The following is a 144,179-nucleotide window of genomic DNA, read 5'->3' as shown; positions in this document are numbered from 1 at the left end:
TAGCCAATCAGAACTGAGATGTTTCCCGCTCGTTATCTGATAGTTATATTCGGAGTGAGGCCACAAGAAGGAAGTCGTTCGCTAGCTTTGAACGCGGACGGTCATGTTACTAGTGCCCGTCAAAATAACGTGTAAAATAAACGAATATTGAGCTCCTCACGTTTGATACGTGGCGTAACTAACGCTGATGTAGTTACAGATAGTTTTGTGAAGTTTGGAAGTTCGAGAACTGTTTGGTTGGACAGATATTCGCGTGTGAAATTTGGTATTCATAGTATCCACACGGCAATAATGCAGTATTCATTCACGGAGCTTTTTTGGCAAGCAGTTTCTTTTTTGAGAAATCCACAAGAAGGACCAAATGTAATAACTGATGTTAGTGGTGAAATTAATAACTGTGAGAACGTTGCTTGATTCGGGTCGGGTTTGGACCGATTTCTGGTTGCTGTGCATGTGAAATGAGTGTACGAATTGTGAATGTGAAGAAAATAGCCGATAGTTTAAATGTGGACTGAATAGTACCGTTTCTTTTGCTAGATGGACAAAATAAACCTTATTGTGTAGAAATTTCGGACATTATTTTTCAGAAGGCAATCCATTTTTTTACTGCAAGATAAATTTTTTAATGAAACTTTTTCTACAGAATTTTATTTCACTGCTAGAGTTGTGCGGCCTCAGTAATTGTACATATTAGATGGTGTTTTTTTATCAACGATGCTTTTACATCCTCTTGTAAGTACACTCCTGGAAATTGAAATAAGAACACCGTGAATTCATTGTCCCAGGAAGGGGAAACTTTATTGACACATTCCTGGGGTCAGATACATCACATGATCACACTGACAGAACCACAGGCACATAGACACAGGCAACAGAGCATGCACAATGTCGGCACTAGTACAGTGTATATCCACCTTTCGCAGCAATGCAGGCTGCTATTCTCCCATGGAAACGATCGTAGAGATGCTGGATGTAGTCCTGTGGAACGGCTTGCCATGCCATTTCCACCTGGCGCCTCAGTTGGACCAGCGTTCGTGCTGGACGTGCAGACCGCGTGAGACGACCCTTCATCCAGTCCCAAACATGCTCAATGGGGGACAGATCCGGAGATCTTGCTGGCCAGGGTAGTTGACTTACACCTGCTAGAGCACGTTGGGTGGCACGGGATACATGCGGACGTGCATTGTCCTGTTGGAACAGCAAGTTCCCTTGCCGGTCTAGGAATGGTAGAACGATGGGTTCGTTGACGGTTTGGATGTACCGTGCACTATTCAGTGTCCCCTCGACGATCACCAGTGGTGTACGGCCAGTGTAGGAGATCGCTCCCCACACCATGATGCCGGGTGTTGGCCCTATGTGCCTCGGTCGTATGCAGTCCTGATTGTGGCGCTCACCTGCATGGCGCCAAACAAGCATACGACCATCATTGGCACCAAGGCAGAAGCGACTCTCATCGCTGAAGACGACACGTCTCCATTCGTCACTCCATTCACGCCTGTCGCGACACCACTGGAGGCGGGCTGCACGATGTTGGGGCGTGAGCGGAAGACGGCCTAACGGTGTGCGGGACCGTAGCCCAGCTTCATGGAGACGGTTGCGAATGGTCCTCGCCGATACCCCAGGAGCATCAGTGTCCCTAATTTGCTGGGAAGTGGCGGTGTGGTTCCCTACGGCACTGCGTAGGATCCTACGGTCTTGGCGTGCATCCGTGCGTCGCTGCGGTCCGGTCCCAGGTCGACGGGCACGTGCACCTTCCGCCGACCACTGGCGACAACATCGATGTACTGTGGAGACCTCACGCCCCACGTGTTGAGCAATTCGGCGGTACGTCCACCCGGCCTCCCGCATGCCCACTATACGCCCTCGCTCAAAGTCGTCAACTGCACATGCGGTTCACGTCCACGCTGTCGCGGCATGCTACCAGTGTTAAAGACTGCGATGGAGCTCCGTATGCCACGTCAAACTGGCTGACACTGACGGCGGCGGTGCACAAATGCTGCGCAGCTAGCGCCATTCGACGGCCAACACCGCGGTTCCTGGTGTGTCCGCTGTGCCGTGCGTGTGATCATTGCTTGTACAGCCCTCTCGCAGTGTCCGGAGCAAGTATGGTGGGTCTGACACACCGGTGTCAATGTGTCCTTTTTTCCATTTCCAGGAGTGTATCTACACTGATGAGAGGAGGGACATCTAGCAGTCGCCGTTCTGAGGTAGGTGAATACTAATCTGCAGCCTGCACACAGAATCCTCAAACCCCACCTCGCTGAACAGTGGTCTGAAGTCATGTCTCCACGACGCCAGAAGCAAAGCCGTTGTGTCTCACAAAGACTTGAAAGATGCTGACCCCTCCCAGGTCGCCGCCATACTCAACGAAGATGGCATAACCGCGATTTATCGCTGCACACACTGTGACACCACTCACCACGAGTCCATCCATCCTCGTTACGGCTCCAGTCGAAACACAGCTGGTTTTGGCGTGGAGTTAACGACGGCAGCATTTAAATCAGGTGGTAATTCTCTAGTCCGATTGTAGACAGTATACGACCAATGATGAGGGATAACACTCAGTGTTGCAGGGAGTCTATCACTTGTTCACGGACTAGAGGCGCGGATGTGAAGGCATTACAGTCGGCGTGGTGCATAATACCGTGACCCTCCGGTATGGTGGTCAGAGATCTTCGAACAGAATCTTGGTGAATGCCATGTCTGCCCTCACATTCTTATGCAGTCCATTTCTGGGCCACTGTCACATACGAATGGCTCTAAAACTTGGATACAGCACTATTCGGTCAACGGGCGAAATCGAGACGCACTATGTCCCTCAGACGCTATTAACACTGATAGCGCTTCATCGAGATACCTTCCAATAGGAACGTGGGTGCACTCAACGACTGTGATTGGGCCGTGTGTGGCTCGTCTTCGTGCCGTTTATTACATGACATCTTCTCTTTGCAGTACTACCGTCCAATTTCTTATTCGATTTACTGGCGTCTCTAAGTTGCTGGCTTGCCTACCCATGAGTGACAGCAGTAGCGTTTATCGATAAGAGCACTGTCGTACTATCTTTGGAGCAACTTTGTCAAGTTGATTTGATTAATAGTTTCTGTTGGTTATTATTTTGCGGTTGTTTCAGTATGAGTACACATGTTTTACGGGACCCTCAACTGCTAAGTCAGGAGGACCTGCGATTTGAAGTTCAGGTTCGAGAGGGGCCATAATCACGGTACGGTGCAAGAGTTATTGGTTACCCTCACAAAATTGAGTGAGGCATTTGTTCCTGTTCCGTCCTATAGCATTAAAATGGCGAGCGATTATCTATTGCAAATTGAAGAAGCGGTTTTGGAAATGCCCGCAGTTCTTGTCGGTTTTGATTTCATTAACCCATCCTTGGCTGAGCAACGAAGGTTAAATGAAAGGATAGGGCACTATCAAAAGAGAATGAAGGAATTAGCGGAGCAAGAGCAATGGAGGGGCAACTGCAGCAACTGAAAAATAATTTGAGTTAAATTAATGCAATGGTGGGAGTTCGAGAGTGCGGATGCTAGAGAAGAAGTTTGAGAAGAATACCATAAAATTGACTCTGCTTTGGTAGCTCGAGGAGATAACTGGATCAGTGTATTTGGGAAACTGCGACACCCGTGGCAGGAATTAGAGTAGCTTCGGAGTGATGTTTGGCATCTCAACTGACAAGGCGGTTAACTTTTTGTATGTGCTAGTAGTAGTGGAAGACAAGGGTGAATTGTTTCCAACTGCCAACAGAAAATTGTCAATTTCAATTGCTACCAAAGTATAGCGGGGTTTCATGCAGTATTTACAAAATGCTATAGCTGCTTTTACGGACTGAGGCATGTCAAATCGTGCTGCAAATGATACCAGAATCCTCCCTCCATGGGTTTATCTGCACACATTTTGTAGGGAACAGGCACCCCAGAAATAGATACGAGGTTATATAAACAGAACGAAAAACCTTGAAGACTCTCAGGTTGTTTCATTGTCATACTGTGAACGTATTAAGACCAGAGGGCAAACAGAGAGCGGTACTGTGTCAAGCACGTAAGAACTACCAGCAAGTGGAAGATATGTCACGTCATGTCCAGAGAATAATGTACACCGACCAAACACGATAAGCTTATCCCCCATTGGTCCGTACTAACGAAGTTGGGGAGTGGCTAGGTAATCCTGGTAGAAATCAGTTGCGATATTTTAAATATGGGAAGGAAGGCCACATTCATTGATTCTGTTTGTGAGATAGATGTACAAAGGGAAGCTGCCAATCAACGAAATGCCGGAGAGGTGAAGTTAACGGTGGGCAGCCTATCAGCGGAATACTGCAACCAACGGCGGGGACCCTCCCGCTTGTTTGTTCCACATTCATGAGATTTTCGTGTGTGAGTTAATGGATTCTAGGAGTGCAACCTCTACCGTCGATCGCAGCTGAATGGAGAAGTAGTAACAGCATTTGAAACCTGGTAGCGGGACGTATACTAAGACCAACAAGTCACGGGTTGGTGCCGTAGCTACTGTTGAGGTTTAAATTCGTACTTGCAGTCTCATAGAGAATATCATTTAAGGGCGTGGACAACCTTACGATATAATTGATGCTGGAACGCAGTTTTATGACTAAAGGTGTTGTAACTGAGCTGATGAGTACTTTCGGTTTAAGTTTGGTCTGGAAAAGAAATTAGCGTTTTGTGAACATCAGCGTACAGGAAACGAAAGATTGTTGAGTCGGTGGTAGTACCTCTTTGATAATTGCAAAGACAGTTTTTGTATATGGGCTTATTTGTGACACCTACGGATGGTTTGAAAATGGAAACAGGCTTCCGAAACCAGTCACCATCAAGAAATAAAGAAAGATACAGCTCAATGCGAAGCTACAACCATTTATTTCACCCAAAGGAGCATTTTGGGTAAGAAAAGAGGGGTCCGACCACAGGTGCATTTATATGAAGTGATTGATCAGTTCCAGCATTTGTCATCTCAAGAGCGGTACGTTCCATCATGTATTAACAGACAGATTAGGGCTTACTCATTTTATGAGATATAAGACTGACGTAAGTGATGAGATTCCATACGCCGATGATCGTAGGGGACGATGAAGACAACATAACAACATCGAGTCACCTCGAGGCAGGGAAAATCCCTGACACCGCCGGGAATCGAAACCAGGACATCGTGCGCGGAAAGCGAGAACGCCACCGCAAGACCAGAAGCTGAGGACAAGTGATGAGGTATCTTAAAGATATAACCCTCCACCTCCCCCTCCCCTCCTCCTGCATTAGACAGTCAACATAGGTGATAGTGAAATGATTACAAGAAGCTATTTGACAGTCATCCTCACCTTACTTGTGCTCTATATTTACTGTTAAGAAACCGCAGGAAGGTGTTCGACGTGTTGTTAACTACCGGGAATCAAATAAGAAGGTAATTTTGCATTCAATACCCCTGCTCGATCTCCTGTCTTGCTTAGTACGGTTCCAGCGAGCCAAAGTTTTCACCACCTTGCATTTAATCGTACTTATTACGAAATACACCTTGTAGAATCATCTAAGGCGTAGCCTGCACTTAGTATAGTTAAACTGGGTTTCTTTCGGCCTTCCTAGCGGTATTGCCACATTATCCCAACTCATATGATCTTCGAAGGGATTATGTTCGAATTTGTGTATAATTATCTGTGTGATGTAATCTACAGTGAATCAATGGCGGAACATCTTCAACAATTTTAGACAGCCCTGTGGGGACTATGTAAATGGGCCCCCTAACTCTTTCGACACATATTAGATGGGGTTGCCTTCCCTCATGCGTTAGAGACGCTGGCTGGCACCACTTAGTTGAAAGGGTGTCGAAATCTCTGACACATTTTTAACGTACTTAACATAGGTGCTTTGGAGTCACCCATGTTGTTGCGGAACTGAGGGTAATATAGTGACCCTTTGCAGTTTTATTCGAGCACATCAATGTAGCAGACTTCCCTGATCAGGGATCGAAACAGGAGGAATGAAAAGGCATAAACACCTTTTCGTCACTTCGGATAATTTATTACGTCAAAGGCTTTGAACGGTCCCTAGTTCTTTCACGCTATATACCTGAACAAAACTTGCTGTCGTGCTACTCTCCAAAGGGATCACATGACTTTCCGTTGGATTACAGCACCACTATGTTTTAGAGAAGTGTTCAATCGATCTTGGCTGATAGAAATTACGAACGTTGTCACGAACGTCGCCCTAGTGCTCATAGAACTGCGAACTGTCTTTTGCTACAGAGATCTGTGAGGAAAACAACGCCCCAATGTAATGGGTGGTTTCACTAACGCTCTTTATACCACCTCAGGGCTTTTCCTGTCGATTCTGAAAGATTGTGTGTCTCAAATGTTTTCCCCACCCACCAATAAGAACATCACGCGATTTGAGAAGCTGGGTGTCGTGGTTCTAGCCTTCATCGCAAAGGCGTCAAGAAAAAGGTGAAATATGTGTAATAGGTGGCGTGACAACTTTCCCATCGCGTGAAACGTCCACGGTGGCAATAGGAAGAATTATGGCGAAATTTGGTGCCAATTAGAGCATCAATCCGCCTCACACTCTAGATGAACTCCTTTGCTGTGGCCTTTTATACACATGCGCCGCCCAGCCCGAAGGTGAGATCGCAGAGCGCCAAACTATTATAACATTACAGAGGAAGGTTCCAGGCACCTTTGAGTCAGCTTTCAAACTCAAGCGTCGTAATGGAATTCACTTAGATGGTTTCGAAAAGGTGGTAGTTCTTTTAGGCAGTGTATAAAGTAAAGTTAGATTATCTCTCCACATTTTTATGTTTAACATTAACAATAATTAGCTATAATTATTACAATAATTATAAATATTATTCATTGTGTGATGATATGGACAAGTTACCTTACAAGCGTGATGCAAAACACATAACGTGAAGGACATAACACGGGAACAAATTACTGTCTTCATTACATTCAAAAATAACACTGACACCATTCCGCTCACAACACATCAGACCATACCATTCGCACAGTTTTTCTTCAGACTATAATGCACTTGTCAGCTGTACAGTTGGGATATTTATTGCACTTAACCACTTTCACAGAAACCAATATTAAAAAAAAAAACGTGCACAGCAATAGCTTAGCAGACGTCAATACTTTTTGAAATGGAGCATAACGCCATCACATGTCGCAAAATGTACGTAGTGTATGAGATATGTGTCATGCCCTGATATATAATTCACGACGGTATTTGCAACTGCTAAGCCAGAATGTGTAGGTTTCTGTAATACACTTCTTGTACTTTACATACGCGTATGGCAGTAGACATCCAACGAATACATTAATCTATCGAAACTGGTAAAATGAAATAATTATTGGAGTTCTGCAACTCACAACTGAATTTTATTCTGGCGAATATACGTACACCACAGTGTCTGAAATAACAACGACTGTAAGTAAAATAATTAAACACTGTTACTGTAGATCGTGTCCGACCTAATTTCAGCTCCTTTCTGGGTGCCCGACCGCGTGAAAGAGTCCGAACAGAGACATAAGAGCAGAAATATTGTTTGTATGTAAGACACAGTAAAACGTGTCACTTCCGTTCTCGAATAATCTGGCAGTCTTGTGCGAACGTGCATAATTACGCACTCTACAATGTTGTAGAAGGAACTAGATAAAACAAACTTCTTCAGCTCTCCCTTAAACATACCTAACGTTCTCAAATATCTTATTTTTACTGATAAAGCTCTGAAGATTACTAAAACTAAACTTTGATTCTGGATGGAAAAGGGCACATGTAATCAGCGGATGATAATGACGTGAGAATTAATTAATCAGAGTGAAACGTAAGTACACCATTTTGCCAACAGTAAAATTGCCTTATCACTTAATAGCTTCCACTGACATCAGCCATATAGGCACTAACACTATGAGCATGCTTATAATATATCAGCAGAAGCGTCTGTTGTTGCCAATTACCTGTGGTACAATTTACGAGTAATAACATGCTCCTATATAAATGTAACTACTGCAAGGTATCCAATGGTGAAACTCATCTTAGCAAAATTACCGAGTTTTTACTTTCAGTAACGGAACAGTTACAAAATCAAATACGTTAGTCAGCAGCGTACTTGCGTTATTATTTCCGCCTCAACCCAATCGTGTCGAGGTGGCATTTGCTTTGTCACCAGGTGCGAAAAGCTATGTTTACACCATCCGGCTGTACCACGGGAATGACAGATAGCAATTGTGCTGTCATCGTTGTGGCTTCATAAAAAAAAGGTCAACTTCAGTTTACATAGAATGACTGATTGTTCCCCTCTGGAGTTACGTCACTGGATTGCATAAAAAATAGCTATAAAAAATAGCTGCAACATTGAAACCTTAACAGTTTGGGAACTACGGAAAAATCTGTCGGACCTATCGCACCAAAGTTTATTGCACCTTCTCAGATTTCAGTCGTAACATGAGAGCCTTCCAGATTTGTGCTCTTATATTCACTGTCTTAACCCAGTGCATGGGTGACTTGGACGAAGTAAGTGAATCCCTGTATGCTACATGAAATGTATGTATTGTACATGACTATTCTTATATATTTCAGTAATAACGCTTTCTCAGTAGGACGAGACTTCTGAAGTAAATCCGCCATGTCCCATTCAAAGGCACCATCGGCACATCGATAGCAACCGCTGACAATCTAAATCAGTGGTATCTCGAGCGTATGCCTCACAAGATCTTTTCTTTCGCCCATTATTTCAGATTTCCTTCCATTTCATTCTTTATTTATTCGCTTGATTATTAAATTCTCTTTTTTTAGCAGAACTGGAAAATGTTCACTAATGTACATGTCCAGACAGGTAATCAACTTTCTTCACCACTCTTTTTAGCTATTTGCATAACTTAATTGAGTAAATTTACCGGTAAGGACGTCACTAAGCCCCACATAACTGCTTGTAATTTTTGGCGGGTCTCATTTTATGCTATAATGAAACAAATTCTTAAGGAGAAATAACGTACAAATACATTCTCGTGTGGGAAGCATGCTAGTCTCGATATTACTGCTGTTTGTTCAACTCTTGGAGTGCATCATTTATTCTTAACCTTAATGAAGTGCTACTTTCATTTGTTACAGGTCCAAAATTGTTCTTAATATTTTCCTTTCTCACAAAAATGGTTTTTCTCCGTCTTTGTTTCTACACTTTAGCTCTTAACAACCGTACAACATTACTGGTAACATAGCAGCTAATCTTTCGAACAGCCTTCGAGCAAAAACTATGTAGCACAACGAATTCTGAATCATGGATGAATGTTTGTGGAGAGCTTTGTTTTAAGAGTTTTGACGCATCCAATTTGCGAACCGTCAGCCACAAGTCATCATCATCATCATCATCACAGTTCCGCCGAAAGGCATGTTTTCACATGGTAGTTTTCCAGGCTGTCCGGTCTTCTGCCATCCTCTTCTGGTCTGCTTAATTTCCTCTTTGCTTTATGTCGTCTATCATGTTGTATTTCCTACTTCCTCTCAGTCTTCTCCCACAAACCAATCCTTCCATAGCATCTGCTAGCAAATACTCCCTTCTCAGTGAATATCCCAACCAGTTCTTTTCCCTTTCTCTTACAACCTTCAGCAGGCATCTTGACTCACCAATCCTTTCCAATACTCTTTCCTTACTCACTGATCCCATCCAGCTTATTCTCTCTATTATCCTCCACATTCACATCACAAATGCTTTTTATCTTTTTCATCCTCTCATCTCAGCGATCATGTTTCTGCCCCATTTAGTGCCACACTCCAGATAAAACATTTGCTAAGCCTTTCCTTAGACCTTTATCTAATTTGCCACTTAAGAGTCACCTCTTTCTGTTGCATGATTTATTATCTATGGCAATTATAGTTTTCCCCTCCTGGTGACATCTCAAGTCTTCAGTTATTGTGCTTCCATAATATTAAAATGCACTTACTTGGCTAATGGTAGATTATGCTATTTTAATAACGGACAGTCTGCGTCTTGTACTGATGACCATACTCTTTGTTTTTGCTGTGTTTATTTTCATCCCATATTCCACACAAGTTTCATTCAGATCTTCCAGCATATTATTTACTGGCCGCTCACTTTCTGCCACTAGTACCATGTCATCAGCAAATCTTATTCATTCAGTTCTCTTTCCACCAATAGATTTTCCTCTTTTCCCATTTAAACCTTTCCCAATAATCTCTTCAAGGTATGTGTTAAACGATAGTGGTGAAAGGCAGCTACCTTGTCCAACACTTCTTCCAACGCTGCTTCCTTCTGACATTTCATTTACAATCCTCACCCTTACCTTCTGGTGTAAATATACATTTTGTACCAGTCGTCTCTCTTTCCAATCCACTCCTTTCCTCTTCAAAATATCCATCAGCTTGTTCCACTGAACTCTGTCAAAAGCCTTTTCTAAATCTATAAAAACAGCAAAGATTTCTCTACCTTTTTTCCATATATCTTCCTCCTTAACCTTCCAATAGCATCTCTTGTTCCTTTTCCTCTTCTAAATCTGAAATGCTACTTTGCAATGCCTCTCTCCAGCCTGCCACACAGCCTTCTAATCAACACTCTCAACAAGACTTTAGCTGCATGAGAAATTAGACTGATGGTTTTATGCTCTTCACACTTTTTGTGTTTCTCTTTTTCTCTGTTGGTATCATAACTGTGGCAAGGTGGTCCTGAGGCCATTCCCCTCTGTCAAATATCTCGTTACAGAGGTAGACTATTTCTCTTGTTGCCTTGTTTCCCAGATTGTGCTACAGTTTTGTTGGCAAATTATCAGTTCCACATGCCTTCCTATTCTTCATCTCCTTCAGCACATTTTCTACTTCCGCTTCCAAGATGGTGAATCCCTTTCCATCTACTGGCAGATATTGTTCCACTTCAACCTTAATTTCACATTATATCCCCCCCCCCCCCCCCTTATACAGACATTCAATATATTCTTGTCAAGTGTTCAAAACCTCCTCTGATTCTTCTGCTAAAGTACCATCCGCTCTTTCTATTTCCATATAATTCTTCTTTCTTTTACATTCCTAAACTATCTCATTGTCTAGTCTATGTGTCATTCCATACTTTCCCTCTTTCTCTATTTTCTCAATTTCGTCGCATTTCTGTTTCACCCATTTATCCCTTGCTTCTTCAGTTTCTCTTCTTAATTCATTATTCAGTTCCTTGTACCTCTTTCGTCTTCTTCAGTTTCTACGTTTTCCACAGTCTCCGCTCTTCCATCTTTTTTAACATGTTTTCTGTTATCCATTTTTTTCTGGTACTTTAGGATACTCTAATTCCTAGTACTCCTTTGGCAGAGTCCATGCGTCCTTTCCTTATTTTTATCCATTTGTCATTAACACTTTCATCAACATTACCTCTGTCCCATTTTTCCATAAATCCTTTTTCCCAAATCTGCTGCCTTTCCTATCTCTTTGAGTCTTTCTGTGTTTAGTCTTTCTTTTGCTTTACCTTCCCAGACGTTTTTCAACTTCACTTGTATTTCTTCCGCTACTAGGTTGGGGTCTGAGTTAACATTCACTCGGCCGCTGTGACGGAGCCGTTCTAGGCGCTTCAGTCCGGAAATGCGCTGCTGCTACGGACGCAGGTTCGAATCCTGCCTCGGGCATGGATGTGCGTGATTCCTTAGGTTACTTAGGTTTAAGTAGATCTAAGTCTAGGGGACTGATGACTTCAGATGTTAAGTCCCATAGTGCTTAGAGCCATTTGAACAAATATTTGCTCCTGGATTCTTCAAGCAGTTCTTAAATTTTTTGGTATCAGGATGTAGTCCAACTAATATCTCTCCCTATTCAAATTTTATATCCATGTGTAACATCTCCTTTTGTGGTGTTCAAATAATGTGTTACCCACTGCTAATGAATTTTCTTTACAGAAACTAATTAGTTGCTCACCTCTCTCATTTCGTATTCCTTATCCAAATTTTCATACTCTTCCTTCACCCACCACTGCATTCCAGTCCCCCACAATGATTATGCAGGCATTTCTATTTTCTTTCTCGTTGAGTTGTTTTATTTTCTCATAACATTCTTCTACTTCCCCAACTCTATGCTGGCTGGTTGGCATATATACTCGTATTAAAACGAATTCTTTTGAACTACTCTTAAGTCGTATCATCATTAGTTTTCCATCAATATATTGGACCTTCATGACCTTATTTTTAGCGTTTGCCCTTTCATTATTCCTACTCCGTTTTCACCACTCTCGATTTCCCCCAGGTAAAAGAGCTTATAATCTCCACTTTCTATCTCGCCATTCTCTCCCCATCTCAATTCACACAAACCAAAGGCATCTAATGTGTTCCTTCCCATCTCCTGTTTTGAATTCTCTAGCTTTGCTGCTTGCAGTAGTGTCCGCACATTCCATGTTCCAATATTTATCTTTCCTTCCTTCACTGTCCCTTTGTTTCTTTCAAATGTGTCTACTCTCAATGTCAAGAAGCCGTAAGTCAAGGAGTGTTAATCGGTCGTTATGCTTGGCATATGTAATGTACTTTGTACCTGAGCAGTGTTTAGTGACGTGTAATAGTATGAAGGAAGTTTTACCATACAGCCTGCGTCTATATTTGTTAGAGATTAAGCTCAAGCTCTGAATGCCCAGTGGCTAGAATGGAAATCTGTCAACCCATACCTTAAGGAAACAAAATGATTTTGATAGGAAGTAGTCAAGGGAAAGAAACCAGAAATAAGGAATGTTATATTTGGCCTATGATTCGCTTAGAATACTTTCATCAAATGACGTTGACAGAGTGCTTGCTATTTTAATGTAACTGTTCACCTTTTGTGATAGTAAATTTGTAATACAGAATTCTGTTATTTACAGACTGGCCAGGCTTTACGAGCATCCGTGTACAAATGCGCTACCGGCTACGGTTTGTCAAGAGGTCAGTATGTAAATAATATTCTTCATGTGGTCATAGTCTTTCAGTAAGATAACAGCAGTAATGAGAATCAGAGTTTCAGATTCAGTTTACGATTTCGATTCTGGTCAGTAACACTATTAATTGATGACTTTTTAAGCTAGTATGAGTAATACGTAGAAAAGTAATACCGGTTGCACAGAGCCGTTAATCCGCACGAAATACCATCTGATGTCGGACGTTTGTTTGCTGGAGGAAGGTCTCCTTATGACCTTTCGGAGCATTACAGTTTTCAGCAATATTCATGAAATTTGGTTCGTTATGCTTTCTAATGACATTTACACTCATCCCAGTAGCCCGTGCACCTCCAGTTCAGTTACGTTGCAGTTTTTGGTTTTGTATCCACCTCATGTTTTTGGTTGTTTCTTTTCTAGTAGAAATCTCCCTCAGCAAAGTCTGTATCCGCCTGTCATTGAGTAAACTAATAACGCACCCTGTCTCAAATATAACATAAACTTCACATTGAGAACTATTCTTAGTGTACTTTACAAATATTTCAAGCCATTTTTAACCTTCTCTGTGTTTTCGTGTTCCAACAAGTAGTATTCAACACCGTATACAGGGTGTTCGGAAATTCCAGTTACAAATTTCTAGGACTTGTAGAGGGGAGTGAGTGACTAAAATTTTGAATGGGAACCAGTGTCTGCAAACGCACCGTTTCCGTTCTATGGCGGTCTCAACTGAAGTGTTTAACTCATCTACTTCGGCCCGAGGAATTGAATTAGGGGCGTAACGCAGCTGTTAGGTAACAATTCGAAAGGAAACATAACGAAACATCCATTTATCAATTAGATATATTTCTCTGTATTAACACTTAAACATTACGCTTGATACGTACCGCATGCTCTGTAATACAAACGCGTAATGTTTCGAAGTTGGAAAAACAAATGTGCAGAAGTCATAAATGTTTCGTTATACTCCCTTTCGAGTTGTTACCTAATAAATGTTCGGCACCACGCTAACTAACTTGAAGGACTTAAAGGGCAAATACTGTTCAAGATGGGACATTATCTATTAAAAAGCTGTGAAAACTATATACACTCCTGGAAATGGAAAAAAGACCACATTGACACCGGTGTGTCAGACCCACCATACTTGCTCCGGACACTACGAGAGGGCTGTACAAGCAATGATCACACGCACGGCACAGCGGACACACCAGGAACCGCGGTGTTGGCCGTCGAATGGCGCTAGCTGCGCAGCATTTGTGCACCGCCGCCGTCAGTGTCAGCCAGTTTGCCGTGGCATACGGAGCTCCATCGCAGTCTTTAACACTGGTAGCATGCCGCGACAGCGTGGACGTGAACCGTATGTGCAGTTGACGGACTTTGAGCGAGGGCGTATAGTGGGCATGCGGGAGGCCGGGTGGACGTACCGCCGAATTGCTCAACACGTGGGGCGTGAGGTCTCCACAGCACATCGATGTTGTCGCCAGTGGTCGGCGGAAGGTGCACGTGCCCGTCGACCTGGGACCGGACCGCAGCGACGCACGGATGCACGCCAATACCGTAGGATCCTACGCAGTGCCGTAGGGGACCGCACCGCCACTTCCCAGCAAATTAGGGACACTGTTGCTCCTGGGGTATCGGCGAGGACCATTCGCAACCGTCTCCATGAAGCTGGGCTTCGGTCCCGCACACCGTTATGCCGTCTTTCGCTCACGCCCCAACATCGTGCAGCCCGCCTCCAGTGGTGTCGCGACAGGCGTGAATGGAGGGACGAATGGAGACGTGTCGTCTTCAGCGATGAGAGTCGCTTCTGCCTTGGTGCCAATGATGGCCGTATGCGTGTTTGGCGCCGTGCAGGTGAGCGCCACAATCAGGACTGCATACGACCGAGGCACACAGGGCCAACACCCGGCATCATGGTGTGGGGAACGATCTCCTACACTGGCCGTACACCACTGTTGATCGTCGAGGGGACACTGAATAGTGCACGGTACATCCAAACCGTCATCGAACCCATCGTTCTACCATTCCTAGACCGGCAAGGGAACTTGCTGTTCCAACAGGACAATGCACGTCCGCATGTATCCCGTGCCACCCAACGTGCTCTAGAAGGTGTAAGTCAACTACCCTGACCAGCAAGATCTCCGGATCTGTCCCCCATTGAGCATGTTTGGGACTGGATGATGCGTCGCCTTCGTGGTCTGCACGTCCAGCACGAACGCTGGTCCAACTGAGGCGCCAGGTGGAAATGGCATGGCAAGCCGTTCCACAGGACTACATCCAGCATCTCTACGATCGTCTCCATGGGAGAATAGCAGCCTGCATTGCTGCGAAAGGTGGATATACACTGTACTAGTGCCGACATTGTGCATGCTCTGTTGCCTGTGTCTATGCGCCTGTGGTTCTGTCAGTGTGATCATGTGATGTATCTGACCCCAGGAATGTGTCAATAAAGTTTCCCCTTCCTGGGACAATGAATTCACGGTGTTCTTATTTCAATTTCCTGGAGTGTATAATAACAATTCTTACTCAGTCCTACATCGTGTAATTTCATCCACGACTTGCAAACAGACGATAGTGATTTAATCACTTCTGAAATTGGGTTGTGCCTATGCTATACTGTACAGCGAGTTCTCATTTATGGTTAGTAATGAATGTCGTCAATAATATTAACATTACGAAGAGAAGGCTGATAGGTGGGTATTAAAGGTCTTGACTGTGAAATTTCTTGTACAGTTATATAAGTACAGCATTGTTCCAGTTTGCGGAACTGTCTACCTCGACCAATATTATGTAAACACTTATGCAACTTACTGTCGTTAACATTTCCTTCAAGTTTAATCATTTATGTTGTAAACCCAATGACTGCCGACGTTATTTCCTATCTCACATATCCCAATATATGACTTCCTGAGTTTTTTCAGGAATGTATCTCTTTCTTATTCACATTGGGTTACTACATTTCATCTCGTGAGCTGTGCATCATTTCAGAAAAAGTTGAAAACAGACGTTTTTTCTCTTAGTTGTATCACCCATCATCTTATGGAAAATTGTGTTTAGCGTGTAGTAATTTCTGATTGCTTTCCTTCGTATTCTTAATCCATCTAATTGCTATTCTTCGTAAATTTTCGTTTTAGCTTGCTACATTCTCTCGAAGATTATTGTTTAATATAGCAAATCATGTCAAGTTTCTATTATCGTTCTCACCACACTCTCTCCTCCTATTGAACGGTTCGTTCATTCGAGATTTTATCTATCTCTCTGTATCTTCAACGTACTCTTTTTGCCTACCCGGTCTCTCCTTGTAACAGAGTAATTCCCACTGCTTTTAATTTCATCGAAGATTGTTTTGACCTTTCTATGTGATGAGTTAGTCCTTCAGACGATGATTTCTATTTCGATTGCTTCACATTTTGCCTGCAACCATTTTACTTTGACTGCCCAGAACTTCCTCTTTATTTCATTCCTAAGTGATTTAGATTCCTGCATTCCTGTCTTTCCCTGGATATTTTTGTACTTCTTGCTTTCATCGATCAATTGAAGCATTTCCCCATCTATACAAGAATTCTTCACAGCTACCTTCTTTGTAGCTGTGGCTAATTGTCCAACAACTGTGACTGCCCTTGTCATTGATGCAGACTTCTTTTCAACTGAACTGGTATTCTTATCGTAGTATCCACATCCCCATCGAAATTGAAACCTGTCTCACCATTTATGAGTACCTGAGTATCCAACCTCTTTCACACTGATTCTTCCGGACGATTCTCTTAAACTTTTGACTCTTCTTTATTATTACCAAATTATGATCTAAGTCTATAGCTCGACTCGGGTACGCCTTGCGATCCAATGTCCGATTTCGGAATCTGTATCTGACAACAATTAATCTGTCTCATATCTACCGGCCATTTCCAAGTATAGATCCTCCTCTTGTGATTCTTGAACTTAGTATTTGCTATTACTGGTTGAAAGTTATTGTAGAACTCAATTATTCTTTGTTCTCTCTCATTTCTACTTCTAGTCCATAACCTCTCATAATTCTTTCCTCCACTCTCTTTCCTAACACCGCATTCCAGTTCAGTGACTGTTAGATATTCATGTCGTATTATATACTAAATTATGCATTCACTATCCTCATACATTTCCTCCACTTCATTATCTGCTTTTGACGCCGACATGTAATTCAGGTGAATTACTGTATTTGTGATTGACGTGCAGTCACTTCTCATTGCCATTGAACTGTTCACAGAAACCCATCCCATGCCCTACCTTTATGCGCATAACGATTCCTAGCCCTGTTGATAACATTTTGCTTCTGTTGACATTACCGTATATTAGTCTGAAGAGAATTCCATTTCTTTTTTTCATTTAACTTCACTGGTCGCACTATAACTAGATTGAGCCTTTTGCATTTTCCTTTTCGGTTCCTATAGCTTTCTTTACCACTTTAAAGCTTGTGACATTCCACTGTGTCCCTTGCTGTACGTTAACCTTTCGTTGATTATTCCATTATTTTATTATTGTTACCTCTCTCTTGGCAGTCCCCTCTCAGAAATCTGTTGCAAAGAAAGTAATCGTCAAGACAGTTTTCAATAGCATTCCACATAACCCGTACAAAGTTTTTAATGCACTAGTTATATTGCCTTCTGAACGCTCAGACAGTTTATCACTGTAGATTCACCTACCTAAAAGTAGTATCCTGCCCCGAGGGCAAGAAAGTTTACCATAAGAGCTCAATAAAACATGAATCTTTGGTATCAACACTCAAATTTTTCCTGACTCTTCGTGTACAACATGATGAGCTATTGGTCATATATCAGGTGCAGTCTTCTCAACAAAACTAACTTAATAACACGGACTTTACCTATCCATTTCACTTTATTACCCATGCAAAATTTGCCGTTGCAGTTGAACGTTCTAAATGCCATACCACTCTTTATAAAGCGAAGAGAATTATGTCTTAGCATCCTCAGGCTCAGCACTTGGTTCCTACATTGTGAACTGTGTAACACATTCAGTTGTTACCGTTATTCAACTGAGAAGGCGCTCGAAGCAGATTCGGTGTACTTACATCACGAGTGGACATTCATTTCGATTTCTCATTGTACAGTACGCGTGGTCATGACAGGGACTTCCTTCAGAGTGCGCGGTTCCCTCACCAGTTCCATCGTCGCTGGATTAATGTAGGGCCATCCAGTAAACGCAGTTGAGGCGTACATTTGTTAATAAGCCACAACTACTTACTACTTCATGAAGCAGAAATATTACTCCATTTTTGTTTCATATGAAGTGACGAAAACCGTTGTAAGATTACATATTTTATTGATATTGCGATTTTGCTCACCTGCAAAACATAGATAGATCAATTTTCCTGACTTCAGTAAATCCTACTCATAAATGCAACTGTAACCTACTTATTTTAGCAGTCACTAGGTTTCTGAATCAAATTACACGATAAGTTGTAATATTTTCTACATTTTAAGGAATTGTCGTGTAATTCTGGTACACAGCGGATGTTTTTACAGGAACTAAAGTAGACCGTCTTTATAGATTTCCGAACGCCGAATACGAATACCACGATGAAAATTGTGTCTTAGCTCAGGGTTACAAGTAAGTTGGAACTTTACGAACCACGTATATTGCTTTCACAATCAACAGCACAAACACATTAATTGAACTTATATAGTTTGTTCTCGCCGTTTCTTCGCCCTTCCTCTCGTAGCGGTGTCTAGACTATTCCTTTGCTGATCCTGTAGTAATCGGACAACAAAATACCAGTAGCATCGTTCTTTCAGAGAAATGTGGTGGAACCGCTCGCCACGCTCATTACTGAATGCACCATAGTTCTGTGGGAAAATATCGATGTGAGAGAATAGGAAGTGCATCTTTAGGGTCATGTTGCATCAATGATCTTACTAGCATGAACGGGTTTTTCCTCGAGGTCGCTGTAATTTTCGACTCTCCTGTGCCCCAAGAACAATGTATCACGTTACAGAAACAATGCCACGCCTGCAGGTGGTCAAGGATTAGAGTCCCCCAACAGCTGACGTGTATGTGAATCAATGAATATACCCTTTGTGATATTATCTGTCATGTGTAGTGGAAACTTTTTACACAAATAGTGAAATGCTAATCGAACAATCCAAGGGTGTACTGCCAGTTCATAGTGTCCAACGGACACAATGTTTCAGTGATCAGACATGTCGCCATAGTCAGGTGCGCTGACGACGGACTTTCTTAGGAGGTGCGGCCGACGGACATCCCCTGCCCCCTAGAGCCGCTCCCTCCGCGGTCCGCGTCCGCATCTGAGAGTCAGCGGCCGGGAAGAAACAAGAGTCGGAGTCTGTGATAGCGTCGATGTAAGTTCTGTGTCCGCCCTGGTCCCCAGACCGTTTAGTTTGCTGAAAGTTCCTCTCAGGTCGTCACAGCACCCGACGAAAGATTGTGCCCGTTGGACACTTTGAATTGGCCGGACCCCCTTGGATTATTCGATCAAAGAATACGCCAGTAGCAACTGAGGAATCACTCTGAAATACTGCTTCATTCCTGTGCACAGCCTTAACAAATGCTTTCCAAAGTTCCATCTTAATGTGCAATGGTAAGAGAATGTTTTTGTTTGGATTCACCAAAGGTTTTTTGGAAATATCTTTTGACCCAGGCACCACAGCAGTTCGAGAAGATTGTTCCCTCTGTGTTTGTGTTATTATCATTCTTGACTGCCCTACTCAAAAGGTAGCATCAGTACCTAGTGTAATCCCATTGCAAATTCAGCAGCACTGCAATGACCTTTAAATCTTCACACACCAGCCGTTCATGCTTATTGGAATTAACACAGCTTACAACGTATTTCAGCATGGTATAAATTTCTTTTGCTAAGGCATCATACGCCATAAGGGTGGATGGCCATTCGTAGTACTGTGTAAAAATGTTTCCTTGAGGCTTGTTTTTGAGCCACGTACAAGGACTCTTCACTCTTCTGGTTTGTATGTATTGTTCCGGACTTTCAACAAACTGCCAGTGTCATTGCAGAACGTAATGTCGCCTTAAGTACTGAAATGACACTCAAGTTTTTTTCTGACGGTCCCGAGACAGAGACACCCATACTGTATCAACGAGAAGATTCCGCTGCTGCACCCATGAGGTAAAACGTTTCTCATTAGGCTTTGTACGATCTAAATCCCTATTCAGACTGTGTGATTTTGTGCAGATGACAAAGTTGGTGTGAATGTAGGATCAATGTAAGTGGCAGATGATTGCACATTTTCAGTAACACGTGTCATTCCAGCATTATAGCTATCACTGCAGGATGGTGGTGTATGTGGGACAATAGGAACGGGCAAATTGCAGATGGGAAGCCATGGTATTGAATATTCCACTTCTGCTGGATATTTCCTTCTTTCCTCAAGCGATTTGACGCACTATTTTTGTGTCTACGCCAAATAACAGGTACTCGAAACTTCATGAAGACATTTTTGTTGTGCATCCAAGCGTTCAGTGTAGAGGAACACGAGACATCTGAAATGCATGGAACTGGTTGTTTCACTGCTTTAGTCACTGACTGACTTCTTGAACCACAAATAACTCTACACAAGTGTAACAAAAGTTACTTGTTTGTTGCTGCAGCCCCGAGGCGCTTTTCTGAAAGTCTGCACGTATACAATAACACAACTCTTCAATTTACACACTTCACCTCAGATACATTCACTGCCAAACGCCATGACATTCGTTCCAGTAACAAATGTACTAATGCAGCGCAAGAGCGCACAGCAACGGCAAACAATTAAAATCTATAATAATCTGGTTTTTACATTCGAGAATGATCACGTGACTGAATGTTGCGCACGTAAGTCATGGTGCAAAACAGATTTGCCAAATAGTACGGGAAGGGTCTACCTCAGTTACAGTAGAGGAATCCTTGACAAAATGCCTTTGCACAAGGCGTGCCAAGCTTAAAGCGTGCAACTTGTGTGGGGCACGGGCGGACTAAGCCCGGCCTGTCACTCGTCTTAGAAGTACCAGGAACCTCGCAACATTTCTTTTAGCATTGCAGTGCGGAATTTTTCGGTTGGGACAAGTCTCTTCGATTTGGCAGAATTGTGGTGTTAGCACTGTTTAATCTTGTAAGTTTCTAATGGGATGAATAATGGTCAGTGGTCCAGTGGCTGTTTGCTCAAAGGAGGCAGTCTAGCGAGCAATCGTCGCAAGCCTTTAAAATGAATGGGAATTATAGAAGAAACTGACAAGACTTCTCAGTTTGCGTAAGTGGCAGATAGTGCTACTTCCTTTGAAATGACAATACAACACCGTGCAGAAGATGAGCGATTTAGTTGATAATGAAACAGCAACAAGCTACAAAGATCTACTGATGGGATTCATTGTCTTGTACATCAAAAGCACTTGGTGCTAAATATGCAGGCTTGGAGCACGTGAAGAAGTTGGTGGTGCGAATAGTAAAATTTTTAGAGACACACACACGCTTTATTCAACTGTCAACTGCAACAGTTTCAGTGGAACTGAACAAAGAGTACACATCGTATGTTAATGCATGGTATGTTAAGTGAAGGGGCATGCTATGATTTTTCGATTTACAAATCGCTTCTACTGCATTTATGAAGGAAAAAAGAGTGCAAGAACGAAAACTAGAAGATCCAGAACGAAGTGCAGACTTCATGCATTAAGTGAACTTGATTGCACACTTCCCAAAGTAAGACATTACAAGGCAACTTCCTTCTCATTTGATGGGGATGCATTTAAAAAGGAAATATCGTTGTACAAAAGGCATGTTCTGACAAAGACAGACAATTCCCTAAGATCACTGGTGTTGAACAAAATGCAGGGGTTGCGGAATTCATAAAGAATTTGAGGACACGGAATGTTTCCGATCTGTTTTCGAGACCGGTTACCGTTTCAGTTGAAAGGACCCTTGCGTATGCAGATATAACTGACTGATCTGCAACGTAATGTCAGTTACGAAAAACTTTTTAGATTAAGTATCCACGATATTTACATTGCTTTCCTCAGGTAGGGTTTCCACATCTCCATAATGAGATTAAAAGGGGCTACAATATTTCGATAAACAAATTTAGGTTAAAGACCGCTTTTGGGTTGTGAAACTAAATAAGTCACGATTAGGTGGAAACTTGAGTTAAAAACTGTGTGAAATTGTCTGCATCTGTCCATATGCCGTCAGTTTCTTCAGAGCGTCAAAAATGAGTAAATAATACTGAAAATTTGTGATATGCAGTGCGAATGGGCTGCCATTTACATGCAACCCGTTGACTGTTTTTCCCTTTGCCCCCTCCTCATGCTCAGACAGTGTGACGTGGCGATAAGGGAAATGCGAAGCGAGACCGAACGCTTTGATACTCATGCCCGAGAAATATGACTTGATAATGTTAGAAATTATTGACACTTAAATAAATATCATTATCGGCACACGATATATAGAATGAAAGTATCGATATACCGGAGGAAAATTTCGGCGTACCCTCCTACAAGAATATTGGATGCACATCGTAAATATACTGCTGGTTTTAGAGCTGTATGTTGATTTTTTATTAGATATTCTGTTAATAAACAAACTAGTAGCCTGCCTATACCCTTTAAAACAAGAACGGAAAGGAAAACGATGCACGTTCGCGCTAGGCAATAATCACTATGTTAACAATGGTATCTGCATGTAAGTGGCACAATAGAATGTATATGAAGGGTCCAACCTTCGGTTTCGTCAAAACGGATTTGCTCGGAACCTTCATGTCGACTTCTATTTTCTTTTTTTTTTTTTTCTTTTCTGCAAACGCCAGCGACCTGGCACTTGTGTCAGAACTGTGTGGTGAAGTTAACGTTGCAGTTTCTATTGATAGCTCCGAGCGGCGATTACATCAGCATTTCCCCTCTCACGTCTTCACCCACTGAAACTCTCAGTCTTGTCATTTAGATTGTTCATCATTCCAGCAACTGTTTTTGAATACGTCGATGTAAAGAAATATTACACTAGCTGCGTTAAAAATATTTTTAATGTAACTGGTGTGCTGTTTCTTCACGTCGGATATCATGTTATTTCATTCACACAGCCACGCCGATCCGCGCAATCGGAGTATTTCTTTTATGCCACATATACTTGCCTCACTCAGTCAAAGAGATAGACTGGACTTGATGAAAGCTCAAAAAGTAGTTGACTCCTTCGCACGGTAAAAGTGAAATCACGTAGTAACACGATTTCAGAAGAATAACTTCAAATATTTCTATAAAATTGTGAAAAAATATATATAAAATAAAAATATCGGCACTCGACACTTCCGTTCTGATATCGATATATCGTGGGAAATCGTAAATATGATATATATGAATATTATTTTGGAAAGTATGAATGTTTTGATATATTTATATTTTATCAAGAGCCCTTCCGGGCAGGGTCCGCAAGCCAAAGTTTTGGCCGCCGCTGTCTTTCCTTGTAATTCTTCTGATGTCCCATAAGTGTGACTATAGGATGCTAACACTTTATTTACTTGTAAATCTGAGCTAGGAGATTATTTTAACCTTGATATTCGTGTTCCGGGCTTCTAAATCTATAAAGTATGGCTGCTTTCGTTTCTGCAAAAAAATCAAAAGTGAATATTTCTGTGGCAATTGTAGCCTGTGTAACATAATGGTCGTGCTATATTTCCTCCAAGAAAAACGTAATCAACCGTAACTACTTGTTTATGTTTTTCCAGAGACCGCTCGATACATTGTAAGTCACAACTTCACACTGCCGAATGAGAAAGATGAGAACCAAAGGGTAAGATTAATTGTCGTCTCTGTATTCAGTTTCCAAAATACAAATATAAATGATCTCTGGCTATGAAAGTTTATTTTGTTTTCTTTTCCAGTGCTTCATACAGTGCTTTTTTCAAGAAATGGGAGTCGTGAGTATCACTTTAACTAATGATACAGCTAACACTGAATTTGCATAGCAATCCACCATACAAAAACTTTGGTAGAAAACTAACAGGAGCTAAAACGATATGCATGTCATGAACATATATGTTCTTCTGTTTTACCTAAACTGCAACTCAATCAATTTTTATTACTAAAGGTACGCAGATACTATTACCTCAGAACAACAAAATTTCCTCAATAGGTCTATCAGAGTGACTGGGAGTCTATAATGGAGACTGAGGGAAGATGTTACATTTCTCTAGTCTTCAGCCGACAAGAAATAAGACATAGGAAGAAGTTAGATAGATATCCCCCTCCATAAAACTGCCTTTCCGCACTTGACGCAGAAGCTACGAGAAGAAAGGCATATTTAGATCATCACACATTTCTGCAAGAAGAGAATCAGTCTTGAAATGACGAACCGTTAGTAACTGCCTGTTACGCCCACAAAATGGAGAACAGCAAATGAAGAGATAATATGAGGAGGAATGGGTTTTCGAGAACGGTTGATAGGATAACGAACGATTTAAAGAAAATAGTTTACTTTCCCTTTTAGAAGGTTAGCGGATAATTTAGAAGTAATAGGTCCTGGAACGTTGAAAGCTCATCAACTATTTGTAGTCACTCATTAGTGTAACTAGCTTCACATCAGACTAAATAAAGTCATTGCTTTCTTCTGGTGGGTTCGACCAGTTACTCACACGTTTACACCTCCGAGAGAATAAACGCGAAAAAGTAACCTACACATCATAGTACAGTGAAGGTGTGCCTCATTTATGAGCACTATGATATATGCTTTCGTTACAGCTCAGCTCCGATAGCATATTTGATGTGGACCATGCTACGGAATCAGCGGAAAAGTGGTTACAGTTGCAGGGACGCACGAAGAACAACTTGAAAGAGGCAATGGCGGAATGTGCCAAGTTAGGTGAGTTTATCAGGTTGTATTTAAATGTTCGTACAGAAATGAAGTCGAGTACTGGGTAAGATGATGCTTCTAGGAAGGGGAGTTATATTAATTATTCCAACTGCCTTGTGGCATATTTGCTTAACAATTCATCATAACGCTCTAGTAATTTATAATTTACTAACATACTTCTTGTACCATATTGTTCACTGTGATTCCAGTGGTTACCTTATATATCTTGTTTTCTCCTATAATACGCCAGTGCTGCTAACAACTGTCGTTCTTAAATGTTGGCTTTATAGTCTCATTGTCCACACATAAAACAATCATCGAAGATGGTAATAATACGAGTAAATTCTGATATATTTCCCCAATACGCTAGTGAAACTGTAGCACCAGTACTGGAAACAGAGAACAAGAATAAACCGTTGGATGTTTGATGAAGGATATGGTTCAACCAAGATACACAGAAATGTTCGATGATTTTTGTGAGAACACGTGTGATAAAATCATTTCTCAGAGCCGTGGAGCAATCCACCAGTGCCCATCTGTGAAAAATTAACAAGAAAATATGAGGCGATGGGCTGCATGTAGAAACAACGAATCGTGTATAAAAATACGAAATTTTTTTACATATTTTTTGTAATCAAGAGTGATAATCAAAAATGTTTTCGCTTTCACTTCTTAGCAGTTGTTCTGCATGATCAATGGAATATCAGATACCACAGCTGCAATATTGCTTGCCGAAATGATCAACAATAATAATATTCTTTAAACGTAGAACAACAATATTATTTAAATTTATATGCGACTCATACGTCAGCGAGGGCCGGTTAGCATTGTAGATTATCTCAAAAACTGGCTTGGAGTAGACAAGACAAGATGATTTAATCGATTACCACATCATTCAAAACCATAACAAATGAAGTAAGGAAAAGTTTTAAAACGTACCTTCCCTGCGTTGATTACAAAGGCAGTACTGCACTATATCTGACGAAAGTAGTGCAATAGTTACATACATGAGTAAAAGGTGAATGAATCTCAGAACTATCATGTATATGAAACTGCGATTAGAGACTGTGATTGGTCTGGGTGACAGCGCCAATACAATGCAAACGCACGATGCGAAGCGCAGGTAGACAACGCTACGCGCAGTGAAAATCGTTCAAGACAAACTGTCCCCAAACACTTAGGTCCTTCAATAATGAAATTGACAATTCAGCATGAGATATTTACATGTCATAACTTTCGAAACAATCATTCATTATGTGTTACACTGCCAAAGAAAATCTATACCTAAGACTGAAATGACAAAGAAAGAACATGTGTGTCACATATTGTGTTGTGCCCAGAACAAAAATGAAACAAAAGGAACAACAAGTTCTGTTTCAAGGAAAGCAATGTGACAATAGCTGACTGTAGATAGAAAGTATTTAATGGCGTCCAAGTTCTTAGGATATATTTTAGTATAAAAATGCATAAATTCTTTGTGATAGTAGCAGCCACTTCAATGCTGATTTAGTTTTATTCTTCAACCACTCAGAAGGGCATTTCTCGATAACATGAGAGATGGTCTGTCAGTTAACAGAAGCTCTCGAGAAATGCAGGAACTATAAGTAAGAGAGGTGCAGCTGAGACCTCAAATACCAAAGACTTGTACGTTGCTCAGCCAAGTAAAAGTTAATCAGAATGTCAATAAAGTGGACTCCGGCAACGATTTCACTGCTTTTAACTTGTAATTGTTATTCTGTGTATAACTGCAACTTAAGAACTACTTATAAGTTTGTCTAATGTTTGTTTCAGCTGGCACGGGAACGTGTATGACAAACTACCTCATCCTTAAATGTGCAATTAAAGCTGCTGAATGACAGTGATAATTTTCAAATAAATACAAAGCAAGTTTTCCACTTTGAAAGGAGGTCCTTTGGTGCACACCAGTACAGAACGAACTGTTGCTGCCTGTTCGTAAAATTCGATTTCTGTGTAGAAAGAAGTCAATAAAGAACTGAAAATTTCAACACTTTTTATATTTCATTCCCTATATCTTTAGGGAACTGGGAGAGTAGTTTTAAGAATCTACTCTCTACATCTTAGTTATAAGTAGACTGTGTGTAAAGAAAGCTGTTGACTAACATTTAGAACTGGATACTGACATATATCAGTCTGTTTAGTTTGTTGCCAGTGCTGTTTTATTTACATATTGCCGTAAAACTGGCAAACCTTTTTCTTTTTATGTAATATAACTTACTTTCTACCCTCATCACTGGCACATATTATCCCGCAACAAAATGGTTTGTTTTCCATGATACTGTAAGAGTGCCAATGATTATGGGCTCTAAATCATCGTTTCGTGCTAAATTTTAATGATATTGGACGGAGGGTATCGGCAGTTGTTACCAACATTTTGAAAACAAAATCGCAGCAATTCATTTCTTACCATATCTGCTTTCAGTAATGGGTTACTCTCTAGTTTACATCACGTGTTTCAGTTGAATATAAAGGTATACACCATCTGTATTACAAGAAATCATTACTCCACACCTGAGACCGTAGGAGGTGGTGCAGTGATTTCCCTACATTGCCTCAGACAAATGCCAGCTTTGATCAGGTCACAGCTGACTTCCTTCGCGATGCTTCCTTAGTCCGAGCGTGTGCACCGTCCTTAATGTCTTGGTCATCGATGGGACATCAGTGTCCTCCTCCCTCCTCCACCTATAAACTTGATAATTGCGTACATTCGGTTAGGCAGTGAGTACAATAGTTTCCGCAGGTACGTCGCGTCCAGATCTAGACACTCTTTGAGGATCCGATCTCGCAGTTCTTGCAAATAGCGGGGATGTTCAAGTCGCTGTTTTATCCGCTGATCCAAGGTGTCCTACGGATTTTCTGTGTGGTTGACGTCAGGTGACTTTTGAGGGCCGTGGAGATGTAGCAGGGTGGCGGAATGTTCAGAAAGCCTGTCACTTCTTCTTCCAGCACGATGGACTTCGTTGTGGCCGTGTTTAGGCACCTGTGTGAGTAATGGCTTTTTGTGAGGAGACCAACGCCAAAACGCTATTGCAAACAATTCTCGTTGCTTGGTAAAAGGTTGTAATTGGCCTTCATTCAGTGCCTGCAGCAATTTCCATCGGGATAGGAAGTGTCTTTGATTCACAGCCGTTAAACGCATCTCCGGTCCCTCTCAATCAGGATATTTTTCCAATCACAATTCTGATGTAGTGTATGGTGGCCACGTGTCTTACGTCAACGCTTGTAGATACCTTGAACAGTCCATCAAAAAGTACCTACAAATCCAGCGACTTCACACACTGTATGGTCATGGTCATGGCCAAACATGGTTGCCCCTTTTTGTCACTCTATCACTTCTTTACATTTACCCATGTTTAATACAATTTCCACTTGAAACATAAATATCTTACTGACTGCTACTTCTTGTAACTAACGCCAAAGCAGTACGTGCGCGGTTGAGCACATAACTCGATCACTGCGCCTCCTGCTAAGGCTTAACGATTCATCTGTGCGTGTGCACTGTAGTAATTAATTATTAGTAAGGTGAGGTTATTAACCACATAGCGTAACAACAAAGACATATTTACAAGCGTATAAAATGGACACTACTGGAACTGATAAAAGAGTAAGCATTGGAAGGTATTATTATTTTCGACTTAAGCACAAACAGTAGCTCGATGTATTTTTACTGTTTAGGAAATACAACGTTGAGTTAAACAATTTAGTTCCTTTGTTATAAAAGGAAACGTTTAACATGGGCCACTTGCCACTTCGAGGACGATGGTCGAGCTTCTTCGAGACATTCTAGAAGCTTAGTCCTCAATTCTACAAGTCAGTGACTTCAAACGTTGTCGTAATGTCGCACAGTGACTAGTAAATCGTGAAGTGATGGAGATGTTCAAGTAACTGTTCCACGTAAGTGTTCCAAATCCAGACTTTGAGCAACGCGTATTTCAGTGCATTCTGCAAACATCAAAAGCATTTGCGTGCTTGCTAGCTCGTGCAATTGAAATTCGTCAACGGTCCCCGCTCCTGAGAGTCTCTTCCGGTTTGCTGCCGGATCATAAAATTAACAAGAATCGGTATTTCAGAGAGCCGTCTGTCCACCATCTTCAGAAGTACGATATTGATATTGAGTCCTGCGGAGAAGTGAAGCCAAGGATTCTGATCGTTATCCTACTGAGTACTGTGTACAGCACAGGTCGCATGCACCGCCCACCACGTTGTTGCCCCCAATGCTGAACTGGTGGAGCCAGTTTTAGTAGAAGACAGGCGGCAACTATTTGTATCGCATTCAAAGAATATTTTGGTCCGCACAGAAGACTGTTGTGTTTTAACGCCGGACAGCACAGGCTTCCACGTCTGCTAAGAGGAAAACTGTTGTCCTTATTAACCAAATCATCTGCCGACCTAGTTTCATTTACCTCTCTATACGCACTGATCCAAAAACCTGAAGTACTAGCAACTACCAAAGCATCGCCAAATTTCATCCCGTAACCTTCGTTTAAGCTATGTTCTGTTATAGCCGAATTTTCTTGCTTTTGTAGCGGCGCATGACCGTAATATTCCTCACACCTCTCCTGGAATGTGCGAATCGAACGGCGGACGTAAGATTTCTTACACTGTCGCGGAATTTTACGTATGCCAGGCTTCCTAAGTCCCGAATCATCTTTCACAGAGGCGAACAGTGCCCTAATCTTGGAAGGTGCAGGGAAAAGATCTTAATGATGAAGCATTTTAAAATTCTTCCAGTCTTACCCGATATGTTGAGAGCAGCCGGAAAAGTCGGCTACAATAGAACATTGCTGAATGAGGGACATAGGATGAAATTTGACGTGACTGTGGTAGTTGCTAGTACTTCTGCTTTTTGGAACAGTGTTTATGGAGAGGTAACTGAAATTAGGTAGGCAGACAATTTGATTAATGAAGACAATGCTTTTACTTACAGTAGTACATGGACATCTGTATTGTCCCGCATTAAAACACAAGTGTTCAGTGCTGTCCTAATGTTTGATAGATACTTCATTACACGAAAAGGGGTGGTCTGATAAGCACCTTCGCCACGCTGAGTTCGGCCATCCCCAGCGGTGCATGAAGAGGAGCATATACCTGTGGCATTTATTCCTTATGGCCTCAGAATATTTTCATTATACGCAGCTATCAAACTTGCAAGCTCTAGAAGTAAACTGTCCACATCTTAAATGGCACATGCTCTGCCAGACTCCAAAATAACTATTACGACGGGAAAGCATCCGAAATACAGTTCCCATTTCTGACCACAATTGGGACTGTTAAAGGAAAATAATAACATTACATCTGTTGTGTCCTAAGAATTAAAATTCCTGTCTTCCAAATAACATGATGTAACACTTGCATGACAATGAGAAGGTGTCGGTTGCTATGAACTTCTTCTCTGGTAGGTAACATTATATGCTGAAACTTATTGCTTACAAATCACTCCCTTGATGGACGTAATGGTAGACAAACGATCGTGGACGCTGCATGACCTGTCTCTACGAATCGTTTTTCTACACACAGGTACACACATTCTTAATAAGTTGGAGGGATCTGTGGAGGTTCTTGATGAGAGTCCCACAGCGCACGTAATACACTTAACTCGTTACATTTTTATCCATTTTCTTCTGTTTCTTTGTCTGCAGTTCACGTGATAACAAAGACGGTTTTCAGACTTAATTACATCTCGTCCAAATTAGCGGAAATTTGGGTATAACAAACAAAGGAAGATGTATTTTGGCATACCGTCCCGTTGACGGCTGTGACTTCGTCAAAGATGGAGCAAAAACGTGGAGAACAGAAAGTGACTGAGACCAGGCGTGTCCTCCTTCAGAAATATCATGACAAACCGTCTGATGAATGAGCATAAGTTTGAATGCTCATTCCACACCAGTTCGATAATATGGAGTTACCCATATCATCACCTTTTTTGATACAGTGAAGAGCAAAATAAACTGGCACACATGACTAATATCGTGTAGGGTCCCGCGAATTCCCAGAAGTGCCACAGCAGGACTTGACATGAACAAGACTAATGTCTGAAGTAGTACTGAAGGTAATTGACACCATGAATCCTGCAGGGCTGTGTATAGATCTGTAAGAGTAAGAGGGTATGCACATCTCTTCTGAGAAGCACGTTGCCAGGCATTCCAGATAAACTCAATGATGTTCACGTCTGGGAAGTTTAGTGGCCAGCTGAAGTATTTAAACTCAGAAGAGTGTTCCTGCAGTAAATCTGGACGTGTTGGGTGTTTCATTGTCCTGCTGGAATTGCCCTTGTCCGTCGAAATGCACAATGAACATAAATGGATGCAGGTGATCCGAAACGATGCTTACGTACATGTCACCTATCAGAGTCGTATCTAAACGTTCCAGGGACGCCGTATCACTCCAACTGCACATGCCCCACACCATTACAGAGTCCATACCGGCCTGAACAGCCCGACATGCAGACTCCATGGATTCATGAGGTTGTCTCCATTCCCGTAAACGAGACTCGTCCGACCAGGCAACATGTTTCCAGTCATCAACATTCAAATGTCAGTGTTGACGGGCCCAGGCGAGGAGTACAGCTTTCTGTGTGCGGTCATAAAGGGTACACGAGTGGGCCTTCAGCTTCGAAAGCCCGTATCGACGATGTTTCATTGAATGACTCACACGCTGACACTTGCTGACAGCCCAGCATTGAAATGTGCAGCAATTTGCCGAAGGATTGCACTTCCGTCACGCTGAATGATTCTCTTCAGTTGTCGTTGGTCCCGATCATGTTGGATCTTATTCTGGCCGCAGCGTTGTAGGAGATTTGATGTTTTACCGGATCCCTGATATTCATGCTACACTCGTGAAATGGTCATACGGGAAAAGCCACACTTCATCGCTACCTCCGAACTACTGTGTCTCATCGCTCTTGCACCGACTATAACACCACGTTCTAACTCACTTACACCTTCATAAGCTACCATTGTATCAGCAATAACCGATATAACAACTGTGCCAGACACTTGCTGTCTTTACAGGAGTTGTGGACCGCAGCACCGTATTTTTCCTGTTTACAAGTCTCTGTATTTGAATACGCATGCCTATACCAGGTTCTTTGGCGCTTCAGGGTATAATACATTGCACCTGGTACGGCGAATGATATTTATCACGTCATCTCCTATAAAAACCTAAGAGCAGTGATCTTGAACTTTAGGTACCAATCCTTGTATAAATACACAAAAATACCCAAGAATGGATAGCACTACTATTTTCCACTATCATGTTGAAAAAAAAACTAAATTTTTCTCACTCATTTAAATCAGACCACTCAACAAGAGGCATAATCAACTGTTCAAGGTCGTACATGGATAGAAAGCATTATTTTTCTCTACCTTCGCGGTTACAGGGGAAACTAAACTTTGCAGTTACTATCTTAAATCAGACCATTCAACGAAAGTCTAGAAACCCGCTCCAAAGATTTATGTTTATGTTTACGGGCTACTTGTCTGCTACTAACTTATTTGAAAGTTATCACGGCCGTTTTAAAAGACAAACAATCAATTACGTGATTATATACCGAGTGTAAAAAATTTTCTGTTTCCTTACAATGATAAATATCTTAGAACAAATGAGAATGGTTAAGATGGGAACCATATCTGTGTATGAGTTTGAGATGTGTTTGTGGTTGCTTACAATGGTGATAATATCTACAGCGATAGCTACAGAGCATTAGAGAAGTAGGCGTGCGACGTGGCGTTTAAGGAAGGGCACTTTGTGGATCTGTATCACAGGTAGCAGGTTCTGCATTCTAGTGTCATGTCCATTATAATTATCCGGGCTGTTATGCCGTGGTCGGTTGATGAATTCTGTGTCGACACAGAATTCATCAACCGACCACGGCATAACAGCCCGGATAATTATAATGGACATGATATTTCCGACCGTGAAAGTCTACATTTTAGTATTCTAGTGTCGCATTGCCATAATGTTCATCTCAATGCGTTGTTTGGGAAACTCGAAGAACAATGGCAACACTTCAGTATGAGGTACAGCATTAATCCACTGACATATAATCAGAGATAAACGAGTTACACTTGGACAACCCCCCATGAACCATGGACCTTGCCGTTGGTGGGGAGGCTTGCGTGCCTCAGAAATACAGATGGCCGTACCGTAGGTACAACCACAACGGAGGGGTATCTGTTGAGAGGCCAGACAAACGTGTGGTTCCTGAAGAGGGGCAGCAGCCTTTTCAGTAGTTGCAAGGGCAACAGTCTGGATGATTGACTGATCTGGCCTTGTAACAATAACCAAAACGGCATTGCTGTGCTGGTACTGCGAACGGCTGAAAGCAAGGGGAAACTACGGCCGTAATTTTTCCCGAGGGCATGCAGCTTTACTGTATGATTAAATGATGATGGCGTCCTCTTGGGTAAAATATTTCGGAGGTAAAATAGTCCCCCATTCGGATCTCCGGGCGGGGACTACTCAAGAGGATGTCGTTATCAGGAGAAAGAAAACTGGCGTCCTACGGATCGGAGCGTGGAATGTCAGATCCCTTAATCGAGCAGGTAGGTAAGAAAATTTAAAAAGGGAAATGGATAGGTTAAAGTTAGATATAGTGGGAATTAGTGAAGTTCGGTGGCAGGAGGAACAAGACTTCTGGTCAGGTGACTACAGGGTTATAAACACAAAGTCAAATAGTGGCAATGCAGGAGTAGTTTTAATAATGAATAGGAAAATAGGAAAGCGGGTAAGCTACTACAAACAGCATAGTGAACGCATTATTGTGGCCAAGATAGACACGAAGCCCACGCCTACTACAGTAGTACAAGTTTATATGCCAACTAGCTCTGCAGATGACGAAGAAATTGAAGAAATGTATGATGATATAAAAGAAATTATTCAGATAGTGAAGGCAGACGAAAATTTAATAGTCATGGGTGACTGGAATTCGAGGAAAAGGGAGAGAAGGAAACGTAGTAGGTGAATATGGATTGGGGCTAAGAAATGAAAGAGGAAGCCGCCTGGTAGAATTTTGCACAGAGCACAACTTAATTATAGCTAACACTTGGTTTAAGAAACATGATAGAAGGTTGTATACATGGAAGAACCCTGGAGATACTAAAAGGTATCAGATAGATTATATAATGGTAAGACAGAGATTTAGGAACCAGGTTTTAAATTGTAAGACATTTCCAGGGGCAGATGTGGACTCTGACCACAATCTATTGGTTATGACCTGTAGATTAAAACTGAAGAAACTGCAAAAAGATGGGAATTTAAGGAGATGGGACCTGGATAAACTGAAAGAACCAGAGGTTGTACAGAGTTTTAGGGAGAGCATAAGGGAACAATTGACAGGAATGGGGGAAAGAAATACAGTAGAAGAAGAATGGGTAGCTTTGAGGGATGAAGTAGTGAAGGCAGCAGAGGGTCAAGTAGGTAAACAGACCAGGGCTCTTAGAAATCCTTGGGTAACAGAAGAAATATTGAATTTAATTGATGAAAGGAGAAAATATAAAACTGCAGTAAATGAAGCAGGCAAAAAGGAATACAAACGTCTCAAAAATGATATCGACAGGAAGTGCAAAATGGCTAAGCAGGAATGGCTAGAGGACAAATGTAAGGATGTAGAGGCTTATTTCACTAGGGGTAAGATAGATACTGCCTACAGGAAAATTAAAGAGACCTTTGGAGATAAGTGAACCATTTGTATGAACATCAAGAGCTCTGATGGAAACCCAGTTCTAAGCAAAGAAGGGAAAGCAGAAAGGTGGAAGGAGTATATAGTGGGTCTATACAAGGGCGATGTACTTGAGGACAATATTATGGAATTGGAAGAGGATGTAGATGAAGATGAAATGGGAGATACGATACTGCGTGAAGAGTTTGACCGAGCACTGAAAGACCTGAGTCGAAACAAGGCCCCCGGAGTAGACAACATTCCATTGGAACTACTGACGGCCTTGGGAGAGCCAGTCCTGACAAAACTCTACCATCTGGTGAGCAAGATGTATGAAAGAGGCGAAATACCCTCAGACTTCAAGAAGAATATAATAATTCCAATCCCAAAGAAAGCAGGTGTTGACAGATGTGAAAAACACCGAACAATCAGTTTAATAAGTCACAGCTGCAAAATACTAACACGAATTCTTTACAGACGAATGGAAAAACTAGTAGAAGCCGACCTCGAGGAAGATCAGTTTGGATTTCGTAGAAATACTGGAACACGTGAGGCAATACTGACCTTACGACTTATCTCAGAAGAAAGATTAAGGAAAGGCAAACCTACATTTCTAGCATTTGTAGACTTAGAGAAAGCTTTTGACAATGTTGACTGGAATACTCTCTTTCAAATTCTAAAGGTGGAAGGGGTAAAATACAGGTAGCGAAAGGCTATTTACAATTTGTACAGAAACTAGATGGCAGTTATAAGAGTCGAGGGACATGAAAGGGAAGCAGTGGTTTTGAAGGGAGTAAGACAGGGTTGTAGCCTCTCCCCGATGTTATTCAATCAGTATATCGAGCAAGCAGTAAAGGAAACAAAAGAAAAATTCGGAGTAGGTATTAAAATCCATGGAGAAGAAATAAAAACCTTGAGGTTCGCCGATGACATTGTAATTCTGTCAGAGACAGCAAAGGACCTGGAAGTGCAGGTGAACGGAATGGACAGTGTCTTGAAAGGAGGATATAAGATGAACATCAACAAAAGCAAAACGAGGATAATGGAATGTAGTCAAATTAAGTCGGGTGATGCTGAGGGAATTAGATTAGGAAATGAGACACTTAAAGTAGTAAAGGAGTTTTGCTATTTAGGGAGTAAAAGAACCGATGATGGTCGAAGTAGAGAGGATATAAAATGCAGACTGGCAATGGCAAGGAAAGCGTTTCTCAAGAAGAGTAATTTGTTAACATCGAGTATAGATTTAAGTGTCAGGAAGTCGTTTCTGAAAGTATTTGTATGGAGTGTAGCCATGTATGGTAGTGAAACATGGACGATAACTAGTTTGGACAAGAAGAGAATAGAAGCTTTCGAAATGTGGTGCTACAGAAGAATGCTGAAGATTAGATGGGTAGATCACATAGCTAATGAGGAGGTATTTTATAGGATTGGGGAGAAGAGAAGTTTGTGGCACCACTTGACCAGAAGAAGGGATCGGTTGGTAGGACATGTTCTGAGGCATCAAGGGATCACCAATTTAGTATTGGAGGGCAGCGTGGAGGGTAAAAATCGTAGGGGGAGACCAAGAGATGAATACACTAAGCAGATTCAGAAGGATGTAGGTTGCAGTAGGTACTGGGAGATGAAGAAGCTTGCAGAGGATAGAGTAGCATGGAGAGCTGCATCAAACCAGTCTCAGGACTGAAGACCACAACAACAACAACAACAACAACCCTTGATTAAACATACAACTAACAGCTGTACCTAGTCAGCGAGTTCAGTTTGAGATAGGATGTTAAAATCAATACTCTCAGGGATAACCTACAGATTTTCAAATCTAAGTGCTTGTTAGTGTTTAATAACTTTCGTTACTCTGTGTTACCAAACGTATATATGACTCACCCTCCCACGTCTTAACTGAGATCTGTGAACTACACGTGTAGTGAGCAGCTGCATGTAGGTAAACTTCTCGGGTGTTCCGTTGTCAGTTGTTTAAATCTTCTTCTGACGCCTCTCCAGCACTAGTGGCAGGAAATTTTCGAATCACAGCCACCATTTTTAGTGTTGGTTAGCATCAAGTGTGCACCCGCATATTTTTTTTCACCTTCTTTCTATACTGGGTATGAATATTGCCGCTACTTCCAGCTTTATACGTAGATTGAAAGTTCGGTAAAATGAGGGACAGGGCGCTCTGCTCCATTTCGAAGACTTCGGAATTTTTGTCAAAGATTAATTTATGTATCTCACCGACGGTATACCCCTTGTCAAATTAAAACAGCTGAAGAACAGAAAACCAGCAGGACTGGGTAACAGTAATGCTGATCATATCACATGTGGAGATTAATTATAAATCTGAGGCTGTTCTTTTAGTAAATGGACGTTGGAAATGGAAGATTGTAGCCGACTCTTCAACAATGGCTGAAGTAACATCACTCGATAACAAAAGAATTAGAAAAGTATTTGAAAAGAGTAGTATGTATGTTAAAAATTCCCAGCAAATTATAGACACGAATAATTAATAACAGACTGAAATGAATAGCTGACACCCTCTTACTGGAAGAGCAAAATGGTTTTGGGAAGGGAAGGTCAATCTGTGAAAATATTACAGTAGTACATCAGATAACCAAAAGGAGACGAGAACATAATCGAGAGACTAATGTTAAATTTTCAGATTAGGAAGAAGCCTTCGATGGAGTGAATGGGCGTGTTATTATTATATTGTTATGGTCTTCAGTCCAGAGGCTGGTCTCATGTAGCTCACCATGCTACTCTATCCTGTGCAAGCTTCTTCATCTTCCAGTAACTACTGCTGCCACATCCTTCTGAATCTTCTTAGTGTGTTCATCTCTTGGTCTCCGTCTACGATTTTTACCCTGCACACTTAACTCCAGTACTAAATAGGTGATTTCTTGATGTCTCAGAATGTGTACTACCAATCGATCACTTCTTTCAGTCAGGTTGTGCTACAAATTCCTCTATTCCCCAACTCTGTTCAGTACCTCCTCATTAATTACGTGATATACCCATCTAATCTTCAGCAGTCTTCTACAACACCACATTTCGAAAACATCTTTTCTCTTCTTGTCTAAGCTATTTATCGTTCATGTTTCACCTTCATACATGGCTACACTCCACACAAATATTTTCACAAAAGACTTTTTGACACTTAAATCTATACACGATGTTAACAAATTTCTCTTCTTCAGAAACGCTGTCCTTGCCATAGCCAGTCTATAATTTATATCATCTCTACTTCAACGTCTTCCACTATTTTTCTCCCCAAATAGCTAAACTCATTTACTACTGTAAGTGTCTCATTTCTTAATCTAATTCCCTCAGCATCACTTGATTTAATTCGACTACATTCCATTATTCTCGTTTTTATTTTGTTGATTTTTCATCTTATATCCTCCTTTCAAGATACTGTCCATTCCGTTCAACTGATTTTCTAGGACCTTTGCTGTCTCTGACAGAATTACAATGTCATTGGCAAACCTAAAGGTTTCTATTTCTTCTCCATGGATTTAATTCCCTATCCAAATTTTTATTTTGTTTTCTTTACTGATTGTTTAATATACAGATTGAACGACATTGGGGATAGGCTACAACCCTGTCGTACTTCCTTATAACTGCTGTCTGGTTTCTGTACAAATTGTAAATAGCCTTTTTCTCCCTGTATTTTACCCTGCCACCTTCAGGATTTGAAACAGAGTATTCCAGTCAGCACTGTCAAAAGCTTTCTCTAAGTCTACAAATACTTGAAACGTAACCTAGCTTCTAAGGTAAGTCGTAGGGTCAGTACTGCCTCATCTGTTCCAACATTTCTACGATATACAAAGTGATCGTCCCCGAGGGAGGCTTCTGCCAGTTTTTCCATTCGTCGCTAAGGAATTCGTGTTAGTATTTTGCAACTGTGACTTATTAAACTGATAGTTCGGTAATTTTCACAAATGTCAACACCTGTTTTCTTTGGTAATGTAATTATTATATTCTTCTTGAAGTCCGAGGGTATTTCGCCTGTCTCATATATCTTGCTCATAAGATGGAGGAGTTTTGTCATGGCTGGCTCTCCCAAGGGTATTAATAGTTCTAATGGAAAGTTTTCTACTCCGGAGGACTTGTTTCGACTTACGACTTCATCTCGAAGTATCATATCTCCCATTTCATCTTCCTTTCTTCCTCTTCTAGTTCCATAATATTTCACCCAGGTACATTGCCCTTGTATAGAACCTCTATATACTCCTTCCACCTTTCTGCTTTCCCTTCTTTGAAGTCTTTGTTTAGGACTGGTTTTAAATCTGAGCTCTTGATATTCATACATGTGGTTCTACACTCCTGGAAATGGAAAAAAGAACACATTGACACCGGTGTGTCAGACCCACCATACTTGCTCCGGACACTGCGAGAGGGCTGTACATGCAATGATCACACGCACGGCACAGCGGACACACCAGGAACCGCGGTGTTGGCCGTCGAATGGCGCTAGCTGCGCAGCATTTGTGCACCGCCGCCGTCAGTGTCAGTCAGTTTGCCGTGGCATACGGAGCTCCATCGCAGTCTTTAACACTGGTAGCATGCCGCGACAGCGTGGACGTGAACCGTATGTGCAGTTGACGGACTTTGAGCGAGGGCGTATAGTGGGCATGCGGGAGGCCGGGTGGACGTACCACCGAATTGCTCAACACGTGGGGCGTGAGGTCTCCACAGTACATCGATGTAGTCGCCAGTGGTCGGCGGAAGGTGCACGTGCCCGTCGACCTGGGACCGGACCGCAACGACGCACGGATGCACGCCAAGACCGTAGGATCCTACGCAGTGCCGTACGGGACCGCACCGCCACTTCCCAGCAAATTAGGGACACTGTTGCTCCTGGGGTATCGGCGAGGACCATTCGCAACCGTCTCCATGAAGCTGGGCTACGGTCCCGCACACCGTTAGGCCGTCTTCCGCTCACGCCCCAACATCGTGCAGCCCGCCTCCAGTGGTGTCGCGACAGGCGTGAATGGAGGGACGAATGGAGACGTGTCGTCTTCAGCGATGAGAGTCGCTTCTGCCTTGGTGCCAATGATGGTCGTATGCGTGTTTGGCGCCGTGCAGGTGAGCGCCACAATCAGGACTGCATACGACCGAGGCACACAGGGCCAACACCCGGCATCATGGTGTGGGGAGCGATCTCCTACACTGGCCGTACACCACTGGTGATCGTCGAGGGGACACTGAATAGTGCACGGTACATCCAAACCGTCATCGAACCCATCGTTCTACCGTTCCTAGACCGGCAAGGGAACTTGCTGTTCCAACAGGACAATGCACGTCCGCATGTATCCCGTGCCACCCAACGTGCTCTAGAAGGTGTAAGTCAACTACCCTGACCAGCAAGATCTCCGGATCTGTCCCCCATTGAGCATGTTTGGGACTGGATGAAGCGTCGTCTCACGCGGTCTGCACGTCCAGCACGAACGCTGGTCCAACTGAGGTGCCAGGTGGAAATGGCATGGCACGCCGTTCCACAGGACTACATCCAGCATCTCTACGATCGTCTCCATGGGAGAATAGCAGCCTGCATTGCTGCGAAAGGTGGATATACACTGTACTAGTGCCGACATTGTGCATGCTCTGTTGGCTGTGTCTATGTGCCTGTGGTTCTGTCAGTGTGATCAAGTGATGTATCTGACCCCAGGAATGTGTCAATAAAGTTTCCCCTTCCTGGGACAATGAATTCACGGTGTTCTTATTTCAATTTCCAGGAGTGTATTTTCTCCAAAGGTCTCTAATTTTTCTATAGGCAGTATCTATCTTACCCACTAGTGATATATGCCTCAACAGCCTTACTTTTGTCCTCTAGCTATCCTTACTTAGCCATGTTGCACTTCCAGTAGATCTCATTAATGAGAGGTTTGTATTCTTTTTCGACTGCTTCATTAACTGCAATCTTATATTTTCTCCTTTAATCAATTAAATTCATTATCTCTTCTGTTACCCTAGTATTTCTACCAGCCTCATCTATTTACCTACTTGATCCTCAGCCTTGAGTATTCCATGTCTCAAAGCTACACATTCTTCTTCTACTGTATTTCTTTCCCCTGTATTTGACAGTCGGTCACTAACACTCTCTCTGAAACTCTGTAGAATCTCTTCTTCTTTCAGCCGGTCCAGGTCCCATATCCTTAAATCCCTTGCTTTTTGCAGTTTTTTCAGTTATAATCTACATTTGATAACCAATAAATTGTAGTCAGAGACTACATCTACCGCTGGAAATGTGTGACAATTTAAAACTTGGTTCCTTAATCTTACTGTTACAAGTGTGTAATCTATCTGAAAACTTCCCGTGTCTCCAGGCCCCTTCCACGTATACAACCTTTTTTCATGATTATTAAGCCAAGTCTCAGCTATGATTAAGTTATACTCTGCGCAAAATTCTACCAGACGGATTCCTCTTTTATCCCTTACGCCCAGTCCATATTCCTTTCCCTACTATCAAAATCCAGTCCCCCATGACTATTAAATTTTCGTCACCTTTAACTATCTGAATAATTTCTTCTATCGCATTCTGCCCGATTAAGGGATCTGACATTCCACACTCCGATCCGTAGAACGCCAGTTTTCTTTCTCCTGATAACGACGTCCTCCTGAGTAGTCCCCGCCCGGAGATGCGAATGGGGAACTACACTCCTGGAAATGGAAAAAAGAACACATTGACACCGGTGTGTCAGACCCACCATACTTGCTCCGGACACTGCGAGAGGGCTAGACTTTACAGATATTGTCCTGTGCATATTTTCGGCAGAAAAGTACATCAAAGAGCGATTCATTTGCTACATTCTATGAACAGCGTATTAAATGAAAATACTTCTAAAACCTTCAGAGAACTTCTGTTTGATGTGTTTCTTGTACTGAAAATATAAACAAAGCATAAATTCGTTAAAACCATTTCCTTATTGCTCATATGTAAGAAATCGCGTTGAAAGGTCCAAGCATGAAACTTTTCCACCACTAAATTTAAACTCCTGATAAAAGTATCAATTTCGGTCTATAATTCATGTTATCGGAAAATAGTCATCGGTCTAAGAACTTACCTAATCCCTTATCCATTTTTTCGCTTTTTTAACGCAAGGTGTGACTCTCGTAAACATAACAAGTGCTTGAATGAACATCCACTCAAAAGTAAACAGGTACCTTCATTTACACTCGGCTGTGTAATAGCTATTTGTGATTTGTTTGTTGAACTGATGGAACTGAATTCAATAACTAATAGAAACATATTATGCAAACGATGACTGTTTCACAAACACACTAACTATTACTTGCAGTCCACACGCTACCACATGTGTTAACGGGGCACCAACTGAACAACTTCTCTATCATGCAGCGTTATTGACAGACTAACATTTCAAATGTGATCTCAGTTTCCACCCTCAGTCTGTGTGAAGAGGTTCTGTTTGAAAACGTTAGTAAATCCTTGATAATGTACAAGCCATGTATTTATAAAGTAATCACTTCGTTTGGTAAAGGCCGGTTTCCGATGGTAATATATTTTTTGTAATTATAAGATGTTGCCTTTTCAGAACAGATTCACTGTTTCCAATGATGTGCTTGAATCTGGTTTCACGGAAGCGTAAAATATCTATATTATCAAAATATAAAATAGTAAGTTTAAATAAAAAGAATATTAACGAGCACTATTTTCTACTGATGCGCATTATTTTCTAATACGAGAGCAAAGGATATACTGGCTTTAAAATTTTCTGAGATTATGACCGTGGAGTAATTTTGTGTTGTGGTATAGTTTCTATACTAATTAATTAAATAATAACGAAAGTGTAACGTTCTAATTACATACGATTATCTGTGCCGAGGTTATTTGGCTCCTTCCACCTGTGCAATGGCATTAAGTATTTGGTGTGTTATGTAGGTAATTATATGTAACACAAACTCTGCAAATCACGAAATAATTGCTCTGATTGAGAAACTTAATGAAGTAAACCTTGTTAGAACCTCAAGAATTCATGCATATGTGAAGGTCTCCACATATTCGTTTTGCTCAGAAAGTTCTATGGAAACGGAGGAAAAATTAAATAAATAAAATTCCGATCACATCTCATCACATCTCATGGAGTTCAGTGATAAAGAGCGTCAATTTGGCTTTCCCGTACTTTCTGCTCAGACTTGCAGTAAGCACCCGCATTAGACTGGGCGATGGCAGTAACCAGATTACAAGAGCATCGCGTAAATACAGCTGTGAAAAACAGCAATATTCTAAAATCTGCTGATGGAATTCTGGCCTTAACAGGAATCGAGTGCAGCGAAGTGATACGTCGTCAGTTTCATTCTTTTTTAAGTTCCTCTATGCCTAGAGAAAAGAATCTATCTTGGAAGTATCAGAGAGCTTTACATTTACCTGATATATATTTTCGGCAAATAATCCCATCCCTATGAATTTCCGTCACTGGGTATCCAAATTCATCATGTCTGTAGATACGCTAGTCTAAGTTGGTGTCGTAATGTCATTAAGAGCACGTTCGCGGCTTCATTTGCTGTCTGAGGAGATATATCTTGAATAACAAGAGAAATAAAACTGTTTCTTTATTCTGTGCATTGACAGCACAAATAGAAAATCAAGACTCAAACTCCGATTTGATTCCCAGTATATCTGCAAATATTCAATTATTTACGACGAAAGTACAGATATTCTCCTAGAGTGAAACACAAAACGTGTGAAGCTTCCATTGTCAGATCAACCAGGCTCAGTCCTTAGCTGAGACATCGTCTTTCGAAAAATGTGTTGTACTGAGTCGTTGTTCTAACTAAGCTGCTCGCCAGGTTAATGCAAAATTTTGTGCATCAAAATAAATATGGTCCATCATTACTCGTTTCCCGCTCCGTTCATATTTATATTATGTACATTGAACCGTGTTGTCGTGAGGACAGAAGCGTTAAGAACAAGCAGAAACAGAAATTGCAACAAAATTAGGAAAATAAAAACTGCAATTTATTTTTAATACTATTCTTATAAGCACTTACTAAATCATTACATGTGTAGTACATAAAACTGCCTACAGCGTTGCCACTGGACACCATGAGTTTCTGATCTCAATCCATTCAACAAATATGAACGGTAAACGTCCAAAAAACAGTGTTAGGGGCTATATCCATTCAATGTTCAGTGTAAAGCCCATCCGACGCAGTACCTTGCTATTTATAACAGTGCTACAAGCGAAGCGACAGAATGTGATTTATATCTCGTTCTCGGTAGGCGGGTTGGCGCTACAGCTTTTTCGTTCCGACATGAACCGAGCCATGTTCACACCAAGCGGCGCTGTCAACGTGGTTCTCATTTGTCTTTCGCCTATCATTATGGCACATTGTGCAGAGAGACAATGTCCTTTTTTCACGAAAGGACAAATGAGATGCGAAGTACCGTCTCATTACACTATTCGGACAAGCATAAAATGCATATAGCGAACTTGAAAAGGTTTGCAGGTGGAAATCAGACAAAATGTTTCATTCTGTAAATTTGATAGAAAAAACTATTTTATTATAAATAGATTGAAAATGTGACGTCTGTTATCGCAAAGAGCAACAGCGAAACTAACACGGTATACATGTTCCACTGTACTGCAAATAATGGTGTAGATTGTAGAGTTATTACATAGGGATCTTTTCTATTCAGACTTCTGGGACTGTATTCCAGAATCTGTGACGGATATTTTCTCCATTGCTGTTGTCCATTATTTAAGTTACTAGTGCGAGTTCAAATTTAACTATCTAATATACATTCTGTAGAAAGAGCTTTGGTGCAGCGGAGTTAAGTCTTATCTTTTTAATTTTATTGAGAACGCAGAGACAGTAGGCGATGGTGGGCTAAAATGGAAGATGGACAGAGATGATATGGCAGCTTGTTAGAGGAGAAATGAATATTTTTTGTGAACGCAAGTTGTTTCTCGTGTGATAACGGTTTGATGGTGACATTTGGGGAGGAGAGCCAAAATTCTGAGGAAGTTGGAGGCAGTTTCGGATTTTCAGAGATGAGCACATCGAACGTGTGGCCCGAAAGGTGCGATAGTGGCTGAAGCATTGAAGTATTGCAGTTTCAACAGAAAAGGGTAGCTATAAAACTATAGCTGTAGCGTCTCTTTAAAGGGCAAGTTCAGAGCTCATCTATTCTCTCGCCAAAAGTATTTAACCTAGCCAGATCAGAATTTTATTACAGATTCTTACCGGTGTGCTGATAGCACAATTAAATTCAGAGCTTCATTGGCCTTCAGAGAATAAGGCAGTTAATTATTTAGTGACTCTAAGTGGTGTCCTGTTAGCCCCAGCAGCTAGTCAGGAAGGCCTTCGGCGGTTCGCATCGCGGCTTTATGAATAAGAGTGCTGCGAACTAGAGTCAGGCTACAGTTCTCTTCTAGATTCGTGTCAGCGTGCACTCCATTTCGGAAGCCGCGTCGCGTCTGTGCAGTTGCAAGGAACAGCCTTGGATGCCATATTATGTAACTGGGTATGCACGTAACAATGAGTTCGCATTGTGGTAAAGTGTTAATTGTGGAACGAATTCAGTGATTTATTCTCAGTTTGCGTATGTCGTATTTTCACGTGTCGCCGCTGGACAGACTTTCTACCATTACTAGTGTGGCATTTGATGAGTATTAACGTCAAATTTAGGCGAGCATTCACTTTGAACATTTATTCCGATAACGATTATTGAACAGTTTCGTTATCTAGGGATAATAGGATCCACGCAATAGATTCTGAACAGCTCTGGTAGTACAATAGCTGATAGTAGCATTGCCTAGGTAAACATTTGTCTGAAACTCTACGCTTTATCGTTTTCAGATTATAGTGAAAATTGTTATAGTAAATTGTATTTTCTATGCATCCCAGACATCATCCTAAATCCTCAGCGTAATGTACTTCAGTGATGTATAACTTTATTTCTCCGTCAGAATGGGCACAGTAAACTTTAATTGCAGGCATAATGTTTTTCCTAATCAATTTCTGGTTGCCAACATTGTAGTTACAGAGACAGTGTTGAGAGTGGCAACAAAAGAACAAAATTTTTCCACAGTGTAAATATTATCAGGACATTTATCATGATGAACAATCACAAACAAACATTGAAAGGGAGAGCATAAGTAAACTGACGCCATGCTATTCAAATAAGTTAATATGTGATCACCCATTGTTCTGATTGTAAGACTTTTTGTTCTCGTAGCAAACAGTCTTTTAGGAATAATAGTCACAGAACAGGATACAAAGACGTAGGTGAGTCATTAAACGCTTTAAGATAGTTTCATTCGTTACGAACCCGATAATAACCACCTTAGCGCTTTCCATCTAAACCAAAACATCTGCCAGCGAGGAGTCTATGATTTTCTTTAATCAGTGGCATTGGTAAAGTCACATACACATAAAAATCAGCAATAACAGTACTGGCAGTCACTATCTCAGCTGCTTGTCATTAGCCCAATAGTATCCTCCATACAGTCGGGGTATTGATAGTCATCATGATTGGGGTAGTGTGGGTCAACGTTTCAGATGAGCCATCATAGCACCACTGGACTATACCATGAGTGTGGGGTAATGGCAGTCACCATGCTACACTCCCATAATGCTCCGCTATTTCTCTCTACCTCCAACTTTCCAATTGTATGTATTCTAGCATTTTTAGGAAGTGTACTCTGAAGGTTACAGTTGACAGCAGATAATGGAGGATAACAGATCGTATGATTTGTTACTGTAACTGTCACTCCCTCTAAACCAGTTAAAATTACACTTCAAATTAGTAACATCACAGATATCATCGCAATACTTACACTGGGTTACCGTAGCATTCACGTACAATAATCGTTTCCAACGGCAATGGAATGAAGACAAACGGTGGAAATTGTTCAGATAAATGCCATGCGCTGTGCTTTGGTGATGTAAGAACTCTGGGAAGTGTTACAGGAGGTGGACCTACACATACTATGTATACAGGATCCGTATTACAGAAACGGAGCTCTACCTCACATGCCAGTTACAACACAGGACATAAAAACAGGTCATCATCCGATGGCTGATATTATGGAGCCAGATAAATATTTAACAGTGGCAAAGAAGCTAAATATATGTGTGACGAACGTAAGGTGACAAAGGAATTAATGGTTGCCCTAGGAACATTTTATGTAATTAAACAATATTTCCATTGTGGTCAGTAGATGCAACGACATATATAAAAGTTATACAGATGCGAAATCAGTATTGTGGCACGGCGGAGTAACTGACATTTGACGACTCTGCCTTCAGGACGCAATGCAAGAACGTCACCTTCATGTCGGGAATAGGACTCTCAACCCGTCTGGTTTCAAAAATCGTGCAGCTGCCACAACAAACATTCATGTCACACTCACAATCTCTGAAGTCAATGACCACATTGCAAACTCGAAGGTCAGTGATGAACTTACAACAAGCGATAGTAATCTTATTTATTTTACTATTTCACATTTATTTAACAATAATGACTTAGACGCTGATATAACCATTGCAATGAAGTGGATTTGATGGCGATGCCAAACCCAAGTGTTACAGACGGCACAAGACAGGGTGATCCAAACACCTTTGAAGACCTCAAAATGTCTCAAAATTCCCTGCAGTCCCATCTTACAGCCTTTAAGACGCGGAACAATAAAGGTTGGATCGGGACGACGAAGAAGACTGAGCTTCTATCGAGCAGCCATACGACTAAATAAAGAACATTTAACATTCAACAAGTTGAGAAAAATTGGAGACATACGTCAAGAAAAAGTGGTATAGATATTTTGGGTTTTAAGTACAATCTTGTAACGAAAAATTTCGATAAACCACTGTCTTATCAACTTTGAAATGATCCGATGGCATGGTGATGACAGGCTGGTAGACATAACTGAAGTATCTACTCAAAACTCTGTTGCCACACGATACGACAATGAGAAATACAGATACAATCGGCATCTTCGAACTAAATTACGAGAGCAGCAACTTAATAATAACGTTCTGATTTCATTGGCCCAGAAATATGTGGGGCTGGCGATACTGAAGTTAAGGAAAATGAAAACACTAGGACCTAATAGAATTGTGACAGAACTGTTGCATCAGCTAGTGGACCAAATTGTGCAATACATAGCATTGCTATTAAACGAATGTCTTTTGCGTGGACAGGAGGCCAGAAACTGGAAAATCTCGAATATCACTGCACTGAGGAAAAGAGGAAGACAAAGATCCAAGCGAACAGAAATCTTAAAGCCCGTTGTGCTTGGGAAATACTCTAGCCAACGTACAGAAAAAGCTTCTGCGCTGCCGCCCAGGGGACCACAGACAGGTAATACGCATCAGCTCTCTGCGGTACGGGTTCAGAATAGGGAAATCCACTGATGATGCTATTAATCAAGTACTGAATATTTTCAGCATCTCAGACTAGTACGTGACAGGCAGGACGATTGATTTAGCTGGGGCTTCGGTAATTTGTGGTGTCTTGCCCTACTCGAAAGACTGAAACACCTGGAACGTCTCAGGCGATTCTGTAAGAGCAAACTAGATTACTGCAGAAACAGGAGGGTCCAATTAGAACGTCCCTGAAAGAAATCTTTGAAAAGCAACACTGAAGTCTCCCACAGTGCTGTGTTTGTGCTCCTGGATTCTGGGAGGTTGGCATGGAGCCATTACTGAACCAGATTCAGAGCATAACAAACACTAGATGCTGCATTGCCCTTGCAAACCATCTGCTAATTGTAGTATCTGCCAACACAAGGGCTAAATTAGAGGAAAATAGCATGGTCGTCCTTGGAAAGTTGTGGTAAGATCTTATGGGACCAAACTGCTGAGGTCATCAAAATGGTTCAAATGGCTCTGAGCACTATAGGACCTAACATCTGAGGGCATCGGTCCCTTAGAACTTAGAACTATGTAAACGTAACTAACCTAAGGACATCACACACACATCCATGCCCGAGGCAGGATTCGAACTTGCGGCAGTAGCGGCCGCATGGTTGCAGACTGAAGCGCCTAGAACCGCTCGGCCACACCGGCCGGCTGAGGTCATCGGTCTCTAAGCTTACACACTACTTAATTTAACTTAAACTAGCTTACGCTAAGGGCACATGCCCATGCCCGAGGGAGGACTCGAACCTCTGACGGAGAGAGCCACGCGGACCGTGACAAGGCGGTCGTTCTTGATAGACAAAGTAACTGGTGCGTAGAAAAATAGCTAACGCCAGCAGCAAAGAAAAAGCAATTTATATGTTTCTAATGAAACATTATCGAGAACGAGAAGCCCAAAAATCAGGAGAAATGACCAAGCTGTGGAAAGAAAAGCAGCATATAGGCACCTTGGAACTAACTTTACGTCGTTTGTTAGAGAGGCACTGGCATTATAAAAAGGTAGCAGTAATTGATCAAAGAAGTTTTCAGGTGATTTTAATATGATTCTATAAAAGCTGACAGGTCCCAAAAAAGTAATCACCAGATGTCAGTGGAACTCCTTTACTTTCAGAAGGTGTTTCGAGCTTAGCCTATCATCAGGCGACATGATAAATTAATAACAAACTCTTACATCACAAATTTGAAAGCATAATGCCACGTATTAACACAGGCACAAAGGTTTCGAAGCCAAAATTCATAATGAAATTATTTTACAGAAATACGTACAGCAATACAATGTAATTACGAAGCCGAGACAAAATAGTCTTTCGACTTACAAGATTATGATGTTACTATCAGTAGAAAGACTTCTTTGTCATAGTTTTATAATTATATTGTGTTATACGACAGACTTCCGGAAAAAGATAATACATTTCTTTCACAGGTGTGTGCCTATATTAATACGCTTCTGTACGCTTCTACAATAGTAATTTAGCAGTTCACGTGATGACAAGCTACGCCTGAAACGCATTATGAGAACAAACGTGTTGCATTAACATCCAGTGCATACTTTTTGCGAACTATCTGCTTTTTTTTAAAATCATTTCAAAATGGTCGCTCGCCTTGCTCATGACTTTCAGTCGTACTTACAAAGTTCTCAGCTGCCAATAAGTGCACTAAAAAGATACGACAAGGCAGTCTTAATCGTTATTGTGGGGAGTGGGTCGAGTGTTTGGGCGCAGACAGTCAGAACGTTAAAGACAGCGAGCATAGAGAGGTGTACTGCTGCACCTGACAGGCGCGTATAGAACACCACCTACTGAGGTGCTGGTGCTGATACACTGGTACCTCTGGACCAACCTATAAGGTGTACAACATTGCGTAAAAACGGCACATATTAAGAAGTAAAATAGATGTTTAGCGTAAGGGCCTGATAGTTTAAAGAAACAAAAGATATGCATTTACAGACAATGGCAAGAAATATGGAATAGGGCAGAAATAGGAGAACGTACCACTTGCTTCCTAACATAAGAGAATGAGCGAGATTGTCAGATATCCTTTCAACAAGAGAAGCTATACAAACCTGTCGGAACATGATTCATATCCCAGCAAGTTACTAAAAATATGACAAAGCACAGCGGATGCTTGTGAATGTGAAGCAATCGTCATCCCAAGCCTCATATTCTGAGACTTTGCCATTACACGAATGAGATGTATCAAATAATACAATGGTCTGTAACTTAATAAGGAATGACTAGCTAAAGTACCAGCTTATGAACTGAAAGCGTACCTGGCTGAGAGACAAGCAGAAAGAGGCCACACATCATAAGATGAGACTCACCATGACAGAAAATTCACCTACAATAACCAACCGGACGCAATGAGGAGATGAGCCTCAGGGAAGACTAGGAAGTATTTTCTGAGATTCTGACAGCCATATAACAATCTCTACAACTTGGGTTGCCGAGCACCGCAGCCCCTACGATTTCTGAATTATACTTCAGTTCACTGGGGGCTAACTATTCAGAAAAATGGGTAATCTAGCTTGGTTCTGATACCAGTTACAGTTTGCTAGTGTTGTGTACCGCAGTGTCATCCAGAATTATAAACTATAAAATTTGCAACTCAGAAATGCAGCAATAGAACCCTAGCATGTGCCTACTGGATTCCGGATGAAAATATATCTCTCGGTCAGATGGCCAAAAGAATGTAGGGTAATTTTTATTTCTTTCTTTTAAAAATTATTATGACTTTTTTCGTGATGTACATGGCCTTGGCCCCTTCCCTTAAACATCATAATTCTTAGTTATACTAACACATCTGAAATAATGTTATAATAATACGTGCTATGTTGATGAACATTCAGAGACTTTATGTGTTCTTCTATCTATTATTATGACTTTTTTCGTGATGTACATGGCCTTGGCCCCTTCCCTTAAACAGCATAATTCTTAGTTACACTAACACCTCTTAAATAACGTTAAAATATTATGTGCTATGTTGATGAACATTCAGAGACTTTATGGGTTCTTCTATCTACAAAACAGTCTAAAGGAGAACAGTAAATAAAATAATTAATAAATTATTCATACGTACAAAATTAACTACTTCACAATGAAATTTAACATAGAAAGGAAATGTGACATAAACAGTCAAAGTGAACATATTACTGACGGTTTCCACACACACACACGGGTTTAAATGCCTCTGCCTCTAATGTGGACAGCCGACCAACTCCGATGATGTATTACACCAAACAGGTGCGTAATAAGACAACAAATATTAATTCGAGAAACGTTGTCCTGGGCTAAGATTGATTCGTAACTCCTGGAAAACGGTTTAACACATAACTCAAGGAGTGAGGTCTGTCAGTCCATCTCCAAGGTCAATTCTGACTAAATGCTTCTAGATCCCTCCCTCAATGTTTGTGCTCTAGGCCATTCCTCATCAACTACACAGTTGTTTTCTTCTGTTAAATAGAAAATTTATGACCTTTGATGAAACTGTTAGACAGTGAATGGAGAAAGACGTCATTGATAAGAGCCAAGAAGTAGGAGAACAATATGATGACTTTGCAGAAGCTAGTGATCATATTTCTGCTAGTGAAAGAGAGGATCATTCAGAGTGAGAACTTCTAGACAGTTGTGACCTTCCTGCTACTCAAAATTTTTTAAGGGATTCGATAAACATAAATGTGTTATGAGTGGTGGTATGGAAGAAAGTAGACTCCAGCACTGAACTTTCTTTTTTTAATACTCGAGAACAGTTTTATGAGCTGGAATTAATTTCATGTGAAATATATTGCTACAGTGATACTGCAGATTTTCGGAAGGTAATATTCAGTTCTGTATCATTTTATTTGCACGTGATCTTGAAGAAACTACAGAAAAGTACGATGTTTTATATATTGAAACGTAATTTATTCCAGGTTATATTTAGCGCAATGAAATGAACAAGGAATATTTAAGCAACAGCTAAGTTATTGTGAAACCAATGTTACATAACATTACAAACTGTGTGTCCCTCTGGAAGTCAGATCTGGAAGCTTGAGAGGTCTCGAGATATAGAATAAGAGTCTCTGACCGTTCTTTCCACCAACCTGTCATCTTCTGAAGTTATGTCCCCAGAGCAGAAGACAGATTGTCGGTCGTGGGATCTCCTTCGGCGGAGGCTCCTAATCAGTAAATTCGAACTTGTGATTGTGCTGTTTGCGGTTTGACACTTGCTCAGGTTAATCTCTGTATCTACAGAGGGCAAGATATGTAGTACTGACAATTATGGTAGGCGACACTTGTCATTAATGTCTCCTGTTTGGTTATTATTCAAATATTCACACATTTACACTGTCTTTTACAACACTCGACATAGCTTTCTTAATTGTATGATAACTTTTCCATCCGACTTCCGAAGTGTAATACATGTGTCCGGCTGTCCGGTACCCACTAGGCAGATTGAGTACTGCATTGTCACAACTAAATTACGACCGATATTAAGCACAACACGTACGGCTCTGAATAACACCCGTAACAGAGTGACTATTACATATTCACATCTAAGTAACGCACGATACGGAGATACGTGTCCGATCCTCCCGGACGCCTGAAACAGAGATGCATGTCCTGCCCTCCAGAAAGTCTGAAACAGTGACTAGCGCAGACGAAGTACTTCGTCTCTCAGGGGCGCCGAAGGGACACGAAGGTGTCCGAAGCACTTCGGTTGCAATATCGTTACTCCTATGTTCCTCAAAACTAGTGAAACTTAATGAACAAAAACGATAGACTCGTAGGGTAACCATGAGAGGCTGTCATACGAGAAACTGAGTTAAATACCGGGTGATCAAAAAGTCAGTATGAATTTGAAAACTGAATAAATCATGGAATAATGTAGATAGAGAGGTACAAATTGACACACATGCTTGGAATGACATAGGGTTTTATTAGAACCTAAAAAAAAAATACAAAAGTTAAAAAAATGTCCGACAGATGGCGCTTCATCTGATCAGAATAGCAATAATTAGCATAACAAAGTAAGACAAAGCAAAGATGATGTTCTTTACAGGGAATGCTCAATATGTCCACCATCATTCCTCAGCAACAGTTGTAGTCGAGGAATAATGTTGTGAACAGCACTGTAAAGCATGTCCGTAGTTATGGTGAGGCATTGGCGTCGGATGTTGTCTTTCAGCATCCCTAGAGATGTCGGTCGATCACGATACACTTGTGACTTCAGGTAACCCAAAGCCAATAATCGAACGGACTGAGGTCTGGGGACCTGGGAAGCATGACAAAAGTGGCGGCTGAGCACAAGATCATCACCAAACGACACGGGCAAGAGATCTTTCACGCGTCTAGCAATATGGGGTGGAGCACCATCCTGCATAAACATCGTACGTTCCAGCAGGTGTTTATCAGCCAGGTTGGGGATGATGCGATTCTGTAACATATCGGCGTACTTCTCACCCTTCACTGTCGCAGTTACAAAACCAGAATCACGCATTTCCTCGAAGAAAAAAGGCCCGATAACTGTAGATGTGGTAAATTCAATCCATACCATGACTTTCACGTCATGCAATAGAGTTTCCACGACAGTTCTAGGGTTTTCGGTAGCCCAAATTCTGCAGTTGTGGGCGTTGACAGACCCTCGGAGCGTGAAATGAGCTTCGTCGGTCCACAACACGTTACTCAACCAATCGTTATCTTCCGCCATCTTTTGAAACTCCCATACCGCAAATGCCCTCCGCTTCACTAAATCGCCAGGTAACAATACATGATGCCGATGGATTTTGTACGGATAGCATCGGAGGGTACGCCTAAGTGCCAACCAAACAGTAGTGTATGGATTGCCGGTGCGACGTGCGACTGCGCGAGCGCTGACTTCCCCGTGCATAGACGAACCCGCTACAGTTTCCATTTCTTCCTGAACTGCCTCAGCATCATTACGCCTTGTGCTCGGTCGGCCACTACGGGGTCTATCGTCTAAACAACCCGTGGCTTCTAACTTCGAAATCATTCTCGCCACAGCTGCATTTGTCAACGGACCTTTACCCGTTCGAATCCCCTTCCTATGGCGATTGGATCGTAACGCTGAACTGGCACAATCCCCATTCTGATAATACAGCTTCACTAAAAGCGCCTTTCCAGGTAACGTCAACACGCTGCGACTGCGTCTGATTCTCTCTCATTACAGCGCCTTTTATACACGATTGGCATGCACAGTCACTGACGTTTTGCTGTCCAGTGCCATCTGTCGGACATTTTGTGAACTTTGTTTCTTTTTGTTCTAATAAAACCCTATGTCATTCCAAGTATGTGTGTCAATTTTTACCTTTCTACCTATATTTTTCCGTGGTTTATTAAGTTTTCAAATTTATAATGAATTTTTGATCACCCAGTACAATTAAAAGTATATCAATAATTAATAAGAGAAGTAAGACGTTTTGGCGCCTAGCACCCGAACGTGCCGACCAATCAGATGCTAGTTCAGTACAACTGGCGGACTCTCCCACGGGACTGGTACATACTGTACCATCTGTTGCTTGTGCCTCACTCCATATTTGTACCATATGCTACTTCACATGCATCAAGCGGCATCAAGGCCAGCTTCTAGCAAAATAAAATACTGGCGGCCACAGCCAGGAATACCGCAACTTACATTAAAATTGTAAATGAATTAAGTTCCAGAGATGGCACTTCATAGGATATGTTACAGAAAAGTCACCTCATGAATTAAGGGTTAACCAGCTGTAGGTCGTTATAAGACACTCACTGTGAGGTATTGCTAAACAGTAATCTCATTACAAATTGCAAATTTAATCATGTCAGGATACAGAATCCTCACAATCACGTCAGCTGACCATCACTGTCCCAGTAGTATCCTTCATGCATTCTTAATGTGTGGGGTGATCTGTTAAAACTTTAACGAGTTTGTTTCCATTTATATGCAAAAGAAGTATTATAAAACTTTGTGTAACAATGTAGATGTATGAGTCAATTTGTTACAATTCTATTTTAAGCTTATAACATGTTGAACATTTTGATAAAATTTCACTGTAAGAAATCGATGTATATTGAAACTTGACACAGTTTTGCTGTAACACACCGATATACTTACCAATCTATTACAATTTTCTGTAATATGAACATGTATAGGGTAATCTGTTATAATTTTGCTGTAAACTGACAATACATGGAGACCTTGTGCCTTACAGTCTCCACTGTGTTATAGAATAGGTTAGCCTTATCAAATGAAGATGCGCATTTGTAATGCCATTTAGTAGTGTAGCATGGATTCACTATGAAATTTGCATTACTCTTATAAGTAGTTGAAAGCGGGTAGTTCAAGCAACAGTGTTAGGCTGTAGGGAAAAGGGGGGGGGGGTAATACACAATGTATACCAGAACCTAGAGGGAACAATAAGATCGGAAGACCAAGAACGGAGAGCTCTCATTAAAAATGGTGTGAGACTGCTATCTAGTCTTTCACTCCTACTCTTCAGTCTGTACACTTGAGAAGCAACGATGGATATAAATCAAAGGTCAAGAGTGTGATTAAGATTTATGGTGAAATGTTGTCATTAATATGATTTGCTGTTGACACTGTTATCCTCAGTGACAGTGAAGAACATTTACAGAATCTACTGCATGGAATGAATTCTCTAATTAGTACTTAATATGTAATGAGAGTAAACTGAACAAAGACGAAAGTAATGAGAGCAGCAGAAACGAGAAGAGCGAGAAACTTATCAGAACTGGTGGTCATGAGGTAAACAAAGTTAAACAATTCTGATACCTACTAAGCAAAACAACCAATGATGGATAGAGGAAGAAGGATATTATTAGGACCAGAACTGGCAAAAAGAGCATTCCTGGCCAAGAGAAGTTTGCTAGTATCAAACATAGGCCTTACTTTGAGGAACAAATATCTGAGAATGTACGTTTCGAGCACATAATTATACAGTGGTGAAACAGAAGAGGATCGAGGCATTTAAGACGTGGTGCTACAGACGAATGTTGAAAATTAGGTTGACTTATATTGTAAGGACTAAAGAGGTTGTGGGGAAGAAAGGAACATATGGAAAATATTGACAAGAATATGGGACAGTATTGTAGGACATATTTTAAGACATCAGGGAGTACCTCGCATGTTACTACACAGAGCTGTAGACGGTAAGATCTACAGAGGAAGGCAGAGCAAGGCATACATCGAGCAAATAAGTGAGAACTTATGTTGCTAATGCTACTCTGAGATCAACAGGTTTGCTAGAAGAAGAATTAGTTTTAGGCCAAGGCAAACCAGATAGAAAACAGATAATTAAAAAAGTAGAAAAAAGTTGAAAACGGGTAATCCTCGTATCTTTCCAGTATGAATGTGCATTGCTACTATCTGGTATGCTATTTCATTGAAGTGTGTTATAGAATAACTTCGCCTTATCACCAGAAGATGCGTATTTGTAGTTTCTACTGTGTGTCAGTATAAGTCAGTCCTCAACAAGTGGAATGTGTGTTCTTCCACGTTATGTAACAAATCTGTACATGATAATCTGATAAATAATACAATGAATGTAATCCCGCTGACGAGCTCGAAATTTGATAAATAACACTATCTGTAGTTTTTTTTGCATATTGTGATAAGCAGTTTGCTTATGTTGCAATAATCGTAATTTTTACATATTTTGATTAACACAATTTTATTTTGGCTCAAAAATCTAATGTTCGAGGGATCAAACTTCCACTGTGTGGAACCTTGTCCTTTCCTGCCTTCGCCCATGTCGTGTTTACACATCTTATCTGGTGTAATTCGAAGCTATGCTTGCGTATTACGAAAATGTGTACTTTAAGTGATTGAACGAATTAAAGATCTCATCAAAATGCACTGCCTGTAGTGTATTTCGTAGTGCTAAAGTTTTTAGAAATGTGACATCAGTTGATAAATATACTGAGGGTGTAGGATCCAGTTCAAAAGATACCTCAGCCAGTTGAGTAGGTTAATTATAGTTTTCTTTTTGTTTTCCTCTTCACCACCTCGATGCGACGCTAGTTCGTTTTGGTACTACCAGTAACATAGCCTCATTCTAGCCTGAAATTGGCAAATTACGCACCAAGGAATTGCTAGGAAAACACTCACATGGAAGGATTTGACCGCACACTTGTTCAGCAGGATTAAACATTTAATTTCGAAGTATATATTTATCATAAGCGTTCAGAACACGACAGTTTCATTCAACAATCAATCAATTATGAAAATGTTACTTTAAACCATTAATTAATACAGAATTAGCTTTACCAATCCGAAGACTATGCAATATGACCCTAATTCAAACAAATCAAGGTTCACAGGTTCACTAAAGCTAAGGATAGAAATGAGCAGCATAAATTTTTCCCTTACAAACAAGAACAAATTCACTTGCCATGGGGAACCAACGTCTTAAGCACAACCAGGTCAACAAAAAATTGCACACTTTAAGAAAGTTAACTGGATCAAAATTACAAGAGTTGTTATCATTTTTTTTTTCAATTATACAGCGTTAGACAAATAAGAGTCAGAACAAAATGTAATTAAAGGAAGATCAAGTACGGAAAACTATTAATCAGACGCAAAAACATCGAACAGTACAGTAAGGAACGTCTTGGGAGACGAGAAACAAATAAGTTTCAGATATTACATGAAATACTGGAGACCCAAGACCAGTTTCCAACCACAATGAACACCAGCTTAACTTCGCCAGTTAGTTGCGTGGACTAGCTATAACGGGCACAATACGTACACGGCCACCCACAGCAAGGTGTGTCGCCACATGTCTAGGTGTCCCTTCCGGATCGCAGATGTGCGGGATGGCCAGCGCGACCTTCTTAGCAACCAAAACGTGGACAATTAATGCAAGCAAGGTAGACCAACGCTATGATGGAAGTCACACCTATAATACGAAAAACTTATTAGTTGAGATACAGGTGGGAAAACTGGCGCTGATTCTACAGATCAGTAGACTGCATTAGAACTACGGTATGAATACGAAATTTTCTTTGGCAGTCGGTCGCAACAGGCCACTACGGATGAGACCGACACAAATTTAAGAAATCGCACAAAACACTTCGATCTTACTATCTTAAAACCTCAGTAACTTGAAAAGCTTACAGACACGAGACAGCAAAAGAAATTTAGAGAATTATAATCTTCGGCAAAATATTATCTGGGTCACAATTTACGTGACTAACACCTGCAGTGCAGGGCAGTATGCTACGTGTAAAACTGCACAACTTAATACGAGGTAAATAAAGCTTCAATACAGTTTAACACAATTATAGCAGTGAGCCTACGAGTAAATAACAGGTCATGTGAACCCAACGGAATAACCGTTCGGTTACGTAGCCGTAGTTAGCACTCCATATGGGCAGTACTAGAACAGACAGTTTTCATTACAAATAAATACATAATTTAAAACAAGTTGCTCACATGAAAATTAAACCACATCACATTACACACAGCCGGAATCAATTGAGGGGAAGACAGCCATTTAAAATACAATCTGAAGCCAGCTCTCGGGCACCCAGGCAATACAAATTCAGAAGCAAGCAATTATAACGCTTTGGTCCAGAGCTCGCAACAGTAATACCTTCGCTGTCGGAAGATCGGCTTCGTTCTTTTCAAATATGGCCTTGGTTGGGCAAACGGAAGGGGGCAAACATCTGTTCTGCCCATCTTGCAACCAAAATACGACACGACCACCAAGATAGTGACCAATACAAAACGCTGCCAGCACGCACAGCTATCGGAGTTACCACGTGCGTGCAGCACGGCCAACAGCGCACACATTCTCGCAGGTGGTCTCGCCAGGTTGGGGGCAATCGCGTCGCCGAAGCTATGCCTCCTCTCCTACGCTTGCGATTAGCTTACCACCCGGCCCCGGAGCGTCACCTAGCTAAACAGCGAGGCAGCGAACACAAGATACGCAAGCAGACATGGATGAACTCGAAACGAGACCCCACGGCCCAAACCCTGAGATGGAGCGACACCTATAGCTACATTATTTTTCAGCTTAATACAACACAATAATTACACACTTATAGTAACTGAAAAATTATTATACCTAACATATGTTGTGTACAGTTACAGAAGGACCATATTTACATCTTGGAAATAGCTCGGTGGAACTTAATAGTCCACATTCATATTTTCAGTGACAACCGCTGGTTACACTATAAGTCTATGCTTCCTGGGGCTGAAACACCCTGTCAGGTAAGAGCCGGACGTGCGCGCGCGCGCGCACACACACACACACACAAACACACACACACACACACACAGAAACACATTCTCTCTCTCTCTCTCTCTCTCACACACACACACACACACACACACACACACACAGAAAGATACTGTCAGCCTCTAGTGTTAAAATATTATTTAAGTTCAGAATGAATATTTGTTCGTTCCAACTATAAGTGCCTAGGCTGCTTAATGTTCGTATTAGCTTTAGCCATACGTGTCTTGTACTGTTGTAAAACAAGTTAGACACTGAAATGTAGTTGTGTCCCTTCATTTAACAATCTGTAGACCCACACTCACTCTTCCGATGGCTACGACGTTATTTTACCAACATACATTTTGCAGAATAATTATACGGACATTATTATTGTGGAAATAGTATGCTTGCATTTAACAAGCATGAGATCTATTGTACAGTTATAAATCCATATTGCAGACCATTACGATGCGGGAATCTTTATTTGGGGCTCCATAGTGCCAGACATCATGTATAGTACAAAAATCAAACTGTGCTGATTGACAAGTTGCGATCAAACATCCATTAGATGTTCAGGCTCACGAGCGCTTCCTCTTCGTCGAACTGTCTTGGCTCAAACTCGTCTAGGGGTTGAACTGCACGTGTCGCATTACACGTCCTAAATTAGACACTTGTGACCCTTTTGTTTGCCTGATGGCAAGTTTGCGAAATTGTATGAAGTTAATATGACATGTAATAACAGTAATAGTAATATCTGGAATTAAATTAACGACCCATAAATGATATAGGTCACACAATTGCGATTTGGTTGAATAATGTTTATTGAGAAAGCAAACTAATAGCGAAAGTGGTCGCACTTAGAATGACAATTACACTCGAGCGCATATCCATTTGACACAGTTCGATCATTCACAATCTCATCGCGAATCAAAAGTCCAATACTCCACCTCGATATTTACACGAAAAGTTAACAGTTCACACCAGGCGCGAGGCTGCTCACCGCTCAGAGACTGTCCCGCAGTACCACATAACGCGCAATTTTCTAAGTCGTTTCACCTTCTAGCTGCCTAAAGACCGACTGTCCCATTTCGCGTCTCAATCTGAATTGTCCCTCTCTGCCCGTCCCACGCCGTGTTTTCCGCGCGCAAAATATCCTCGCTCAACTGACTACGGCAGATCCCTTTCCTGAAGCCGTCCATCTCATTAGCTACAGATTGTTCTACAATATTCTACATTTTAACATATTTAAACAATCAAAGCTTGACCATTTTCGTATTCTAAATAAAGTAACAATAATATCCATTACGTAATAAACGTAAATTCCTTTACACAAAATCTAATGCAATATCATCCTCAACTTTGAATGTCATGGCCAGTAACCTTGCACCAATATGCTTTCTGATAAATAAATAAAGAACGAAAGTAACTATAATGTCCTAAACTTTACAACAAATATTCTATTACCTAATGATTCAATAAGGTACCATGCTGCTATCGTTCAAAGTGTTTTGTTGGGAGGAAATGATGATCCGATGCTTAACTGAAAATACTAATGATTTAAATTTACTATATCTTTTAGACAAATAAAGTTACAGAGTTGATATTTACAACATTTGTCATTTTAATGATTCGCTTTTATACGGAATGTCGATAGTTAAGATCTACTTAGGCGTTCAGGTCTTTCTTACAAAACTTGTGAATTTAACTTTAACAGTAAATCCTCAACTATTATAGGTATGATCAGTATTCAAGCTTTATTGGGATCACCATGAACTTTTATGAAGTACTGTGGAATAAAATTACTGTGGCTTCATTCCCTGAACTACTAAAGAATTAAATAGTTTCCAAGGAATATTTCCCTTTATGGCCGATCTTATGTCCGCCATATTTAACACTGCTACGTCTCCCTGGACAAAAACGCCTTCTACTGGGTTTCCCCAGGCATAGGTTCTCGTCTGTCTCACTCGCTCACTATAGCGCTTAGGCCTCAATACGCAGTGGACGCCTGTGAGTTTCCCCATCTCGTGATGACTCTGCGCTCTTTGTGGCACACGGTACTGAACGACTGGGTTCGTTTCACTATTCCTGTATGATGATTCTTTCGGCCATATATTTAAACAAGAGCGCAGTGCTCGTTAACTCACAAAGTGCAACTTACCGTGTAAATTAGATCACCGATGTGTCAAGTGAATTTTAATAAATGCTGTAAATATTTTAGATGTGAAAATATTTTCTTTTGGAAGCCATTCTGCCTGGCACCAAGTGTTGCACAACGACTGAACTATGGTCATGAACTATATATATCTCTCACGTACTTTTGGACGTGGCGCTAATTTATGCAAAATTTAGGTCCTACGAGTACTTTCACAGATAGTCACTCTGGAGCTACATACTGATTGGCAGTTCGTTTTAATTAGTGGTCAAATACTGGGTTCTGAATGGCTCTTTCGTTTTAATAATTTGCATTTACTAATTAGCTTTGATTGGCTGTCTCAAATTAGTAACCAACATAATGGTACCATCAATTCATGCATTCCTCCATGCCGCGCGCGCGCGCGCGCGTGTGTGTGTGTGTGTGTGTGTGTGTGTGTGCGTGCCTCTGTGGGTGAGGCGTCATGCGCGTGGTGAAGAGCCACGTGTGTACCAGCACGAGCGAAGACGAAGTATACCAAATAGTAGATAGCTAACTAAAAAAAATGGTTCAAATGGCTCTAAGCACTATGGGACTAAACATCTGCGGTCATCAATCCCCTATATTTACAACTACTTAAACCTAACTAACCTAAGGATATCACACAGATCCATGCCCGAGGCAGGATTCGAACCAGCGACCGTAGCAGCAACGCAGTATCCGGACTGAAGCGCCTAGATAGCTATCGGACACGGCTGTTTAAATCAGAAATATAGAAGTTGCGGCCCAAGTCATCGTCTATGGAAACCAGTGGTGATGCCGTTGTCTGCTCAGTGGCACCCCCTATCATTATACTAGTTGCTGCACACTTATGAAGGTGACGAATGCAATCTGGCTACGTTTGTTCTTCTCAGAGTATCCACACCAGACAGCACCATTCGTGATGCATTACATAAAACAGAGATTTGTCTTAATAGACGACATGAACCCACTCGGGAATCGAGTAAGGATAACAGCCGCACCACTGCTACAAAGCAGATCTGTGTTTTCGTGGAGGTAGAGTGGCTGTAGTTATGATACACCTTTGCTGACTCACCAGTACCATTATTTCTACAAGGACTGCAGTGGGTCTGCACCTCTGGTGGCCCACCAATACCGTAATCTCTACCAGGACTATAGTGGGTCTACTCTGTGATGACCTACCTACCAATATTCTTCAAAACTTCGACTGACTCTGCTGTGGGTTTGCTCTGTTGTGGCCCATTACCTGTCTGCATGTCAAGAGTCAGCACTGTCTTTCCGTTGGAAGGACAATACTACTTCTTCAAGACTGCATGGAAATCCACTACTTCCGTGTGCATTGTCTTTTACTGCTCAGACTTTGATAAAAGAGACGGCAGTTTTGCTGTGATGAACGATCAGGACTGTCTTTATGGACTGTGAGAAAATTTTAGCTTTTGACCAATATTGTTTTAATAAGTGTGTGCATTCGATATCTTTGTTATTGCAATTATGAAAAATTTTATCTAATCATTATTGGCCACTGCCCAAAACAATTCGTAAAATCTTTTGTCGGGAGCATGGGGGCTATGTAAGTAGGCTGTTTAGGTTCTTATATTGGTAACGCCACCGCCACGTAGCGCTCTCTGTATGAAAATCAATGGCTGTGCTGTGTGCAGTCTGTGGCTAGTTAGAATTGTTGTCTGCCATTGTAGTGTTGGGCAGCTGGATGTTAACAGCAGCGCGTAGCGTTGGGCAGTTGGAGGTGAGCCGCCCGCAGTGGTGGATGTGGGGAGAGAGATGGCGGAGTTTTGAAATTTGTAAGACTGGATGTCAATTATGAATATTAGGGTAAATTCATTGTTTGTTCTCTATTAAAATCTTTCATTTGATAACTATGCCTATCAGTAGTTAGTGCCTTCCGTAGTTTGAATCTTTTATTTAGCTGGCAGTAGTGGCGCTCGCTGTATTGCGGTAGTTCGAGTAATGAAGATTTTTGTGAGGTAAGTGATTTGTGAAAGGATTAGGTTAATGTTAGTCAGGGCCATTCTTTTGTAGGGATTTTTGAAAGTCAGATTGCGTTGCGCTGAAAATATTGTGTGTTAGTTTAAGCACATTCATGCATAATTGTTCAAAGGGGACGTTCCGTAAAGTACAGCGGAAGTTCAAAACAGGCTGACACCAAGAGCTGTTTACTTCCAAATTATGTCACTTTATGTTAAATCAGAGATATTTTTATGCTTTCCGGTTGACTGTCTAAGTAAAGGACTGTAGTGGCCGTGGACTTCTGCCGGAACTTCAGTGTGAATTCGGTGACAGTATTAGCGCCGAAACAGTAATGTTGAGATATTCTAAAGTTTTACTTTCTCTCTGGCCGGCGTTTATACTCGTATATTGTCCTGTTATCACAGTGTACAGTTTGCCAGCAGTTTAAGATTCCCTGAAATTCACTGCCTGTCAAAATAGGTGAACAGCAATACTGGCGAATATGTAAATAACGACAGCTATAATCAATCCTCTGTGTCAAACAGAATGGCCACTAGATTGTATTTGTGTCATTTGTGTTTAGTGTCGTTACCAGACCTGAAAGCGTATATACAGAGCTTGAACAGCGTCAGACGTGCAATAATCTCTTTCAAGTATACAAACATACCTTGTACTGTAGTAAGAAAGTGATATCAGCTTCTGGCAGAGTTTTAAAATGGGCCACTTTGTGCCTCTCCATTTGGACAGATGCTCGAGTCGTCCAGTATCTAGATCTCTAGCACATACAAACGACCCAGTTAGTTAATTACACATCTCATAGGCACTAGTCCCTAGTACCAGTCAGAAAACTACACTTAAAAGCAAAGTTTATTTCTTTTACAGTCTTGTCCTGGATAAATTACTTTCTATTGTGTTTAAAAGTTGCTTCGTGGCGCGCTCCAACGTTAATGCTGGAATGCAATATGGTGTTGGCCCACCCTTAGCCTTGATGACAGCTTCCACTCTCGCAGACATGCGTTCAATCACGTGCTGGAAGGTTTCTTGGGGAATGGCATCCCATTCTTCACGGAGTGCTGCACTGAGGAGAGATATCGCTGTCGGTCGGTGAGGACTGGCATGAAGCAGGCGTTACAAAACATTCCAAAGGTGTTCTGTAGGATTCAGGTCAGGAGTCTGTGCAGGCCAGTCTATTACAGGGATGTTATTTTCATGCAACGACTCCGCCGCAGGCACTGCATTATGAGCAGGTGCTCGATCGTGTTGAAAGGTGCAAATCGCGATCCCCGAATTGCTCTTCAACAGTGGCAAGCAAAAAGGTGTTTAAAACAACAGTGTATGCCTGTGCTGTGATAGTGTCATACAAAACAAAAAGGGGAGCAAGTTGCTTTCACTTCCATAAAATACACGACCACACCATAACATCACCGCCTCCGAATTTTACTGGTGGCACTACACACGCTGGTAGATGACGTTCTCCGGGCATTCGCCATACCCAACTGCCGCACGTCCTCATTGTCTACCGTGATTCGTCACTCCACACAGCGCTTTTTCACCGTTCAATCGTCCAATTTTTACGCTCCTTTCACCAAGCGGGGCGTCATTGAGCATTTGCCGGGGTGATGAGTGGCTTATGAGCAGCCGCTCGACCATGAAAGTAAAGTTTTCTCACATCGCGCCTAGCTGTCATAGTACTTCCAGTGGATCCTGATAAAGTTTGGAATTCCTATGTGATGGTCTGGATAGATGTCTGCCTATTAGACATTAAGAACCTCTTTAACTGTCGGCGGTCTCTGTCAGTCAACAGATGGGGTTGGCCTGTGCGCTTTTGTGCTATACGTGCCCCTTCACGTTTCCACTTCACTATCACATTGGAAACAATATACCTAGGAGTGTTTAGGAGTGTGCAAATGTCGCGTACAAATGTATGATACAAGTGACACCCAATCACCTGACCACGTTCGAAGTAAGTGAGTTCCATGGAGCTCCCCATTATGCTCTCTCGCGATGTGTAATGACTATTGAGGTCGCTGATATGGAGTTCCTGGCAGTAGGTGGCAGCACAGTTCACCTAATATGAAAAACGTATGTTTCTGGGGGTGTCCGGATACTCTTGATCACGAAGTGTATTTCATTGGGAAAAGGATTATAACTTTTTGTTGTTGAATACCGAACAGCTTTCTGCGCCAGTGACGACTTTAATAATGGGCAATAGGGGTAAAAAAACATGACATCTGGCCTGCTACTTTATATTTTAAAGTTTTGAAGGAAATATGTATCAAATGGTTCTGAGCACTATGGGACTTAACATCTGAGGTCATCAGTCCCCTAGAACTTAGAACTACTTAAACCTAACTAGCGTAAGGACATCACACACATCCATGCCCGAGGCAGGATTCGAACCTGCGACCGTAGCGGTCCCGTGGTTCCAGACTGTAGCGCCTAGAACCGCTCGGCCACGCGTTAACATGATTTGTATCCAAACTGTCAGGAAACAGTGAATTTATTCAAAATGTCAATGAGTTGAGTTTTTCCTCAGAAACTCGAAATGTTTCTTCGGCATTTGGTAAAATTGCGTTCATTCATTTTAGTTGTTGCCGCTTTAATTTATGTTTGCCGTGTCTGTATGAAAAATACCTTTCTGCAACTTGTAACGTCCGAAGTGCAGGCTGCCGCTAACACCGTAACACAAACTGTTGCGTCTACAGTGATTCCGTGACCAGAACAGATGGATTGCTGGACAAACGGAAATACCTTCAACGTAATTTGACGACACTGGGTCTACTGTCGACTGTGTCAAACGGTTACAGTGAAAGAACGACTCATAGTATGATTAATGAGCATCAGTATGATTTAGCAGTTGTGCCTGACGCCAACTGCTTGCTTTTAGCATGTATTTGAGTGCCCTTGTTGCTTATTTCCACGATTAAAAATTTCTAGCACATTCCTATCCAGGTTTGCTCCACTGACGTTCTTGTCACTAAACTGTGCGGTTCTCTGTTCAGTGTGACAACTGCAGTGTAGGTAATAATTGCTTGCTAGGTTTCTTGGCGCCTTGTGAGCAAATTGGAAGCTACCATCACAAGCATGATATTAGGTTAAGAGCAAGGTAATTTAATTATCAAATATTGGCATAATTAATGACTGCTGACAATACACTTTAAAAGACACGACTTTTACATATTACTGACTGTGTATCCAGTGTTTCTGATGTGTTTTAATCGCTAATTTGGTAGATTTTATGAATGTGTAAGTGTTGTTGAACGGAATGGACAGTGTCTTGAAAGGAGGATATAAGATGAACATCAACAAAACCAAATCGAGTATAATGGAATGTAGTCAAATTAAGTCGGGTGATGCTGAGGGAATTAGATTAGGAAATGAGACACTCAAAGTAGTGAAGGAGTTTTGCTATTTGGGGAGAAAATAACCGATGATGGTCGAAGTAGAGAAGATATTAAATGTAGACTGGCAATGGCACGGAAAGCGTTTCTCAAGAAGAGAAATTTGTTAACATTGAGTATAGATTTAAGTGTCAGGAAGTAGTTTCTGAAAGTGTTTGTATGGAGTGTAGCCATGTATGGAATTGAAACATGGACGATAAATAGTTTGGACAAGAAGAGAATAGAAGCCTTCGAAATGTGATGCTACAGAAGAATGCTGAAGATTACATGGATAGATCACATAACTAATGGGGAGGTATTGAATAGAATTGGGGTGAAGAGGAGCTTGTGGCACAAGAAGAAGGGACCGGTTGGTAGGGCATGTTCTGAGGCATGAAGGGATTACAAATTTAGCATTGGAGGGCAGCGTAGAGGGTAAAATTCGTAGAGGGAGAGCAAGAATTGAATACACTAAGCGGATTCAGAAGGATGTAGGTTGCAGTAAGTACTGGGAGATGAAGAAGCTTGCACAGGATAGGGTAACATAGAGAGCTCCATCAAATCAGTCTCAGGACTGAAGACCACAACAACAACAACAAGTGTTGATTTGTTCAATGTATCCAGTCTTAAGATTATGTCACTATTCTCATTGTGGTAAGACCACATATCATATCATACAGTTCTGACACTAAGCAGTTACGAAGATCTGAATTAATTTGTGCTGAAATCTATTGCCTGAAAGAAAGCTAAATTAAAGTTGCACTAGGTAAGTGGATTTGTTTTTGTCTGTGAGATTTTAACTACAAAAGGAATGTTGGTCACTCATTTTCTTGGACAATTAATTTCTTCTATCTAGGGAGGATTGCTTTCTTACTTTTCATTACTGGATTGTGCCTTTCGTTGAAGTGCGCAGGCTATTGACTACCATAATTTTCTTTATGATGTACGATTACTTGGCCTGGGCGACTTCGTTGAAGGAATTTTCTTAGGGTATAAATACCATTGTTTTACATGTAGTCTTCTTTGTTTTCACAATGTATATAAATGACCTAGTAGATATTGTCGGAAGTTCCATGCGGCTTTTCGCGGATGACGCTGTAGTATACAGAGAAGTTGCAGCATTAGAAAATTGCAGCGAAGTGCTGGAAGATCAGCAGCGGATAGGTACATGGTGCAGGGAGTGGCAACTGACCCTTAACATAGACAAATATTATGTGTTGCGAATACATAGAAAGAAGGATCCTTTATTGTATGATTATATGTTAGCGGAACAAACACTGGTAGCAGTTACTTCTGTAAAATATCTGGGAGTGTGCGTACGGAACGATTTGAAGTGGAATTATCATATGAAATTAATTGTTGGTAAGGCGGGTGCCTGGTTGAGATTCATTGGTAGCGTCCTTAGAAAATGCAGTCCATCAACAAAGGAGGTGGCTTACAAAACACTTGAGTATTGCTCATTAGTGTGGGATCCGTACCAGGTCGGGTTGACAGAGGAGATAGTGAAGATCCAAAGAAGAGCGGCGCGCTTCGTCACAGGGTTATTTGGTAAGCGTGATTGCGTTACGGAGATGTTTAGCAAACTCAAGTGGCAGACTCTGCAAGAGAGGCGCACTGCATCGCGGTGAAGTTTGCTGTCCAGGTTTCGAGAGGGTGCGTTTCTGGATGAGGTATCGAATATATTGCTTCCCCCTACTTATACCTCCCGAGGATAGCACGAATGTAAAATTAGAGAGATTCGAGCGCTCACAGAGGCTTTCCGGCAGTCGTTCTTCCCGCAAACCATACGCGACTGGAGCAGGAAAGGGAGGTAATGACAGTGGCGCGTGAAGTGCCCTCCGCCAAACACCGTTGTGTGGCTTGCGGAGTATAAATGTAGATGTAGATGTAGCTGTACATTTAGATGTAAAGATATAGTACCGATTGTGGCACTGGTGGTTGTTTTTCTCCCACGTACCTTCAACCTGCTCACAAACGCATTATTTTCATTGCCAGATCATGAACAACATTGTACTGTTACTTTCCTACTTTGCTTACTTGTTGTTATATTGTTATGTGAAATAAGTGAAGCAGCTGTCCGAGATACTCTCACGAGTAATGCGACCCGTGGTGCACTGCCAAAGAATTAATACGTGTAAATCAAAAAGAGATGAATATTTATGTATGAAACGAAATATTTGACGAACCTTACTAAACTATGTAACTTGTAACATTAATGATCGAAGCAAGGAAAAGTGGCATGCAGACTGACTTCTTCAGAAGAAAAGTTTTCACATTAATGTATTACTATAAACTGGTTAAAGCGAATGTTGTGATACAGAACCGTTTCTACCATTAACAACACTAGATGGCCGCGTAGGGCTGCAAAATTTTAGGGGTGGAAAAGGGTGCAAAAATTAGTCTCACATTAAACAGCGAGAAAATTGAGCTAGCGAGGAAAAAAATTGAAAAAGAGGAAACCTTAAAACACCGAATTGTTTTCAAAAGCATACGGAACAGTAACTTTACAAGTGTTTAATTGCTTTGAGGAAACAACAAACATTACCCCTACCTACCTCAAAACGAAAGCAGCCACTACTGAAACTGTGACCATTTCAGTGGACTACAAACAGTCACCCGTCCATAATTTAGGGCCACTGACTCCAGGAAAAGAAAAATCCAGTGCCTCACAGGTATTCAAGTCCGAGCCAGTTCCGGACGAGTGATTAGAAGCCAATCCCTTAGACTACGGCGCCACTGGGCTGGCTAATAAAATTTGTAATTGTCAGTAGAAAATACAGGCATGGCGTCCTTTATTTATTTGATCGTAAGGAAGTGGATACTGAAAACAACGACATTTATTCTTCGTACTAAACACATTTCAATCACAACAGAAGCTAAACAACACCACGATTATTCAGATGAAGTAGTCTGATGTTGCGGCATATCTCCCATCTGTGCAGCTTAATTTCTACGTTCAAGGAAAAGTTCATGTTCTTGTAACGAAATAAAATAACTATTTGATGCCTAATTTGATTTCACTGCTGTATTCGCCTGAGTTCCAGTTTAAAATGTTCATCACATTCTTCCTATTTCAATTACTTTTAGGAATTTCCAAAACTGGGGAAAAAATAATAAATGAAGGAATTTGTTGTCTTCAATCAGTTTTAAAGGAACTGAGGACACAGCAGGATATAGTAGATACCACAACAGAAGGGCATCATTTTTTAGTTCTCTCTTAGGGCGGCAAAGCAGCTAGCAACGGCACTGCCGAAAATTTTTTTTTTTTGTACAATATTTTGCTATTCGCCCGTTTTCAATGTGCCGGTTTGCTCCAGTTTTAATGGCCATATTGTTGATGCGACAGTAAATCCTAATATTATGTATTTCTTGTTTTGGAAGCACTTCAAAAACATTAGTTAATCGCTGCTGCAAGTTTGTTATCTGTGCCATTAAGACGTTCGCAACAGTAGCTTATGAAGGAAAGAGAAAGGCTCATGGTGTGCGTTAAATCGTGGCGTCATTTATTACCTGTTCGCTGGAGGCGGGGCGAGGCTAATTTTCTTTTGTTGCGTCAAATATTATGTTTACATAATACGGCACTGTCATCCGAATTACCTTCGTTCTGATAGCACTCAACAGTAACCGGAAACAGAGGATGTCCTTTTCACGGTGCAGCTGTGACAGATGTGGCACACATAGTTACATCACAGTGTCTGTACTTACATAAAAGGTATACGAGAAGTAGAAAACCCGCCAGTCGACGCCTAGATAAATAGTGCACAGGCACCATCTGCGCGTAGCTGAATTTCGTATACACATTACTGGCAATGAGGGTGCTAAAGATTTGCAGTTTTATCTGTGCTATCATAGTTATGACTTCCTGTGACTCTGCTGAGGTAGGTACTTCACTTTATTACGTCATGAATAAATATTATATATGAACAGTAAGTCTACAGGTGACTAACGAGAGTTATTTTCTAATAATTCACTTAGAACTTCTCTCGAGGGTTATGAGATCTAGTTTCCATGTTTTTCCTGATAATTTCTGTACATGTATTTCTTATTTTTTGTACGTGTGAAGGAAATTTTGCGTATAAAGAATTACCACATTCAGATCAAAACAGATGACAGCCCTAGATTATTAATTTTTGTATTCTGGCGTTTCTCTTTTGTTAAAGTGCTGGTGCTTGCAAACGTTGTCTTGCTGATGATCATCCCAACCTCCTGTTTCTGAGCTCTGTTCAGACATTTCGGAAATTTGATTTCCTTAAGCTTTGTTATTGATTTCAAAGACTATTTGTACATATACCCTTCAAAGTACTGCTCTTCCCTATACACAAACTTTTCGCAGTGGTGTTCCATCTCGCGATGCATAGTTTCATTTCAGATGGCCTTTAAACTGTGTGTGCCGAATTTGCTCTGTGATAAATTTACACCGAGGTGATAAAAGTCGTAGGACAGTGATATGCACATATACAGATGGCGGGATTCGCACGCGCACAAGGTATAAAAGGGCAGAGTACAGGCGGAGCTGTCATCTGCAGTCAAGTAATTTCATGTGGATAGTTTTTCCACGTTGTTATGGCCGTACGAAGGGAATTAACAGAATTTCAAAGCGGAGTAGTAGTTGGAGCTATACGCATGTGCCATTCCATATCGGATATCGTTAGGGTTGAAATGGTTCAAATGGCTATGAGCACTATGGGACTTAACTTCCGAGGCCGGCCGCGGTGGTCGTGCGGTTCTAGGTGCTCCAGTCCGGAGCAGCGCTGCTGCTACGGTCGCAGGTTCGAATCCTGCCTCGGGCATGGATGTGTGTGATGTCCTTAGGTTAGTTAGGTTTAATTAGTTCTAAGTTCTAGGGGACTGATGACCACAGCAGTTGAGTCCCATAGTGCTCAGAGCCATTTGAACCATTTGAACTTAACTTCCGAGGTCATCAGTTACCTAGACTTAGAACCACTTAAACCTAACTAACCTAAGGAAATCACACACATCCATGCCCGAGGCAGGATTCGAACCTGCGACCGTAGCGGTCGCACGGTACCAGATTGTAGCGCCTAGAACCGCTCGGCCACCGCGGCCGGCTGAAATGGTTAGGAAATTCAATATTCCGAGTGTGCCAGGAATACAATACTGCAAGCATTATATCTCACCATGGAAAACGCAGTGGTCGACGGACTTCACTTTACGGCCGAGAGCAGCAGCCTTTGCGCAGAGTTGTCAGTGCTAATAGACAAGCAGCACTGAGTAAAATAAAGCAGAAATCAGTGTGGAACGTACGATGAACGTATCCGTTAGGATAGTGCGGCGAATGTGGCGTTAATCGCTATAGCAGCACACGACCGTCGCAAGTGCCATTGCTGATAGTACGCCATCGCGTGCAACGCCTCTTCTGCGCTCGTGAACATATCGGTTGGACCCAAGACGACTGAAAGACCTTGTCCTGTTCGGGTGAGTCTTGATTTTAGTTGGTAAGCGTTGATGGTAGGGGCCGAGTGTGGTGTAGACCCCGAAGCCATGGAGCCAGGTTGTCAACGAAGCACAGTGCAAGCTGATAGTGGCTCCATTAAGCCGTGAGCTTTGTTTACGCGGCAGGGACTGGGACCTTTGGATGCTCTGTTACTTCATTTGGAGCCATTCGTGGACTTCATGTTCAGAAACAACGATGGTATTTTATGGATAATTATGCGCCTTTCACGTTGCCACAAGTGTTCGCAGTTGGTACGAAGAATATTCTGGACAGTTCCAGAGTGTGTTCTCAGTGTGAAATTTTCTTTTGCCGTAAGCTAGTAATCACAATCGCTTACTGCTGTGGAAAAAGAAGCAAGCTTTTCGCCGTTTTTTACAGCTTTTTACTATAATTTGTTCGTACTGTACTGTTTCATTTTCAACTACTGACGACTACTACTAGACGCAGCAGTCTTCTGAATTTTTCTATATGCCCCCAGAGCCTCTCTTATGACGACCTTTCACATCTACATCTACATACTTACACCATAAGCCACAGTATGGTGCACGGAGGAGGGTATCGTGTCTCAGTGCTAGTCATTTCCTTTTCTTTTTAATTCGCAAATGGAGTGAGGGAAAAATGAGTCTCTATATACCTTCGTATGATCCCTAATATATCTTATCTTGTCGTACAGTCCTTACAAGAAATGTAAATCGGCAACAGTAGAAGGTGTCAGCAGTCGGTCAAAATATCGGTTCTCAAAATTTTCGTCTTCTCTCTGGAGATTTCCATCGGAGTTCACGCACCCTCTAGGTAACAGTCGTTTGCTTATAGAACAAACCGATAACAAATCTAACAGCACATCTCTGAGCTGCTTCGATGTCTACCTTTGGTCCGACCTGGTGAGGATGACATACATTCGAGCATTACTCAATGCTGGGTAACAACTGTTGTTCTATATGTGGTCCCCGTTAGAGGTAAGCTACACTTACGTAAATTTCTCCTAATGAAGAGCATTTACCTCTCCTATTACCGATTACATGCTCGTGCCATATCATGTTATTTAGCAACGTAAAGACACACTAACTAATCGATGTAACTGTGTCAAGAATCGGACCACTAACACTGTATTCGAAATTTAGAGGATTGATTTTCCACCTTATCTCCATTAACTTAAATTTTTATAAATTGATCATACCAAACAGAAAATCTGGCAAAGTCATCCTCTATCCTCCCACAATCATTTAAGGCTGTGAGATCTCTGACAACCTATTCCGTATACAAGGATTTTCGTTAAGAGTCTGCAGTGGTGTACTGTATCAAACTCTTTCCGAATATCTTGGAATATGAGTTTAGTTCGAGTGGTTCTTTGTAGCTCCATACTAATTTGTGGACAGAAGTCTCAAGGAAATTCATTACATTCGGACTTAGAATACGCTGAAGAAGTCTGCAGCAAACCGATGCTGAGGGTACGGGTTCGTAATTTTGGGCTCTATTCGTTTAGCCTTCTTGCACAAGTACACAGGAAGTGCCTCCTCTTTTGCCGAATTCCTTGGGAATTTTCGCTAGAAGAATTACTCGCGATAAATGCAGGCTACGTAACGGGGCGACGCCGAAAAGTACTCTATGTAAAACCGAACTTAAATTTCATCTGAATCTGGCAACATTTGCTTTCAACCCTGTCAGATGCATCTCGGTGACACGTACGTCTATTTTTATGTTGCCCATATGGCATTGGTCAAATTATTGTACGAGGGCAAATTTTTTCCATGGTTTGATAAATAGCGAAATTAAAACCACAGTGAAAATCCGATGAAACTTTATGCAGATGGGTTTCACAGTGTATCTAGAAGTCCCACCAATCGTCTCAAGTCGTCGTTTTCAGTTATGAACCCACAATGAGTACATAAAGATGTACGGAACACTAAAGCCTCCTGCAGTTTGTGAAGTGCAAGCCATTATTCGATTTCTTCATGACGAGAGTTTCAGCCTTATTTCAAGCAGCTCACATAATTTAACTGTCATGCATGACACCAAAGTGCGGCAGTGGTGCAGGAACCTTTGGGCTGGTTGTATAGAAGTTCATGACACAGGCAGTTAGGTAAGGCAGCGAACGTCAGCCGATGGTCTTGTTCAGAAAGTGGATGGAAGTGGGTCGGACAGCTCGAGGAAATTGTCCATAGAGGGCAATACTGAACAAGCGAAGAGAAACACCATCATCAGACACTGTCGTTCTTCACGAAAATGCTCAGCCATACTTTGCAACCTGCTTGGAGTTATTTGATCACCCACATTAGAGCCCTGACTTGGCTACCTCTGATTTCCACATCTTTAGTCACAAGAACGGCTGCTTAAGAGGACAGAATTTTGACGCAGACAACGTGATTTAGACCAGTGTAGAGAATTTCTGGAACGCAGAGGCAGTTGCCTTCTATGATGAAGGTATTAGAAGATCTGTACAACACTATGATAAATATGTACGTCGGAGCGGTTACTATGAGAGAAGAAGACGGAAGGTGAAGGTAATGTTGCAAATAAATCATATTTGGTTTCCACTTTGGTATCGATGTCGTAAGCGATTGGAACTTGAAAAAAAATAATAAAGAACTACCCCTGTATTTTCGTACGACTTTTCCTCGTGAATAAAAGTTCAGCTTTTGTTAAACTGTCTTTTATTGCCACAACATATTATTCAACGAATGTCAGATAAGAAGCTTTCGAGTAGCTTAGTGTCTTTACGTACGACCAAAATTGTCACTGATGCTTGGCAAGGTTTTCGATTGAAGTGAGCCGGTGGGAGTAATTTTATGATTTGCGTATCGATCTTTTTCTAGACTATAACCATTGCCTGTCGACATTACATCGTCCTTTTTGAGTCAACGGTGCAAGAATCTCTGCTTACTCAGAATTTTCCCAGTTCAGTTATTAAAACCAGGTTGGTCTTACAACTGCTGTTCTGCTCTTTTCGGCCTGAATAATCTCCTTGACTTCATGATGGTCTTAATAACAGCAGTAACAATTGTCACTATGGCAGCATAATGATCACCAGTCTCTATTCTGGCATTGTCGATAGTGTCATGCCTGGTTGTAGTTGCAAGGTCTAAAATATTTCCATTGGTTGTGGTAGCTCTAAATAGCTGCTGCAGACGTTTTTCGGCTAACGTCTTCAGAATTAAAAGGCTGTTTGGCCGTAGAGTCCACAAAGTATCCATATAGGTCTCAATCTATAGTCGGCAGCTTACCGTGACGTAAAACTAGCATCATATGATAGGGGTACTTCCTCGCTACTGAGCTATACTTTCTTTGACTTATTTTACAACTACAACAGCGAAATCGGGTGCCCGGTGAAAACATCCGGTGATCAGGCTAACTTCACTTAGGCCGGTTACTCACCTCCAGTTAACTCCGCAGTTAGGCTCAATTTCGACCTCCATAAACACAACGTATTCCTCGACTGCAATTGTCACTTCCCAACTATGGCGGCTAATCTATTTTCTCGACGCACCTTTTGTGCCTCGTTAAGTATATCAAAACTTTCTGCTTAGGGTTTCATTCAGTCCTCGTTTCCAAATATAGTTTCCATCTCGGACCACGCTTTCAGCTGGTCATTAAACTCAAATCGCTGTTTGCTTCTCCGAGTACATTTTCAGCGCTATATCTTCCATTTTTTATAAACTATTCGGGAATTTACTGTTATAATTTTGACTTTGTGCGTCATCAGAATGCGCGCAATGTGTTTAGACTGGCGAGCGTTCATCAGCGGACATCTAACTATCACCTGGCCTATGAAACCTCCTTGTATACACACTTGCTACATGAGCAGCTCCTTCCTCTGCATAGTGCACCACCCATCTACCAAGGGATGTACCACGACCCTCCACCTCATAACTCAGGTCCAGAAAATTGCACCAAAGACTGTCTCAGAATCGAATGGGCCTCTAGCTGACACCGTCCACTCAGCTCTTGGCAAAATGAGCCAGGGTATTTTGAATACTTGATTCAAATGGCTCTGAGTACTATGGGACTTAATATCTGAGGTCATCAGTCCCCTAGAACTTAGAACTACTTAAACCTAACTAACCTAAGGACATCACACACATCCATTCCCGAGGCAGCATTCGAACCTGCGACCGTTGCGGTCGCGCGGTTCGAGACTGAAGCGCCTAGAACCGCTCAGCCATACCGACCGGCTTTTTGAGTACTATTCCGGAAATTAGAAACTTTGCTGTCACCTTTGCGCGAGCCAGCAGTCTTCACCGCTTCCACCAGCCGCCGTAATGAACTGAGGCTGACCTTAGAACCCAAGCGAAACACGTCATTTCTGCCGACATGAGTCAAAGCTTCAAAATGACTGCACCCTGCAGTCCCGACAGCCGAAGCCAGAGCCTCCGAAATAATTCGGTTGATGTTCCCTGTTAGAAATACCGAGCGCACATTGGACTTCTTTCCAGCTCTATACGCTCTTCCTCTAAGGAGTTCCATTACACGCCTAACATTGAACAGCTCACCATCTATCTGCTCGGAGCCTCCTGAAGCAGCGGCATCTTGTCCTGTCTTAGGGCGAATGGGGGAGGCCAGATCGCCAGTCCCCACACTGTCCCTCCACTTCGAGCGATGCGATCGCATTGCAACATGTTAACAAATGAAATAAGTGTACCGTATGAATCAGTGGTAAACATTTTGTAATTGAATCCACCTAGATGGTTCAATAAATTTTCATAAATAATGCGCCATTTTAGGAAACGCAACCAACAGGTATCAAAAATCGTGTGTCCAGAGTTAGCAACTTATCAAAACACTAAGCTAACTGGGCATCACCTCACACTTCGGTGGATGCTGCTGCCCACGCGGGGCGAAATAAACGACACCCACTGCTTGCCATGTGATGCGACTGTTTCTCCGCATACACTGTAGCCCTAGGCAGCAACCTCCAGACAGCCGACCGTGGGCAAATACTTCTTCAGTTGTCCGCAAAACTAAGGACAGCTTCTCGTGCGTCCGCACACAGCATGCACACACCTTATGCATCCTAACACTAAAAATCGAATGAATGGCGGTCATGTCTGCGATCCTTGCGAAACTAGGACTCGTAGAAGAAAGGATATCCCGGAGACATGGCTTAACCTCAGCCAGGGGCTGCAAGGTTCGCAGGAGAGCTTCTGTAAAGTTTGGAAGGTAGGAGACGAGGTACTGGCAGAATTGAAGGTGTGAGGACGGCTCGTGAGTCGTGCTTGGGTACCTCAGATGGTTTAGCACTTGCACGCGAAAGGCAAAGGTCCCGAGATCGAGTCTCGGTTCGGCACACAGTTTTAATCTGCCAGGGGCTTTAATAATAGCGCACACTCCGCTACGGAGTGAAAATCTCATTCTGGAGCAGTTTATACTTTTCCTTCTGTTGTCAATATTCCAACCTGGAGTTTACATTGTTTGTTACACAACGTACGTTATATGTGCATCACGTATTTTGTATATTTCCTATCTCAAACTATCTCCTTTTTAATTAAAAGGGATTGTTGAATTTAGGTTTTACTTCATAATGATATTGTTTTCAGGTCCCAGAAGAAACTGGTGATTCACGAATCGTGATGAAATGTGCAAATGAAGTGGGCGTGTCTAGAGGTTTGTACTCAATGCTTCCTTGATGTACCATTAAGCAATCTGTAACTTCACGTCACCTGACGAAGTACGAAAGTAAATCAATAAGCCATGCTAACAATTTCTTTTCTTCTTACACATTCATTTGAAATTTCAAATGGGTATGCCGTACAGTTATCATCCGCCAGATATATAAATTATTTTGTGCAACTTCTGGCGAAGAAGATGGAGAAAATTACACACATTCAACTCACATGTTCGTCAGATGTGAAGATTAAATTCTTCTTTGACTAAACGCTGGTTGACTCTACATTTCACACTACTTACTTCGGTTTAGAGATTGAAAGTATTGTCTGAAACACAACACTTAGACTTCGAAGGCCCTTTGTTGCAGCAGTTCAGGCGGACACTTGCAAAATTTTGTCACAGTTCATTTTTATATTCTCGGGAGATGCGTTGCCGTCTGGTGGAAGCTATGCAGGCGGTGGACTAGTCGTATTTTCATTGTTTCTTGCTCATTCTCGAGGGGTATTTCAATGTTGCAATTATCACTACGAAAAATAAATTTCAGTCTCGATAGCTATTTTATTCATCGTTTACCGGCACTTGTCTGCCATCCTGATATATAATGAAATTTACACATCTCTGTAGCGCTGCACTTTGCTGGAGAAACCATTACAAAATGGCGCAGTCCACTGATAATGAAGAGGTGGAGAGCACTATTTTATTTTGTCCAGTTGAGCTGTGTGCTACGTTATAGTGACGCAGGAATTACAATGTATAGGGTATTACGACCACAGTCGCGTATCTGAAGACGAAAACAAAACATTAATTACGCAACTTTGTTTTCCGTGGTGATAAATTCTGGATAAATTCTCGTAGATGACTATGATGAATTTATTTCTAATGGACTCGTATCAGTGTAGTTTTCTGTTACGTTGAAGGATTGAGAGTGCAATTGATATCGTCCCACAGTAGGAATATAAAATGACTGTACACTGTCGTATGAGTCAACAACCGAATTCGGAATATTTTGGAAACCACGACATGACACTGTCTGAATACTCTGATTGGTAATTTTACTCAAATCATTTAGAGTCAGTAGCTAACGAAAAGACACACTTCAAACCAAACTAGCTAATGTCTAGGCGCCTCCACGGTGGTTTGTGCAGATTCGCAGTCGAGGACGAAACTAGAATCCACTATACACTTTTGATTCCGAGCAACAGCTCTGATAAACGCTTGTAAGTTCCCGTTAAAGTCGGTTAAAGCCATCTGTCAGGTGTAGAGCTTACGGAAACTGCTTTCTATGCTTCCCAGTGCGTACTCATGACACAGTTCCAGGGTCAAGGTACGCATGTACTAGCGTAGCTACATTAATGTGACCACCTACCAAAAGATTGAATAACTTTCTCTTGCAGCTCGGACCACTACAAAATGTGCAGGTCAAGTGTCAGCGGGGTCCTGGTACGGCCGTGATATGGAGCCATGCTGACTTCAAAGAAGTGGCCAGCTGCGAATGGTTTCTCGGTTGAGAATCCACGGCACGAACGGCTCGATCGAGCTGGTATATAAGATTCTCCATCGAAGTAAAACTCAAAGAGTTTTGGTGACCACGGAAATACAGTAAACTCATCCTGGTGCTCATCGAACCACGTACACAGAGAGCTGTGCGATACGCTGCGTTGTCCTCCTGGTAGATGCCATCGTGCCGAGGAAACTGCGCGTAGAGTTGAACGTGGTTCCCGAAGTTAGATGGATACATGCGTTGGTCCGCTGCGTCTTGCAAAATGGCGACAGAGATTTACATGGTCCCTAATGTTAAATGCACACTTCTGTTGATCCATTGCGTCTTCCAGAGTGAGGGGATCACCCAGGGACTGCCCTCCGGCATGGACCTTACTGGCGATTGTTGCAGGGTGTTACTTTCAGACATTCCACGACTTAAGCATCAGTCACCATGTGTCCGATGGAACATAGATTGTGATTCATCTAAAAAGACCATCTGTCACGACTCATTGGACGTCCACTTGCGATACTGGCGCATAAATTCCACCCTTCGTCGCCGATGGACTGCAGTCGGAATAGGTGCTGTGGAGGCCCATACGCAGCAACGACTGCTGATCGGCCTTTGATGAAATACTGCTGGTATCTACTTGGTTCAGCGAGTGGGTCAGTTGCTCAAGAGTTGCACATCTGTCAGCCCGGACATATCTTCTCAGCCGTCTTTCAACCCAGTTTTCTGTAGCCCGTAGTGTACCACAGTTGCATCGCCGCCTGTTTCCGATAGCACCATTTTGCCCTACACGGTATACCTTAATCACAGCGGCACGCGAACATTTTACAGACTTTGCCGTTTCGGAAATGCTTACATCCCTGGCCCTAATGCCAATGATCACGCCCTTTTGAGAGGCAGATAAATCGCTTCGTTACCACACAACGAGAGCGACTGCACTATTTTCCTCGTCTCAACGACGTGTTTCATATAGCGTGTGCTGCTAGTTCGGCCACTAGCCATGTGTAAGTGGTTATTACACACTGACGTCTAAGATAGATTGTGGTCACATTAATGTGACTGGACCGTATCTAACTGGTCCTTTTAAACTGTATCCTCCGATCCTTCGAGGTAGGAGCTTAAAGAATAAATTCCAGAGGGATACACAAGCGAGAGCGGTTACACGACGACAACTTTACAGCTGACGTTTTAACAGTCAAATTGACGAATATTTATTACGCTATCCACTAATTAACTCAGTATGGGATTTCTAGCCGTAAATCATTTGGCAAGAATTTTAATTTAATTTGAAGCCATTTTGACTACCTTTACATAAGAATTTTAATGCTACTGATGGAATCGAAAAAGAGATATGTCGTTAGGTGAACATGGGAACACGTAGGTGTCGTCTTCTGCAGAGTCCCATGTTGAAAAATGAGCGCTGAACGGTGTGCTACGAGACGCTCATGACCTCACCGCCATTGTGTTCCGTCTGCCATGGACTGCGGCCTATCTTGCTTAACTGAGAGGACAAGCATCCGATCTCCACTCTCAGCGATGAGATGTGGGCATCCAACACCTCATCTGTTATACGTGGGTTCGCCGCATTTCATCTACTATTCGCAGATACGCAAGACAGTGGCAGGGGAAAAGCCGAACAGATCCGTCGTTTTCGAGATTCTCGTTCCCAGTGACTAAGCCATAACAATGTGTACCGTATCAAAATCAGCTTCGTCATGGGTTTCTCCTTTACCGACCCGTATCGTCGATAGAATGCTTCCCCATTCGCCTCTGCTCTACTTGTAGACGTGTCTTATAGTGTCATGTGCGTACAAAGCCACTAGGTGTCATTTAGTTTGACGTTGGGTGGCGGTTATAGTATTTTGGATCATCAGTGTATGTTTGTAACGTTGAGCTGTTTCTTAAACACCAGCATTAACCTTTTTATGTTTGTATTTATCTCCAGAAATAGCTGAGACGATATTGAGGAACAACTTTACCGTCCCCGATGAAACTAATGAAAACCAAAGAGTAAGTGTAATAAAATGAGTATCAACATAATAATAAAATGTAATTTCCACAATAAGACTCCATAATAAAGAACACTGATGGTGCGTTTCTTTCCAGTGTTACGTTCACTGCATCGGACTGACGTTGGGATACGTAAGTATTTCCCTTAATTACTTAGAAGTATGATATTTGTGATGTACTGACACGCTCAGACACAAACATCCATTATGTTGTTTTCATCTCACAAACTGTACTCATACACACACAATATAATTTAGCTGAAATTAGTTGCCGGCCGCAGCGTATAAGTACGATATAGCAGTATCGGTCTTGTTGAGGAGAACAATGCAAAGTTCCTTCGGATACGCTTATGTGCAAACCGGGATATCTGGGTTCGATTCCCATTTCAGCACAAATTTTCATTCTCGTCAGTTCCTTGGTGTTCACAGCTGCCAATACATTTCATATATTTCAGAACGTCGGTAGTCGTCCTAGTACCTGTTCTTGCTCAGACATTTATGCAATTTACACTACTGGAGATTAAAATTGCTACACCAAGAAGAAATGCAGATGATAAACGGGTATTCATTGGACGAATATATTATACTAGAACTGACATGTGACTACATTGTCACGTAATTTGGGTGCACGGATCCTGAGAAATCAGTACCAAGAACAACCAACGGCCTTCATACTCCTGGGCATTGAGTCAAACAGCGTTTGGATGGCGTGTGCAGGTACAGCTGCCCATGCAGTTTCAACACGATCCCACAGGTCACCAACAGTTGTGACTAGCGTATTCTGACGAGCCACTTGCTCGGCCACCATTGACCAGACGTCTCCAATTGGTGAAATATCTGGAGGATGTGCTGGCCAGGGTAGCAGTCGAACATTTTCTGTATCCAGAAAGGCCCCTATAGGACCTGCAACATGCGGTCGTGCATTATTCTGCTGAAATGTAGGGTTTCGTGAGGATCGAATGAAGGGTAGAGAACACATCTGAAATGTAACGTCCACTGTTCAAAGTGCCGTCAATGTGAGTAAGAGGTGACCGAGACGTGTAACCAATGACACCCCATACCATTATGCCGGGTGATAGGCCAGTATGGCGATGACGAATACATGCTTCCAATGGGCGTTCACCGCGATGTCGACAAACACGGATGCGACCATCGTGATGCCGTAAACAGAACCTGGATTCATCCGAAAAAATGACGTTTTTCCATTCGTGCACACAGGTTCGTCGTTGAGTACGCCATTGCAGGCGCTCCTGTCGTGAAGATGGTTGTTGTCTTGCAAACGTCCCCATCTGTTGACTCAGGCGTGGCTGCACGATCCGTTACAGCCATGCAGATAAGATGCCTGTCATCTCGACTGCTAGTGATACGAAGCCGTTGGGATCCAGCACAACGTTCCGTATTACCTTCCTTAACCCACCGATTCCACATTCTGCTAACAGTCAGTTGATCTAGACCAATGCGAGCAGCAATGTCACGATACGATAAACCGTAATCGCGATAGGCTACAATCCGACCTTTATCAAAGTCGGAAACGTGATGGTACGCATTTCTCCTCCTTTCACGAGCCATCACATCAATGTTTCACCAGGCAACGCCGGTCAACTGCTGTTTGTGTATGGGGAATCGGTTGGAAACTTTCCTCATAACAGCACGTTGTAGGTGTCGCCACCGGCTCCAGCCTTATGTGAATGCTCTGAAAAGCTAATCATTTGCATATTACATCATCTTCTTCCTGTCGGCTAAATGTCGCGTCTGTAGCACGTCATCTTCGTGGTGTAGCAATTTTAATGGCCAGCAGTGTACCTACCAAACGATTACAAGCAGCGACTTTCAATCAAAATTTCCCCTGTACGGGCGTTGTTTATTGGATGTTGTGGTGGTGGTAAAGTCCTTTACGACTGAAGCTAGATTCGTTATTCGTTTTCACGTTATTTATAAAATGTTCGTGACCTTCTACTTGGTGCCAAAGCCATTCACAGAACTGCATATCTCGAATGCGATCTTCTGGCTGTTGGTGTAATGATATGGATGCAACACTTCAATTAAAAGAGTTTGAGATAGCTAGAACTTCCTGGCAATATCACGGGTACTTTCTTGAAGTATCTGATACGGTATCAAGAATCGTGTCGTCTGTGGAGCACAACTAATCCCTGCACGAGCTCTGTACGCCCAGCGGGTTAGCGCTGTGGTTAGCACAATGGACTCGCATGGGGGAGGACGACGGTTGAAGCCCACGCTCGGCCATTCTGATTTAGGTTTCTCGTATTTTCCCTAAATCGCTTTAAGGCAAATGCCGGGATGCTTCCTTCGAAAGGGCACGGCCGCTTTCCTTCTCTATCCTACCCTACTTCGCACTTGTGCTCCGTCCCTAAGGATCTCAATGCCGTCGGGATGTTATAAACCAATCCCCTCCTCCTTCCACCGCCCTCTGCCCGTTACTTCGGACCGAAGATTGCCATCTGTCTGAAGGTGCTGCTCCAGGCAATGAAAAACATTCTTATCGACAAGGCGACTTTGAGTGTACCTTGTAGGATACGCATGAACAGCTGCAGCAGCTTAGTTATCGGGTCCATAAAGCACCAAAAACATATCAGGCAGCAGCCGTACATGAACTTGACACGACGAGGTATGGTAGCACAGTACGCAGCTGGTAGACACATGCAAGTCGTTTAATGGATCTCACTGTGACAGGCTATTTCCATATGACAAAATGGTGTCCTGATTATAAACACGAAAACTATGGAACAGACGTCTAAAAAATTAAAACTCGAACTTCACGAGGATTCGAGCCATAGCTCCAAGGTCGGTGTGGATTTGACCTCTACTGAGCAGTCTACTCAATGAGCTACGACGGATGGTACGAGGATGCATGGTGATACACGTTACTCTGTACATTTCAGTGTGCTGCAAGATGTAACAGCGTTGCCAGCTCCTTGCTTTCATACATGCGTTTTCGAAACTCATCCGATATGATTCTGATAGATAAACATTCGTCTTGAATCTGGGTGAAGAATCGTATGTCGATCTTCAAGTACAGCATTTTTTCTTCACCCTGTAGCCTTATTTTGAATTTTATAGTTTCGTAGGCTTCCGCGGCCAGATTCAGTCGACATAAAAGTTTTCTGCGCTTGGTACCGCATCATAATGTAAAAACTACTGCTGCTGGAGAAAAACCAACGTTTCGGCCACGATTGCAGCGGCCTTCTTCTAGATGGTGCGTTCTAGATATGCAGTGTCCTTTATAATTTGTTGTTAGTGTTCACTGCGCATGCCATTACGTCATAATTTTAAAAAGATAGTTAGTTTCATTGGTGACTTAAGGAAGAAGGAGAGGAAAATTTATTTTAATAGGTTATTGCGGTGGAGTGAGAACGTGACCTCTATTGTCTATTGGCTCTTGCGTTGTGTACCATGATTGGTGGCCACCGTCGAATGAGAAGTTTGCTGTGTGTTTACCAGCTGCTGGACGTCGGCCGCGCGGCGGCAGTTACTCGCCGGTAGTGCTCGTGCCTCGTGTTGACAGTGCGGTCTGTTGGGCTCTGATTGCTGGCAGCCAAGATGGGGTAAGCCTGAGTCCATCCTCCCTGTTCATGTTATTAGGGTGTTTAAGTATTTCGATGGCCACTCTGATTTTGCGTTTCGTCCTAATTTACTGCTTGGCCAACACACAGGCTTCGCTGAATTTTATTTCTTTTCCTCAGTCTTGGTGATGTTCTTCCACTGCGGATTTGTTGTGTTGCCCTAGTTCAATTTGTTCTCGATGCCTTTTGGGGTCGCCACTGGGGTCAGTCGAGCTAAGGAAGGAAATTCGTGTGCACCATTTGCATGTGAACCATATTAACGTTTATCTGCTTGTTGCTCCTTATTTTCTGAGGTGTAGATTGGAGGCCGACAAAGTATTAGCTAAACGAATGTGGAAAAACTGGTATAACCACACTCAGATAGTCTGATTTACCAGGCAATGTTGATTTTTCTACTGTGTGCTTTCTATCCGGCCACTGTTTGCTGCTCCGTCTCGTTAGCTAGCTCCTAGCGCATCTTTATGAACGAGTAGGTCATAGCGCCTGCTAAATATCTAGAAATAAACATCTGGATGTTCCTGAAAGAAGCCCAATTGAGATTAATTGAATCCATGAGCTGGAACCAGGATCATGTTCACTTGCCAGCCGCTACCGTGGCGCCTCGGACTCCGACGACAGTTTTACCTATCACTTATACGTAGGCGCTCTCTTCTCCTCCCAGCAAGCATCGTCTGTCTGACCATGTACCACCGTCCATTCTATCTGCCATGTATAACGCGTAGGTTGACGCATCACGCTCGCAACCTGACGCGACTCCGACGCCAGTGTCAACAGCAACGACTACTGATAACCTCCCGGCCGATGCTATTAATCTCACGTTGTTTACCGTCCCCGCGAGGCCTTCCTCTCGGACAGCCACGACATCCTCTCGACTTCTGAAAAAACGTTCACCTAAACGGTGCAAGAGGAGGCCTCGTACGTTTCGGAAAGAGACAACTCACCTCCCCCTGAGGACTCAGAGAACCTGCACAACTACAAGAATGACAACAAGACTCCGGATCTGGCTGCGCCTGTACGTACTCCGCCGTCTCGCTCGGATGCACCTGAACCCTTGGAATCCATCGTAACGACTGCCGCCGAGACGTCCTCCACTCCCACAGACGTGATGGAACATTTGAACACCACGAAAGCACCCTCAGTGACGTGCAGTGACGACGTCGATGATGATCTGCACCACACTCGGGGGACCAACTTACCCTAGACGGAGACCTCGTTAAGCCGACGCCAACGCCGTCAGGTGGCGTACTGCACGGCTCGCTGCTGCCTCGGTCCTCTTCATCCGCCGCTGATGGTGCTCCCCGCCACGGCGGGGCTCGACTGCAAACGTACTGAGACACAACGACCGACAGTAACTACTATAGCCCTCGAGTGAAAACGGATCTGCTCCAAGAGATGTTATGGATATCGGACGTAGGCATCGCACTACTACAGGAAATGCATTTGGCCACACGTCCGGACGTCGCGGGCTATAACACTTACCCTCTCTTGGTGACTACGTGACATGTGGCGTAGCCATATGGCCTACGAGAGCATCGCGGAAACTGATGTCACATACCTTCCGTCCGCCAGAGGCATGGAGATCATCATCACCATCCTCAGGCTCCACCTACAGACATAACAATGCACGCATCTACACACAGGAAATCCCTCCTTTACTTCTTCGGTTCTCACCAGTATTGTTATTTTAACTGTGTCCTGTGAGTCTGGCGATATACCATCTGACATCCGGTAAAGCATCATCCACACAATTCCGAAGATGGCAAGAGCTGACAAGTGCGAGTATTATCGCGCAATCAGCTTAACAGCTCATGCATCGAAACTGCTTACAAGAATAATATACAGAAGAATGGAAAAGAAAATTGAGAATACGCTAGGTGACGATCAGTTTGGCTTTAGGAAAAGTAAAGGGACGAGAGAGGCAATTCTGACGTTACGGCTAATAATGGAGGCAAGGCTAAAGAAAAATCAAGACACTTTCATAGGATTTGTCGACCTGGAAAAAGCGTTCGACAATATAAAATGGTGCAAGCTGTTCGAGATTCTGAAAAAAGTAGGGGTAAGCTATAGGGAGAGACGGGTCATGTACAATATGTACAACAACCAAGAGGGAATAATAGGAGTGGACGATCAAGAACGAAGTGCTCGTATTAAGAAGTGTGTAAGACAAGGCTGTAGCCTTTCGCCCCTACTCTTCAATTTGTACATCGAGGAAGCAATGATGGAAATAAAAGAAAGGTACAGGAGTGGAATTAAAATACAAGGTGAAAGGATATCAATGATACGATTCACTGATGACATTGCTATCCTGAGTGAAAGTGAAGAAGAATTAAATGATCTGCTGAACGGAATGAACAGTCTAATGAGTACACAGTATGGTTTGAGAGTAAATCGCAGAAAGATGAAGGTAATGAGAAGTAGTAGAAATGAGAACAGCTAGAAGCGTAAGATCAGGATTGATGGTCACGAAGTCAATGAAGGTAAGGAACTCTGCTACCTAGGCAGTAAAATAACCAATGACGGACGGAGCAAGGAGGACATCAAAAGCAGACTCGCTATGGCAAAAAAGGCATTTCTGGCCAAGAGAAGTCTACTAATATCAAATATCGGGCTTAATTTGAGGAAGAAATTTCTGAGGATGTACGTCTGGAGTAAAGCATTGTATGGTAGTGAAACATGGACTGTGGGAAAACCGGAACAGAAGAGAATCAAAGCATTTGAGATGTGGTGCTATAGACGAATGTTGAAAATTAGGTGTACTGATAAGGTAAGGAATGAGGAGGTTCTGCGCAGAATCGGAGAGGAAAGGAATATGTGTAAAACACTGATAAGGAGAAGGGACAGGATGGTAGGACATCTGCTAAGACATGAGGGAATGACTTCCATGGTACTAGAGGGAGCTGTAGAGGGCAAAAACTGTACAGGAAGACAGAGATTGGAATACGTCAAGAAAATAATTGAGGACGTAGGTTGCAAGTGCTACTCTGAGATGAAGAGGTTAGCACAGGAAAGGAATTCGTGGCGGGCCGCATCAAACCAGTCAGTAGACTGATGACCAAAAAAAAAGAACTGTGTCCTACATCCCATAGATCAAATACCCCACTACAACACCTGTCAAGAACTGTGCCTTGTCGTCCGTGATTGCTCTGCGACAGTTGGGAAGTTCGGCACGGTGACGCGCCTGAATATACGAGGGCTAGTAAAGTGAGGAACGATCGGTAGCGAAATGGAAACCACCGTGAATATCCGACGATGATTTTCATAGACGTTTTGGTCCGTGTCTCTAGTATGCCCATCGTTCGCATCAAGACGCTCTTTTGAGTTGTGAGCGCACAGTGAGCGAGTTAAGGTGCCTAGAACAACAATGTTTCCGGCCAAGTAGGAGGTCCCGCTGAGATGCTTCGCCTTAATGAATGCAGCCCACCTAAGGCAGTTGTCACGCACGTCATGGCAATTCTCAGCTGCACTCTGCAGGGTCAGTGAAGATGCTCCTGCAGTCTTTTCGATTGGAAGTGTTCGATCACCGACAACACAGCCCTAATTGCCTCGTCCTGAGTATCATCTCTGTTCACATGAAACTGGATACTAAGACAATACTTGAGCGCAGGCTACGCGCTATCGACCAGCGTCGAAAATTATCGGAAAGCACAGGCGGCTGCCTTCTATGACAATGGTGTTGGAATTTTGGTATAACGCAACGACTAAAGTCTAAGTCAGAGCGGCGACTGTGTAAAAAGAAGTACATCGAAGGTGTAGCTAAATGCGCAAACAAAACAGTTTTGATTTTCACTGTGGTTTCCATTTGGCAAGCGATCGGTCCTTACTTTCCGAACAACACTCGTACTTACGAGACGGGTCACTCTGCGAACCATCTCGGCATGATTTACGTCTCTTGGGAATTCACGCCGGCACTTCAAGGTACAGAGCTTTGGCCCTTGGCCTTTCCGTACCATCGTGCCTACATCTGCAGTATTCACCTTCGGCAACAAGTGGTCTGGTGCATGCTGGCACCGTGGAAATTAAACACCTCCCACCACCGCGATTCAAAATGTCTTGAACGTGTTACCGAGACATGGGTTACTGTGGACGTTCTAACAACCCTACCACAACAAAGATCAAAATTTAATAATGTTTGTGGTGTTGCTCACGCTGCTAAATACTGCATTTTCATGCAACAACAAAGTTATTATGTGGCAGGTGTCATTAGAGCAGAGTTAATAAAGTCAATTCATGTAATATTAAATAAACTAGGCACTCATCTGTTCGCGTTTCCCACGCTGGCCTCGTTGTAAAATCATAGCTCAATCGTCGAAAAACTAGGTGGTGATGATTCCAAGCTCGGATGCAAAGAGGCCTAGGTTTTATTCTGCGATATTCAGAAGATTTGTAGATGCGCTTCACAAACCATTCTTGAACATTAAACCTTTGAAAGTTAGCACAATGGTGATGTAAAAAAATACTCAGCACTCCGAATTTAAGTTACACTTGTTTTTTATTGCTTTTGTTGCAGTATCACGTAACACACAAAACATCACTTCACAGTACAAAACATACTTCAAAACATCTTCCTTACTGTTAAAGTTCACATTTTATAAGCTGACTACAATATGCGTCTTTCCAACATGACGTCCAAGAGTTGACTTTTTCGAGGTCCGACTCTCTAACTATTAACTAATAATCGCTTACGCGCCCAAAAAACAGAGTTACAAGTACGTCAAAGATCATAGTGACAAAAGAAGGAATAGACATTAGAATAATATCATTGCAACATAAACACATCGATGTATCAAAGTACCTCTACACTAATGAAATCAAATCTGAATGTTGGCCGGCCGGGGTGGCTGAGCGGTTCTAGGCGCTTCAGTCTGGAACCGCGCGACCGCTACGGTCGCAGGTTCGAATCCTGCCTCGGGCATGGATGTGTGTGATATCCTTAGGTTAGTTAGGTTTAAGTAGTTCTAAGGTCTAGGGGACTGATGACCTCAGTAGTTAAGTCCCGTAGTGCTCAGAGCCATTTGAACCATTTTTCTGAATGTTGTCTCAGAAATATGTCAACTACTTTACAAAAACACAGTAGAATATTGCTGGTATCGAGAGGTTGAGGTGCCGTAATGGTTACGTAATTCAAGTACCATTAGAACGTCCCTTGCCTAAGTACTTCACAACTTTGGCTGCAATGTGTGAAACCTGTCATCAGTGCTACCTTGATTCAGTACTGCAAGAAGTTGCTGTATGACGCCGGTGCACTACCGAATATTGCTACGCCTTCCCCCGCGAGCTGGACATCCACCACTGGAACCCTGTTGGAATGCAGGAGGATTAAGGCACATATCGTGATGTAGACACTGCAGGGGGTCGTATCGAAGACCAGACATCAACACTGAGCGTCACAGGAAAACCCCACCTCTAACAATGAAACAACGACGACAACGACTCCTCATCGAGATCTACATCTGAAGCGTCCAGCACGTCACTTGTCATGACGAAATCGTCAGTGCCTTTGTAGACCACTGCGCACATTGTATAAAGAGGCGTCTGCGAAGAACACCCAAGCTGAGAAGGTTGTCATACCACACGTCACACGCGTCCTCGCCTGCGATGTGCGGACGAACTGGCGGAACCGGCTACTTGCGACGAGATCAACGATTCAGCGACAAAGAGGCTTTAAATAAGTAACCTGTCGTTGACGGATTGCCGACACAGTTTTATCGCGCGTTTCCTGCGCTAATGACGTCGTGGTGGACAACAATGTTTCATGAACTGTTAACTACTGACGACACTATACTGCCAGCGTTTGTCACGAGAAAAGCTGACATCGTGAGAGACTACAGCATATCACCGCCCCTAACTCTGCTTAACGCAGATTATAAAACATTAGCACGCGTCCTCATGACGCGCCTTCGCATGGTTCCCCACTGGATTCTCTTCCAAGAACAGACAATTCCAGGTGGTTCAGTTAATATGCAAACGGCATCAGGGGAATGACGCGATATAATCGCACTGGTAGCGGCGTGCAGGCTCCGCGCCGAGATGGTCACCATTGACTTTGACAGCACATTCGACAAGGTGTGGCATCGTGTTCTCCGTACAGGGTGTAACGGTTTCCCCAGCCCCCTTTATTGCTATCATCTGCCACCTGTACAGCGGTGCAGGGCAATGACCGTGTGGCGGTTCCAGTAACTATTAATAGAGTAGAACCACTTTATTCTAACCATTGAAGGTGCATTCCAGAATTTGCCACCTCATCGATGACGAAGCCCGCCGTTTGACTTGGGCTGTCATCAGCGACGTCTGGATACTTGTCGACAGTTCGTTGCCTGCTACCTTTGCGTCCTGCCGTATTCGATTGACACGTGAAGTTTTGTCCATCCTAAGGATAATTATTTCTCCGTCACCAAAAACATGCGGTTATATGGGCCAAAGGACGGACGATCACTTACCAGCATAGTGATGGCTATAAACCATGCCTTGGCTTCTAGCTACTTACAAACAGCCCACAAGAAATTCGAGATCAGAATGCGCTACAGGACCTTCTTCACCAGTCACTTTCGCGCAATCATGACGTGAGCCAAACTCAGCTGGAAGGTGCCACACGTGGTCTCCACTGACACTCCACTCCCTCCCCTCACCCTGCCAAACGATGCTGAAGGCTGTTACTCTAGGCGCTACATTTCTTTATCTTACGCCACCCATGGGCTAGGCGTAGCGACTTTGATTCATAATCATAACTTCTCAGGTGCCATGTTAGAATACCGCCGCTGCTTAAATTTTGATTAATAATCAGCACTGGCGGCCGAAAACTTCCGGCATAGGAAGTCACACCTCATTCTGCCGAAGGGCCTCGTCACAGAGGGTGGAGGAACGGGCAGAGCTTCAGTGCACTATCTACTCCTAGGGGTGGGAAACTGCCTCTAAAGGCGGAAGAATCAGCAATGGTCAACGACATGAGGCAGCAGAAGGCAATGGAAACCACTAAATTAAAGACACGTGACGTGTATCAACGGGACACGTGGCCTGTAATAGAAAAAGTGTCATCATCTCTCCATTGGCATAAGGTACCGAATAGTCCGCCATTCGAATCTACGGGAGGGGACTGCCAAGGAGAAAGTTACTATGAGAAAAAGGTTGAATAATCAACGGAAGGATAACGTTCTATGAGTCAGAGCGTGGAATGTCAGAAGCTTGAACGTGGTAGGGAAACTAGAAAATTTGTAAAGGGTAAGGCTATGGCTCAATCTAGATATAGTAGGAATCATTGAAGTGGAGAAAAGAAAAGGATTTCTGGTCAGATGAGTACAGGGCAATATCAACAGCAGCAGAAAATGGGATAGCGTGAGTTTGATTCGTTATGAATAGGAAGGGAGAGCAGAGAGTATGTTACTGTGAACAGATCAGTGATAGGATTGTTCTAATCAGATTCGACAGCAAACCAATACCTACAACGATAGTTCCGATATAAAAAACTACGCCGCAAGCTGAAGTTGAAGACATAGAGACATGCGTATGAGGATATCGAAAGGCTTATACAGTATGTCAAGGGATTTAAAAATCTAATAGCCATGGGAGACTGGAATACAGTTGTAGGGAAAGAAGTAGAAGAAAATGTTACAGGTGGGTTTGGGACAAGGATTGAGAGAGGAGATAGGCTAATAGATTTTTGTAAAAGTTCCATCTAGTAAGAGCGAATACTCTGTTCAAGAATCACAAGAGGAGGCTTATACTTGGAAAAGGCCGGGTGATACGGGAAGACTTCACTCAGATTACATCATGGTCAGACAAAGACTCCGAAATCAGATACTGGATTCTAAGATGTACACAGGAGAAGATACAGACTCGGATCACAATGTAGTAGTCATGTAGAGTAGGCTGAAGTTTAAGACGTGAATCAGGAAAATTCAACACGCAAAGAAGTGGCATAAGGACATACTTAGGAACGACGTGATAAGTTTGAAGTTCGCGAAGGCCATACAGGGTGTTAAAAAAAGGGACGGCCAAACTTTCAGGAAACATTCCTCACACACAAATAAAGAAAAGATGTTATGTGGACATGTGTCCGGAAACGCTTAATTCCTATGTTAGAGCTCATTTTAGTTTCGTCAGTATGTACTGTACTTCCTCGATTCACCGCCAGTTGGCCCAATAGAAGAGAGGTAATGTTGTGGTTAATAATGGAAGCAAGACTAAAGAAAAATCAACACGCTTCCATAGGTTTTTTCGACCTGGAAAAAGCGTTAGACAACGTAAAATGGTGCAAGATATTGGAAATTTTGAGAAAAGTAGGGGTATGTTATAGGGTGAGACTGGTCATACACAATATGTCCAAGAGCCAAAAGGGAATGATGAGCGTGGACGATCTAGAACGAATTGCTCGTATTGAAAAGGATGTAAGAGAAGGATGTTGCATTTCACCCTACTGATCAATCTGTACATCGAGGAAGCAATGATGCTAATAAAGGGAGGATTCGGGAGAGTAATTGATATTCCAGTTGAAAGGGTATCAGCGATACTATTCGCTGATGACATTGCAATCCTGAGTGAAAGTGAACAAGAATTACATGATCTAATGAGTTCACAGTATGTATTGAGAGTAAATCGAAGAAAAACGAAGGTAAAGGGAAGTAGGAGAAATGAGAACAGCGAGAAATTTAACATCAGGGTTGATGGTCACGAAGTTGAACAAGTTAAAAAATTTTGCTACCTAGGCTGTAAAATAGTCGAGTTGGAAGAGCACTTGCCAGCGAAAGGCCAAGGTCCCGAGTTCGAGTCTCAGGGAGGTACACAGTTTTAATCTGCCAGGAAGTTTCAATAAAATAACCAATGACGGACAGAGAAAGGAGGACATCAAAAGTAGACTGTGTTGTTGGTGTGGTCTTCAGTCCAGAGATTGGTTTGATGCAGCTCTCCATGCTACTCTATCCTGTGCAAGCTTCTTCATCTCCCAGCACCTACTGCAACCTACATCCTTCTGAATCTGTTTAGTGTATTCATCTCTTGGTCTCCCTCTACGATTTTTACCCTTCATGCTGCCCTCCAATACTAAATGGTGATCCCTTGATGCCTCAGAATATGTCCTACCAACTGATCCCTTCTTCTAGTCAAGCTATGCCACAAATTTCTCTTCTCCCTAATTCTGTTCAGTACCTACTCATTCGTTATGTGATCTAACCATACAATCTTCAGCATTATTCTATAGCATTACATTTAGAAAGCTTCTATTCTCTTCTTGTCTAAACTATTTATCGTGAACGTTTCACTTCCATTCATGGATGGCTACGCTCCATACAAATGCTTTCAGAAACCACTTCCTGACACTTAAATCTATACTCGATGTTAAAAAATTTCTCTTCTTCAGTAACGCTTTCCTTGCCATTGCCAGTCTACATTTTATATCCTCTCTACTTCGACCATCCTCAGTCATTCTGCTCCCCAAATAGCAAAACACCTTTACTACTTTAAGTGTCTCATTTCGTAATCTAATTCCCTCAGCATCACCCGATTTAATTCGACTGCATTCCATTATCTTCGTTTTGCTTTTGTTGATTTTCTTCTTACATCCTCCTTTCAAGACACTGCCCATTCCGTTCAACTGCTCTTCCAAGACCTTTGCTGTCTCTGACAGATTTACAATGTCATCGGCGAATCTCAAAGTTTTTATTTCTTCTCCATGGATTTTAATTCCTACTCCAAATTTTTATTTTTTTTTCCTTTACGGCTTGCTCAATATACAGATTAAATAGCATCGGGGATAGGCTACAACCCTGTCTCACTCGCTTCCCAACCACTGTTTCCCTTTCATGCCCTCGACTCTTATAACTGCCGTCTGATTTCTATACAAGTTGTAAATACCCTATCGCTCCCTGTATTTTACCCCTGTCACCTTCAGAATTTGAAAGAGACTATTCCAGTGAACTTTGTCAAAAGCTTTCTACAAATTCTAGAAACCTAGGTTTGCCTTTCCTTAATCTAAGATAAGTCGTAGGATCCGTATTGCCTCACGTGTTCCAACATTTCTAAGGAATCCAAACTGATCATCCCCAAGGTCGGCTTCTACCAGTTTTTCCATTCGTCTGTAAGGAATTCGTGTTAGTATTTTACAGCCAGGATTTATTAACCTGATAGTTCGGTAATTTTTACGTCTGTCAACACCTGCTTTCTCTGAGATTGGAATTATTATATTCTTCTTGAAGTCTGATAGTATTTAGCCTGTATATCTTGCTCAACAGATGGTAGAGTTTTGTCAGGGCTGGCTCTCCCAAGGCTACCAGTGGCTCTAATGGGAAATTGTCTACTCCAGGGGTCTTGTTTCCACTTAATTCTGTCGGTATTCTATCAAATTCTACATGCAGTAACATATCTTCTATCTCATCTTCATCTACATCCTCTTCCAATTCCATAATATTGTCCTAAAGAAAATCGTTATTGTATAGACCGTCTATATATATCTTCCACCTTTCTGTTTTCCCATCTTTGCTTAGAACTTGGTTTCTGTCTGAGCTCTTGATGTTCATGCAAGTGGTTCTCTTTCTCCAAAGCTCTGTTTAATTTTCCTGTAGGCAGTATCTATCTTACCCCTAGTGACATTTGTCCAGCCATCCCTGCTTAGCCATTTTGCACTTCATGTCGATCTCATTTGTGAGACGTTTGTATTCCTTTTTACCTGCTTCATTTGCTTCATTTTTGTGTTTTCTCCTTTTATCAATTAAATTCAGAATATCTTCTGTTACCAAAGGATTTCTAGTAGCCCTCGTCTTTTTACCTCATTGATCCTCTGCTGCCTTCACTATTTCATCTCTTAAATCTACCCATTGTTCTTCTGCTGTATTTCTTTCTCCCATTCTTGTCAATTGTTCCCTAATGCTGTCCCTGAAACTCTCTACAACCTCTGGTTCTCTCAGATTATCCAGGTTCCATCTCCTTAAATTCACACCTTTTTGCAGTTTCCTCAGTTCATAACCTATAGATTGTGGTCAGAGTCCACATCTTCCCCTGGAAATGTCTTATAAGTTAAAACCTGGTTCCTAAATCTCTGTCATACAATTACATAATCTATATGAAACCTTCCTGTATCTCCAGGTGTCTTCCATGTATACAACCTTCTTTCATGATTCGCGAACCAAGTGTTAGCAATGATTATGCTATGCTTTGTCCAAAATTCTACCAGGCGTCTTACTCTTTCATTCCTTACCCCTATTCCATATTCACCTAGTTTGTTTCCTTCTCATCGTTTTCCTGATATAGAATTCCAGTAACCCATGACTATTAAATTTTCGTCTCCTTTCACTATTTCTTTTATATCATCATACATTTCACCAACCTCTTCGTCATCTGTGGAGCTAATTGGCATATAAACTTGTACTACTGTGGTAGGCGTGGGCTTCGTATCTATCTTGGCCACAATAATGTGTTCACCATGCTGTTTGTAGCTGCTTACTCCAGCGTTACCCCTATTTCATTTTGTATTTATAGCCCTGAAGTCACCTGACCAGAAGTCTTGTTCCTCCTGCCCACCGAACATCACTAATTCCCACTATATCTAACATTAACTTACGCATTTCCCTTTTTAAATTTTCTAACCTACCCGCCTGATTAAGGGATCTTACATTCCACGCTCCGACCTGTAGAACGCCAGTTTTCTTATTCCTGATAACAACGTCCTCCTGAGTAGTCCCCACCCGGAGATTCGAATGGGGGACTATTTTACCTCCGGAATATTTTACCCAAGAGGACGCTATCATCATTTAACCATACAGTAAAGCTGCATGCTCTCGGGAAAAATTACGGCTGTAATTTCCCCTTGCTTTTAGCCGTTCGCATGCCTGCACAGCAAGGCCGTTTTGGTTAGTGTTACAAGGCCAGATGAGTCAATCATCCAAACTGTTGCCCCTACAATTACTGAAAAGGTTGCTGCCACTCTTCAGGAACAACACGTTTGTCTGGCCTCTCAACAGATACCCATCCGTTGTGGGTGCACTTACGGTACGGCTACCTGTATCGCCGAGTCACGCTTCTCTGAGATGATGAGGTTATCACAGGAGAGGAATTCGTGGAGGACCGCATCAAAGCTTTCAGAACACAGATGATCAAAAAAAGAAAACGCCACATGGCGGTAGGCACATAGATTCAGACCCATTTCTCCATTCGTTTCGGAAAGGATAAGTTCATGTTCGGTTTTGTTTATAACGATATGTTATACCACACATCCTGCAAAATAGCGGCAAATTCCGGTGCAGATGATGGAGCTGAATTGAAATCTTGCCCCCTTGTCTCTAAATTAAATCACAAAGGCTCATCTGGTGATAGCTACCGAGATGGGACAATTCATCGCCGTCTTCACAAAATCAGTCCTGTGCAAGACGAGTTGTGTCAATAGTGGCCCTATCATCTTGGATTACACCACCATTATTGGGGAACAAACGTTGTACTACGGGACGGAACTGACAAACCAAATGTTAACATAATTATTGCCGGTAATGCGACCTTCCAGAGCAATCATGGGGCCCATGAAATACCACGATACGGCTGCCCAGATGGTCTTCAAATCCACTTCATCTTTCACTCTTGGGACGTAAACACGTCCTCAAATTGGAGACAGTATGGAAGAAGACTCGTTCGGCCAAATGATTCTTTCCACAGCTCTACAATCCAGGTTTTATGTATCTGGCATCACGTTTTTCTCTTTTATGCAGCAGTGATCAGCGGTGTTCCACATTCCTGCTGATGGAGCTCCCTTCGCGCTGTTTTGACGCTGACAGTATTCGTGTGGCATTTAGCTCTGCAGTTGCTTCTGCAAATGCAGTTCTCTCCAGTTTCGCCATAGTCCTTTTCATAGCCCACTCATCACGTACTTTCGTCCACGTTCCTAATTACCGGATGATACTACACAAGAGGCCATACGTTTGACCCGCGACTGTCATAGAGACAGCCTATCAAGCGCTTTAGGTGACTTCCGCGCCTGCACTACTTAAGAAGTAAAATAACCGTAACATGGATTTGAGTACGAGTTCAAAATTCTTTGCATCTATAAGCACACTTTGAAAACCACAGTGTAGTGAACGGCAGAAGGTACGGAAAACGAGAAGAATGACTGTTTTAATGCCTTGCTATTAGTGTGAGGAATCCTAACAATGTCATTATTTCAATAATTCACAGTATTTGGGTAAATGTACAATGATGAGATTCCTTAATGAAAGATACATGAGCTGGTTGAATCCTCCTGGGCACTGCTCTCCATTCTGGACTATCCACAGCATGTGGACTGCATAACTATTGCAACCTACAACCATTTGAACCTGTCGGCAGCATATATTTGGTCTCCCTTTACCATTGCTACCTACAAATTAAATTTTCGTAGATGCCCACGATTTTGTGCTCACCAACATGTCCCTTAAATTAATAAATTTGTGTCATAAAAATCTTTTCTTGATGATCTGGATGAGTATCTCCTCAGTAGCTGCCTTTATTCTTCTGGAATGATATAAATATTATAAACTTGTGGTGTATCCAAGAACCGTGGTACCTCCATCCAAAGCATGACATACATTTCGTCGATATTACTTCGAATGTACTCCACAATCTCAGGTTTTCTTCGTCAGAAAATGTGATATAAATGCGACTACGGTAGTTGCACAATCACACATGAGAAAAACCACAAGGGAAATTTTGGGTGTTGCCCGTTCCGTAACCTCACGAGCTACTGTCATTAGTTTCGCATAAAGTAGCCTTGTTATTCTTAAGGTCAATTACTGAACCTGTAAGACGCATGTTGAGAGTGGCATTGTGTTCATGGAACAAGATATAACAGACGGTAGGATTCGCCCATAGTACTACTAACTAGCGATATTCGGTGTAGGAGCATGAAATGTGCAATTCAAGATGATTTCATGCCTCGTTCTTAATGTATCGTCTGTACCTGTATTGCTCATTCTTTGTGGTCATGTGACTAGAGACAAATGCTTCGACCATTGGATGAGTACCAACAGTCTGAACTCATTCGGCATAGTTCCAGATGAAAACGATATCTTAAAAGCTGCGATCATTCAGAGGAGAGAACTCTTAAATTTTCCTGACGTGATACGTATTCAGCGACGTTGTGTGATGGTAGCCAAGTAACACGTCCCTTACAGTTACATTTGAACAACCAGACAACCTTCTTCATGTCAGTTTTGTACTGGACTCTACACAAAAAGCCTGGGAGGGGTTGGTTGCTATCGACAGAGGATAACACCATTGACGCTTGAGTGAATCTCAAATGGATGGGGGGCTGGAACCGGACAAAGGGCAGTCATACAGCCAAGACCTACGCACATGCACCACCTTATAATTTTCAGTACAAACTTAGCCACTTGAACCAGCAGTTTCCAATGGAAAACACAACTCAATATGGTTTCCCATTTGTCAGCTGAAACATTGTAGTAAGACGTCGCTGACATTACGCTGCCGTCTCGAAAATATGTCATGGAAAATTCTGTCGTACTAAGCCACTGAGGATGTCATACAGGGCCACCGGCAAACTTTCAGATCCTGGACCTCATTTTTTTCATACTACTCTTAACTAGTTTGATGCACCCCAGTACGAATTCCTGTACTTGTGCCAAGAAATTCATGTCAGCAGTTGTGGTCATCAATTATATATTGAACATACTCCAATATCTCTTTTCCCTACAAATCTTACCATGTACAGTTGTCTGTTGTATTTAGAACTTATTCCTTGACGTCTTATCTTATGTCTTATCATCTTCCCTTTCGTTACTTTTTCCAAATGTCCCTCTCGTTACTGATTCTTCTGAGAACCTCGTTTCTTACCTGTACGCGGCTTAGTGTAAGGACGGATTGTATTGATAACACAACCTGCACGCAGTGGATGAAGAATTATATATTGATGCAAGTTTAGCGATGAAAACTTCATGAATATAGAGACAAAGTATCACTATAGTATGAGATTAATTAATCACTTGTTAGCATCGTCTGAATATCAGTAGCGTACAAGAGTTCTCTGGTAACGCACGGAATGACTTGATGCTACATACACCGACGTCTAATCTAATGGATATGTTGCCTTTTCCAAGCAGATGCCTTCAATTTAGCCTAATCTGGATGGATCCGTGAGGGGTTTGGACGGCAGTTCTTCCCCCGCAAACAACTTGGCCTTAATTTACAGTAGTTGCGTGAACTGTGCAAAGACATCTGGTGCACATAGCTTCAGAAGCAAACAAAGGACTTGTTGAATCCTTCCACACATAACTGCTGTTGTATTACGTCCAGAGGTGGACTTACACGCTATTAAGGAGGTGGTATCTGCCAAAGATACTGAGAGGCCATGCCTCTGACTCCACATTCTGTAATGATTCGTCGATGATTAAAACTTTGGCGCCTACACGTGGCTTCGCGTTTTTTTTTTCTTTATTCAATTTCAATTCCCTATCGAGGCTGGCTGGCAGCAGAATATGCCCTGCTCTTCAGCCAAAATACAATAATGATACAACAGAAAACATTTAAAATTACAAAGGAAAAAAATATGGTGGACAAAATTTTAAGAAAGGAGGAACAAAATGGACGAGAACAGACAAAAATTGGGTAACTGTCATGGTGAAGTTCCACATCCGGGAGGGGGAGGTGCTGGAAAGTGCCCTGATTAAGGTGGTGGAGAGAGTGGAGGTGGAGAAAGGGAGGGATACAGCGAGAGAGGTGCGGCAACGGGCGGGGGGTGGAGAGGAAGGAGGAAACCAGGGGGTGGAGGAAAGCAGGTGAGTGCGAGATCCAGGCAATGCTGGCATAGGATAGGACGGATGAGGGATTTGTAGGTGTCGAGGTTGGTGGAAGGATTTAATCCCCATATCCAGCAGACAAAATGGTCAAGGTGGGTTTGGAGGGTGCGTTGGGACCATTAAAGGGTAGGATAGAGAGCCAGGAAGGTGGTGTCTTCAGCAAATTGGAGATAGTGGACAGGTGGAGGTGGCTTGCGCATATCAGCGGTGTACAAGAGATAGAGGAGAGGGTAGAGGATGGAGGCCTGGGGACGCCAGCTGTGGATGAAAGACACAGGGAGTTGGTGTTGTGGAGGTTGACATAGGAGGGATGGCATGAGAGGCAGGAAGCGACCAGACAGACAAAATTGATAGGCAGTGCGTAGGTTTAGAGTTTAAAGAGGAGCTCAGGATGCCATACATGGTCATAGGCATTTTGGAGGTCAAGTGAAACAAAAATGATGGAGCAGTGGGAGTGAAGCAGGAGGGTTGGAAGCCACACTGGGTAAGGGGAAGGAAGTGGTGTTGATTAAGGTGCTGGTGGATACGACAGGAGAGGAAGGATTCGAAGACCTTACTGAAGATGGAGGTGATGCAGATGGAATGACAGGGAGAGATGACTGAAGGGGGTTTGTTGGCTCTGAGGAATAAGAGAACGCAGGAAACCTTCCATAGGTCGTGGTAGAAGCCAGTAGACAGGAGGACGCTAAAGAGATGGGCAAGGCCAGTCAGGAAGGAGAAGGGGCTTTCTGTAAGGTGCCAGTAGGTGACACAGTCGTGACCAGCGGCCGTGTAGCATTTGGACTGGAGGAAAAGTGTAATGTCTTGTGCTGTGTTTGGACTGTTGATGTCAGAGGGGGGCAACTGCCCCAAGTACTGGAGACTAGGAGCAAGTGGAGCGACCAAGCTATCGGCGAGTTTCATGATGATGGGGAAAAGAGAATAATCAAAATGTACATCATCAGGGATGGAAAATACCTTGAAAAGGTGTGGGAAGCAGTCAGCCTTACTGAGATTGTTGGGAAGGGGGCGGTCATTATGGAGAAGGGGGTAATGGGCTACAGAATGGAAACCAGTAAGGCGATGGTAGCCAGACCAGTACTTGGAGGAGTTGATAGGGCGGCGTTGAGCTACGTCTGGCGCCAGTCCCAACGTTTCTTTGCTGTATGTGTCGCTGTATTTGCCCTCTGAAAGAAGGGCGAGGTGTGGATAATGTGGCTTTCGACCTGGGTGGCGATGGATTCCCGGTAGGCATCCCAGTTGTCACAACATTAGTCATGGACGACCTTGGGATGGGGTGCAGGGTTGGGAGCTGGAGGGGATGGTGAGTAGATGTCATGGTAAGGAGGACGGGGAGATGGTCACTAGCTGTTGGGTCAAGGATTTCGATGGCAATAAGCCCGAGGAGGTTGGCAAAGGCAATGACAACATCAGGGGTGGTGTCCCTTTCAGTACAAGTGTGCCGAGGAAGGGGAACAAGGTCACCTTCGATCGTTGAGAGGAACTGATGGCACTGTCGAAGTTTGGCAGTGGAGCAGCTATGGATGTTGATGTTGGTGGCTATCACTAAGTTGGGGGAGGTGTGGTCAATGTTGGAGATTATGTCATAAAGAAGAGGAGCAGTGGAGCAAACATAGATGGTGGCGCAGGTAATGGTGAGGGAGAAGAAGAAGACGCTGAGAATAAGGTGTTCAGTGGGGTCATTGAGGAGGGGTTGTGGCCAGATGGGGATATGCTTAAGGTGATCAATTGCGACTCCACCCTCGTCTTGAGGATCAGGGGCATTAGTGCTGTGGAGGGTACAGATAGAGGTGCAGATACAATGGTGGGGCTGGAGAAAGGTTTAATTCAAGAGTAAGGTGTCGACGTGGTGGTGGGCAAGGGTGTTCTTGAGTAGGTATTTGTGGGTGTGGAAGGAGCGGATGTCCTGGAAGCGGATGTAACACTCGTGCTGCGCCATGACGGGACGAGAGGGGGGGGGGGGGAGAGAGGGAAGGGAAGAAGGTTAAACTAGGGTGTTGAGGTAGGTGAAGGTGAAGTGGGTGTGGTTCTGAGAGTAAGTGGCAAAGGTGTTCAGTTAGAAGATGGAGTGAGTGACAAGGGAGATCTGTTGAAAGGTGTGGGATGCTCAAAAGGATGAATGTTTTGGAGGGCAATGTCCTCAGCCATGGGGGTGGACAGAGGGAATCGTTGGGGGGATGGGGGGTTCAACGGGATAGACAGGGACTGTAAGTTCAGGGGTGGCAGGAGAGCGTTTAGCTTTACACTTGTGGCAGTAGGTGGGATGGGGGCAATTGTAGGTTTTACTGAAGGAGTTACAGTGAGGTTCGGGCTGTTTTAAAGAAAGGGGGAGGCCTTGTAATGGAAACAGGTGGAGGGACTTTTGCAGTTGGGGTTAGGTGATCATTGTACATGAGGCATCAGTGGCAGTGGTAGGATTGGGGAGTGAACTTGGAGGATTCAACAGGGTTGCGATGGTGGTAAGTCATGGCACCCTGGGTGAGGAGATGGAGGACTCCAAAAAGACCTGCATGAGGTAGTTGGGACCGGAAGCATTGTGTATAGGGTGGGCAGATCAGATTTCCAGTTCTGGGTGGGAGTTCAGTTCCACGAACATGACATCCTCCATGAACACTGGGCTGAGCTTGGAGTTCACGGCTGTGTAGGTGAGTGGACGACGGGGTGGCTGGGGCAGGTGGGGAGAGGAAGAGCAGAGGAAGTGAATCACAGGTGTGGGGGGGCCAACCATAGTGCATGGAAGATTATGGAGGGGAAGGGAGACTTGATGAGGACTGATTCCCTGTGAGGAATGAGCTGGGAGATGAGAGTACCAGGGAGATACTTTCGTATCTGCCCGCTGAGGGTACAGGTGTCAAGGGACTTATGGTCTGGGGTTGACAGGACAGTGGTATGGAGGGTTGGGGGCTGGAGTATGGGTAGCAGAAGGAGGGGTTGTGTGCATGGGGATGATAGGGGAGGGGGAGAAGGTGGTGACTTTTTGTGGGAAATGACGGGAGCATAGTCGGCAATGACGCTTTTTTGGGGTTTTTGAAGACTGCAGGCTGGGAGGAGGGAAGAGGGACAAGGAGGATAGGGAGGTGGCGGGTGGCAGGTCTCGTTGGCGTGGTGGAGGTGCCAGGGGGCGCAGCTGGTTCAGTGGTGCCAATGGTGGCCAGGCGTGCAGCAGACGCAGATGATGAAGAGGTGGGGGTGGCAGCAGAGGTGGCCGCGGAGGTGTCCATGAGGACGGGGGCAGGAGTGGGAGCTGCTGTGGTTGTGGAGGCTGGGAGAAGGGTGTAGATGTGGTGATACATAGCATGGGAGGAAATCGGGTAATGGGTGAGTGGAGGAAAGGGAGGCGAGGTGTGTGGAGGGAAGCCAGGGGCGGCGCTCCAAGAAGTGACAGTGGAAGAGAGGGAGAGGGAGGTGTACATGACAGTGGAGATGGAAAGGCCCTTGATCAACAGACGGCTGCAGACGGAAAGCAGGCGGCGGCGGCAGCGGCGATGGACGAACAGCTCGTAGTGGTGGCGATGGACGGCGGCGGACAGACGAACAACTGGCGGCGACGGCGATGGACGGCAGCGGCGACCGACGGACGAACAGACAACAGGTGATGGGGAGCACCGGGCGGCCTCGGCCGCGGCGAACTGGCAGGAAGGCAGTAAAGGGGATGAACGGACGACAACAGCGGTGGCGGCGGCGATTGCGGACGGACGACAATGACAGACAGGCAGGCGAACAGACAGATGGACGGACGGGTGGATGTACGAACTGACAGAAACAGCAACAGGCGCTTCGAAAGCCTAGATTTCACACTGAGGGTAGCCCAGGCACTTGAATCTGTCACCTTCGAAGGATAGGATTCCACCCTCTAGATCCGTGGCTTCGCCTATTCATACTTTACCCATAACTGACAGTAGCATACGAAGGCCCGATAAGCTTCGCCATTTACCAGATGCACATTCTCAGGCACCAGGAAATAATGATCACACCTTTGTTCGTTTGTCAGTGGGTTTTCCAATCTGCAGTAGCATATCACCTGTAGAATTGATTTGCTGTTCTTCTCTTCTGCAATTCTCTATATCTCTTCTGCCGCGTCACTTATCTGCAATATCTACAACCCACAACGTCACAAGATGCGCTCAGATTCACTAATGGTACAGCATTTAAGATCATCAGACTATAAAATTCTGCTTTTCTTTTCTGGACGTTCTGAAACATGTACTGGATGTCAGTAACACTTAAAGTCCATCTTTCATGTTAATCATTGTTTGATGAAAAATATGTCCGCATGTAAAAGTGATGTAAGTGCATGAATGCATGACCCCCTTCCTAATTCCGTAAGTTTCCTCAGATCTCCATCTCGCTTTCCTCTTCCGTTTACCTTTCACACAAGGATTCTTTACCGACTCATCAAATTCGCACGTATCCTCACCCACACTGAGCATCCGAGAACAACCTACACCATCTCCAAACTCGGCTCCAATATTCCATCAATTTTCTAATCCTCGTATGATACCGTGACTTTACCAACATATTCCAACAACCACACACCTACAAATTATACCCATAATCTCCCAAAGGCTTGAATGATCTCCTCCTCCCATGTCATGAACTGAACCCCAACTTTTACCTATGCTACCAGCTCTAAGTCCACTCTACCCATTCCACATCATCAGGACTCCATTCCCTCCTAATATTCCCTTACCACTATCTTTCCCCACCTGCCTTTCTTTACCTATCGCCCTTTCCCTTTCACTTCTTAGCCTCACCAGAACCCCCTTCCCACTCAAAACTCACCTTTGTCCCAACAGCCACTCCTACCGCATACAGTGCACCAGTCCCCATCATCATATCACCACGTTCCTACGCTCTTCACCTACGAAACCATTCCCCTTCATCAACAGAGTCGCTATCCCAGGACAAGTCTTTCCAGTTTTAGTGCTTCTTTCAAACCTCAGTGATTCATCACGATGTTCTAAGTGTTTTAAACATGCTCTAATACAATTTCGTTTTACCTTTTATTGTTACCGTTGATAACTACGAAGGCAACTAGTCATTTCTCTTGTATATATAAAAATTTCCATTTCATTTTCAGCTTTAAAAAGTTTTGAATTCATTGTAACTATCTCTCCTTCTTGTTATTTGCCTTTTTTCCCATTTAGGTTTTGTTTTCATTTGGTTGAAGAACGGGTTCAATAAAGCAAAAAATTAAAAGAAAACAATGACTTACTTGGGAGAGTGATTCAGTGGACCGCCTGATTAAAAAAAAAATGTGTTTATTGATAAAAACAGACTGCAAAATACGAAGTCAAAATATGTAATTCCTCCCCCCATGAACCATGGACCTTGCTGTTGGTGGGGAGGCTTGCGTGCCTCAGCGATACAGATAGCCGTACAGTAGGTGCAACCACAACAGAGGGGTATCTGTTGAGAGGGCAGACAAATGTTTGGTTCCTGAAGAGGGACAGCAGCCTCTTCAGTAGTTGCAAGGGCAACAGTCTGGATGATTGACTGATCTGGCCTTGTAACACTAACCAAAACGGCCCTGCTGTGCTGGTACTGCGAATAGCTGAAAGCAAGGGAAACTACGGCCGTAAGTTTTCCCGAGGGCATGCAGCTTTACTGTATGGTTAAATGATGATGGCGTCCTCTTGGGTAAAATATTCCGGAGGTAAAATAGTCACCCCTTCGGATCTCCGGGCGGGGACTACTCAAGAGGACGTCGCTGTCAGGAGAAAGAAAACTGGCGTTCTACGGATCGAAGCGTGGAATGTCAGATCCCTTAAATCGGCAGGTAGGTTAGAAAACTTAAAAGGAGAAATGGATAGGTTAAAGTTAGATATAGTGGAAATTAGTGTAGTTCGGTAAAAGGAGGAACAAGACTTCTGGTCAGGTGACTACAGGGTTATAAACACAAAATCAAATAGGGGTAATGCAGGAGTAGGTTTAATAATGAATAGGAAAATAAGAATTCGGGTAAGCTACTAAACTGTAAGACATTTCCATTGGCAGATGTCGACTATGACCACAATCTATTGGTTATGAACTGTAGTATAAAACTGAAGAAACTGCAAAAAAGTGGGAATTTAAGGAGATGGGACCTGGATAAACTGACTAAACCACATGTTGTACAGACTTTCAGGAAGAGCATACGGGAACAATTGACGGCAGTGGGGGAAAGAAGTACAGTAGAAGAAGAATGGGTAGCTCTGAGGAACGAAGTAGTGAAGGCAGCAGTGGATCAAGTAGGTAAAAAGATGAGGGCTAGTAGAAATCCTTGACATTGACAGAAGAAACACTGAATTTAATTGATGAAATGAGAAAATACAAAAATGCAGTAAATGAAGCAGGGAAAAAGGAATACTAACGTCTCAAAAATGAGATCGACAAGAAGTGCAAAGTGGCTAAGCAGGGATGGCTAGAGGACAAATGTAAGGATGTAGAGGCTTATCTCACTAGGGTTAAGATAGATACAGCCTACAGGAAAATTAAACAGACCTTCAGAGAAAAATGAACCACTTGTATGAATATCAAAAGCTCAGATGGATACCCAGTTCTAAGCAAAGTAGGGAAAGCAGAAAGGTGGAAGGAATATATAAAAGGGCGATGTACTTGAGGACAATATTAAGGAGATGGAAGAGGATGTAGATGAAGATGAAATGGGAGATATAATACTGCGTGAAGAGTTTGACAGAACACTGAAAGACCTGAGTCGAAACAAGGCCCCGGGAGAAGACAACATTCCATTAGAACTACTGACAGCCTTGGGAGAGCCAGTCCAGACGAAACTCTACCATCTGGTGAGCAAGATTTATGAAAGAGGAGAAATACCCTCAGAGTTCAAGAAGAATATAATAATTACAATCCCAAAGAATGTAGGTGTTGACAAATGTGAAAATTACCGAACTATCGGTTTAATAAGTCACGGCTGCAAAATACTAACGCGAATTCTTTACAGACGAGTGGAAAAAACTGGTAGAAGCCGACCTCGGGGAAGATCCGTTTGGATTCCGTAGAAACGTTGGAACACGTGAGGCAATACTGACCCTACGGCTTAGAAGCTAGATTAAGGACAGGCAAACCTACGTTTCTAGCATTTGTAGACTTAGAGAAAGCTTTTGACAATGTTGACTGGAATACTCTCTTTCAAATCCTGAAGGTGGCAGGGGTAAAATACAGGGAGCGAAAGGCTATTTGCAATTTGTACAGAAACCAGATGGCAGTTATAAGAGTTGAGGGAGACGAAAGGGAAGCAGTGGTTGGGAAGGGAGTGAGACAGGGTTGTAGTCTCTCCCCGATGTTATTCAATCTGTATATTGAGCAAGCAGTGAAGGAAATAAAAGAAAAATTTGGAGTTGGTATTAAAATCCATGGAGAAGAAATAAAAACTTTGAGGTTCGCCGATGACATTGTAATTTTGTCAGAGACAGCAAAGGACTTGGAAGAGCAGTTGAATGGAATGGATAGTGTCTTGAATGGAGGGTATAAGATGAACATCAACAAAAACAAAACGAGGATAATGGAATGTAGTCGATTTAAGTCGGGTGATGCTAAGGGAATTACATTAGGAAATGATACACTTAAAGTAGTAAAGGAATTTTGCTATTTAGGGAGCAAAATAACTGATGATGGTCGAAGTAGAGAGGATATAAAATGGAGACTGGCAATGGCAAGGAAAGCGTATCTGAAGAAGAGAAATTTGTTAACATCGAGTATAGATTTAAGTGTCAGGAAGTCATTTCTGAAAGTATTTGTATGGAGTGTAGCCATGTATGGAAGTGAAACATGGACGATAAATAGTTTGGACCAGAAGAGAATAGAAGCTTTTGAAATGTGGTGCTACAGAAGAATGCTGAGGATTAGATGTGTAGATCACATAACTAATGAGGAGGCATTGAATAGGATTGGGCAGAAGAGAAGTTTGTGGCACCACTTGACTAGAAGAAGGGATCGGTTGGTAGGACATGTTTTGAGGCATCAAGGGATCACCAATTTAGTATTGGAGGGTAGCGGGGGGGGGGGGGGGGTAAAAATCATAGAGGGAGACCAAGAAATGAATACACTAAGCAGATTCAAAAGGATGTAGGTTGCAGTACGTACTGGGAGATGAAGAAGCTTGCACAGGATAGAGTAGCATGGAGCGCTGCATCAAACCAGTCTCTGGACTGAAGACCACAACAACAAATATTTAATTATTTTTTTGCAAATCTACGTGTCCGCCAGCAGCAGCAAAGATAACATCTACATGACAAATAATCCTGAGCAAATAGGGAGCATTACAAATGGAACACGGATTAGAGACCACAAAGTCGTTGCAGCAGGACTGAATCCCGTAACATCAAAATAGAGGAATTAAACGCAAAATATATCTATTAAGAAAACAGATAAAAATTCACTTTGTCTTCTTAAGGGATAGCCTCCATTCCTTAAAATCTGCTTATTTATGCTTAGATCAAAGCAAAATCCCCAAGATTGTTAATGTTCCACGAAAGCTCGAACCTTAGATCTAACTTAAATGCGTGATGCATTTTGGTGCGAGATGCTTTTAGTAGCTTCTACAATGAAACTCTCTCTCGAAATTTGACAGAAAAGCCAAAGATATTCTGGGTAGTGTGTAACGCAAGGAGCGGAAGTACACAGTCGACGCCACCACTGCACGATAGCAATGTTAATGTTACTGATGTCACTAGAGCAGACTTATTAAACAAGTTTCTCTAGAATTCCTTAACCAAAGAAGACGACGTAAATAATCCATAATTTGAAACAACTGACCATGTGAATCATTTAGACGTAGATATCCTCTAGGCCTTGTATATAGATTGTATACCAATTAGGATCCTTTAAGAGTATGCTGATACAATAGCTTCATCCTAAGCCGTCATATGCTACTTATCGCTAGTAAAAGATCTGTGTCTAAGGACTGGACAGTAGCACGGGTCACATGAACACTGAAGAAAGAATATGGGTCTAATGCGCTGAATTACAGACCGTTATCACTATGATTTGTTGTAGTATTTACGAGGATGTAATCCGTTCGAAAATTACGAATTATCTCGAAGAAAACGATTTATTGGCTAATATCCAGTCGGGATTTACAAAAATATTTTTTGGGAAATGCAACCATTTTTTTTATTTTTGCGAAGTAATGAGTGGTGTTGACAGGCGATATCTAATCGATTCCATATTTTTAGATACCCAGAAGGCTTTTGACACTCACAAGCAACTTCTAATCAAATTGCTTGCCTACGGGGTATTGTCTAAGTTGTGCGACTGGTTTCGTGATTCGCTATCAGAAAGATCATACTTTGGAGCAAGTGATGGAAAGTCATCGAGTAAGACGTAAATAAAATAACAGTAATAATATCTAGCGTTCCCGAATGCAGTGTTATACATCATGTGCTGTTCGTGATCTATATAAACGATTTAGGAAACAATCTAAGTAGTCATCCTAGATAGTGTGCAAATGATGCTGTAATTTATCGTAAAGTCATGAGATAACGTCAGCCAACAGAAAAATTATTTGAACAAGGTATTTGTATGGTGCGAAAATTGTCAATTGACTCTAAATAACGAAAAGTGTGAAGTAATTCCGCTAAATTTCGATTACAGTATAAATAACACAAATCTGAAGGCTGTGAACTGAAGTATGTATGAAGAGATTACAATTCCGTATAACGTAAATGGGAACGATCATGTAGATAATTTTGTGGGAAAGCGAACCACAGACTGATATTAGTTTGCAGAATACTTAGTATATTCAACAGATCTGATAAACAGACTGCTGACACTATGCTCTTCTGAAGTACTGCTGCGTGGTACGGGGTCCGTATCAGACAGGACTGACAGAGAGTATCGAGAAGTTTCGTAAACAGTGGAGAGAGTGTCACGGATATGATAAGTGAATTAGGGTAGCAGTTATTAAAACGAAGCATTCTGTAGTAGTCGACCGAGACAGACGCAGCAACAGGGAAGTAACCGCTTTTGTGACATTTACGAGCTCGTAACCAGGAGCAAATTTTGTTATATCATCTTTGTGCTTCAATAGTTTAGTTTCTTGTGTTTCTGCGTGTAAATTTAATATCTCCAGGCACAGTTCTCGCGTTTTCGTTTGCGTCGGAAAGCAAACCGTTTTTGTGACATATTAAAAGTTCCTAATCAGGGGCAAATTATTTAGTTTCAGCTGAGTGCTTCGACAGTTAGGTTTTTGAATCTCGGCGTGTTACTAGACACAGTTCCTGCGGTTTCGACAGGGTCTACAGCACAGTTGCGCAGCAGGTGCCGATAGTCCGTTTATATGCATAGGTTAGTTTTCCGCAGCGTTTAGTATGAACAGGGACATCAGTTCTTCTGTGCGGATGCGAGCCGAGTTGGTGACACTTAACTCTCAGCTTCAGGCTCTGATAGCTTCGGTTACACAGCTTGAGGCTGCAGTGGATGGGCACCACTGTTGTGGGCCGGCCGTGGAGATCCAACGGACAATGTGCACTCCATGTGCATACCGGGTGGAATTCTAGATGTGGAAAGGATTCTCCCGGATGCCACGACGAGCACAGGGTGTAGCCAACTGCAGGTGGTCGCTCACATCGGTACCAATGACGTGTGTCACTTTCGATCAGAAGAGATTCTCTCTGGTTTCGAGCGGCTAACAAAGGTGGTACAGGCTGCCAGTCTTGATTGCAAGATGAAAGTAGACCTGACCATGTGCAGCATAGTCGACAGGACCGATTGCGGACCTCTGGTACAGAGCCGAGTGGAGGGTCTGAATCAAAGGCTCAGACGGTTCTGCGACAGTGTAGGATGCAGATTCCTCGACTTGCGCCAAAGGATGGTTCGGTTTCAGATTCCGCTGAATAGGTCAGGTGTCCACTAAACGCAGGAGGCAGCTACACAGGTAGCAGGGACTATGTGGCCTTGACTGGGCGGTTTTTTAGGTTGGAGGGTCTTGGGAAAATACAAGAAGGGCTTGTCACAAAGGGTGGAAGCCGATCACAGGAAGAACATAGATACAGGAACCGTTGGTGGCGGCCAGCGTGGCCGAGCGTTTCCCGGCGCTTCAGTCTGTAAACGCGCGACCGCTACGGTCGCAGGTTCGAATCCTGCCTCGGGCATGGATGTGTGTGATGTCTTTAGGTTGCTTAGGTTTAGGTATTTTTAAGTTCTAGGGGACTGATGACCTCAGATGTTACGTCCCATAGTGCTCAGACCCATTTGAACATTTTTTTTAACCATTGGTATAACAGTTGTAAATTGTAGCAGTGTTGGGAAAGTACCAGAGCTCCAAGCGCTAATAGAGAGCACTGATGCTCAAATCGTTATAGGAACTGAAAGCTGGTTGAAGCCTGATAAAAGATCATCCGAAACTTTTGCGAAGAATCTAACGGTGTTCCAAAAGGATAGGCTAAACACGGTTGGCGGTGGCGTGTTTGTTGCTGTCAGAGGTAGTTTAATTGTCGCGAAATTGAAGTAGATACTTCCTGTGAGTTAGATTGGGCAGAGGTCATTGTTGGCAACCGGAATAAAATAATAACCGGATCCTTTTACCGACCTCCCAATTCAGGTAGTACAGCTGCTGAAAGGTTCAAAGTTATCTTGAGTTTGATTTTAAACACGTACCCGATTCATACGATAATACTTGGTTGTGACTTTAATTTACTCTTTATATGTTGGCGAAAATACATGTTTCATTCCGGAGGTACGCATAAAATATCATCTGAAATTGTTCTAAATGCATTCCCTGAAAATTATTTCGAGCATTTAGTTCATGAGCCCACGCGAATAGTAAACGGTTGTGGAAACACACTCGACCTCTTAGCAACAAATAATCCTGAGTTAATAACGAGAATGAAAACGGATACAGGAATTAGTGAACACAGCGTTGTCGTAGCGAGATTGAATATTGTAATACCCAAATCCTCCAAAAATTAGCGAAAATTATACCTATTCAAAAAAGCAGATAAAAATTAACTTGACCCCTTCCTGAGAGACAATCTCTAGTCATTCCAAATTAATAATACAAGTGTAGACCAGATGTGGCTTGAATTCAAACAAATAGTATCGGCAGCAATTGAGCGATTTATATCAAATAAATTAACAAACGACGGAGATGATCATCGTTGGTACACAAAACGGGGTACAACAATGTTGCAGAAACAATGAAACAAACATCCCAAATTTAAACAGGCGCAGAATACTCTAGATTGCCGATCTTTTACAGATGCTCGAAATTTAGGACGGACTACAATGTGAGATGCTTATAACAGTTTCCACAACGAAACTTTGTCTCGAAACCTGGGTGAAAATCCAATGAGATTCTGGTCGTATGTGAAGTATCTTAGCGGCATGAAACATTCAATGCCTTCTCTGTGCGATATCAATGGAGATACTATCAAAGACTACCAAGGCAGAGTTACTAAAAACAGCCTTCCGAAATGCCTTCACAAAAGATGACAAAGTAAATATTCCACAATTCGAATCGACAACAGCTGCCAACATGAGTAACGTAGAAGTAAATATCCTCGGAGTAGTTAAGCAGCATAGATCACTTAATAAAATCAAGTCTTCTGGTTCAAACTGTATACCAGTTAGGTTCCTGTCGGAGTATGCTGATGCATTAGCTCCGTACTTAACAATTATATACAACCGTTCGCTCGACGAAAGATCCGTACCCAAAGACTGGGAAATTTGCACAGGTCACACCAACATACAAGAAAGGTATTTGGAGTAATCCACTTAATTACAGGCCTATATCGTTAACGTCGATATGCAGCAGGATTTTGGAACATATATTGTGTTCAAACATTACGAATTGCCTGGAATAAAATTGTCTATTGTCACACAGTCAAATGGGTTTAGAAGTCTTCGTTCCTGTGAAACACAACTAGCTCTTTATTCACATGAAGTGTTGAGAGCTATTGACAAGGGATTTCAGTTCAATTCCGTATTTCTGGATTTTCGGAAGGCTTTTGACAGTGTACCACACAAGCACCTTGTAGTGAAATTGCGTGCTTATGGAATATCGTCTCAGTTACGTAGCTGGATTTGTGATTTCCTGTCAGAGAAATCACTGTTCATAGTAACTGACGGAAAGTCATCGAACAAAACAGAAGTGTTTTCTGGCGTTCCCAAGGTAGTGATATATATCTATGTAAACGATTTGGGAGATAATCTGAGCAGCCGTCTTCAGTTGTTTGCAGATGAAGCTGTCGTTTATCGACCAATAAATGGCTCTGAGCACTATGGAACTTAACATCTGAGGCCATCAGTCCCCTAGAACTTAGAACTACTTAAATCTAAGCTTGTCCGTCCTCTTTCAGAATACTACTGCGCGGTGTGGGATCCTTACCAGATAGGTCTGACGGAGTACATCGAAAAAGTTCAAAGAATGGAAGCACATTTTGTGTTATTCCGAAATACGGGAGAGAGTGGCACAGAAATGATACAGGATCTGGGCTGGACATCATTAAAACAAAGGCGTATTTCGTTGCGACGGAATCATCTTACTAAATTGCAATTCACAACCTTCTCTTCCGAATGTGAAAATATTTTGTTCACACCGGCCTACATAGGGATAACCGATCACCACGATAAAATAAGGGAAATTAGAGCTCGTACGGAAATATATATGTGTTCGTTCTTTCCGCGCGGTATACGAAATTGGAATAATAGGGAATTGTGAAGGTGGTTCTATGAACCCTTTGCGAGGCACTTAAATGTGATTTGCAGAGTATCCATGTAGATGTAGATGTGGATATAGAAGCCGTTTCTCCTAGAGTTAGGACCTCCTCAGAAAATTTCAATTGCTATCTTTCTCTTCCGAATGCGGAAATATTTTGTTGGCGCGCACAACATCATAATAAAACAAGAGAAATGAGGGATCGCCCGGAAAGATTTAAGTGTTCGTTCTTCCAGCTGGCTGATCAGGAGTGGTATAGTAAAGAGAGAGTTTGAACCTGATTTGATGAACCTCTACTAGGCACGCTGCTGTGAAGTTCAATAATCATGTAGAAATAAATTCTTTTTAAGTTCCATGAAACATATCTACGTCGACTGAATTCACTACAGCTCTCATTTAAATTTAGTTCATCTAGGTCACGCGGTAAAGTAGGGATGAAAACAGTTCCCAGCACATAGCATCCCAAGAAAAATAGAGTGGGGTAATGTGTGGAGATCTTGAAGGCCAAAAATGTAGTGCACGGTCTCTTAGTCCCGTGCGCTTATCCAGAGCTGGGTCAGCTTATTGTTGAGAGCTCGTGGTGTACGTGATACCCTCGTTGCTTCTGGATCGCGGGCTTAAGGGTTTGATTCCCAGCCGGTTGCAGGTTTTGCTCACTTGGAGATTGGGTTTTTGCCTTTTCCCCATAATTTCATCTAATTTCCATGATGTGTAATTTTTTGAAGTGTCGTCAAATAGACTGACTTTAAAAAAGCACGGCCGACGGGATCTCTCGGTAAATAATGCCAAAGGATCATTTTGTTTCATTGAGTAATTGTTGTACCTTGCTGTGACAGTGTGGTGGAATTCAGTCCTCCTGGAATATGAAGATGAAGTCAACAGCGTCCTGCTCGCATAGTAACAATATGAAAGTTTGCAGCATTCGATGGTATCTCTTTCCAGTTACCACATTCACGTCATATACATAGGCACCATAAACTTTTCCTTAAGAAATTAGAAAGAAATCATTCACTTTAGGCGAGTCTGTTTCAGGCTCAACAGCTGTACGAGGATTCTGAAGCTTCCTCACGGGGACATCGTGTCTGTTCGCTTTAGCGCTAACGTGAAATATACCTTAATTACTAAGAACTAACTTCTACTAGCCCTTCTGGCAGAACATTGTTGAAGTCAGGTCGCTTACTTTTACAAATAGCGCAGAGAGCTTATTCTACTTGCAGTCTGTGGTGTTAATATATCAAATGTCATCATAACACTCACCGAACTGTTATACGAGGTACTGCAAGTTCGTAGCTTGGGTAGCGAGTAGACTTCTGTGGACGCCGCACAAACGTTTGCCGACTTCTTTCGACCGTTTCATCAGGGATGAAGGGTCGATGTGGGCTCTTGTTTAAACATCATTTCTCTTTAGGCAGAGGATATAAACGAAGAATATTTTTGGGTTAGGGCGGATAAACTCAGTCTTGCAAACTATAATACACAAAACGCCCCCTGTTGAATGGACGCATTATTACTTCAGAGTTACTGAGAACACTCATATTCCGCCTTGCAGCAGCTATTCTCTAAGACTCTAATAGGCACATTCAATCAACGAAAACCCTTGTCCGGCACGTATACTGCATGGTAATTATTACACTCCAACATTAGGACATTCTTTAATATGCAGCCGATATATTTCTTCTCGAGTCTTATAAGAACGTCGCTTATGTGCGGAGCGTTGATTTTCGTAAACGTTTTTTAAGTTTTGAGTAACTAAACAGATTCCGATTTAAATCCTTCTCCTACCTTTCTAAGGGGCACAAACCATTCATAGGTAGACAGATTCGGAGAGCAGCGCGACTGCGAAAGTATTATTATCCTCCTTTGAGTCAAAGTCTGCCTGATACACAAGATTGTTTCACGAGGTGGATACACGCACTGGAGAGGCAACCCTGGTCACCACGACATCTCCACCTGGTTTACATTTTTCGTTTCTGGTGATGAAGTCGTCTCCCACCGACCCGGTTCTTGATGACTGGGTCACGTCTAATGAAAACAATATGATGGTTTAACGCTCTGCAAAATTATGACAAACACGTGCTAACGTATACAAAAACCTTCACTATTGTCCAGCTTTTCTACACATCTTCGAGTTGTACACAATATGAAGTCAGCTTAACATCGAATCACTACTGATTACTCACTTACAAGACAGGAGTCTTAGACTCCCCCAAATCGATTTTTCCATATAATGGATTTTCCTACAACGCATTACCCCTGTAATGTATTGCGAAATGTGCATTTTCTATTCATATGAAGTTCGAAATATAGTTAATGGACATTACATTTCACAGAACCTAACCGGGACAGAGAAATAGTCACTCAATAGCAAGCAAATGGTAAGTTCATAGGTCTTATATGAAAAGTAACCACGTATATCTTATGAAATTTGTTTTTAAAATTACGACTAGAATAACCAGGCACATAGTTAAGCACGATGAAAGTTTCTTACTTGGCGCGTTTGGTAATTGTGAGCCACGTATGAGACGAGATAGCCGCACAAATTGATGGTTAATTACTTCAAATAAATAAATAAAATAAAAAAACTGGGCAAGAGGGAACAGGACTCGCCCTCATACAAACTTAGTTTTCCTGGGAATCGAGAATCTCGCAATGTCTGCCTTTCATTGATATCGAAAATTGCAAGATACTAGTCCCGTAAATTCCAAGACATAAAATTTATTTTTTTTGTTAATTTCTGAACCGCTATTGTAATTTTTCATTTATTTTATCAACTTTCGTGTTGTATTAACATACTATTCTAATTAGAAATTGCAGATGCATGAATTCGTCTGTTCTGGTCGATCATTAGTAAAATTCGACGCTAGTTGGTAATGACATTGTTTTCACTGCGGCAGGGGACATCACGTTATCGTAGCTCTGCATATAAACACGAAACACATGTAAATTAAATACACATACCATCCTCGTGAATCACTCTACCTATCTCTGGAAAACAGGTCGAAATCCCTAGACCAGTTCCTGAGATTTCTGACGGTATACGAATGCAATTTAAGTTTCTGAAGTAAAATAGTATTTCTGCGATATCTTTACAAATGAAGAGTTTTCGGATTTTAACGTTTACTTGAACCATGAAACCTTGCTTTTTGGCAAATTTCATGATTCTATACAACCTATATTTTTTGATGAGAGGGCTTGCGAGAAGAGAAAAGACCCATTTCTTTTGGAGCATTGACTTACAAGCTTAAAAGCTTAACGAAGTCAAGGGGGCGTACAGGTTAGGGAGTGATACAAATTTTATGTTAATGTCTTTATCCGTAGCTGAGAAAAAAGGAACTTAATAGTCAGAAAGACAGATATACATATGGTGAACGAAATGATAATATAAGTTTCCCTTATTACCAATTGAGATACGGACCATGATGCACCAGAATATTTGTTACTTGTTGTTCGTTGCTCACGACAAAAGTACGCTTGTTACCAGTTAGGTACTCATTACCAACGCGTTTCAAAATAGAAAACCACGATATTGAGAATATTTGGCTAACCCTATGTTAAAGTATTTCCAATAAATTTGGGATATAAGACGTTGGTGATTCACCGCTAAGGACAGAATACTTCCCGCGTAGTTTTCGCATAGGGCCTCAGGAGGACTAGCGCTATAGCTTCATGAAACTGACAGAGATGATCTGAAGTGCCGGTGGTGTTTCACCAGTAATTTGGCTGAGTTGACGGTTCCTTCAACGGAAACGGTTACATCGATCTGCTAGAAAAGTTTTCCTTTATCTTGACCTGTCGGATAACGGAACGATTTGGTTACGTCGAGCTAAAACTGTATCTTGATTGTGTGAGGAACGGTGCATCTACAGTCACACATCTTGTGCAAGACGTTTTAACAAGACTTTTGATGTCCAGTATCTGCTTCCGGGATCTCTGCCTGACCATGACGTAATATAACTGAAAGCTTCCCTTAGAACATGGCATTTTCCAAGAAAAATCTTCTCCTCTTGTGACTCTTGAAGAGATTCTTCGCTGTAACCAGCTGAAATTTCATAGAGAAGTCAGTTAGTCTTTCTCCTCTTTTATTCCTTGTCCCAAGTTCATAGTCCCCAGTAACCTTTTCTTCAACTCCTTCTCCTGCAATTGCATTCCAGTCCCGCATGACTATTAGATTTATATCTCCCTTCACATACTGTACTACCCTTCCAATATCCTCATATACTTTTTCTCTCCCTTCATCTTCAACATGGAAACTAAAGGGAATCATTCTTGGTAGTGTTACGTACTGTCAGAGAGAACGTGGCTACATTTCGTTCATCTAAGCTCTTTCACACATTGTGGTAACAAAAGGGAGATCTGAGTCTCTTTTTTTTTGTTTTTTGAAATAATTCCTGTTACTGTTTAATATCGATTAATATTGTGGGTCTCTAACTGTTCATTACTATTCATTTAAAGCTCTGAGACAAATAATATCTGGATATACCTTCTGCATAATCTTATGTTGCAATGCAATCAACCTTTGTTACAGATTACGTCGGAAGGGGTCCTCAACGTAGACGCTATGTTCAAAGAAGCAGACAAGTTCCTAAAGGATAGAGAACAGCCTAGGACAACCTTGAGAGAGGAAATTGAAGAATGCGCTAAGAAAAGTGAGTTCCTATTAAATAATTGTATCATCCCAGAGCAACTATCAAACGGGAACCCAACGGTAGATTAAAACAGTGTTTGTTAGGTATTACGATTTTTTTATGCATAATACTGTTTTGGTAACATTGTTTTCGAATCTAGCATCTCCAAAAACAAATATCTTGCCTCGCCACAACACAACAAAATTCCGGAAAGGCACAAAAGGCACAAAAATGTATTGCTTTCTCACAGTCTCGGTCCTTTGATTTTGTAAGCAGCCAACTACCCAACGTAAATGCCATATTTATCTGATTTTAAAATTCGCTGTGTATTGTAATGCAAACAAGAAAGGGGATGGGGGCTGGTGAAACATTAAGTTATGCGGAATGGCCACGTGGTTAGGGGAGCTACGTCACACGGATTGCACGGTCCCTCTCGCCAGAGGTTCGAGTTCTCCCTCGGCCATGGGTGTCTGTGTTATTCTTAGCATAAGTTAGTTTAAGTTATAGTAGTGTGTAAGTCTAGGGACCGATGACCTCAGAAGTTTGGTCATTTAAGAATTCACACGCATGTATTAAAAGCACTGAGTTCAGTCTCTTGCTCTTCCGCATCGTTTACTCTTGCCAGACGAAATCATATTATTCTTTTCCTTGTTGTACGTAGCTATGCTATTTCTTTTTATTTGTGTTCTGACTGGTGTCATGCGGCTCGCCAAGAATTCCTATCCAGTAAAAAACTGTTCATCTCAGAGTAGCACTTGCGTCATGCGTCCTCAATCTTCGGTTTGTTCCAAACTCTGTCTTCCTGCCAAACTCTTTACCTTCTACATCTCACTCAAATATCAAGGAACTAATTAAATGGTGTCTTTAACACATTCACTATTATAATGTTTCTTCTTCTTTCAATCCTTACCACATGTTTCCCACTTCGACGATGTCCAGACAACCTCTTATTTTCTTATCTTATCCATCCGCTTAATGTTTAACGTCCTTCCGCTATCATTTTTGCTCGTGTCTTTCTTTTGTTTTTCTTTTCTAGTCACTGATTTACTTCCATACAACAGTGTTCCACAAGAATAGATTTTCAGAAAATTCTTCATTATATTACGATAGATGTTCGATCACAATGGAACTCCTTTGACCGCATATGTTCCGTTTGCCTTTGCCAGTGTGCCTCTTATCTGGTCCCTGCTTTTTCGATACGTGTTAATTTCCTTCAGAAGTATCGAAATTCCTACAATGTTGATTAAGTTTTTCGCTAGTTTCACTTCTGCTGCTCATCTTTAAAGTCGCCATGCGTCTAATTCCATATTCTGTTCTCAGTTCACTATTTCCTGTCAGAGACAGCAAGGAGCTGGAAGAGCAGTTGAATGGAATGGACAGTGTCTTGAAAGGAGGATACAAGATGAACATCAACAAAAGCAAAACGAGGATAATGGAATGTAGTCGAATTAAGTCAGGTGATGCTGAGGGAATTAGATTAGGAAATGAGACATTTAAAGTAGTAAAGGAGGTTTGCTATTTTGGTAGCAAAATAACCGATGATGGTCGAAGTAGAGAGGATATAAAATGTAGCTTGGCAATGGCAAGGAAACCATTTCTGATGAAGAGAAATTTGTTAACATCGATTATAGATTTAAGCGTAAGGAAGTTGCTTCTGAAAGTATTTGTATGGAGTGTATCCATGTATGGAAGTGAAACATGGACGATAAATAGTTTGGACAAGAAGAGAATAGAAGCTTTGGAAATGTGGTCCACAGAAGAACGCTGAAGTTTACATGTGTAGATCACATAACTAATGAGGAGGTAGTGAATGAAACTGGGGAGAATAGGAGTTTGTGGCACTACTTGACTAGAAGAAGGGATCGGTTGATAGGACATGTTCTGAGGCATCAAGGGATCGCCAATTTGGTATTGGAGGGCAGAGTGGAGGGTAAAAGTCACAGAGGGAGACCAAAAGATGAATACACTAAGCAGATTCAGAAGGATGTAGGTTGCAGTAGGTACTGGAAGATGAAGAAGCTTGCACAGGATACAGTAGCATGGAGAGCTGTATCAAACCAGTCTAAGGACTGGAGACAACAACAACACTAGGGATATATCAACACCAAACCTCACATTGCTGTCCTTTTACCATGAAGGAATTCGGACTACTTAAACTCTCTTCGAATTATTCCACTTTATCTGCGATGTATAAGTTGAACAGTATGAGTGAGAGGCCAATCGTGTATTTTACACGCTTTTTAATCCGAGAAGTGTGATCTTCCTCTCTTACTTTCCATTTCTGCTTTTATGCGTACTGCATACTGCCTTTCTTTCCCTATAACTTCCTTATATTTCCTTGAGAATTTCGAATGTCGTGTACCAGTTTACGCTGGAGAACGCTCTTTTAGATCCAGGAATCCTATGACCTTGTCTTGGTATTCTTAAGTCTTCCTTCCATTATTAGGCGCAGTACCCAATCTCGCTTTACGGTGCCTTTGGTTTTACTAAAGCCAAACTGTTGTGGGTCATCTAAGCGATTCTAAACTTTACTAACCATAATGAAATTTTCGCTCTGCAGCAGAGTGTGCGCTAATAAGAAACTTTCTGGCGGATTAAAACTGTGCGCCTGACGGAAACTCGGATTGGGGTCTTTTGCCTTTCGCGTGAAAGTGGTCTACCAGCTGAGGTACCGAAGCCCGACTCTATATCCGACCTCACAGCTTCACTTTTTATGTGCCATTCTTCTTAATATTATTCTAGTTGGTTACTGCATAAGAGATATTAATTTTATTGCATTTACTGGCCATGATAGCTCCAGGAAAAATATGGTTATATGTCAACAGGAAGTACCTCCAACACTACTGGCCATTAAAATTGCTACACCAAGAAGAAATGTAGATGATAGACGAGTATTCACTGTACAAATATATTATACTAGAACTGACATGTGATTACATTTTCACGCTGTTTGGGTGCTTAGATCCAGAGAAATTAGTATCCAGAACAACCACCTCTGGCCGTAATAACGGCCTTGATACGTCTGGACATTGTCAAACAGAGCTTGGATGGCGTGTACAGGTACAGCTGCCCAAGCAGCTTCAACACGATACCACAGTTCATCAAGAGTAGTGACTGGCGTATTGTGACGAGCCAGTCATTCGGCCACCTTTGAGCAGACGTTTTCAATTGGTGAGAGATCTGGAGAATGTGCCGGCCAGGGCAGCAGTCGAACGTTTTCTGTATCCAGAAAGGCCCGTACTGGACCTGCAACATGCAGTCGTGCATTATCCTGCTGAAATGTAGGGTTTCGAAGGACTCGATTGAAGGGTAGAGGCACGGCTCGTAACACATCTGAAATGTAACGTCCACTGTTCAAAGTGCCGTCAATGCGAACCTGAGGTGACCGAGATGTGTAACCAATGGCTCCCCATACTATCACGCCGGGTGATACGCCAGTATGGCGATGACGAATAAACGCTTCCGATGTGCGTTAACCGCGATGTCGCCAAACACGGATGGGACCATGATGATGCTGTAAACAGAACCTGGATTCATCTGAAAAAATGACGTTTTGCCCTTCGTGCACCCAGGTTCGTCGTTGAGTACACCATCGCAGGCGCTCCTGTCTGTGATGCAGCGTCAGGGGTAACCTCGGTCATGGTCTCCGAGCTGATAGTCATTGCTGCTGCAAACGTCGTCGAACTGTTCGTGCAGATGTATGTTGTCTTGCAAATGTCCCCATCTGTTGACTCAGGGATCGAGACGTGACTGCACGATCCGCTACAGCCATGCGGATAAGATGCCTGTCATCTCGACTGCTAGTGATACGAGGCCGTTGGGATCCAGCACAGCGTTCCGTAATACCCTCCTGAACCCACAGATTCCATATTCTGCTAACAGTCATTGGATCTCGACCAACGCGAGCTGCATTGTCGCGATACGATAAACCGCAATCACGATAGGCTACAATCCGACCTTCATCAAAGTTGGAAACATGATGGTACGCATTCCTCCTCCTTACGCAATGCATCACAACAACGTTTCACCAGGCAACTCCGGTCAACTGCTGTTTGTGTGTATGAGAAATCGGCTGGAAACTTCCATTATGTCAGCACGTTGTAGGTCTCGCCACCGGCGCCAACCTTGTGTGAATGCTCTGGAAAGCTAATCATTTGCATATGACAGCATCTTCTTCCTGTCGGTTAAATTTCGCGTCTGTAGCACGTCATCTTCGTGGTGTAACAATTTTAATTTCCAGTACTTTATAAACCAAGTTGAACAATTGTCTGTGTAACACTCCCTTAATGATTTTAGAAACCAAGAAGGAATGTTATCTATGTCTTCCACCTTATTTGATAGTATGGAAAGTTTCTAATACCCTGCCTAGTACTGGATCTTCTATTTCTGCCATCTAGACTCCAATTTTTTTTTCTGTCACGCTGTGACCCAGATCTTCATTTTTGTACTGACCTTCCATGTAGCTTTTCCGCTTACTAGCTCTCTCCTCTGCGTTTACCTGTGCAATTTCTCTGTCATTCGTAAGAGTGTCGCCTTTGCATTTCACGTAAGGCTGTTTTGACTTCTCTAAATGCTGAACCAATCTCACTATGACTACAACCTTTTCAATTGCTTCGTATTTTTGCTACAGCAGTTTTGTGCTGGTTAACCTGCACTGCCTGTTTAACTCGTTCGTTAGTTACTAATACGTGTTCAGAAATACCCGTTACAAATTTCTAGGACTTGTAGACGGGAGTGAACACATAATATTTTGAACAGGAACTCGTTCTACGAGGGTTTCATTTCAGATGTTTAACTCACTTCGGCTTGAGGAATTTAATTAGATATTATGCAGCACAGTTGTCAGGTAACATTTCGAAAGGAAACAAAAAGAAACATCCACTTATGACTTAAGAAAATTTGTTTGTGTTAACAATTAGACACCACGTGTTTACATTATTCCTAAACAAAAGGGAACCCAACATACTGTACGTATAGAACAGTACTGCCCCATTGCAACAGCGGCTCGATGTGGCGGCCAAAGCCGTCCGAAGTGGCCGTGCGGTTCTGGGCGCTGCAGTCTGGAACCGCGAGACCGGTACGGTCGCAGGTTCGAATCCTGCCTCGGGCATGGATGTGTGTGATGTCCTTAGGTTAGTTAGGTTTAACTAGTTCTAAGTTCTGGGGGACTAATGACCTCAGAAGTTGAGTCCCATAGTGCTCAGAGCCATTTGAACCATTTTTGAACAAATCATCCTGTGTACCATGTTACATGCCAGGACAAGCAACTCTGCAACTTTCCCTCAACACACATGGACTGTCTACAAATCTAAAATGAAAAATCGGAGAATAGAAACGTTACGTTTGGACATAGGTTTGTTTTCTAAATATTATGTACTTACTCCCCTCTACAAGTCCTAGAACTTTGTAACGGGAATTATCGAATACCCTGTATTCCTATATTACTGTCTGTTTTTCAACATTTGTGTACTTCCTTTTTTGGTCGATCAATTGAAGTAATTTTCCCTGTTCCTATATTCATCTCTGCCACGTCTGTGATTGCCCTTTTCAGAGATGTCGATACCTCTTCCACTGAACTGTCTGTCAGGGCATTTGTTATCACCGCATTTTCAGGCTTCACCATTCAATACTCTGTCTTTCATAGTAGAAATTTGGTAATCCATCATTCAATAGTGCCATTCCGGTTTTCTCAGTCTTTTGCGCGTGGCCCCTGTTTGGCTAGTCTCCTACTTTGTCCTTTCCATCCTTCGTCTCGGGGTCCTGTCCTACCATCTTGGATTTTGCCTTGGATGATCATCTTCTCTTACGTGACCAAAGAAGTGGCTGGAAATAAATACTCGACAACCTCTTCTCCACTAAGCGTTTTAGAAGTGCTGCGCAGTTGGTTTGTTTGCTCTACCATGATATTCGCAACAGCGTACCATACGTCTACATCTCGAAAGCATCAATACGATTGCGGTGCTTTTCAGCTATTGTCTACGTTTGAGCTTCGTAAAGGAAAATTACAGACGTCACAGGTTTCAGAACTCTCAATTTGATATAACTCGTTAGGGCTTCCTCTTTCTAAATCACTGGCAGCTTTAGCCTTAGAGAACTACAAATAAACCTCATTCCTTAGTGCATCAGTGTACCAATTCATTCCACAATAATTTTAACATCAATCTGTTGTTGAATATTATGAAATTGATTTCTGGGTCTATATCTGCTCCTTGGTACGCGGTGCTCATTCCACCGGGCCACTACAACCTGTCGATCCCCAAAGAATATGGATATCCAGCTACGCCCAGGCAGCTAGTGCGTAATGAGGTGGTGCACCCCAGAGATGTACTTTTTATAATGGTCCAGTGGACTAGCCACCACGTTTCCAGAATTTAATTTGATGTCCACCTTTGTGGATGTGTGAAGAAAATGGTGTAAGCGTTGCAGTTTAGAAAACGTGCACAACGCAAGGAGTGGATTGTTGCACTGTCGCTCTCACTCCAGTTCCTGTGTTGGTTAAAGTCCATGACTAATGTGCGAAGCAAATAACAACAACCTGATAACATGCTGGCCAACATGTCGACGACAGCCCGAAATGTTTATGCGTTATCAGCAGCATTCGCCTCGCTCTATATAAAATTCGACAATAATCGGCAGTGACTACAGCACTGCTCAATTGGGATACACAGTTGTTTTTTTCCTTTTAACTCTCTTTCGGTCTGTGTCGCATGTGCCTCATTCCAAAACGAATGGCATCCAAGATAGTGGCTCCAAAAGGGCCACTGTGGTGCTAAGAGACACCGGTTTTTATTTTAAAAGAAGGATGGTTCCACACAGGCGGAGCACCGTGTGTATTTTAGTTACTGACTCTCAATCAAAAAATGCGAAATGTATGGACTATTCTCCAATAATCACCACTCCACTTTCAAAAATTTAGAACAGTTATTGGGTAGAGCGACAAGCATTATCTATACTTGCGCGTAATTCAAGCGCGTTTAAGTCACTACCGAAAACTCGTCATGTGCTGACACAAACTATCACTGAAATACAATATCACTTATTGGATAATTGTTAGTATTTATGAAAGAAGTATTTACATTTAGTTCCTTCAGTGATACGTTTATTTGTGTGTGTGTGTGGTTCAAATGGTTCAAATGGCTCTGAGCACTATGGGACTCAACATCTTAGGTCATAAGTCCCCTAGAACTTAGAACTACTTAAACCTAACTAACCTAAGGACATCACAAACACCCATGCCCGAGGCAGGATTCGAACCTGCGACCGTGTGTGTGTGTGTGTGTGTGTGTGTGTGTGTGTGTTTGTGTGTGTGTGTGTGTTTGTGAAATATTGTGGCAGATGTCGAACATAGAATGTGACCATAAGCATATCCGTAAAGGTATTAGAGGTATGCTACGAGTGAAAATAATTTTACCTAATCCTCATTTAATTTATAACTTAATACTCATTTTGGATTTTACGTATCTTTTTCAGCTGGGAGTGGAAAATGTATGACGTCGTACGTAAATATCATATGTTTGGCGGGCACTGTCAGCTGAGATGGTCACCGTTCTGATAAAGAGGCGAAAAGCTGCTGCGATTTTTTTTTCCAGCTGTTTGGAAACCATTTGCAATACTGTTACGTATTTTAGCACCGCACAGTGTACATTCAGTACAGTGAAGCAATAAACGAAACGAATACACGTAATCCATTTTCTCGAGTTTTCAACTTGATAACAAAACCCTATGTACCAGCGAAGCGCAGTTTTATTTTTCGGGTCGGCATGGTACTTGTACGACTCACTTAGAGTGTTCGACCATTCAAGGATATGCGTAAATTCTTCTGTAATCAGACACGTATAACAGATGTGGTCCAGTACATCAAAGGTATGTTACCCTTCTGTCAAATATTGTAGTCATCCCATGCGATTCTCGGTTACTTTTAAACCGTCAGCATTTTCTATACCTCTGCTATACCTTTCTAAAATTCACTGAAATTACTGAAATAAGTTCTTTGGAAGGTGCCAAAATTCAGCAACACCATGTTGAGGCTACAAAATACGCGCTTATTACTACTTAAGCATCTGTTCACCTAGAAAATAATTTATTTCACATTTTTTTTAATGCAAAACTATTAAGGAGATTAGAAATACAGAGGAAGAAAATTACTGATATTTCAGTTCCTGTCATATCCGGAACAGCCTGTTTCATGGCGTAATCTGTCTCACTAAATCGCTACTGCGGAGCCCAATACTAATGAAGGTTCCCATCTAATGGATTCAAGAGAAAACAATAATCTGATTATAAATATTTCGCTTAGTTATTGACGGATTTTAAAATGCTGTAATAATCTACCCACTAGTAGGTAAATTCTAATGTTAAATTTTATCACGATAAGACAGACAGTGTAACTGGTGGTGCACAAATACCCATACTTCGTATTGCATCAAACCGGGGGCCTACAAACAATGGATAGGTTTCGTCCCGCCGTAGCCCTCAGTGGTTCCTAACCCCACAACAGTCCTCAGCAGTCCACCCACCACACCGCCACCCCACACTGAACCTAGGGCTAGTGTGCGGTTCGGCCCACAGTGGACGGCCCCCCTCCCTTCCCGGAAACGACTCATACCAGACGAGACGACTGTAACCCCAAATGTTTGCGTGGTACAATAATGATGGTGTACGTGTATGTGGAAACGGTGCTTGCACAGCAGTCGCCGACACAGTGTAACTGAGGCTGAATAAGGGGAACCTACCAGCCCGCATTCGCCGAGGAAGATCGCTGGCCGCCACACCGGACCTCGACACTAATCCACCGGGCGGATTCGTGCCGGGGACGGGCACGCCTTCCCGTTCGGAAAGCAGCACGTTAGACAGCGCGGGTAACCGAGCGGGCTAATATCCGTATGTAGCCACTATTTGAGAATGAGAGCACTCGTCGACTTACAATAAAACTTACACATAACTTCAAATCATTATGAAAATGTTTCTCGCAGATATGATAAACGAAATTATGAAAGGAGAAAAGTTTAATGCGTACTACCTTTCCAATGTTCAATCAGCCAGATTACAGCATCACTCATTTTGATTCACTACAACTTTACTACAGACTGTGCGATAGTATGCTACCATTACCCCTGAATTTAACTGCAAAATTATATCAATATACAACTCGTAGTTTAGAAGAAATGACATTATAAACATTTAGTGGATGGAAAAGCTAGATTTTGCTTGAAATGGCGCGCAGTAAATCTTTAAAGTTAAACGTTTTATTATACATACCTCCACGAAAGTTTTGAATATCATAGAGTTTATTACAATGACTTCTTATAGTATACCCATTGAGATTTGTACGATAACTTACTAACAAAATATATGTAAGTCCTTCCATAAACAAGCACTACCTAGGTTGGTTACGAAAAAATAGTTACAAAACAAAGCGGGCTCTCTCCTAGGTGTACATCTTGAAAACAAAAACAGTGAGAATGACTATCTCGTGATGATGATTATCACTCTTTAATGGTGAGTGTGTCCTTCCCACACATGGGTGTGTTCTTTCACTGTCTTCGTGAGACAGAAAAGATATAAAGCAGCTGAGGTAAAACCAATGAAATCAACAAAGACATAACTTATGCAGATCGCATCTGATGCCAGCCTGCTCACTATGCAAAACGTTTGTGAAAGTCAAACAAGTAAGTGCTATAATAATAGCAAAAAAGCTATTGTGACAATAAAATACAGGACAGAAGTACGAAAAATGTAAACACCTTACACAGCACGTATAGTGCTGAATAAACAACTATGTCAAATAATTAGATCCTAAAAAATAACAAAAATCAGTAAGGAAACTCCCAAGAAGTGTCATTAAAAGTACTAATGGCGAAATCTGAAATCCCCTAGGGAGCCGGACCAAAAACGTAAAAACTGCTATGTATAAACAAAACTGTAACCACCGACCCAGACATTAAACGGTCAACAAACATAAGAATAGATTAAGAGCACTAAATACAGGGAACTTCGTAGGGCTACGAGAAAAGAGCCAACCAGAGCAAATAAAGTAAGAAATTAATTGGCTGTTGGAAGCATTGCAAAAAAAAAGAAATAAAAAGAAATACGCAAAATATTTGTAAGCTTAATTTCTATCTGACTGTTCAGGGAATAGTTAGGACTACTGCTTCTTTGTTTCAAAATCACTGTTCTAGGATGTCCAGAGTCAAGCCTTTAGGATAGACATGTAATATTGAAAGATCATCCGCGATATTACCTAGCCTGTGATAATTAAGTGCAAGATAAAGAGACCATTCAAATTTGGGTTTACTTACATTGCAAAATGAAGTCTTTTTGACCTAGGTTTCGGTCACTTCTAAGAGGGCATTTAAACTGGCCTTCAGGGTTTAAACTCTTCCGCTGGCCTCCAAACTCCCCAGGCATGAACATTGTTGATCATATCCGGAATGCCAAGCAACGTGCTGTTCCAAAGAGATCTCCACCCTTCTTACACTTACGTATTTACCGACAGTGCAGCAGAATTCATAGTATCAGTTCCCTCCAGCAGAAGTTCCGACATGAGTCGAGTCTATGCCATGTCGTGTTGCCGCACTTCTGTGTGCTAGCCGGGCCCTATACGAAGTTAGACATGTGTAGCATTTCCTTTGGAACTTGATTGTATAACAGCTGCATTTTCCTCTTAATGTAGGCCATGCCACAATACCAGCTTTAAGGAGTTTGTTCGCAATGTCAGAAGGGCACGATAAGCTGAAAATTCCAAAATTACTTACTGGAAAAGCATTAGGGCTAATGAATTTACTTAAAAGGTGGAAGAGCAGATATTCTTGACATGTCTCAGATACCACGCGTAGATATTACTGCGTGATTATCTGATACTTGAACAACTTCACCAATAGACTACCGAAGGCTATGCGTAGAATCGTTTGACATTTTATTTCACAGTGCGGCATTACCTGTATGACAGAATAAGCGCCCTGAGCTGGAAGCCTACTCCTGCATTTATTATGTATATTCTGATACGTTTCCTACCCACGCATCATTTCATTTGGCGAACTGCGACAGAAAAAGTCGGACTAATTTGTCGATAACGTTTTATATTCTGAGACGAGAAAACGAAACACGACAGATGCTTTCGGCTTTAATGAAGGCTGCCTGCCATAGCTATCTCCCACGCAGCTTCACATCGTGCGCCCAACCGCATAACGCGGTTGCTTTAATCCCTCACTCGTTCGTAGCAGTGCGCTAAAAAAGCACATATTAAATTCAGCGTTACTGCAGATTTAAGCGTACGTGCCACCGGTAAATTAATCATAAAACTCTGTCCCACTCTGTGAACACATTGTGCTGTTTATCAGAGAGATTACCGTACTGTAGACTGAAAAAAAGGCAGTTGATATAAAAAGTGATTCCATGCTACGACGAGGTGGTGTCGCCAGTCAGGACTGTCGCATTGCCCCGGATCGCGCATTTTTGTAGCTCCGAGCGGTTTAAATTTCACTGGACACGGCCAATGTTTGTATGGTTGGTCGCTGAACAGAAATGGGTTTCTCAATAAGTGCAGTTTCAAAGACTTCAGACTGTTTCCGATGGGAGGAGCACCGTTAGGACAATGAAAAATGAATGTCCATATTTATATTTGTAACTTTTTCAGAATCACGAAGATAGATATTGCTGGAAAAAGTGCTGATTCCCAAATTGTTGTCCCTACACTGGGACGGCGTTAGTGGACTTAGGAAACAGTATTTAGAATATAAAAGGGTCACTCCAAAAGAAAAGCACACTATTTTTGTAAAAATACAGTTTTCATTCTGCATGTGTGAAACTTTTACAATGTGTAGATACATCCTTCCCACCTGTTTTCAAACTTAGTTCAACCTGTTCCCGTCAGTGGCGCCGTCACAGCATGTCTTCAAGATGGCTGCTACACTTGACGTTCGTCAGAAGCAACGTGCTGTCATTGAATTCCTGTGCTGTGAAAACGAGGCTGTGGGCAACATCCACAAGAGGTTGAAAAAGGTCTCTGGAGATGCTGCTATCGATCGCAGTACAGTTAGTCGGTGGGCAAGCAGGTTACGTGATGAAAGTGGGCACGGCAATATTGAGGATTGTCAGTAAACACTTCGGGCTAAGTTGCCGTGGTCGATGTGTAGAACTTCTTCGCCCTGACGTTTCGTTCTCGACTACGGAGTACATCTTCCGAGGTGAGTCAACGACTGCCTGCTAGGAGCTGGGGCCGCCGCTTATTTGGATATCGTAGGGGGCGCCACCGCACGTCACGTGGCGTCGATGAGCTATCTCTGGCTATCGGCTGTTCTCTCGATTGCAGGCAATCGATTGTCACGTGATTGATGCAACGTCGACCGCCATATTCTATCCAATTTTAATCTTTCTTCTTTACGATTAAAATTGTATTTATGATTGTGGGTTTCAATTTCCTCTCTATACGTACGTGTGTGATAATGCAACGTCCTCGCTAGCACGCGTGTCTTATCAAATTTTATTTCGTGATCTCCATCCTTAAAAACATGTTCCGCTACTACCGTTTTTTCGATGTGTCCCAAGCGACAGTTTCTCTTGTGCTCTGTCAACCGTGTATTGATGCTTCTTTTTGTAGTTGCTATGTAAACCCTGCCACAACTACACGGAATTTTATATACCCCTGGGGTGGGTAGGGGGTGACGAGCATCTTTGGTTGATCTTAGGCATTCACTAATTTTCTTAGTAGGTCTGAAAATAGTCTCCACCTGAAACTTGGCTAGTACTTTCCCAATGCGATCCGTAATGTTATGGATGAACGGAAGAAATACTTTTCCAGCTGATGGTTGTTGCTGTCTCCTATTTTTAGGCCTTTTTCTACTTGGGTGAAGTGCTCGGTTAATCTCGTTTTTCGTATAACCATTTTTCGCAAAGGCCATTCGTAAATGATTTAGTTCTTCTTGTAAGTAGCCTGGTTCACAAATATTATTGGCCCTATCCACTAGTGTTTTTATGACCCCCCCTCTTTTGCCTAGTGTGGTGGTTCGAGTTCTTATGGAGGTAGCGATCTGTATGTGTACCTTTCCTGTAGACCTTATGGCCTAAGGTCCCATCCGCCCGTTTGATAACTGATACATCCAAAAAGTTAAGTTGTCCATTCTTCTCTTTCTCCATAGTAAATTTAATCTTTGGGTTGATGCTATTTAAGTGTACCAGGAAATCATTCAAGTCTTCTTCCTCATGATTCCATATTACAAAGGTATCATCCACATACCGATACCACTTCGAGGGGCTTTTTTTTTTTTTGGCCGACTGCAGTGCTTGATGTTCAAAATATTCCATGAACAAATTCGCAATTGCGGGGCTTAGGGGGCTTCCCATGGCTACCCCAGCAATCAGTTCATAAAATTCACCATTGTACTGAAAACGGGTCGATGGGACCTTAGGCTATAAGGTCTACAGGAAAGGTACACATACTAAACTCCGTAGTCGAGAACGAAACGTCAGGGAGAAGAAGTACTACAGATCGACCACGGCAACTTAGCCCGGAAGTGTTTACTGATGAAGACGCCGGCCGTGAAAATCTACATGGGATGATTGAGGATTGTCCTCTCAGCAGCAGGCCTCGTACTGCACCCACTCCAGACAATGTGCAGAGAGTTAACGGTGACTGCTGACAGACGCATCACAGTGAACGAATTGTCACGCTACTTTGCGATAGGGGAAGGAAGTGTTTGCAGAATACTGAAAGTGTTGCCGTTAATAAAGGTTTGTGCGAGGTGGCTTCCCAGGATGTTGACAGTGGCTCACAAAGAAACAAGAAAAACGGTATGCAGCGAACTTTTGGAACAGTATGAGAATGCTGGAGATGAATTTCTTGGAAGAATTGTGACAAGTGATGAAACATGGCTCCATCATTTTTCACCAGAGAGGAATAGGCCATCAATGGAGTGGCATCATGCAAATTCACCCAAAAAAAATAATTCAAAACCACACCTTCTGCTGGAAATGTTATGGCTACGCTGTTTTTCAGTTCCGAAGGACTCTTGCTTGTCGACATCATGCCAAGTGGAACCATCATAAATTCTGATGCGTATGTGACAACACTGAAGAAACTTTAAGCTCGACTGAGTCGTGTTCAACCACATCGGCAAAAGCAGAATGTTTTGCTGTTGCACGAAAATGCACGGTCATATGTCAGTCAAAAAAACCATGGAAGCGATCCAAAATTCTGATGGACAACACTGAAACACCCGCCTTACAGGCCTGACCTGGCTCCATGTGACTATCATCTTCTTGGGAAACTGAAAGACTCTCTTCGTGGAACAAGGTTTGAAGATGATGACTCCCTTGTGGACGCTGCCAAACAGTGGCTGCAACAGGTTGGTCCAGAGTTTTACCGTGCGGGTATACAGGCGCTGGTTCCAAGAAGGCGCAAGGCAGTTGAGAGGGATGGAAATTATATGGAGAAATGAGGTATCTACACACTATAAAACTTTCAAACATGTAGAATAAAAGATGGATTTAAAAAAAATAGTGTGCATTTCTTTTTGAGTGACCCTCGTACATTGTAAGAAAATAAATGACCCACAAAGAGGCAGTTATCCGAATGGGACAGAAATCGGTAGATCTCATGTACATACAGACAACTGATTGAGGTTTCCTACTCCCAAGCTCTTAACCACGATTTTATTTATCTCAGTGGAATGAAAATGGAGCTAACTTCTTCCGTTCCTATTGACAGTCTGAAGGCACCAAATTACATAAAAATGCGTCTGTCAAGCCAAAACGTTTTTAGGCACACGTGTAGTTGTCTGGCAAGTCTTTAACGCTCAACAGGAATATTATCATCTATAACCTTTTACAGAGTGAGGCGGCGAAGGAAGGACAACCCCGTTTAGACCGGCATCGAGGTAATATGTTTATAATGAGATGCTCAAAATCGTTCAGATGACTCTGAGCACTATGGGACGTAACTTCTGAGGTCATCAGTCCCCTATAACTTAGAACTACTTAAACCTAACTAACCTAACGACATCACACACATCCATGCCCGAGGCAGGATTCGAACCTGCGACCGTAGCGGGCGCGCGGTTCCAGACTGTAGGGCCTAGAACCAGTCGACCACCCCAGCAGGCATAACTGATTACACGTTCAGAAAAATCGTATGATTGGGTCAAAGGAAAGGGCATCGCAAATTTCGGGTCAATAAGGCATTGGTCCACCTCTGCCCTTTATGCGAGCTGTTGTTCTGCTTGGCATAAATGGATAACGTTGTTTGAAGTCGTCCTGAGAGATATCGTGCCAGATTCTGTGCAACTGACGCGATATATCGTCAAAATATAAAGCAGCTTTGAGGGCCTTGGCCACAATGCTCCAAATGTTCTCAGTTATTGAGAGATTCTGTGACCTCGCTGGTGATGGTAGAATTTGGCAAACAAGAAGCAGGAAGTAGAAATTCTCGCTGTGTGCAGGCGGGCATTATCTTGTTGAAATGGAAGCCCAGGATGGCTTGCTACGAAGGGCAACAAAACGGAGTGTAGAATATCGTTGATGTACCGCTGTGCCGTAATCGTGCAGATGACTGTCCGAGCGTCACCACACACGTATTCGGCCTGGAATCTCATTGACAGGAGTAGAGTTGTCTTCAGTGATGAGCAACGATGACCAGCGAAGACATCTCCGGAGACGACCCAGACAGCAGCTGGGTCCCCACATGACTGTCACACTCCACGCGGCAAGAAAGAAAGCAGTGATGATATGGGGTGCCACTTCCTGTGGTAGCATGACGCCTTTGGTTGACATCCATCGCTCTCTTACAGCTCAGCTGTACGTGTTCTATTTTGTTACTCTTTATGGCAAGGTATTCTGCGCTTTTATTTCAACAAGATAATACCCATCTGCACAAAGCAAGAATTTTTACTTCTTGACTTCGTGCTTGCCAAATCCTACCTTGGCCAGCAAGGTTGCCGGATCTCTCCCTAACTGAAAACGTTTGGAGCAATATGAGCAAATTCCACGGAATACCTCGTGATTTTGAACATCTGATGTACCAATTGGATAGAATTCGACTCGATAGCCCTCAGAATGTCATCCAACCACTCTATATATCAATTTCAAGCAAAAGAACTGTTTGCGTAATTGTCAGAAGTGAAAAAGCGCATTATTGACTTGCTCCATTTGTAAAGCAGCCACTTCTCTTGGAAAAATGTCATCCTATTCTTTTGAAATTGTAATCACTTGTTTGTCCCCTTATGTCCATCACCTCTATCGACTTACGTCCCATTCAAATAATTACTTCCTGTTGCGTATTCTATTTGGTCTTAGAGTATAAATTACACTGCTGAGTTTGATTCACTAGGCATGACATGCAACTAAATAGGTATAAAAATACAGGGTGTTACAAAAAGGTACGGCCAAACTTTCGGGAAACATTCCTCACACACAAAGAAAGAAAATATGTTATGTGGACATATGTCCGGAAACGCTTACTTTCCATGTTAGAGCTCATTTTATTACTTCTCTTCAAATCACATTAATCATGGAATGGAAACACACAGCAACAGAGCGTACGAGCGTGACTTCAAACACTTTGTTACAGGAAATGTTCAAAATGTCCTCCGTTAGCGAGGATACATGCATCCATCCTCCGTCGCATGGAATCCCTGATGCGCTGATGCAGCCCTGGAGAATGGCGTATTGTATCACAGCCGTCCACAATACGAGCATGAAGAGTCTCTACATTTGGTACCGGGGTTGCGTAGACAAGAGCTTTCAAAAGCCCCCATAAATGAAAGTCAAGAGGGCTGAGGTAAGGAGAGCGTGGAGCCCATGGAATTGGTTCGCCTCTACCAATCCATCGGTCACCGAATCTGTTGTAGAGAAGCGTACGAACACTTCGACTGAAATGTGCAGGAGCTCCATCGTGCATGAACCACAGGTTGAGTCGTACCTGTAAAGGCACATGTTGTAGCAGCACAGGTAGAGTATCCCGTATGAAATCATGACGACGTGCTCCATTGTGCGTAGGTGGAAGAACATACTGACGAACCTAAAATGAGCTCTAACATGGAAATTAAGCGTTTCCGGACACGTGTCCACATAACATCTTCTCTTTATTTGTGTGTGAGGAATGTTTCCTGAAAGTTTGGCCGTACCTTTTTGTAACACCCTGTAAACAATAGGTGTTAGAGGTAAAGTTAGTGAACTGATTATAGATGTCGACTCTGACATTTTCGATACATCGGAGCACTACTTTAATAATTTGACAATTCAGAGGCTTACTTTAACAGGATACAGATTAGGTGTTTCAAGGAGTTTCTTGAGGAGTAGGGGAGTGGCCATGTTTGTAAAAAGCAGTGTTCCATTTGAGTCTGTAGACTTATCATGGCACTGCACTGAAGAGTTACTTGAATGGTGTGCAGGGGCAGGTGAAGTTTTTCAAAGAAATCTTCTAATTGTTATTGTCTATAGGTCATCTAACTCTGACAGTATCTAGAGAGAGTTCTGGGCTCACTTTATGGGAAGTAGCAAAAATTAGTTATATGTGATGACCTCAACACTAATTTTGTATATGATTGTGAAAGAAAAAGGATATTGGTAGATCCCCTAACTCATATGATCTGATGCAGACAGCGTTTTTGCAACCATGGTGTAGGGGAACAGTAGCACAGACATAGACAATATTTTTATTCATTCTTCATTTCTATATGGTCGCTCTGTTAGGAAAAGGATGATGGCCTTTCAGACCATGATGCACAAATTTTACACTAAATGACTTTTGCACTCAAACAAATGTGACATATAATTAAAAAGTACGTAGGAAAGCTAATCCAACGGCAACAGAGATTTTTTTGAACCTCGTTAAGGACGAAGAGTAGTATGATGTTTATAGTGCCTAGAATGTAGATGACAAACATAATGCCTTCCTTCACACATTTCTCATGCCCTTTGGGAGTTCCTTTCCATTACAGCGCTCTAAACGTGGTACTAGCAGTAAAAGTCAGCCTAGGTGCGTGGCAAGTGGATAACGACATCACGTAGAAGAAAGTGGGGATTATATCAAAACGTTAGAAGTAACCAGAATTGAGCTACGTAGCCCATTACAAATAGTACTGTAGGGTTCTTAAAATGTTATAAGGAATGCAAAGAGTATGTAGTATGTAAATAGAATAGCTAATTCACAGGACAAAATAAAATCATATTATCAGTTGTGAAGGAAGTGTTTGGTTAGTAGCACAAGGTCTACAAAATAAAGTCAGTTCGTACTAAAACATTTCTGTTTCTGATAAGTCAGATATATGCACAATATTTAACAATCATATTCTGAGCATTGCTGGTGAATTAAATAAAAACTTAGTTTCTACAGAGAGTCATATAACACTCTTGGAAATTGATGTATGAGATACTCCTTTGTTTTGATACAGACAAGGGAGACATTCGGTCAATAATTAAATCACTGAAGACTAATAACTCTCATGGATATGATGGAGTGTCTAGCTGAATATTAAAGTACTGTACTGCAAATGTAAGGCCTATATTTAACCATGTTTGTAATTTTTCGTTATAGAATAGTCAACTTCCTGAATGATTAAGGTACTCAGTAGTAAAGCCACTTAATAAAAAGAGAGAAAGAAATAGTGTAGACAATATTAGACCTATTTGTATGCCATGAGTGTTTGCTAAAGTTATTGAAAAGGCTATATATGTAAAGATAATTGATCATTTTATATACTGTAATTTGCTATTAAATGTACAGTTCGGCTTTAGAAGTGGTTTGACAACTTAAAGTGCTATATTCTCTCTTCTCTGTAAGGTATTGGATGGATTAAGCAAAAAGTTTTGAAAGCTTGGCATAAGTATTTATTTAACTGGGGGGTTTGATTGTGTTCATCACAAAATATTGCTCCAGAAGTTGAACCATTACGGAATACAGGGAGTAGATCATAATTGGTTCACCTCTTACTTCAGCAACAGACAAAAAGAGGTCTTTATTCACAATGTTGAGAATGGCTGTGATGTGGGGTCTGAGTGGGGTACAGTCAAGTGCAGGATGCCCCAGGGACCAGTATTGGGGCCTGTTCCTTATTTATATCGATGATTTGTCCTCTAGTATTACTGGTAGTTCTAAAATATTTCCGTCTGCAGATGACAGTAGCTTAGTACTGAAGGTTGTTGTGTGCAACATTCGCTGGGTTTCAAATAGTGCGGTTCATGACATCAGTCATGGCTTGTGGAAAATAAACTAACGCTAAATCAGAGTAATTCTCATTTGTTTACTTCGAACACACAATTCAACAAAACCCAACACTTTAATTTCTCAGAATGGGCATATGATTAGTGAAATTGAACAGTTCTAATTTCTAGGCGTTCAGACAGACGATAAACTGTCGTAGAAAGCCCACGTTCAGGATCTCATTCAAAGACTTAATGCTGCCATTTTTACTACTCGATCGGTATCTGGAATATGTGATAGTTTGACATGAAAATTAGTCTACTTTGCTTATTTCACTCGATTATGTCGTATGGTATTATGTTTCCCATTCTGAAAGGATATTTTTGGCTCGGGTAGTTCGGGCAATAAGCGGTGTAAGTTCGTGAATCACTTGTCGACCCCAGTTCAGTAGTGTGGGTATTGTCCTCTCAACATACATTCTTTAGTGTTGTTTCTTGTTAACAGTATCAGCTTATTCCCAAGAAATGGCAGCTTTCTTTGAATTAATACTAGACAGAAATCCCATCTGCATCTGAATCGCATTTCCGTAACTCTTATGCAGAGAGGTGTGCAATATACTGCTGCACCCATTTTCAGTAACCTACCACAAGAATTTAAAGATCTTCGCAGTAATCCACGCTCTTTCAATCGAAAGTGAAGTTAGTTATTTAGTTAGTTAGTTGGTTGTGTGTTCCATTGATCAATCCCACAGTACGGTAGCCATTATCATGTGGAACATGTCAAGTGCACAAGAAATGCACATATGAAACAAATTTATTATATATATATATATATATATATATATATATATATATATATATATATATATATATATATATATATATAAGATTAATATTTCCATTATTTACCCCAATCCCTTAAATGGTACAAAATGCATATACTATATTTATAGATTTATTTATTCCTATTCAAGAATTCATCTATGGTATAGAAGGAGTTGTCAAGGAGGTATGATTTCAATTAATTTTTGAAGTTATTACTGCTGCCTGTCAGACACCTTATTTCGTCTGGTAATTTGTCGAAAATTTTTATAGCAGCTTATTTTACCCCTTTCTGTGCCGAAGATAGGTTGAGCAAAGGGTAGTGTAAGTCTTTCTTTTTTCTGGTGTTATAATCATGAATGTCATTGTTGTTTTTAAACTGGCCCATGTTGTCGAGAACAAAATTCATTAGTGAGTAGACATATTGTGAGGCTGTCGTAAGAATTCTCATTCTTTTAAAAAGATGCCTACAAGATGTGCGACTATGAACACCACACATCATTCTAAACACTTCCTTTTGAGCAGTGAATACTTTTTGACTAAATGTTGAGTTACCTGTATCCAAAGTATGTTAGCTTCCTAGTTTGTATATCCTCAAAATTATTCTGATCGCAAAAGTTGCTGAACCTAGTCGCTTTAGGAGACCCAAAATATGAATTTTCCAATTAAGTTTCTCATCTTTATGTACACTCAAAAACTTACTATGCTCTACCCTGTCTACTGACTTCTGTTGATGTGTTATATTTATTGAAGGAACTGTACTTTTTCCAGCAGAAAATTGGATGTACTGTGTTTTTTCAAAGTTTAGAGCAAGCCCATTCGCAGAAAACCAGTCAATGACTTTTCCAAAGACCTTATTTGTATCACTTTCAAATGGACTTTCTTTTACTGGACTAATAATGATGCTTGTATCATCAGCAAACAGTGTCGGTTCAGCTTCCTGTTTAAGATAGGGAGGGAGGTCGTTCACATATATCAAGAACAGAAGGGGACCCGTGATTTAACCCTATGGAACAACTAATGTAGTTTTACCCCAGTTAGACGAAGTGGCAAACTTATTTAAATCACTTGACCCATATAAGGAGACTTCTTGCTTCCTGTTCTGTAGGTATGACTTAAACCACTCATATGCTATTCCATTTATACCATAAAATTGCAATTTCTGTAACATAATGTCATACAGTCAAATGCTATTGACAAGTCACAGAAAATTCCTGTTGGTGACATTTTACTATTTAAAGATGCTATTATGTGGACAGTGAATTTGTATATTGCTGTCTCAGTGGAACAGCATTTTGGAAATACCAACTGTGATTTACTAAGTATTCCATTACTCTAGTCACTCCTTCTGTTCTGTTGAAGAATTAAGCTGACTTCTGTGTTATATTGTTGATTGTGTTTACTTTAACTTACGGCTTGACTTTTTTTTGGTTCATAAATATTTTATCTTATCCCTTACCACTTTTCTGTTGTAATTTCATGTACTGACATGTTCCATTACTTTGGAGGTTTACTCTTAAATATCGTCCTACTTTACTAGATGTGCAAAGAAAAATTAAAAAAAATCAATGAGTAGTGCGGAATGCTTGAAATTGCGTAATATACAAGGAGAAACATAAAAGTATGCTCAAACTTTCAAGAAACATTTTTCATACGTAGAGGACGAAAATATATGTACATTTTCCTGGAGCTGCTTCATCTGCATGTTAGAGCACAGTTTCTACATCTCTTCTACCTATTAATAAACTTTTTGTAGCGAAGCCTCGTCTGTGAACAGCACATTTGCACCAAATTGAGTGTTGACAGACTGTTTAATAAACCATTCACGCACGTGTATCCGTACAGGAAAATCTGCTGGTGATAGTGCCGGCACACCTTATAGATTGTACAGATACGGCAGGTTCTCATGAAAGACTCTACAGACAGTGATGTGCTTAACATCACTTGTTGCAGCTAATGGTCTTACGCTGACACTAGGGCTGTAGTCAACTGTACAAAGAAGTTCCTCCTCCAGGTGAAGAGTGTTAATCCTTCTACGCCTTCCCCAGTCGTGAGGAGTAGGCTTGAACGTAAGACGATGATCAGTTGCTTCAAACGCTCTCCCGTTGCGGAGTTATCGTTCAAGAAATCTCGCCGATGCAAGCGGTCAGCACAAGAGCGGCTATAATCTGTTAACCAAAGTCCATGATAAACAGTAAACAGCTGATAGTACGTACTTCACGCTAGTAGGGCAATGAAGTTAGCAGCACTTCAACACAGGCGAAAGAGTCACATGTCAACATTACTTTCACCTAACTGGAACAGCAAACACCGGCGGTGAATCTAAGATTTTTAATTTATAGTAAATTCTAACCCACCGTAACCAAGAGGTTATTTTGAACATTTCACATAAATGAAGCTTTCATTTAATGATAGTATGTTCTCTTTCCGTGCGTTTTTCATGAGTAACGTTGATTTGAGCTTTGAAATACACTCCTGGAAATTGAAATAAGAACACCGTGAATTCATTGTCCCAGGAAAGGGAAACTTTTTGACACATTCCCGGGGTCAGATACATCACATGATCACACTGACAGAACCACAGGCACATAGACACAGGCAACAGAGCATGCACAATGTCGGCACTAGTACAGTGTATATCCACCTTTCGCAGCAATGCTGGCTGCTATTCTCCCATGGAGACGATCGTAGAGATGCTGGATGTAGTCCTGTGGAACGGCTTGCCATGCCATTTCCACCTGGCGCCTCAGTTGGACCAGCGTTCGTGCTGGACGTGCAGACCGCGTGAGACGACGCTTCATCCAGTCCCAAACATGCTCAATGGGGGACAGATCCGGAGATCTTGCTGGCCAGGGTAGTTGACTTACACCTTCTAGAGCACGTTGGGTGGCACGGGATACATGCGGACGTGCATTGTCCTGTTGGAACAGCAAGTTCCCTTGCCGGTCTAGGAATGGTAGAACGATGGGTTCGATGACGGTTTGGATGTACCGTGCACTATTCAGTGTCCCCTCGACGATCACCAGTGGTTTACGGCCAGTGTAGGAGATCGCTCCCCACACCATGATGCCGGGTGTTGGCCCTGTGTGCCTCGGTCGTATGCAGTCCTGATTGTGGCGCTCACCTGCACGGCGCCAAACACGCATACGACCATCATTGGCACCAAGGCAGAAGCGACTCTCATCGCTGAAGACGACACGTCTCCATTCGTCCCTCCATTCACGCCTGTCGCGACACCACTGGAGGCGGGCTGCACGATGTTGGGGCGTGAGCGGAAGACGGCCTAACGGTGTGCGGGACCGTAGCCCAGCTTCATGGAGACGGTTGCCAATGGTCCTCGCCGATACCCCAGGAGCAACAGTGTCCCTAATTTGCTGGGAAGTGGCGGTGCGGTCCCCTACGGCACTGCGTAGGATTCTACGGTCTAGGCGTGCATCCGTGCGTCGCTGCGGTCCGGTCCCAGGTCGACGGGCACGTGCAACTTCCGCCGACCACTGGCGACAACATCGATGTACTGTGGAGACCTCACGCCCCAGGTGTTGAGCAATTCGGCGGTACGTCCACCCGGCCTCCCGCATGCCCACTATACGCCCTCGCTCAAAGTCCGTCAACTGCACATACGGTTCACGTCCACGCTGTCGCGGCATGCTACCAGTGTTAAAGACTGCGATGGAGCTCCGTATGCCACGTCAAACTGGCTGACACTGACGGCGGCGGTGCACAAATGCTGCGCAGCTAGCGCCATTCGACGCCCAGCACCGCGGTTCCTGGTGTGTCCGCTGTGCCGTGCGTGTGATCATTGCTTGTACAGCCCTCTCGCAGTGTCCGGAGCAAGTATGGTGGGTCTGACACACCGGTGTCAATGTGTTCTTTTTTCCATTTCCAGGAGTGTATATTTAAAGTGTGTCCGTATAACGTAATTTCTTCCTCTACGTGTTGGTACGTTTTATGAACCTTTGACCACACGTTTTGTTATTTCCTGTATTAAAACTGTGCTCCGGTCTATGACCTCAAACAAGAATCCAATCTTTACTGCGGAAAAGCCTCTGTGAACTTTGGAAATTGAGCAGAAATGAATCTATGCAGCAAGTCGTGGGCTGTGATAGCATACCTCAGAAGATAAGTGTACTGTCTGTTAACGTAGGGTTCGGGGTTCGAGTCCAGATCCTGCACTAACGAGCTAGAAAACTTTGGAAACCGCATTGAACAAAGCATAATTACACTAGTACGAAGAATATTGGTGAACCATCAATCCATTGTCTGAATCGAGCTCCAGATATAATAGCTGTCATCTCCCAGAAACATCGCACAGTTTTGGACATCTTCATAATATCTACAACGAAGCAAATCTTCAGAAAAATCTGTAATCCTCTCAGGACATGCTCGTCAGTAAATACTCCCGATTTGTGCTCTTTGTACGATTTAAATTGACTATTTGTCGTTGCCTGGGTTTCACCTTCTTCCAACAGTAAAGGCAATCAGACGTTTACGAAGTGTAATATCTGAGTTCTGAAGTAGAATCTTGTTCAAACTCGATATAGAAATCAATTAGAAAGTAGGTAATAGAGACTATTTGTAGAATCCTATTCGCCAGTAAAGAAAATTAATATTTACATGAAGTTAATTGGTATGTGCGTATGTGCGTGCTTGTGTGTGTGTTTGTGTGTGTTTGTGTGTGTGTGTGTGTGTGTGTGTGTGTGTGTGTGTGATTCACGTCGGTTCACTTAACGCCATCAGCAGTTGTACTCTCAGTTATGCAACACATGATGAATACAATACGTGGGTCCTCTCCACCCCTAAATACCTATGTCAGAGTTGCACAAACACTAGTGAGCCAAAACATTATGACCACGTGTTTAATGACGTGTTGTTCCACTTTTCAAACACAGTGCAACAGAATTTCTGCTTGGCATAGATTTTACAAATCCTTGGCAGTATTCCAGAAGCGTGTGGCGTCACATACCTACGCACAGGTTAAGCAATTTCCGAAAATTATAGGAAGGTGGCTTAGGGGCACGCAACTGGCGCCTGATATATGTTCCAGTGCGATACAGCTCAGGCACGTTTACTGGCGAAGACAGCAATGGGAGTTCACTATAGTGCCCCTCAAACCACTGTAGCACGATTCTGATATTGCAAGTCGGGCAGTTATTCTGCTGGAAGAAATGACGAAGGGGTCGCGTGATGTTCAGATCCTCGTTCAACAATGGCCTATGAACAACGAGCATTGTAGTATGTCGTCATTTCTGCCACAGATCGCTGTCTAACGTGGATTCCACAGTGGGGGATACTCCGACCTCTGCGTTTTGTGATGAAACGTGATCGCCCAATACCACAAGGCGTACTCGTTATTTCACCATGTTTCAACTACTTTGCATAGCTGCTCACGACCGCAGTACGCCAGCAGGCGACCAGCTTGTCGCGTACAGATTCTCGTTTCCAGCCGCAGCCCCACAACAATGTGTCCTTGGTCAAAACCGCTAACATCAGTGCATTTCCGCATTTTCCGCTCCTATTCGTCTCTCTGACGCTTACATTCTTACTTTGCTGCGT

The 144,179-nt window shown here is 42.3% G+C and overlaps 2 protein-coding genes across 2 annotated transcripts; both read left to right on the top strand.

The window, feature by feature from the left end:
- The first annotated feature begins 8,392 nt into the window (after positions 1-8,392).
- On the top strand, positions 8,393-26,717 carry LOC126100951 (uncharacterized). Its single transcript, XM_049911613.1, has 6 exons — positions 8,393-8,525; positions 12,847-12,907; positions 23,604-23,668; positions 23,760-23,795; positions 24,616-24,736; positions 26,519-26,717. The coding sequence occupies exons 1-6, from the start codon at positions 8,457-8,459 to the stop codon at positions 26,581-26,583; spliced, it is 417 nt and encodes a 138-aa protein (XP_049767570.1). The 5' UTR covers positions 8,393-8,456; the 3' UTR covers positions 26,584-26,717.
- Positions 26,718-70,235: 43,518 nt separating this feature from the next.
- LOC126100864 (uncharacterized) lies at positions 70,236-126,354 on the top strand. Its single transcript, XM_049911531.1, has 6 exons — positions 70,236-70,370; positions 77,479-77,545; positions 80,983-81,047; positions 81,144-81,179; positions 118,571-118,691; positions 126,141-126,354. The coding sequence occupies exons 1-6, from the start codon at positions 70,302-70,304 to the stop codon at positions 126,203-126,205; spliced, it is 423 nt and encodes a 140-aa protein (XP_049767488.1). The 5' UTR covers positions 70,236-70,301; the 3' UTR covers positions 126,206-126,354.
- The last annotated feature ends 17,825 nt before the right edge of the window (positions 126,355-144,179 follow it).

This window comes from Schistocerca cancellata, chromosome 9, assembly GCF_023864275.1.
Source record: "Schistocerca cancellata isolate TAMUIC-IGC-003103 chromosome 9, iqSchCanc2.1, whole genome shotgun sequence".
NCBI classification, from domain to species: Eukaryota; Metazoa; Arthropoda; class Insecta; order Orthoptera; family Acrididae; genus Schistocerca; species Schistocerca cancellata.
Note: the sequence above shows the minus strand (reverse complement) of the source record. Positions and strands in the feature narration are given on the sequence as shown.

Excerpts from the sequence above, each read along its gene's own strand:
- LOC126100864 (XM_049911531.1), top strand. The coding sequence starts at position 70,302 with ATGAGGGTGCTAAAGATTTGCAGTTTTATCTGTGCTATCATAGTTATG. Across the intron at positions 81,048-81,143 it reads AAACTAATGAAAACCAAAGA|TGTTACGTTCACTGCATCGG; the intron begins GTAAGTGTAATA and ends GTTTCTTTCCAG. Across the intron at positions 118,692-126,140 it reads TGAAGAATGCGCTAAGAAAA|CTGGGAGTGGAAAATGTATG; the intron begins GTGAGTTCCTAT and ends TATCTTTTTCAG.
- LOC126100951 (XM_049911613.1), top strand. The coding sequence starts at position 8,457 with ATGAGAGCCTTCCAGATTTGTGCTCTTATATTCACTGTCTTAACCCAG. Across the intron at positions 8,526-12,846 it reads GCATGGGTGACTTGGACGAA|ACTGGCCAGGCTTTACGAGC; the intron begins GTAAGTGAATCC and ends TGTTATTTACAG. Across the intron at positions 24,737-26,518 it reads GGCGGAATGTGCCAAGTTAG|CTGGCACGGGAACGTGTATG; the intron begins GTGAGTTTATCA and ends TGTTTGTTTCAG.